A 142221-nucleotide genomic window follows, 5' to 3' on the forward strand; every position below is an offset into this window, starting at 1 on the left:
GAGTTTCACTATCTCATTTTTCACGTCACTATATCACTGTTTAGGGTTAGAGTCGTACACTAATCTGATGTTTGTAAAGTCTATAAAACCAATGACTGGACAAACATTACTATTACTAACCCTTCTGCACGTTTTTGTAATTAGTCGTGGTTATCGTAAATTGGCAGGGCTAACGTTAACCGCTACCTGTTTAACTCAGTGACTCAATAAACGGTCCATGAAAAAATATTTTTTCCAGCGGATATCTGAGTTCCAACATGACTGAGCTAACTGGAGTAGTTTCATGTCGTGTCCCACAACGGGAGGGTTTAAACAGCTGATGTCCTGGTGTTAGCTTAGCTACCGCCGTTAGCTTAGCTGCTACCGTTAGCTTAGTTACTGCTGTTAGCTTAGCTGCTGCCGTTAGCGGTCCCTGTCAGCTGAGCCACTGGTGCTTTCTAGACACTGTGATTCCCCCAAACTGAATACAACACATAGCAACACAATTAACTGCTTTGCTCGTGCACACAGAAATAATAATGTTTCTTTAATCATTTCAGAGTTGTGTAAACGGTGACAGTAGCATGAAAAACATGATATATAGCTAAACTCTTGTTCGTTACTACTGTTCTCATTCAAATTACGTGCTGGTTTTCTACCTGGAAGTAGAATGTAAACAACAAGGAGATTCGTTCAATACACAAAGATTTCGTCCCCAAGACAGAAATCCTGCGTGATCTGACCTGTAGGAGGCAGTTAAACCAAAAATAATCATGAAACCGTTAAAAAACCAAACCAAGAAGAAGAACGTTTGTTGATGGTAGCCATGGAGACGGCAGCCATATTGGTTTGTGATGCTTCCTGTTCTTCGGTCAGCTTCAGCTTCTTTATTGGTCTACGTTCAATTCCACAACACAGTGGCACCGACTATGTTTCCATCCACACGTTTTTATTCACATTAAAGGAATAGTTCACCAAAAAATTGAAATTCATGAGTCATTGTTGACTCAACCTCATGCTGATGAATACTCTGTAGTAGTTTTTTATTCCTCAAAGTGCATCTGGAGACCTGGGAGGCCAGTTCCTAGTCCAACCAAAACTTTATATGAGAGTAATAGGACCCGACACAAAAAGGTCCATAAAACTACACAAAAAACATTTAATATTCCTCCATTCCTTTTATATTATAAAATTATATTTTATAGATTATAATAGATTATATACAGCTCTGGAAAAAAATAAGAGACCACTTGTTTTATTCAATAAACTACTGACAACAATTCTTTAAAAATTATTTTTTATTGGCAGAAAATGCATTAAACAAAAACAAAAAATAAATTGATCTGGAGAAAAACTAAAAATAAAGATTGATCAATGATAAACTAATCAGGAAAAGTCTAATAATGAGACTTAGTTAGTTAGTAATCGATTCGTTGTTTAGTCAATAAAATGTTCAATCAGTGTTTCTCAAACCACCAGACGACGTCCTCAAATGTCTTGTTTTGTCCACAAACCAAAGAGAGACTCAGTTAATTGTCATAAAGGAACAAAGAAACCAGAAATATTCACATTTAAGAAGCTGGAATCAGAGAATTATGACTTAAAAAAAAAAAAGAATAACATTTTTTATTTTTGGTTATCAAAATAGTTGACGATTAGTTTAATAATCGATTATTGTTTGATTAATCAGTTAATTGTTGCAGCTCTAGTTAAATTAACCGACTTTTCCCTTTAAACGACATGATGAATATGATCGTCCTCTTTATCTCTAACTGCTCTGCTCCACTGTCACTGACACCTTCACTGGTAACAGCTTCACTGGGGGGTTATCACCAGTGTCAATCCATGGAAACATCTTCTCAGTGAAAGTGTGTGTGAAGGTGTGTATGTGTGTGTTAGTATCAGGATCAGAGAACGACAGTTTTCCTCTGTTGAAGTCCAGATTCACTCTGATCCTCTGGAACGTCTTCTGCACTGGTAGAGCAGTCCATGCTTGAGCTGATGGTGAACGTGCTGAGTATCCAACTCCATTGGACCATAACCTCCATGATCCAGACGGCATGTCGTTTCCCTTCCTCTGCACAGACTCTGTTAACACACCCAGTCCCCAGCTTGTATTGTCTCCAACCTGGACATCCCAGCTGTGAGTCCCTGAGTTAAAACCCTCAGAGCCCAGGACAGAGTAGTAATGATCAAACCTCTCTGGATTGTCAGGAAGCTGCTGTTTGAGTCCTCCTCTCACACTGGTCAGATCTCCAGACAGGATGAGTTCTGGATGAGCAGTGTTTGGGTCCAGAACCACAGGACTGTAGGAGACCATGTCCTTCATCTTGTTCCAGATGTTGAAGGTCAGGTTGCCCAGGTGTTTGGCCTGGTCTATCAGAGCTCCTGAGTCCAGCTGTGGATCCTCCAGCAGGGGGCGCTGCTGGACTCTTTCCACTGCAGCCTTGTAGTTGAGCAGGAATGAGACGTCTTCAGCTCTCAGCTCGTCCTCTGTGGCTCTGACTGTGTGTGAAAGAGCTGCTATCTCTCTGCTCAGAGCCTCCATCTTCTCCTTCATCCTCTGACTCTTCTGCTCCTCTTCCTCCCTCAGTGCAGCCATCCTGGCCTCCTCTTCCTCTTCTAGAAACTGGTGAAGCTTCTTAAACTGCTCCTTAATCTGCCTCTCTGTGTGTCGGGCCTGGACCTTAATGTGTTCTGCTGTTTGATCAAACTCCATTTGAACTTCTTCAAAACCCTTTAACTTCTTCTTTAAGGGCTCCAGAGTTTCCTCAAGTTCCTTCTTGAGGTCTGAAGCAGCTTCATCGATGGGTTTGATTCTGTGGTTGGTGTGTTTGTCTGAATCTCTGCAGACGAGACACACTGGCTGCTGATGGTCCAGACAGAAGAGTCTGAGTTTCTCAGAGTGCAGACTGCAGAGAGCCTCTGCAGATCTCTGCTCTCTCTGCTGTAAGAAGCTCTCACACAGGTTCTTTAACGCCAGGTTAAAAGGTGGTTCTGACCTTGAAGATCTTCTCTTACAAACTGGACACAGTGGATCTTGTTTCTCCTTCCACCAGCTCTTCAGACAGTCTTTACAGAAGCTGTGGCTGCAGGACAGAACAACAGGATCTCTGAAGACCTCGGTACAGACCGGACAGCAGAAATCCTCCTCTAGTCTGTAAGCCATTTAGTCTGTGAGCGAAGCTGAAAACACAGCAGACAGGAAGTAGAGTCAGTCATGGCTCCCCTCCCTCCTCTACTGACTTGACTGAAGTTTACTGTGACTCAGAGTCCAGGTTTTAGTCAAACTCACCTTCAGTGTGTGGAGTGTCAGCAGGTTGAAGCAGCAGTGTTGTAGCTGAAGTTGTTGGTTTGGTCTGAAGATGAATCCGATCGTCTCTTCTTCAGTCTGCGTCTCTGGGACTGACAGAGTCCAATAAAGTTGTTCCTGGGACTTTGTCCTCTGTGTTAATCAGTAACCTGGTTTATCTCAGGTGAAGCCAGGTGAGGGGGCGGGGCTTTGAAAAATGACTGAATGTTGAACAACTCCTCCCAGTCCAGATGAATTGTATTGTAGGAAAAAATTTTGGGGAAAAGTGGTTCAATTTCTCCAAAAATGTTTACACATATCTAATTCTAGAAAAAAGTCGTACAATTTTTTAAAAAGTTTTTTTTCTTTCTTCTTTAAATCTAGAGAAAATATGTCAATTTCTAAAAAAAAAAAAAAGAGAGAGAGAAAAAAAAGGTAAGGTAAAACATTTCTAAAGACAAGTGCTCAGATTTCTCAAATTTCTTTTTAAAAATTCTACAAGAAACTGGTAAAATTTCTAAGAAAAAAAGAAAAGTAAAATAATAATAATAAAAAGTGGCTAAAAATATCTTTTAAAAAAACTTTAACAATTCTAGGAAACGGTGGTAAAATTTCAAGAAAAAGCTGGGGACCCCCTTGAACCCTCTCAAGGACCCCTGGGGGTCCCCAGACCTTACTTTGAGAACCATTGATGTAGAGGAGCAGTTCCATCATAACTGAGTAAAATCCCCAGAAGATTTCAATAAAATGTGACCGGGAAGTTTAGTGCCAGTTTAGGGCCCAAAGAGCAGATAACCTTTTAAAGCTATACTGTGTAACTTCTGTAGATCCCTAGAGACATTCTGCACAATTACAAAAACACTTCATTGTTGTTGTTGCCCATCAAATTGTTGTTGCACATTGCTGTTGTAGTTTATTTAAAACCAAAACTAAAAAAGCAGATAGTGTGTTTACAGCAGTGGTTCTCAAACTTTACATCAAAGACCCCGAAATTGACACAAATTAGACCACGGACCCCCATTGGTCAAAACTTGGAAGCAAACACCAGAAATACACAAATATTTGTTCTGAGACTGAAGAACATTACTTTTTTTAGTCAATGTTTGTTCAAATTAGGGCCAATGGTGAGAATGTTTGGAAATATTGTAGAAGAAATTTGATACAAGTGAAGTGATACAATTTCTCCAAAAATGTGGTAACATTTTTTTTTTTTTAAAGGTAAAAAAGAAGTGGTAAAATTTCTCAAATTTCTTTTTAAAAATTGTAGGAAAGACTGGACTATCTCCCTTCAGGACACTTGGATTGCAGTGGACGAGCAGTGTGGAGGAATATTAAATGGTTTTTGTGTAGTTTTATGGACGTTTTTGTGTCGGGCCCTATTATTCTCATATAAAGTTTTGGTTGGACTACGAAACCTGTTTAATGGTTTTAGAAACAAAGGAATGATTATTTAATCAATAAGAGTCAGCTGCTACACTGAGTGGTAGCTGACGCCGTCAGTTAGGGTGAATTTGCCTAATGTGGGACACTTAAGCTTAAATGGGTGTAGGTCTTCCTATAGCAAAAGAAAGTTAATGTAAATGTGGGCTCACACAAGCTGTGATATTGCATGATCAAAATCACATGACATCTCAAATGTCCAATCATAGATTTGGGAGGGACAGCCTTCAAACCGGAGGCACCCTGTGTGAAGACCACCAAAATGCTAGTTACTTAGGGTTTGGACAAAAATAATGTTATTTTTTTTGTCAAAATGTGTTTATAATATGTTGATGCATTAAAATATATCTTAATATGGTGTAACCATTCTCAATATTTAGAATTTTGATCAACATTTCTACTGTCCCACTTTAGGAAAAATGCTTTCCTAAAGCGGGACAGGTGGTTTTTCCTAATGTGGGACAGTGCTTTTCCAGGTAAAACTAATAGGTTGAACAATAACAATGGTTGTTTACATGGTTTTATTGTTATAATGCATTGTTTTGAATATTTTACAACAAAAGAAAATTCTATTTATTAACTGGAAGTGGTCATAATACTGTTAAAGGGGTAAATGGCTCTGATTTTTTTTCTTTCTTGTTTCTAAATCTTGTCTTTTTTGATAATGTTCATGAAAAATGTTGTGTTTAGAAGTAATCAAAGGATAGCACATTACTGATTAATTAAATGGAATGTATTTCAGATCACAGTGGCAAAAAAGAGTAAGGCAATGAGACAAAATCAGGGAAAGAAAACATGGGAAAAGAAAGGAAAAATAATCAAGCAAGTGAACTCAACCAGTGGAAAAAAGACAGGATGAGGGGAGACATACTGAATATAGGGAGATCACTGAGGATGGTGGTGTCCCACAATTGAAGTTGTTGACCACCACACTTGGTTGAAAAGCATTAATACTATAGAAGATGAAGCAGAACTAGGACAATAAGTGATATTATTGAACACTGGTTTGCAATCTAGCATTTATCATGTAAATTAAGATGACTTTTAAACAGACTTTTTAGTGTCCCACTTTAGGAGCATGACTGTCCCACATTAGGGAACGGAGATTGCCGCAAAAAACTTTGCAATCAGAGTTGAAATATGTATGGTATTTCTTTTAGGAGTGTGGTATCAGACATTTCTCTTTGGATTCCATTAGATCACAACCTAAGGATTTCAGAATGGTACAGGATGTAGATTGAAAGTGTTTGCTTCATATCGCAATATACACCAGAAGTCTAAATTGCAAAAAATGTCCCACATTAGGCAAATTCACCCTACTTTGGACTGTCTTTTCAGACAATGGTATTAATGTACTTTGAACTGTTTGTTTACCTGTGACTGATACCTTTGTGTTTGAGAGACGCTGCACCCTATTCGGCCGAATAGTAGAGACTCTGTCTTTATTTTGATGATCATTGTTGATTATTTACTGGTTATTCCCTTTGGTTAGACAGGGGATTGTAATAAATTCTCAAAACTTCGAGAAGCCTTTGTTGTTTCTTACTCCTCAGCAGAGGGCGACTTTTTTGCCACCACTCAGAGTATTCATCAGCATGAGGGGGAGTCACTGATGACTGAATTTCAGTTTTTGGTGAACTATTCCTTTAAGCAGTATTGGAATTGAATATATAAAGAAGCTGAAGCTGATTGAAAAACACAAAGCATCACAAACCAATATGGCTGCCGTCTCCATAGCTACCATCAACAAACATTTCATTTTTTGGTGAACTATTCCTTTAACCTCATAATGATCTGGTAGGAGGATGTTTAGAGCCGTCAGAAGGAGAGACATTGGGCCAAAATAAAATCTTTATGTGTGTACCAGGCTTTAGCCTAGCTTAGCTTAGCTTAGCTTAGCTTAGCGTCAAGCAGCAGTGTGATTCGCTCACTTGACCAATGAAAGACGAGACGTTTTATCTCATTAACTTTTTATTTCTGTACATATCAAAGTTCAAAAAGTACAAGTTGTGTTTTTACCAAAACATTTCTCTCTCTGTGCTAAACTAAACTAAGCTAAGTTAAGCTAAGCTACGCTAAACTAAGCTAACCGTCTTGGCAAGAAAGAAAAGAGGAATATTTCCCAGCATGGAACAACATGGATCCACGTGTACAGATGCTTTTGTTTGGAGTTGGTAAAGAATAATACCCCAGTGCATTCTGGTACTTAAAACTTCAATAATCAATAATGGAAATATTTATTAGTTGCGTAGATTGTTGAGTAAATCTACTGTGTGTGATTGTTTTCAGTGACTCTGCTAACAAAGTAGTTGAAGAGACAGAACTCAGACTTGAGTTTATTAATAGAATTAGATTCTGTTTTTTTTTTTTTATTCTCAATGACAATCACTTTATTTTTTAACTTCTTGCTTTTTGCTGCTTTAAAATTCATCGCCATAACCCGACGTGGTTTGACCTTAATTCTGCTTCTCAGCCTTTGTGGCCTTTTCCTCTGTAGCTGTGAACCTGCAGATCCATTTAAATATAATATAGTATCACACTCCATACAGGTGTTTTAACCTGGGGCCTTTTATTTCTAGCAGGGTGGAATTTGGTGCCTTAACCTAAAGGCTTTTATTTTGGAAAACAAAAACGCAGGGTATAACGTGTTTTTATGGAAAAAGAAAAACTGTGTAAATAAGGATGAATATTTTGAATATAGATGATTTTCAGTCCCTCTGAATGAACTAAGTGGTTTGGATTAATTTATTATGTTCCATCAGCAGGAAGAGAAAACTGCAGCTTTAATTCCAGCTGTTTTCAACCGTGTTTTTTTAATGTTTATTATTATTTTTTGTCTTTGACTGGTTCAGAGTTTGATGACTTGGATCTAGACGGACCTGGTTTTAATCTGCAGTAAAACAAACCGCTCTGTATCTAACAGCTTTATCATGTTAGTGTGAGACGCCTTCATCTGCTGCAGGCTTCCTTCTTCATGTTGACGTTATTAAAAGGGAACGATACACGGAGACTGTGTCTGCTCTCATTATTTCTTGTTGGACTGTTTCACAACCACACAACCACACAATCAGCAGGATAAATCATTTCTTCTTTCAGAGCAAAAACATAAAAGCTAAAAGACTAAATGACCTGATTAAATAACAAACTCAAATGTTTCTGTACAACAAAAACAAAACCCTCATGAGCTTATTCTAGCTTCAGCCTACACCTGTCTCTCAACTATCCTGTCTATTAAAGGCAAGGCCCCCCCACAATACATATAAAAGACACATACTTAAAGGGATAGTAGCATTTTTTTAAAAAGTGGGGTTGTATGATTTACAAATAGCCCCTAAGTACTTTAATTGCAGTAGAAGACTCTGCACTCCTCCCGTTAGCAACGCCAGCCCATAATAGCCCTGCCCAGAGATTTACAACATAGCTACAGTGTTGTGAATGGACCCAAAGAAACAGCTTATTTTTGTGGCCTAAAAGAGGTTTTACCTGGAAAAAAAAACACAGTTCCATTGTTCGCTATAATATAATTTTTCCCAGCCCTTCAAAGTGCAGGAAAAACACAGTTTTTATTTGGACCTAATTATTTGTCAAAACTAATCTCTTTACACTTAAAATAGGCAAGGCAAGGCAAGGCAAGGCTGGTAGAGCTGGCCAGCTCAATGGGGAGGACTGGATGGCAGACTGGTTCATAGGAAGGGAGGGGAGGCTGGTCTAACAGCAGGGTAAAGGGCGGGAGGGGGGGGATGCAGTCGGCGGCTGGTGCAGAGAGATGGAGCTCCGGTGGATCTGCGGAAACACAGAGAGAGTGCGAGACACCAAGGCCAAACTACAAAGTACAACAGAAAATGACAGTTCAAAAATATACTGAGAAGAAGAGAGGAGAGGAGAGAAGAGGAGAGGGCTCTGTGTAACCAGATGTGTCCCCAGCAGTCTAAGCCTATAGCAGCGTAGCTATAAAATGGTTCAGAGCTACCTGAACCAGCCCTAACTAAAAGCCCTATCATAAAGGAAGGTCTTAAGTCTAGACTTAAATGTAGTTAGAGTGTCTGCCTCTTTGACCCATGGAGAGAGCTGGTTCCACAGTAAAGGAGCCCGGTAACTGAAGGCTCTACCTCCCAGTCTGTTTTTAGAGATACTGGGAGTCACTAACAGACCTGCATTCTGGGAGCGGAGTGCTCTGGTAGGACAGTAAGGAATGATTAGTTCTTTCAGATAGGATGGAGCTTTATCATTAAGAGCCTTATAAGTCAGCAGAAGGATTTTGAAGTCTATTCTAAATCCTACAGGAAGCCAGTGGAGGGAAGCTAAGGTGGGAGAGATGTGCTCTCTCTTCCTAACTCCTGTCAAAACCCTTGCTGTGGCATTCTGGACCAGCTGGAGACTCTTTAGAGAGTTTTTCGGACATCCTGACAGGAGAGAGTTGCAGTAGTCTAGCCTAGAAGTGATAAATGAATGCACCAGTTTCTCAGCATCACTCTGGGAGAGGATATTCCTAATCTTGATGATACTGCGCAGATGGAAGAAGGCGGTCCTAGTCACGTGTTTTATGTGGGAGCTAAAGGAAAGGTCCTGGTCAAAAATGACTCCAAGGTTCCTCGCGGTAGTACTCGGGGTCAGGGTGATGCCATCTAGAGTAGCGATCTGATTGGAGAACGTGTCCCTGAGATGTTTAGGTCCAAACACAATAACCTCAGTTTTATCTGAATTCAGTAGCAAGAAGTTAGAGGACATCCAGGATCTAATGTCTTGCAGACAGTCTTGCAGATTGATGAGGCGGCTTCTGTCATCTGGCTCCATGGACAAGTAGAGTTGCGTATCATCCGCATAACAGTGAAAATTGATTGAGTGCTTCCGAATGATGTCGCCTAATGGGAGCATGTAAAGAATGAAGAGGATTGGCCCTAAGACTGAACCCTGCGGTACACCATACGTAACTCTGCTATACTCTGAGTGGTCGTTATTAAAGCAGATAACAGCGGCACGGCCGTTTCGGCTAATGCTGTGTTCAAGGCAGGCTTTTGAAACCGTAAGTTACAGCTTCAAGTCACAACTACGACTTGGTAGCGTTCCAGGTAACCCGTAGCTCGTGTTTTTACCGTCCTGTTGTCTGTGAAAGTTCCCTATAACGGCCACTCGTAACTTCCGACCCGTGAACTCGTACCAGATCGAACTGGTATGACTTCACAGGAAGGAAAAACACAAAGTACGAGTTTCCTTGAACGCACCATGAGTTAGCAGCCCCCGCCCTTGTCAGGCATCAATTGGTCCTCGTGCTACGTCACCACATTCACGCGCATCCCTTGGCTGCACACACAGCCCTTCATGCCGTTCTCTCCCCTCATTGGATAACACTTGTATCCCACAAGGAAAATTTTCTCCTCGGGTTACAGCAGAGCAGAGTGACGGAGAGACTCGTGTTTAGGCTGAAATACTTCATGTAAGTGATTGCTGACGGAAAATAGGACTATTTAGGACTTATATTAACAAAAACATTCCACTGATATCTGCTTTAACATTAACAAATTGAAACCTGTCAGATAAGTATGACTTAAACCATTTTAGGGTAGGTCCTTTAATCCCAATTTCATGATCCAGTCTCTGTAGCAGAATGCTGTGGTCGAATGCAGCACTGTCGAATGCAGACCAAAAGTACAAATACAGAGACGAGACTTCTGTCTGAAGCTACAAGAAGATCATTAGAGACTTTGACCAGTGCTGTTTCAGTGCTATGGTGTTCTCTGAATCCAGATTGGAAAGCTTCAAAGAGCTCGTTGCTGTGCAGATGTTTGTGTAGCTGCTCCAGGACAACCTTCTCGAGGATCTTAGAGATGTAAGGAAGGTTGGATATAGGCCGATAGTTGGCTAGGACATCTGGGTCAAGAGAAGGGTTTTTAAGTAAAGGGTTAATGACAGCCACCTTAAAGGCCTGAGGCACGTAACCTGTGACTAGGGAAAGATTGATTTGGTTCAGAAAAGAAATGTTAATTAAGGGGAAGACATCCTTAAGTAGTCTTGTTGGGACTGGATCCAGCAGACATGTGGCTGACTTGGAGGAAGTAATTGCAGAAGGTAAGTCTGACAGGTCGATGGGAGAGAAGCTGTCCAAGTGTGTACCAAGTCTGGGAGGTGCTTCTATGGGTACCGTAATCTGTGCTCCATTACTGGCAATCTTCGTTCTAATATTAACAATCTTATAGAGATGAGATGTATGGGGGCTGTTTACCAGTAAGGGCCTTAAAGATGAACATAAACCAGTGCTTCCTGCGTCTGTCAGAAAGGGAGGACCAACCAACTTTTTCATCTAGTAGACAATTATGAGTGTCATATCTATCCCTGGTAATAAATGGGTGATAAATGGAATCCAGAGGTTTGAGGGTTGGAGCTGCTGCATGTCTGTAAATAATATCACTGTAGTCCAAAATGGATAAAAAGACTGATTCAACAATTTTCTTCCTGCTGATTAATGGAAAGTAAGCTCTGTTTCGGTACACGAAGCCAACCTTCTGTCGCAGAGTGGAGGCAAGGACATTAATATGAAATTTAAAAGTTAGTCTTTCATCAAGCCAGAGACCAAGATACTTATATTCATTGACTCGCTCTATGAATGAGCCATCTATGGTTGATAAAAGTGTATTGCAATCCATGTTTCAGGAACGAAAGAATAGCATAAACTTGGTCTTTGTTACATTTAAGACCAATTTCAAGCTAATAAGAGCCTCCTGTAGAAAATTAAAAGAGAGCTGCTGTTTCTCTGTGGCTAACTCACTGGTGTAGTCCAGGGTATACACACCTTATTTTTCAGTCAGCATTGCGTATACCCATTTCTAAATCCCCCCTGATGCGCACCATTCTCTCTGTGAGCCAGATTGCCCATTTTTTCCTCAAGGATGGTGAAGCCATGACCCACCCTCCTCTGCCTCTAATTGGCTGGTACTGGCTGCCTTCACTGATTAGATTGGTTAACTTTAGGCATGAGGACTGATTGGTGAGCCAATCAGATGCAGAGTAGGGCGGGTCATGCTGAGGAAAATATTGCCATCACCTCAGGTGCCAGTGCCACCCCAGTTGATTGACAGGTCACTGCACGTCTCCTTGAAAGAAGCGCTATTATTGGAAATGCGAATGAGAAAGGCAGAATAAACATCTTTCAAGTGAGTGGCAGCTACTTTCATGGAAGACATAATTCTGAGGTAAGTTTTAAGGTGGTTTCCAAATGAATCATTGTTTTAAACTACTGGCAATATGACTACACATTTAGAGGAGAAGAGATTTTGTCGCCAATAGTTAAACTGTGCGAAGAGAATGATTTGTGTGTTTTATTTAAGATGAAATATGAACAAGGATGCATTGTCAACTTCAGATTTTAAGTATTTTATTTAAATAAATGTTCAAAAAATAAGTGAAACACCATGTTTGCCTCATGATAAATACATTTTACATTCATCCAGGCTGCTTGTGTGACCAGTAGTAACTACAAACTGCTCCTGATCAAGTCATGATCATTTTATAATAGTGAGCAAGTAGAAATGATAGATTTTTTGGGTAAACTAAATAGTAGTAGTCTTACATGTCACTGTTTCTAAAACAGGGCTTTTTTTCTGGACTTTAAAAAATAAAGGTGAAAATTGAGAGTATACCCACTTCTCCAGGGACCACCAGACCATTGGTTTCTATAAAATATGTTATTGAACTGGGAAGTTTGAATCTTTCAAGATCTTTCCAACTTAACTTAAGTTTACTTAACTGTGTGAAAGGTGATGGAGCTCAGTTATATGATCGTGGAGCTCATTACAAAGTAGGAGAAACTGCACACAAAAGCACACATCCTCCCCTCTGGATTAGTTGTTTCTCAAACTTTACATTTCTAAATCAGAATCAATGTTTATAGTTTGATGTGAGTGCACATGGGTATGAAAACCACTGCCCCCTTGTGGTGATTATAGATGTAAGTGTAACCGTGTAGATTATTATGTGTTTATTATTTTAATTATTATACATTTTATGTTGTTACCCTAAACATTATTTGTATTATATGTCATTGGTTTTATTTTGTGTTTAAATTATGAGGTATTATTAATTTAATTAATTATTTAATTTAGTCTATAATATTTTATCACCCTCAGTGTTTCCCTGCAGAGATGTTTAGAAGATAGAGAGAAAGTATGAGTAGTATGATGTTGGTTCCGCTTGCCCTTGTTTTGGTGGGGACCGGTTATACAGAGACTCCAGAGAGAGTTCTAGCTCTGCCCCCGTGTGCGTTGCCTCGTCGTTGAACCTCACCTGTAAGTGAGTAAATAAAGTCTTCCTGTCCTGCCGTAACGGTGCCTTTTTATTGAAGAAGTATTTTCACCATTGTAACCCGCAATACCCACGGTCCTGGCACGCTACCCATCCAGAAACCAGGGTTACAAACGTGTAACCAAACAGTAGAATTACTCAAGAGTCCTGATAGCAGTTTACTATCACCCAGGATTTATTCACAGTTCTGGGGACAGAAATACATCTCACCCTCATACTTCCTTTTGAAACACTCAAAATACTGAACCCACTGTGTGTGGTAATACTCCCAAAAGACAGTGATATTCAAATTAACAGTATGAGACATTAACTGGTTTTATATAAAAATAAATGAACATAAAATCTCCATTTGATAGAGAAAAACTTGAATGCTCTGCTGGAGTGAATTGTCTTTCAATTTAGGGAGTTATTTACTCCCAATAAAAGAAAAAGAAAGGAAAAAATAAAAGGAATCACCGATCCGGTGTGAGTCTTTCAATTGTCCAAGAAAAATAAAAAATAAACAAAATGGCTGGCCAGCAAAAAGAATAGAGAGCGCTCTTTTTATATGTGGATGTGTGCGTGTGCAATATGTGCAGGGGGGGGGACTGGGAATATATGTCTGTGTGTGTTGCCTGAAGAATGGTCAAGGGGTCATGAAGACGTTCTCCTCTGCGGCCGCAGGGACACCTTGGCAGTCTCTCTCTCTCTCTCCGAAGTCGACCGTCGCCGGACTAGTAATGGAAACACCACAGTAATACACTCTACTGGAGGAGCATGGAGGCAACGTGTTGAGCTGCAACTACAGTAAATCCCTCTGAGCCCGCGATTCCCACTCGTAACAAGTCACTCAGTTTTACACACATTATAAACTATTACAGCAGAAAGAAATAAAAATGTACAGAATAATATGACACTCTACTTTACAACATGGCTCGAGTTAGCCTTCCAATTGACCCTTCGCGTAAGCCCCGCCCCCTTGGTTACTGTTGCTACGCCGGGCAAGCTTTCACTCCCAGCCATGCTCCTGGCAATATTTGGTATCGATTTCAAAGGAAATATCAGCAGATAAACTGTTCTGAGATAATAGAGAGAAGAAGTCACAAAGATCATTCATAGTTTTCAGTGACGTGACTCGTGCAGGAGGACAAAACATCTGTTCAACGACACGACTGGACAATGTACAGAGCAGCAGTAAGGGCTGGTCATTTTACCGTCTATCAACCCACCAAGACTTAGGTCATCTCACTGGTCATGAAATGTTGTCAAACTGCAAGTTTTTGGGCGATTGTGAACCACATACAGCTTTCGCTGCTGTTTTTTTTTCTCCCACCGCTGTATCAGTCAGTGAAAGCAGTCCCTGCCTGGACGATCCCTCGCCTAAAAGCCCAGGTCAAAGCCCTAAAAGCCCAGGTAGAAGCCCTAAAAGCCCAGGTAAAAGCCCAGGTAAAAGCCCTAAAAGCCCAGGTAAACGCGGTAAAAGTCCAGCTGTCATTTCGGAGGTGAACATATGGTTATCCCATAGACTGTAAAAAGAATGGACGTAGCGTCCGTGACGTCACCCATTGGTTTGGGGGAGTCTGTTTTGTGCCGCTACTACGGGGGTTTGAGCCGCGCCATGTTGGATTCTACTTGCCATATTTGGAGCGGTGCGGCCGTTGGCCGGCCGAGAACCCGCCCACTGGCCTCGTAGCAGCGGTCGCCGGACCTGTCACTCAACGGTTCTGCGCCCTAATTGGCCAGAACTTTAAACCTAATAACAGTAAAACGGTAGAGTTTAAAAAAAATTCACCCCCCTCAGAGTGTGTGCGGGGGTAGAAACTATCGGTTGAGACCAAAAAAATGAAATGTACCAGGCTGTAAATGTGTTTTTTAAAGCTGTAAAATCGGCTATTTTAACATGGGGCTCAATTGGAGTTGCTCCCTTCTGGAGCCAGCCCCCAGAGGAAGCCGAGGGGATTGCAGTTTTTTGAACGCGGAAGTGAGCTTCACTTCTCAGACCGACAACTGCCCCCTTGGGTTATCCCCATATTTACACTTGCTCAAGTCGAAAAAAAAGTCCGCTCGTATCTGATCATCTCTATATTGCTGCTGCCGCCGCCGCCACCGTAGTAGCAGCAACAACAACATCCTTCTCTACAAACAAATGATTTTCGTCCTAGTCTCAAAATGTGTCCACAAAAGCAAACGTAATGACTCACTGCGGAAAGCTTGCCAGGCCTATAGTTACGGTTGCTAACGTAGGATTGGACAATAGCCGTTTGTGGGAGGAGTTGGCGAAGGGTCAATTACCTTCAAAACACGTAGCAGGCACTTAGCATTACTCGACGTAAACAAATCAATAATCTCAATTTGGTCGTTTAACTCAACCTTCATATACAACACATCATTTCAACACTGACAACATTACACATTAAGTGTTAATGCTCACCTAGTAATGGAAACACCACAGTAATACACTCTACTGGAGGAGCATGGAGGCAACGTGTTGAGCTGCAGCTATAGTAAATTCCTCTGAGCCCGCGATTCCCACTAGGGGGCGGAAACCAGGTGGCAGTCGTAAAACTGCCGTGATGCGGTGCTTAAAGGGCAATGCACTCAAAACAGAGATGAAGACATTACAACAAATAACTGTAGTTACCTCTGGGTTACATAAGGGTTTATCTAAAATGAATAAAACACAAAACATTATCAATATACAACTGGCTCATAGGCCACAAAGACAGTAGATGAAGTCAAAGTGAAGACGAAGCCAACGTCATATGACTGAATTTAATATAAAATAGTAGAAACAGGTGAAAAGCCTCTAATGAATATTCTGATATATAATATATCTGATTGACTTTAGTCTGAACTGACTCAGCTCAGTTGTCCTCACATTCAGAAACAGTAAACACTGAGACTGATGCTTTTATTGTGAAAAGACAGGGACATCAGACTCTTACCAAAGTAAAAGTTAACATGGTTTTCTCCCTGTAATAATCAACGCTTCCATCTTTAAAAGAAGAGGAAGAAGTTTACAAGAATCACTGAGAAGAGTTTAAAAAATCTACTGATTTAATCCATGAATATGAAAATGTGAGTTAGAGACAGAGACAGACTGAACTGTCTGTTCAACAGTGAGAGGGTTTCTGTGACAGGAGGAGACTCTGGTTCACTCAACACAGACTCACTGAGGAACCAGAACTGGAGCAGAACTTCCGGAAGAGTCCAAACCCAGGATACAGAGGTTGAGTGAAGGTGGTGTTGAAGGTGTAGATGTGGATCAGTGAGTCAGAGGAGACTCTGTAGAAGGACAGAGAGCCAGCAGGACAGTCCACATACACTGCTACTCTGTTAGAGACAGAGGAAGAGGAGGGGATATGTGTCTGTGTTTTATTGTGACAGACTCTGTAACCACCATCCCAGCAGTACAGACTCCAGGACTGATTGTTCAGTCCAAACACACAGTCTTCACTGTCTCCTTTACTTCTGATTCCTCTGTAACTCACTGATATATAAACCCCTCCTCTCCACTCGACCTCCCAGAAACAGCGACCAGTCAGACCAGTTGAACACAGCAGCTGACGGTAGTAGTCAAATCTGTCTGGATGATCAGGATATGACTGATCCTCCTCCACATGTGTCGCCTTCCTGTTGTTGTCAGACAGTTTGATGTTTGTGTTCACTGTGTTTGTGTCGATTGTGAGTCGACAGGAATCTGATGAAGAAAACAAGACACAGCTGCAGTTATTGATCATGTTATTGACAGTTTGATGAAGACTCATGAGGTCAGTGATGTGACAGGGGTTCAAGGGTTCAAGAGTCTTTATTATCCCCAAGGGGCAATTTGTTTCACAGCGAGTAGCAACATACATTAAAAACACATCCAAAAAAACATTCAACAGGTCATTTAAAAGCTTGGTCACTGTAGGAACAAATGAATCTATCTATTCGTCTTACATCTAGGAAACAGGTATCTGCGTCTGGACGGAAGCAACCTGAACTCTCTGTGCAAGGGGTGATCTGGGTCTGCCAGGATCAGTCTGGCTTTGGTCACTGACCTTTCCCTGTGCAGGTCGGAGAGGTCATTTAGGGCTGTGCCTGCAATTTTTCTGCACATCCTAACGATACCCACAATTTTATTCTTGTTTTTACATGTTAAAAGACCAAACCAACAGATGAAGTTAAAAGTTAATAAAGACTTGATAAAACAAGTATAAAACATTCTCATAAAAGTGGTGTCCACATTAAAACCACTGACCTTTCGATAAAAGTACATCCGCTGATGAGCCTTCTTACAAAGTGTGTCAACATGGGCTTCGAAGGTCAGCCTATCGTCAAGTATAGTTCCTAAATATTTGTATTGGCTCACAACCTCCACTTTTTCCCCAAAGATCACCGCAGTGTGAAGATCGTTGAATGTGCTGCTTTGATTCAAGAGATTCAAGAGAAGGGGGAGGGGGCGTCAGGAGCAGAGTGTATGAACTGCCTCAGGGAAAAAGCTCCTCCTGAGCCGTTCAATCCTGGCCTTGATGGAGCAGAGCTGTCTGCCTAATGGCAGCCACTCAAACAGTTTGTGGTTGGGGTGGTGGGGGTCTTTCATGAGCCGCTGTGCCCTGGACCTGCATCGCCCAGTGTAGATGTCCTGGAGGCTGGGCAGAGCAGATCCTATGATCTTTTCAGCACAGCGGATCACCCTCGGTCCTTCCTCTCCTGGGCGCTACAGCTGCAGTACCAGGCAGTGATGCTCCCAGACAGCACAGACCCAATAGTGGCAGGGAAGAAGGATTTCTGCAGGGCCGTGCCGATCTTAAATTTCCTCAGCCGTCTGAGGAAATACATGCTGCGCCGCGCTTTCTTCACCACAATGGAGGTGTGTACAGTGGTTGTCAAGTCCTCCGAGATGTTTACCCCCGGGTACTTGAAGCTGTTGACCCTCTCCACCGGCATTCCATCAATCAACAGCGATGCGTAGCTCAGCCCCCCCTCTCTCTCCTGAAGTCTACTACCATTTCCTTGGTCTTGTTAGCATTTAGCTTCAGGTTGTTGTCCTCACACCAGACAATCGACCGCTGTACCTCATCCAGGTAGGCTGTCTCGTTGTTACCTGAGATACAGCCCACCACCACTGCGTCGTCTGCAAATTTCACGATGGAATTTGTGGTGTGTACAGCGGCATAGGTGTATATGGAGTAGAGCAGGGGGCTCAAAACACATCCTTGGGGGCCACCGATGCTGAGGGTCCGTGCACCACCTGACCACCTGGGGTCTCTCCGTCAGGAAGCTCAATACCCAGGAGCAAAGCAAGGGACTAAGCCCCAGGTCCCTGAGCTTGGTGATCAGCCTGAGGGGAACTATGGTGTTAAATGCTGAACTAAAGTCCATGAACAGCATGCGCACATAGCTCCCCAGAGTCCAGGTGGGTGAGGACGGTGTGGAGGACGTAAGTGATGGCGTCATCAGTGCTTCTGTTTGGGCGATAGGCAAACTGAAGCGGGTCAAGGGAGGCTGGCAGTGCTGAGCAGATGAAGTCTTTGAAGAGTTTCTCAAAGGACTTCATCACCGCTGACGTCAGGGCCACAGGGCGATAGTCGTTCAGTCCAGCAGGGTTGGTCTTCCTAGGGAGTGGGATGATGATAGATGCTTTAAAGCAGTCCGGAACTACAGCTTGAGCCAGGGACATATTGAACACATAAGCACTGGTGCTAGCTCGCTAGCACATACCTTTAGTTAGCCTCGTAAACCAGCCGCTCCCGGAAATGCATTTCATTTCATTTCTGAGAAAGAGTCTGGCCTCATCCCCGCTGTAAGCGTTTGGGGTGAGCGGGAGCTGGGCGGGAGTAGTAGCATTGACAGACAACCCCATTCAGCCAATCAGCAAGTTGGTGTAGTGACGGGGCTTTGCACCAGTCGGTCCCTGATTGGCCAATGTGCTGTGTCAATCACAGCGGCGACGCTGATTGGCTCGGCCTTCCGAGGGTTTCAGGCCAAACGCTTACAGCGGGGATGAGGCCAGACTCTCCCTCAGAAATGAAATGAATTGCATATCCGGGAGCAGCTGGTTTACGAGGCTAACCTTTAGCTGCCAAGGATACCATCAGGACCGGCCGCCTTCTGCTGTTAACGCATCTCAGAGCTGTCCTACATATCCCAGGATACACACCCCACCGCCTCTGATTTTCCCCAACTTTGCTGTCTGATCAGCCCGGAAAAGCGATCTGCTGTTAGGTGTCATAGCATGGTCAGGGATCGTGGCATTCAGCCACGTTTCCGTGAAGCAGAAGATGTTGCACTGTCATATGTCCCTCTCGTAGCGAATCCTCGCTTTTAAGTCATCCAACTTGTTGTCCAGAGAGCGGAAGTTGGCAAGTAAAATGCTTGGCAGAGGCAGGCGATACGGAGTGCATTGCAGCCTTTGGCGAACTTTCCGCGCTTCCTACATCGAGCTCTCCATGTTGGCGTGAAGGCCCCGTTGTTGGGGGCCGAATCCCGGAGGATCTCCCTCAGCCAGTCGGCGTTGTCAGCAACAGCTCCAAATGTGAGGTAAGTTGTGCTGGTTTGAATGTTCATCAGTGTGCTACAGTCATATGCTATAAGTGCACACGTCGTGGGTATGAGCAAACCACAAATATACCGTAAACATAGATGACAAGGAACAGCACAAACGTCACGGAGCAAACACAACAGTAGCCGGCCGGGGCAGTGCCATCTTTCCATGAATCAAAGTAAAAACACACTTACACTTCCTCAGACCTGGTGTCAACCATGGGACTCCAGCAGGCTCCACCCTGAAAGGAGGAGGGGGGTCAGAGCAGCACCTTCTCTGTCAGCATGCACACATGGACATTACATGGCTCTCACACACACACTGTTTTATCACTGTGTTCACATGGAGGCTTGTATGTATGGATGAACACTGAGCACAGAGAAGAAGGAGCTGGAGTCTTTATCTAGTGATGATACAGAGACGAGGAGGAAACACTTCATCATGTCTTTTCTCCATGTGATGTCACTTCAGTGTTAGACACACACTTTCACTCTCTGACTCTCAAGCTGCACAAACACACGTCACAGCAAGATGAAGACACAACAGGTGGAGCTGACCAGCCCAGATATCCCACAATGCACCAAGAAATGCTGAGGAGGAGGTGGAGAAGAAGAAGAAGAAGAAGAAGAAGAAGAAGAAGAAGAAGAAGAAGAAGAAGAAGAAGAAGAAGAAGAAGAAGAAGAAGAAGAAGAAGAAGAAGAAGAAGAAGAAGAAGAAGAAGAAGAAGAAGAAGAAGAAGAAGAAGAAGAAGAAGAAGAAGAAGAAGTGTGTGATGGCTGCAGCAGCCTCTCCATACCTGAGAGTGTCCAGTCTCCAGTCTGGATCCTCCAGTCCAGCAGACAGCAGCTTCACTCCTGAGGCTCCTGGATGGTTGTAGCTCAGGTCCAGCTCTCTCAGATGGGAGGGGTTGGAGCTCAGAGCTGAAGCCAGAGAAGCACAGCCTTCCTCTGTGATCAGACATCCTGACAGACTGAACACACACAACAACACACAGGAACCCTCTGTCAACACCTGCTGCTGTGTTCAAGTGGCATCAGACAAACAGCTGGATGGATCCTCACCTGAGAGTCTTCAGTCTACAGTGTGGACTCTCCAGTCCACCAGACAGCAGCTTCACTCCTGAGTCCTGCAGGTTGTTGTTACTCAGGTCCAGGTGTCTCAGACTAGAGGACTGGGAGCTGAGGACTGAGGACAGAGCTTCACAGCTTCTCTCTGAGAGGTTACAGCTGCTCAGTCTGAAGAGATGATCATGAGGAATTAAAGAAGAAAGGAGTTTATTATCTGTCCTGATGAAAAGACAGAAGTGTTTTATATAATGATGAATAAATCCAACTATCTTTACACGTACAGAGCTTTGTTGGAGGCTTTGGCCACTGGCAGCAGCCTCAGAAGAGCCTCCTCTGAAGCAGAGTATTTCTTCAGGTCAAACTCATCCATATCTTCTCCTGATGACAGTAAGATGAAGCCCAGAGCCGACCACTGGGCAGGAGACAGTTCATCTGTGGAGAGAAGTCCTGATCTCAGGTACAGTTGGATCTCCTTCACTAGAGAACGATCACTGAGTTCATTCAGACAGTGGAACAGGTTGATGCTTTTCTCTGCAGAGGGTGTCTCTTCAATCTTCTCCTTGATGTACTGGACTGTTTCCTGATTGGACAACGAGTCACTTCCTGTCTGGGTCATCAGACCTCGGAGGAAATTCTGATTGGTCTTCAGTGAAAGACCCAGGAGGAAGCGGAGGAACAAGTCCAGGTGTCCATTTGGACTCAGTAAGGCCTCGACCACAGCACTCTGGTAGAAGTTTGTATCTGCAGATTTAACTCCTGTTGTTTCAGTCTTCTTGGAGGTTGTTTGTTGTTGTGACATCAGGTTGAGTCCAGAGTTGATGAAGGTCAGATGAACATGAAGAGCAGCCAGAAACTCCTGAACACTCAGATGGACGAAGCAGAACACCTTGTCCTGGTACAGGCCTCTCTCCTCTTTAAAGATCTGTGTGAACACTCCTGAGTACACTGAGGCTGCTCTGATATCGATGCCACACTCTGTCAGGTCTGACTCATAGAAGATCAGGTTTCCTTTCTGCAGCTGCTCAAAAGCCAGTTTTCCAAGAGACTCAATCATCTTCCTGCTCTCTGGACTCCAGTGTGGATCTGTCTCAGCTCCTCCATCATACTTGACCTTCTTCACTTTGGCCTGAACTACCAGGAAGTGGATGTACATCTCAGTCAGGGTCTTGGGCAGCTCTCCTCCCTCTCTGGTCTTCAACAGCTCCTCCAGAACTGTAGCAGTGATCCAGCAGAAGACTGGGATGTGGCACATGATGTGGAGGCTTTGTGATGTCTTGATGTGGGAGATGATCTCTCTGGCCTGCTGCTCATCGCTGAACCTCTTCCTGAAGTACTCCTCCTTCTGTGGGTCGGTGAACCCTCTGACCTCTGTCACCATGTCAACACACTCAGGAGGGATCTGATTGGCTGCTGCAGGTCGTGTGGTTATCCAGAAGCGAGCAGAGGGAAGCAGGTTCCCCCTGATCAGGTTGGTCAGCAGCACGTTGACTGAGGTGGACTCTGTCACATCAGTCAGGATCTCAGTGTTGTGGAAGTCCAGAGGAAGTCGACACTCGTCCAGACCGTCAAAGATGAAGACCACCTGGAACTGATCAAACCTGCAGATTCCTGCATCTATGGTTTCAGAGAAGAAGTGATGAACAAGTTCCACCAAGCTGAACTTTTTCTCTTTCAGCACATTCAGCTCTCTGAAGGTGAAGGGAAATGTGAAGTGTATGTCCTGGTTGTCTTTGTCCTCAGCCCAGTCCAGAGTGAACTTCTGTGTTAGGACTGTTTTCCCAATGCCAGCCACTCCCTTTGTCATCACTGTTCTGATTGGTTGGTCTCTTCCAGGTGGGGCTTTAAAGATGTCTTCTTGTCTGATGGTTGTTTCTGGTCTGTCTGGTTTCCTGGACGCTGTTTCAATCTGTCTGACCTCATGTTCATCATTGACCCCTCCAGCCCCTCCCTCTGTGATGTAGAGCTCTGTGTAGATCTGGTTCAGAAGGGTTGGGTTTCCTGCTTTAGAGATCCCCTCAAACACACACTGGAACTTCTTCTTCAGGGCAGATTTGAGTTTACATCCACAAACTGTTAAAGAAAATATAACATTTTAATTCCTCTAAATAACGACTATATGAACATGTTTCCCTCCATGTGTTGATGTCAGTGAACGTCTCATTTGTCCATCATGTTGAATCTTAAGAGAAATCCTCTTACTGCTCTGCAGACGCTTAGCCAGCTCCTCTTGCTTCATCCTCCTCAGGAAGGTCACTGTGATCTTCACTAATGCCTCTCTGCTGCTCCTCCCCTGCTCTTCATCCTCACCATCCAACCCCTCCTCATTCTCCCTCTGACTCCCTGAGCATTCTGGGTAATCTGGTCTCAGAGCCTTGAGGATCTTCTTCAGCTCGTTCTTGACAAAAGTGACCATGTTCTCCTCCAGCAGCTGGAACAGAAACTCTATGAGTGACAGCATCAAACTAAAACCTGAGGCCTGTACCACGAAGCGAGCTCAGCCTACCCGGGCTTACTAGCAGCCTATCCAGCTGCACCTATCCACAACACTGTCACTCTGGATCAGCGGTACCACGACGCTGGTTATCAACTGGGTAACTCAACCCCAGCTTGTCTTGCTGTGAATCTGTGAACGCGCACGTACAAAGGGCGGATTCAAGGCAGCAGACAAATCACAACCATGAGCACCGACGCGTCAGAGAGAAGCGAGGTGAGCGCAGCGGAGCGCAGCGGAGCGCACACTCCTGTGAAAAAAAAAAAAAAAAAAAGAAGCCCGCGGTCGTGGTCTGACCCGAGTTATTAAATGTTTAATCAGTGCTGATTAAACTTGTAAATGAATGCTGCTCTGGATCCAATTCTTTCCTTCTATTCTGACTCTTTTTGTTCTGAATTAAATAAAAGCCTGTCCCATACGTATAGACGTGTATCTCTATAGACGGGTCCGCTTGGCACACACACAGACACACCCTCAAAAAAAAAAAAAAACTATTGGCAATAGTCCGGGCCATGAGAACCGGCAGCCTACCTCTCTTACGGATAATCAGCGTGATTATGATGGAAAATCCTTTCTTCCGTTGTTGTGATAGACTCATGTGTTTTCATAACGTATCATAAAGTGGATACAATCACCGCAACTCTGTCCGGAGCTTCGCTACTTTTATTTCCGTCTCTGTGGTAACAGTAACCCCCGGTACAAGGATTTCAAAATAAGGGCACACTGAATATCATAAAACATTACAGCCATAACGCTCTTCTCACTACCTGGGCTCCGGTTACCGGTGAGAGGACACGTGTCATTATTCCCGTACAGGTGATTGGGCGGTGGTGGGTGGAGCCTTTTACTGGATTCAGATCAATCCTGAAAGCTACCCTGCCCCAGAGCAGGTTTGCCGTTCAGAGTAAGTTACCATGGTAACTCACCTTGGTAAGAATGAATCCAGCTTCGTGGTACCGGAAAGGCAGGGTTAACCCTGAAGTTACCTCGCTAAGACGGTGATCCTGCTTCGTGGTACAGGCCTCTGAGAGACTGACAATCCACTGGTGTCAAAGTGCAGCATGGAGATGATTGTGAACACAACAGATGTAACAGCAGCTGTTGGACATGTCCTCACCATAAATATGGAGTCCAGGTGTGTTTGATGCTGCTGGGCAGACTGACCACTGGGAACCTCTGAGCTCTCCTGGTCCACTCTGTGGAGGAATCAGTGTCAAGTCAACATCAGTACAGAGAGATAATACAAGATGGACTTTATATGTGTGGGACCAATAATAACAGATGTTTATGGAAAATGGGCACCCCCCACCCCAATCTGCATTTATTATTTGTTTTTATTATTATTCACCACTATTGTTATTTCCTATTTCACCATTTCTCTATTTACAGTAGTTGGTCTGTATGCTGATTAATGTAACAGTAAGAGTGTGTGTGTTAATGTGAGGTACAGGATAGAGATTATTATTGCACTGTGGGCAGCCAGGGGTCCAGCTAGGGGCCCTCAGGGTCAGGAAAGTGTGTACGTGCCATATTAAACAGAGTGCTGCAGAGAGTGACCACGTTAATTGACCGTGTCTGTATTCCTGTGTTGTCAGATACTAAAGAAAGACATAAACTTCATGCACGCCTGGGAGTGTATTTGTCCAAGTGTGCAACATATGTCCCCTGAGGAAGTTCACAACAGACAGAGACACTTTGGTTTCAGACCTGGTCCAACAACACGTCGTACAAACTGGTTCTTTTCTACATTAACCTGAGTGCGGCTGTCAGTTACAGCTTACATCTGATCAGCTGATCCACGTCCTCCTTTAAAGTTCATGATCCAGCCCTTTGAGTCGTTGCTCTTTAAAGACAGACAGCTGGGTTCAGGAGAGTCTGGTCTCTGCTGGATCCTGAAACAACAACACAACTGATAAATGTTCATGTTGGAGAAAGACTGATGGAAAATATCTTCAATCTTTTAATAAACACAACAACTGACTTAGAGAGAAATGTCTTTCTGACTGTTTTAAACTGACCTCTCAAAAACAGATCGCCTCATGTTAAACTGATGACGACTGATGGACTCATTGTTGGATCCAGGTCCAGGTCCAGGTCCAGGTCCAGGTCCAGGTCCAGGTCCAGGTCCAGGTCCAGCAGACTGTGGCTTGTACTGCTGCGTTGGCCTTGAACACAACACACACACAGCTTTGAGTGTGAATAATGATGGAGCAGTGATCTGAGTCATGGACAATTAAGGCCCTCATACTCTGGCGTACATGGGTCTGCGGCCGTCCGCATGTACTCAAAGCGGACTCAAAGCGGAAGTCCGCTGGACTCGTCCGCGCAAAGCTCAATTTTTACGACCGCGCAGACTCCACCTACGTGTATTCTGTGTCACACAATAGACTGCTCGGCGGGAAATCACCGAGCTAATACGACGGTTGATACGTCGGCGCCATCTTGTGGTGGAAATGGAGGGAAGCTTTGAGGAGCGATTAATTGATGAAATAAGGAAATACCGGCACATATATGACACGTCTATGAAGGAATACAAAGACTTCCAAAGAAGCAAAAATACATGGAAAGAAATTTCTCACACACTTGGTAGGGATGAGGCACAGTGCCGCTTGAAATGGAAGTATCTTGGGGATCGTTTTGTAAAAGCAAAGAAGAAGATGAGGGGAAAAGTGACGATGGGGTGAATGGAGGTGTCCCCCCTATTTTTGTAAAGCTTTCATGGCTGGACAACTTCATGAAATGTCGAGAGACTGAGACACATTGTCAGCATTAAGATTATTGTATTGTAGAGAGAGGTTTCTGGATTAGGACGTGTCAGATTACAAATATGATGAGGACAGTGGTGGAAAAAGTATTTACTTATACAGGAATGCAAGTCCTAATTAGGAAAAATCCAACCTTATCAGTGAGATGTGCATGGGATAGATAGACAGACAGACAGGCAGGTCCTTCCCATAGGGAAATTTGTTTTCAGTCTGCCAGTTATGTGTTTTACTTTGCTGTATAAACCATTATGCTTTGCAATTAAAATGTCCTCATCAATATTTAAAACCAATCTGCATTGTTGCCATTTGAAACCTATGAAATCTCAAACATCCAGGGATAGTGCGCGTGGAGTACGCAGCTCGCAGTACATGCACAGTCTGCCCAGCTATGTGGGACCCTTTAGAGATGCTCATCTCACCTTTGACCTGTGGTCTGGCTCTGACGTCCCCCCCACAGAGTGGTTTTAGAGGGAGGGGCTCCCTCCTCTCTGTCCTCACACTGATCCATGCTGCTGAGCTCACATCCACATCAGCTCACACACACTTTGTAGCTTCACCTGCAGAGGAAACACACATCATTCATCTGCACAGCAGCTCACATGTCCATCATGTCTCCAGCTGCTCCTCCACTGATTGGCTCTTCTCCTCTGCTTCATATCAGTGTCAGTTGAATGCAGTCACACAGCAGTGAGGAAGAGGAAGCTGCCATCAGCTGCTGTACTTCTACTATCAGTCCACTAGATGGCGTCATGAAGCTGCAGCCCAGCAACATGATCCATGGACGACTGTTTCCATCCACTGACACACACAAGGACTGAGATCCACTGAGTTGATGTGACACAGTCTCTGTGTGGACAGCGTCCCTGTAGAAAACCACTGGATCAAACAAGCTACAGCTGATTATTACACACACACAACAACTGGGCCTCAACTTATTTCACCTCACAGCTCCACTATCACAACATTCAGTCATTTCAAAGAGAGAAAAACACTCTCCAGCTGCTACTGTCGGTCCATTCATCGTCTGCTCCATCAAATGTCACAAAATACAGAAAAATTATGCGTTCAAGTTCCTCTCAGTCTGAGGCCACGTCTTCAAATGTCTCATTTTGTCACAGCAACCATCAAAGAAACAAAAATATTCAGTTTACAGTCAAATCAAACAGAGAAAACAAGAAATTCTTCAGTTTTTGAGGCTGAAAACTGGAAATTTCTGCTTGAAAAATGTTGATTGAACAACTGTTGCAGCTCTAAAAGATCCTTCACAACAATATTGATGATTTTTTGTCCAATAACCATCTTTAATCATGTGTTTCTGAGCTTATCAGGTGTTTTTAATCTACAACCTGCAGCTGGAAGGTGACCAGTAGCTTCACCTGTCAGGTACATGAGCTGCAGTACAAGCAGGAAATAGCACAACAAGGAAATACTCAAAGAGAGTACAAGTACCTCACAACTGTACTTCACTAAATGTACTCAGTTACTGTGAACAACCTGATGCTGAACATTGATCAACACTGGAAAATCAATCATCAATACAGTCAGCTGAGTATTGATCAGACTAATGTTCATCAATAGACTGTAGTAGCTGTTGAAGCAGCAGCCTGTGACTCATTTGATGCGGTAATGCTGTGTCAGCCCGCCACACTGAGTCCAGTAGTGTAAATGTAATGACAGACCACTCACCACAGACAAAGTCCCAGCTGTTCTCCAGCGGCTGTCCGGACGAGCTCAGGCCGCGTTTAGTGGCTCAGACAGCGGGAGAGCAGCGGCTCATCTCCGCCTCCGCAAGTTGAAGGGCAGAGAACTCAGGTAACGACAGGTGTTAACGAGGAAAACATTCAGACTGCTCACCTTACCTTCACATGAGGAAATAAACTGCAACACAACCGCTGAGTCAAGGTGAAACTATTTCAGTTGCCTTACCTGTTTTTACGTGGGGGTGTGGTCCTCACACCCTCATGTAGCGTGCAGTGGCGTTTCAGTTAGGGCCAACAGTAACAACCCCCCCCCCCCCCCCCCTCCAAAAAAATGTAAAAAATGCAAGGCCACTATTGTGTAACAGTAGCCTACTTAATCAACACCAATATGACCGCTGAACAACCACAACACATCAAGACACCACTGTGCAGCATCGCCATTGGATCATCTTCCCTTAGGTCACTCACCACTTTACAATGCACATACCATATGACACAAAACAACAGCACCTACTGCCTGACTGCTCTGCACCGTTAGAGGAAACTTGTTAATCACTAAAAAAAATTAAATCAATTTCTATAACAGACCCAAAAATGCCCCAAAAACTGTTCTAAATTTACTTCACAAAGAAACAACAAAACTAAGAAGAAATGTCATAATATGAATGCCAAAGAGCATGCCCACAAAAATTAAAATTAATCATGTCTTAATGGTTGAGACACACACAGATAGAGACAGAGTTTTTTTTTATTTTCTTTTTAATAAACCTTTATTACCGGTTCATCCTTTACCACAATTCTCTGTTGTTAATCACAATTAGCCTACAACAAAGCGCACAAGACCCTGATCAGAGTAACAGGAAGATGACAGAACAATCAAGTCTTCAGAATTTTTCCTAGACTAGGCACAAATCCTCATTAACTGCCCAGGGGCCTCATTTATCAAACTGGGTGTAAAAGTCTTCTTAAATTTTCAGTACGACGGAAAGGCTAAATGTGCGTATGACCAAAAGATATAGGCTACACTCTTTTCAGATCTATCAAACTCCGCGTACACACGGCTGCACGGTATTTCCCTTGATAAATCACACCGGACCCAAGAAAAGTGCGGATGTGAACACGCCTCATACCCAGCCCCCTAAACGGCCCCACACAACCATATGTGGTCAATGCAAATCAGTTACGTGCATATTAAGTAGCCATGTGCACTCTGGAAACGTGTGGAATGACGTCAGTGGAAGACGGTGAAGACAACAGACGGACGGAGAGCGGAGAAAGAAGCGGAGTTTCTCTGAAAGCGAGATACACGGTAACACGGCAATATCAGTCAGAAACATCATCTTGCATTGAAAGGCTACAATAAAAACAAAAAACTCCCAAATCTAAATGAAACAGAACAGAAAGAAGAAGAATCATATTTATTCTGCCCCTTATTTTAGATTATGTCATAATAATTTAAAGCAGGGTTTCCACTGCTAGTTACTATTACTTTGCACCCCTTTCCACTAACCGCCAACTTTTCATTTGTGCATAGCTATATAAAAAAATTAAAAAAAACATTGAAGTCCACCAGTCTGTGACTTTTCCTAAAATGATGTTGGGCAGCTAGCACCCATTTTTGTTAAATACAATAAATATTATTCACACAAAAAATATCGATCATGTTTTCTCATTTGCTTTGATTTGCTCCGACATTATTGGGCTTGCTGCTTGCTTGTGTGTGTCCAGTCTGGCTACGTAACACACGCACGTAGCAGAAATTATTTTCCAGACTGGACAGACGGGTTGTAGAAGAGTTGTAGCCTACATGCAAGGGAAAAATATCAATATGATATCAAAAGAAAACGAAATTCGTTTTATAAAGCCAGTATTTAGGAGCAAACTAGTGTAAATGCAAAGGGGAAAAATCAGAGTCGCTGTGCTTTTCATGTAATGTGCCGACGTCAACACGTGTGCGGTGGTGGTGGTGGTGGTGGTAAAAAACATAGTTGATGTGCTGCTCTGTCACAAGAACATTTCATTACTAGTCCATTGATATGGATAAAAAAAATAATGAAATTTGATTGGTGGTGGTCAGAACAAGTCTCACCTCATCAGAATGTCATCTTTATTAAGAAATGACTTTCTGTACCTTGTGATCCAGATCTTCTTGACAGCATGTTTCACATTCTCCCACAGAGTCGACCACAATGCAGAATGCTGGCTAAAACATGGACTGACTAAATGTAAGTTAGTAAATGAAATTCAGTGGTGACATCACACACACAGTGCCCAGTCATAGTGCTGATCACAGGGAGAAACTTTGGCACTGGTCAAACCTGGTATCTTGGTCAACTGGACTTGATTGTAGATACTTGAAGAAGGTGTCTTAGCGTTAGGGGTCATAATGAGACTTTGACATATTATGTCATTAGAGTCGACAAGACCATATACAGCTGCCGAGTGTAATGGCAGTAGCCTGAGTGTCCTACACAATGATTGATAATCACATGTATTGGTTGAGGGATGAGCTACAATAGGTTTGAGACTCAGGACAAGTTTCCCACCTTGGTTCTGAGCAGATTTGAGACAGAAAACATAACTCAGGTTTGTGGTGGATGATATTAGACTTGTGTTATTTCTAATTTGATCTCTTCCTCCTGCCTCAGATGCATGTGAGCTCACACTGGATGTGAACACCGCCTACAAACGCCTCATTATCTTTGATGGGAATCGAAAAGCTGCCTATGGTTTGGAGCAGCCATATCCCGACCACCCTGACAGGTTTGACTACTGTAACCAAGTCCTGACCCAGCAGGGCCTGAGCAGCCGCTGCTACTGGGAGGTGGAGTGGGGAGGACACTGGGCCAGGATCGGAGCGACCTACAAGAGCATTGGTCGCAAGGGTGACAGCGACGACTGTTTGTTGGGATTCAACAGGAAGTCCTGGACTCTGTACTGTTATTTTCAGATGTACACTGCTTGTCATGAAGGCAAGAGCTTTGCTGTTGCCGTTCCCCCCGGGGGCAGCCACAGGGTGGCGGTGTATCTGGACTGGGAGGCTGGCATCCTGTCCTTCTACAGAGTCTCTCCTGGAAGGTCACTGACACATCTCCACACCTTCTTCACCAAGTTCACTGAGCCTCTGTACCCAGCGTTTAGAGCCAACGGTTCCTCCATCACACTGTGTCAGCTGAAATAGCTCAGAGGATCTTTCCTGTCAGTTCTTTATTCGTCAAGTTTCCAGTGTGTAGTGGCTTTAACACTGCACTCATTAAACACTATAGACTAACATGCATTAACATGCAACTCAAACAGAAGGGGCGTGGCTCCATCTGCTCAGAGAGAGGTCTTGGTTCTTGGATCAACATGCTTCAGTTTTTGTTTGTTTTTGTTTAGATACATGTCTACACAGGAATTAATCACCAATGAACCAATGATACTTTTTGTAATCCATAATAAAGACTAAAATATGAATGTTTAATATTGTAGATTGTAATAATAAACATCTGTGGGGTATGTAAAATAACATCTGATTTTGTCCAACTGTGTCTCACAGTCAAAACTGAACTGATTCCATGACATCAACCATGAAGACAATAAACTGATCTTTGATGATGTGTGTGAGTTCAGATCAATGACTGAAAATCACATACTGCATTAAAATACAGAAAACTTTATACTTTATATTCAAAATGTAAAGAATAAAAAAATGTATCTTGTCAATAATGAACAGTTATTTACGTTTCACTTACATTCAGTTAGATGGAATTATGTACACTGTTGTGAAACATTCTGCAGTACCGAATTTTGGCCAGCAGAGGTTGCCATCGAGCTGTCTTCTACTTCTGTTTCTTTGAAATTATGAGATGCAAAGAACACCATTATGGCTTATAACTATGATTTGATAATTATTAGCCTATGAAATGTCATCAGGGATCACTTTTTATTAGATAATTGTAACTTTCTCAAGTAGTAATTAAGCCTGGATCTCCACACCAGATAGTTGGACCAGTCCTAGCCTAGTCAGATACATGAACTGATGATAGTCTAGTACGAAGAGGGGGGTATCATGCACCCCCCGGAAATATACTTCTAACCAGTGTTTCTAGATTGGAAAAAATGTGTAGAAAATGATGAGCTATGTTAAAAAGTTGTCAGAATGTCCCATGTATCATTTTTATGCAAATTAGTGCCGCCATTATCGAAAAAACCTAATTTCACTATATCTCAGCCAATATTGCAGATATCTGAACAAATAAGGTGTCTAGACCCATGTTTTGGGGGTCAGAGATCACAATAAAACTATTCATAAAGTGATCACATGTTGGTGGCATGCTTGTAAGCAAACCTAACCCTTTTACCAATTACAAGACGCCAATATTGGAGATACCAAATAAGGTGTCTAGACAGAGGTTGTTGTGTGTTTAACCAAGGTTTATTTGGATCAAACATCATAATAGAACTCTTGTTGATGTGACCACTCTTCTCTTTCCCATGACAGATAAACAGTCAAGTAAATGGTTCTCCACTATGCATCACTCATCATCGTTTTCACTGAAATCTTCAAAGTTAAACTCATCCTCTCCTTCCTCTTTCTCCTCCTCTTGCTGTTCATGCTCTCCAGTGTCATGGGGATCAACCAGTGAAGTTGGTAGGATAGGACCACAGGACCACACCGGTTTCAACACTCCTTCATCAGTCTTCATCCATCCCTGCCCCTCATCATAGGGTTTTGGTTTTTCCAGAATAGGTTCATCAGCTCACCTGTACAAGGCGACACGGTAGTTCACACGTCAGGCTGCAGGCATGTGGCTTCAGAGCAGAGTGGCACGGAGGAAGGTGAGCCAGGTCAACCTTAGACTTGCAAGTGAGTTTCCTGTCCTCCCCCACGGACAACATCCACTGAAGACTCACAACTCTGTCCAGACATCAGACTGGTGAATTGCTCCAACTGCCTCAGCACCTCAGGCTTGACACTCTAGCAGTCACTGAGTTGACTGAATACGTGAAACCTGTGATTCTTCTTCAAGGGCCCCACCTTCCTTCTCCCTTTGATGGCACTGGTACAGTCTTCTCCACTGAACACATAGAACCCAAGAAGAGTGGTGCAGTGGTCTTCTCCCAGGGATTCTGCAATACTACTACTGCCTGGCTTCTGGTGCACCTGTCCCCACTGATGTTGAGATAGATGTGTTACAGTACGAGCAGAAGCTGTGGGCAAGGCTGCTACAGCTGACTTCATCAGACCCCTACAGTGTGAAGATCCAGGAAGCTTCTCAACATCTCTGAGCTTGCAGAATCCCTGGGAGAAGACTACCGCACCACTCTTCTTGTATTGGGTTCTATGTGTTCATATCAGTGGAGAAGACTGTACCAGTGCCATGTATATATTTTTGGCTTTTTCATGCCTTTATTTGACAGTACAGTTGAGAGAGACAGGAAATAGGGAGGCAGAGAGGGGGGGAATGACACGCAGGAAAGGGCCGTCAGATGTGGGATTCAAACCAGGGCCGCCTGCACGAGGACTATAGCCTCAATATATGGGGCGCCTGCTTAACCCACTGCGCCACTCGACGCCCCGGAAGGTGGGGCCCTTGAAGAAGAATCCCCGATTTCACGTATTCAGTCAACTCAGTGACTGCTAGAGTGTCAAGCCTGAGGTGCTGAGGCAGTTGGAGCAATTCACCTGTCTGATGTCTGGACAGAGTTGTGAGTCTTCAGTGGATGTTGTCCGTGGGGGAGGACAGGAAACTCACTTGCAAGTCTAAGGTTGACCTGGCTCACCTTCCTCCGTGCCACTCTGCTCTGAAGCCACATGCCTGACGTGTGAACTACCGCGTCACCTTGTACTAGCGAGCTGATGAACCTATTCTGGAAAAACCAAAACCCTATGATGAGGGGCAGGGATGGATGAAGACTGATGAAGGAGTGTTGAAACCGGTGTGGTCCTGTGATCCTATCCTACCAACTTCACTGGTTGATCCCCATGACACTGGAGAGCATGAACAGCAAGAGGAGGAGAAAGAGGAAGGAGAGGATGAGTTTAACTTTGAAGATTTCAGTGAAAACGATGATGAGTGATGCATAGTGGAGAACCATTTACTTGACTGTTTATCTGGCATGGGAAAGAGAAGAGTGGTCACATCAACAAGAGTTCTATTATGATGTTTGATCCAAATAAACCTTGGTTAAACACACAACAACCTCTGTCTAGACACCTTATTTGGTATCTCCAATATTGGCGTCTTGTAATTGGTAAAAGGGTTAGGTTTGCTTACTAGCATGCCACCAACATGTGATCACTTTATGAATAGTTTTATTGTGATCTCTGACCCAGGGGTGTAGATCCGATGCCAGGATTGGGGGGGACACAAAGGTGATTTTTTTTTTTTTACCCATATAGAACTCATACCATGCCGCCATTAATCACAACTCTGCAAAGTCTCGGCATATCATTCAAAAAGTACTGCACAGGGAATCATTTATTGTGCTTACCTTTCTTGTTTATTTGTCCTAAACAGCCAACAGCGAGTATCACTGCTGTTATATTAGTAAATTATAATTTAAAGGGTCTCGGACATGTAATGTCTACTCGCGTTCTTATCTTTCGCCTCCCACCGACCCTCCCAGATCCCCAATTCTTCTCACCATCTTCCTTTTCCCCCAGTGTATGGAACTTTATGCACGATTAATTGATATGGATGAATATCAAAATATGAAGCCATAAGATTGAGGGGGTTGTTTTTTTAAAGCCTGCTGATGTCATCAGCGTCTGTGTAAGAAACTACCCGTTCATCTGCATCGTAGTGGAGGAGACCAGAGGTGGGATGTGGAGTCAGAAATATTTTTGTCAAACATTAGGCTATTTGTTCCACCATTTCAATCATTTCTTTTTAGATGTGAAGAATGTGAAGTCTGAAAATACATTTGTTAAATTTTGAATAGTTTGGGGTATTTTTATTGGGGGGGACAATTCATGTTTTTCAGAAATTGGGGGGGACATGTCCCCCCCGTCCCCCCCGGGATCTGCACCCATGCTCTGACCCCCAAAACATGGGTCTAGACACCTTATTTGTTCAGATATCTGCAATATTGGCTGAGATATAGTGAAATTAGGTTTTTTCGATAATGGCGGCACTAATTTGCATAAAAATGATACACGGGACATTCTGACAACTTTTTAACATAGCTCATCATTTTCTACACATTTTTTCCAATCTAGAAACACTGGTTAGAAGTATATTTCCGGGGGGTGCATGATACCCCCCTCTTCGTACTAGACTATGAAGCCTCTTGGATGAGAGGTGAAACTTCTTCCTTGACAAATAACTAAGTCCAGTTGCATTCAATTTAAAAATGTCCTTGCGAATTCTCAAGTAGTCTATTACGTTTTTGTCACACAAGTATGACAATCTCTCGGTTGAACATTAATTTTGCCTTTTTTTTTCAATCCAGGTCAAGTTTTTTTTTTTTTTCTTCATCATCATCATCATATTGGCACCATAGACTGTAAAAAGAATGGACGTAGCGTCCGTGACGTCACCCATTGGTTTTGGGGGAGTCGTTTTTGTGACTCAAATATGGCGGCCTGAACAGCGCCATGTTGGATTGGCCGGCCGAGAACCCGCCCACTGGCCTCGAAGCAGCTGTCCACGGAGCTGCTCGGACCTGTCACTCAACGTTTCCGCGCCCTAATTGGTCAGAGTTTTAACCTTATAACAGTAAAACGGTAGAGTTAAAAAAAAAATTCACCCCCCTCAGAGTGTGTGCGGGGGTAGAAACTATCGATTGAGACGAAAAAACGTTCTGACACCATGCTTTTAACATGTTTACTGAGGATGTAAAGTCGGTGATTTTAACATGGGGGTCTATGGGGAATGCTCCCTTCTGACACCAGCCCCCAGAGGAATCCGAGGGGATTGCAGTTTTTTGAACGCGGAAGTGAGCTTCACTTCTCAGACCGACAACTGCCCCCTTGATTGGCACCAATGTGCTTCCATACCAACCACAGTGGAGCTCACTGCCTGGACACCGCTGTGATCAGAGAGAAACATTCCCTGTTTGGACACCTGACCGTGCACCTGACGGAGCAGGGCGGGGTCATAAGGATGTGGGGGGGGTGAAGACGTGACAGAAGGACACAATTAAAGTAGTAGGCTATTTAAATGTACTCAGACATCGTCATAGTGTAAACAGCCTGAAGGAAGCAGACAGAGCTGCAGCTGAGTGAGTCTCTAACCGACTGAACTGAACCGAAACTAAACTAACGGAGCCTCTTTCCTCTGTCTCGTCCTGTGATTGGTCCCTACCTGGGCGTCGTGTTTTTCGGGTGTCTTCGGGTTTGCAGTGTTGGAAATGAAACTTTTTCTGGAGATTAACCTGTGCCATACCGTTGTGAGTTTGACTCTGTCGTTTCACAGTGAAGAGTGAGTGACACGGACAGCGACTCCAGCAGTTAAACGGTAAGTTAGTTGTTAATGAATGACAGCTCTGGTTTGTGTCCCAAAAACGAAAACTTCCTGGATATTTAACTGCGTCACAAGACTTTGTATTGAGTCTGTGGACTTTGTGTTGTTTATATCAGTCATAAATGCAGCGGAGAGACACCGACAGCTTCCTCCGTTATCGGTGAGTTACTGTTTAAGTTTATGACAGGATTTGCAGATAAAACGGCAGGAAAACAACAAGAAACAAAGACGGTTCAGCTCATTAAAAGAAATTAAACATTCTGTTGATTCATCGCTGCCATTTGAACCGACTTCCTTTGGTTTTTAAGCAGTAGCCTCTGTAGAGTTAGTTAAAAACAAACAAAAAAACAATATCTCTCGGGTTATCAGTGAATTACCCATGTTTTGTTTTTTTTAAGCCTATGAAAGGTTCAGTTTAATATATTTTGATGGTGGAAACCGTCACTTCCTACTAATAAACTGTGGACTGAAAACACTGATCTTATCTCGCTGAACTGACTGGACAAGATGAACTAGTCTAGGCTTTTTCTTCCAAGGAGTGGAATAACAGAGCTTGGTTTTTTTCCACATAATTTGATAATAGGTTAAAGATATTCTGTAGCATCTCCATATTGCACCTCCCTCTGCTGAACAAACAAAAACACACAAAATGAGACTTATGGCCATCAGCTCTCCATCTTTTTTATATTTATGTTAAAGAATTGGGACAGGCGTCCAAAACAGTGATGAGTGGTGGTCACCCTAAATCAGCTCATTAACATTAAATCCATCCATCCAGTATCAGATCAGAACCGTGAAACTTATGTATTTTTCCTTAATTCTGGTGTCATCCTAATGCAGTCATGTCACGTTTGCACAGAGACATTAACTGGACCTGTGTTTTCTTCTCTACAGGTGAAATGGAGAAACTGCATCAATCAGACCTCATCCTGGAGGAGGGAGGAGATGGGAAACCAGATGGAGACGCTCAGAGAAAAAGGAAGTCAGAAAGTGATGGAGACAAGGGACAAGGTACAAAAAAACATGTTTGATTTTTACAGCGGAAGCTACAGACTCAACTAAAAACAGCATTATTACAGTCATAACACATTATTATATAAATATAAGGTTGTGTGTAATGTATGTGTGTTGTGCACTTATACATCATTTTGTTATAAGGGAGACCGGGGATGGTTGTAACAAGTAGTAGCAGCCTGTGGAAGACAGACAATCTCGGAAGAAAAAAACTCATTTTGAGGCATGAAAGTATTTTTTGGCCTTCCATTTGTTTTTGTGACAGCATCACCTGCTTTGTAGTTAACCTCATTAAACTTACATCACGGTTATTGTGTGTCTATGTAATTGTCTTTCATGCAGATTGTCGGTGATAATGTTTAAGTTGTTAACCGTAAGGTAAACTGGTTCATGGCTAAAATGATCTGGGTTAGTTCTAACAGTAATTTAGTACTCCAACCCAAATTTTAATTGCATTTATGTTTTCTTTGAATTCCAGTATGCCTAGGTCTTGAAAGACAAAGATGAAAGGGTTAGGGTTTAGGTTAGGATCAGACTATGGCTGACAGTAATTAATATACTTGAGACACGCATAAACACACCCATACACCTCCACACACACACCAGTTATGTTAAAAAGTAATTTAAGTGTTGATTAAAAAGCTTTCAAATCAGGTTTTTCTCACAATCCTTATTTAATAATGTTACATCCAAGCCCAGGCTGTGTTACAACAACTTACCCAGACTATGGGATGAATTGTAACATTTCACTCCTTATGTTTGAGACCAAACCATTTCCTGTTTGTGTTGCAAAGATAACAGCTACGCCATTTAAAGAGGAACTAAGCAAGTCCGGTCGCTTTCCCTCTGTTTTACTAGCCCTCCCCTGCCCATGTGCATTTGTTTTTAATAAAGATGGTGAAAAATCAATCCATGGAGCAGTGGATAACGTTATACGATATTACCACAGATATACAGTATATATCTGTGTAGTCTTAAGTGTCATAAACAATAAATAAAAAATAAAAAAAGGTATTGATGCAAGGTTGTTTTTCAACCATGATACGCCAGGTAAAGGCTGAGAGCCTCCATTCTCACTCGTAACAAGTTGCAAGTCATGTAGTTAACTATCACAATTACTCCAGAGCTTTTTTTTAAGGTAAATTGAGGTAAAGATGTAGCATAGCCATGGGAAAAATCCTGCTTAATTCCTCTTGAATACCAGACATGGAACTAGTTTGTGTCACATTTTGAACGCACTGGTTTAGAGCTCCAAGATACAGACAGAAGAGTCAGGAATGTCTCCCTATCTAGGGTAAAACTAAAGCATACTTTATTGTCCCATGAAGGGAAACTTGTCTTGGGTGCCAGACTGCTTCATTGCACACATCTATCATCTGTAAAATCTTCACTGTTTGTCAAACTAGTTTCAGAGCTGGGTTCATTTGACCTTTAATAGATAACAGCCCAGAATGTTTTCTGTTTTCATTAAAGGTAAAAAACACAAGAAATCAGATGGAGGAAGAACGACTGATCTGGTCAGCAGTGACCTGCAAGATGTGTGAGTAGACCTGCTAGAAATATTAATAAATGCTAATAATAATATATAAAACCCAATTTAGATATGTAGATTTTCAACTCTCATTTAAAATGTTCACAGAGCTTCTCTAACGGCTCCTTAAAGTTATGGAGACAACATGAAAATAAAGAGTTCCTGCTGACACTGTGACAAAATTATGTAAAATAAAATACAAATACAAAAAAGAATCATGAGGAATCCAAAGGATTAAATAAGTTTCGATCAGGACAGACTAATAAGAATAAAAGGAAGACAGGTTTGAGAAATGTAATGACATTTATTGTGCAGAAATAACTTTGGCGCTTAGACTATATGGGTATTGCAAAAGCGCCCAGAAAACTCATTCACTCCAATGTATGTGTGTTGCCCACTTGCTTGTAAATTGATGAAAACGGCCGTGTTTTTGTTTTTAGGTGTCTTGGTCATATCAAATTATACTTATAATTTGTTTATTACAAAATGTAGATTGAAACGTTAATGTAGACAACTGTTTTTTTTGTTGTTCTTTTTTTTTACTAGCCAATGTGTCAATGTTTATCTGTAAAGGATCCTCAATGATGCTATTAACGTGGGTGATCTATAAATGTCCTTAAATGATTGAAAACACCACACTTGCTCATTCACCAACAATGCAGAGATGTAAGTTCTTGGGCGCTTTTGCAAAACCCATATTCCTCCACCAGGAGGCGCTGCCATTGGACCAATGCTGTCGTTATTCTCTCTTCCAGTGCTCTAGACCCTGGGAAGTAGATCAGCTTAATAACTGATCTATGGATGTGAAGCTTGTGTAGCCGATGATCGTATCTGGCCCTCTGCGGTGTGTTTTCTCACGGCCTGCCCTAGGTGGGGTTCGAATCCTTGTCTCCTGCACGGCAGGCGACGATGCTAACCGCTTCGCCAAGAGGTGAACAACCGCTTGGCAAGGTGGTTAGCATGTCCTTTATGGGTGAGTGAGTGCACCTCCATTACACTTGCATCTGAAGAAGACTTCCCCTGGGCCAAGACACTGGTGGTGGTAGGGAGGATGAGACCTTCTGTCATGGAAGCCTCCGGTTGAAGTTTCCAATGAAGATGGTCTGTATCTTAAATGTGGTGGCGAAGGGGTGGAGTGAGAGGATAGTGGGAAAATAGGTTGTCGACTCAGTGGTATTAAAGAGTCTTCCTGACTGAACCTTCGCTAAGCTCCATTTTCCAGGATGCCTGGTGGTCAAGTGGTTAGACCGATCATCTCCACAAATCTCTTGCAGTATTTTTCATCTCGACCAACGACATTTAACCCTGGCTCACAGGAAATGACACATTTTACCTCACAATAGGGGAGGAGGAGCAGTGAGACTCCTAGCAAATGGGTAGAAACAAGTGCCAAAGACGCTGTTAAGAAGTGGATCGTACAGTAGAGACTGGTTGCTAAGGACTGACATGCATGTGAGGAAGGTGCGTGGTGTTGGGGGGCTCCTCAAATTGGTGGCAGCTGCTCCCGAAAGGGAGGTCGGGATTTTTGGCCAGGACTGGAAAGGAGGAAGAGGCCACCAGAGGAAAAAAGGTGACTTTACGACGCACCGAAGAGACTGAAGCAACATCCGCCACACCACCACTTATTTTTCTTTTGAACCACACTTAATAAACTTAAACCAACCAAGCAAGCACGGGCTGTCCAGGGAACCAGAGTCAGAAGAGATGGTCAACCTGGGTGAGTCTTCACGACACACGACCCCCTCCAGGTAGGAAGTTCTCACCCAGGGAAACCAGACTCCATTTACAAGTCGATACATCACGCAGAGACTGGAAGGTTTGTGCTAAGTGCTGGGCTAACCTTAGGGAGGAGGGTTTGGTTAGATAGAGCCGAGGCGGGCCTGGCATCGTAACAATCGTACTACACTGGTCTTTCAACAAAACAACAATGATTCGTTTTCTCTCCCTCTACTTTGGACATGTATTCTAATATAAGCCAATGCCAATGAATATTATGGGAGGAGACATGTTTAGTCTTTGGTTACAGAGTCCAACAAGAAGCACCAGCGTCTCCATGTCCCAGTGGAGTCTCCCTGAAGAGCGACCACTCCATGAAGTCACCTCTGAAATTCAGTGGAGCAGAGGTTCCTCCTGATGAACGGTGAGAAGGACAACGTGTCCTCCAACACTGAATAAAATATTTCTGTAAAACATCACTGTCAGTGTGAGATCTTCCTGTGTTTTCAGTCTGCACATGTATTTACAGATGGACACACTTAGGAGCTTCCAGTGACCAGACTGCTTCAAGTCAGACCCTGAACCGAAAGGTGGATGTATTTAAAGAAAGGAGCTCTGTGGGGGGGTTGGCCTCCTGCTATGTGCACTCTGTATAACAGATGCTGCTGCCAGCAGACCTGACAAAGACAAAGATGCAGCACTGATTTCTTCACTGAATTCTCCATATATCGTTTAAATATAAAGTATTATTGAACTGAAATCTCTTTATTTCAGGATTTTGAGGACACGGTTTTTGAATTCATAAAATCAAACATGATGAGAGTTTGGAACGTCCTCAGTTCCAATGGAGAGTGTGAGAAAGGCAAAGAAAAGGAGGAGGAGGTTGATGAAGAACTGACTGAGTCAGAAACTGGAGCCAAAGAAGGATTTCTGCAGATCGTCCTGCATGCTTTGAAGACCATGAAACAAGATGCTTATGCCACCCTCCTCCAGCAAAGTAAGAGATTTGAGATGCTGATTTTGAAATATCCGCTCAGAGAGAGTAGGCCTATGTGTGTGACGTCAGAGTCATATGTTTCTAATACATGTGAGAAATTTGGTAGACACATCAAACATGGAGAGACTTACAAAGAATCTATTGCAGTGATAAATGGGAAGTCAGTTATTTTAAATGTCCTCTGCACTTTTGAGTCTGTTTTGCAATTCTGGGTGTACCTTGAATTTTAGTTGGCAATGGCATGAAACAGGAAATTGCTATAATTCAAGCACACATTGTCCAAACTGGCCCAATCTTTATACGATACCCAGATACTCAGACAAGATTGTCATTAATTTGTCCATGTTGAGCCCTATCATTAACTGTGTTTTTAAAGTGATTCTTCAGCTAGTTCAGAGACCTTTCTACTGCAGATATACTTAGTGGCCATTTGTACCTCATACAACCCCACTTCAAAAAAGGTGAACTATCCCTTTAAGTTGGCTAATGAAAAATCTTTCTCCTGTTAGGATTTTATGGAAATCTCATCATATATCAGCGAAAACATAAATCCTATATGAAAAGGAGACATGAGCAAATGGCTGAAGGAATTACATACCACCAAAATACGATAGCCCTTAATAAGATATACACAGAACTCTACCTACTTGATGGAGGCATCAGAGAAATCAACAGTGAACATGAGGTGAGACAAAATGAGAAGGCTGTCAACCGTCCAAGGTCAGTAGAAACACCAATCAAGTGTGACGACATCTTCAAGCCCTTAACCAAACATGGCAAACCAGTCAGAACAGTTCTCACCCAGGGGATCGCAGGAATCGGTAAAACTGTCCTGGCACAGAAGTTCATGCTGGACTGGTCCGAGGACGAGGCCAATCAGGACATCCAGCTCCTATTTTCACTTCCTTTTAGGGAGCTGAATTTACTCAGAGATGAGGAAACAAGCCTGATGGAGCTTCTGTATGTCCTCACTCCAGGCCTGAGAGAATCTGGACTCAAAGACCTGAAGATGTACAAAGTCCTGTTTGTACTGGACGGTCTTGATGAATGCAGACTGGATCTGGATTTTAATGGAAACAAGAGATGCTATGATGCTACACAGGTGGCCTCAGTAGATGTGCTGCTAACAAACCTCATTGCAGGTAATCTGCTACCAAAAGCCAGTGTGTGGATCACTACCCGACCGGCTGCAGCCGGCCGCATCCCTCCACAGTATGTTGACCGGGTGACTGAGATACGAGGCTTCAGTGACCAACAGAAGGAGCAGTACCTCCACAAGAAAATTGATGATGAATACTTGGCCAAAAGAGTAGTCACTCACATCAAGTCAACCAGAAGTCTCCACATCATGTGCCATGTGCCGGTGTTTTGCTGGATTTCCTCCATTGTCCTGGAAAAAATGTTTGCCAGTGCAGGAGGAGGGAAGATGCCAAAGACACTGACTCAGATGTACATCCACTTCCTGGCACACCAGACCACACAGATGCAAGCCAAGTACTGCAAAGAGCAAGAACTGGACCCTCAACACACTTACAAGACAATTATTTCCCTTGGGAAGTTGGCCTTCGAGCAGTTGCAGAAAGGCAACCTGATCTTCTATGAAGAGGATCTTAGAGAGTGTAGGATTGATGTGAAAGAGGCATCTATATACTCAGGGGTCTGCACTCAGGTCTTCAAGGAAGAGTCTTGGTTGCAGCACCAAGTCTTCTGCTTTGTCCATCTGTCTGTCCAAGAGTTTCTTGCAGCCCTGTTTGTCCATGTGACGTACAAGGTCAGTGGTGTCAACCTGATGATCAAGGAATCTGGAGAATCACCCAAAACAAAGTCTTTGTCCAACGTACACAAAGCAGCAGTGGACAGTGCTTTAGAAAGCAACAATGGCCACCTGGATCTCTTCTTGCGTTTCCTCCTCGGACTCTCTCTGGACTGCAGTCAGGATCTGCTCAGAGGCCTGAAGATACAGGTCCAAACCTGTGACTCTCAAAGTCGCGAGGAAACCATCAAGTACATCAAAGACAGAATCCAGCAGAGTCCTCACCCTGACAGGTGTATAAATCTCTTCCACTGTCTGAATGAGTTGAACGATGACTCTCTGGTGGAGGAGATCCAGAAGTACTTGGACTCAGGTCGAGACTCGATTACAGATCAGTTCTCTTCAACTCAGTGGGCAACTCTGGTCTTTGTGTTGCTGACCTCTCAGGAGAATCTAGAGCTGTTTGAACTGAAGAAGTACTCCAGAAGTGAAGAAGGTCTTCAGAGGCTCCTCCCAGTCCTGAAAGCATCTAAATCATCAAAGCAAGTATCTCTGCAAATATTACAAATCTCACCATGACAAATCATATGATTGTTTGTTAGACCTTAAGCACACACCGGTCAACCTCAGTGTTGTGGATGACTGCATTTTATACAACCTTAAAGTCTTTTGTCTTTGTCCATCAGGTTGAATGACTGTGGACTCAGTGCAACCTGCTGCCAGGCGCTGTCCTCCTCTCTCTCAGCATCAGAGCTGTGTGATTTAGACTTAAGTGACAATAGTTTACAAGACTCTGGAGTTGAGCTCCTCTGTCCTGGACTCCAGAGTCCACACTGCAGACTGAAGACACTCATGTGAGCAACATACATTTTCTGGATCTCCTCCAGTTCCTGATACTTTCTTACTGGAAGTTAAGCATCAAAAGATCATTTCAGTTTTTTTCCAACCATTTTCTTCTTAAGTAAATAACCTGACAACTTTGCCAAACTAAAGTTCCTTTTCCAATAGTCAAAAAAAACAACCTGTTGTGTTAACACAACATCTACATGAGCTCACTCTTCCATCCAAGGTTTACCTTGATTTACAAAAAAACTGTGTACACCCACCGACGTCAGTTGAAAAGGGGGTATAATATCCACTCATCATCCCTGTGGGATTTGTCCTTTTGACTTCTCTGTTCGTCCCTTCAGTCTTAACAGATGTGATCTCACCCAGAGATGCTGTGAACAGCTGGCTTCAGTCCTCAGCTGTTCCTCATCACCGCTTCAGGAGCTGGACCTGAGCGACAATGACATTGGAGACGAGGGAGTGAAGCAGCTCAGCATCGGATTGGGAAATGAGTGCTGTAAACTGGAAGCACTCAGGTAATGTTATTCTGGAACAGTGGTCATCCCTCACCATGACTCTGTCCTGACACACTCAGCTTTCTCTCTTTACATTTTGTCAGTTTTTGTTTGAGGTTTATTTGGATTCTGCCTCTCACCAGGTTGTGGTTCTGCTGCGTTACGGAGAGAGGTTGTGGTTTCTTGGCCTCAGCAGTAAAGTCCAACCCCTCCTACCTGAAAGAGATTGACCTGAGCTACAATCACCTGGGAGAGTCTGGAGTGAAGCTCATCTCTGACGCTCTGGAGGAGGGACCATGGGGATCAGCAAAACTGAGGTAAAAGGAACACTGTCAGTGTGTTGCTACATCACAAGTGAATATCATTAGAGATCAGTTTTGTGGGAACTCTAAGATAAGATAAGAATAAGATAAGAAGACTTTATTCTCCAATGGTTTAAAAACACAGTGGAAATTTGCCTTTGGCATCTTGGTAGTCAGCCTCTGGTGTCTCAGCCTGCAGACATTTACATTTCTGTGCCTTGTTATTCAGACTTTCATGACAGAATGTTATATTTCTCCACAGAGTCGACCACAATGCAGAATGCTGGCTAAAACATGGACTGACTAAATGTAAGTTTAAATATTCTATAGTGACGTACTGTAACTCACACATACACACAAACCATGTACCGTTAACAGTGGTCACTAGAGGGAGAAACTGTGGCCCAGTTCACACCTGGTATTAATCTGCACCTTCAGTGATCAATAACAGTGATAATAACTGTTCACACCATATTTAAAATGCAACTCTATTGATCACTTGTGATTGGCTTTTAGTTCCTGCTTCATATGCAGAAAAAAAAGAGATGGTTGGTTAATACCAGGTTTGAATGGGATCTGTGTTGCCACAGTTTTCCAAGTTTTCCACCTTGGTTGTGGACAGATTTGAACCAGAAAACATAACTCCAGGTTTGTGGTGGATGATATTAGACTTGTGTTATTTCTAATTTGATCTCTTTCTCCTGCCTCAGATGCATGTGAACTCACACTGGATGTGAACACTGTCCACAAACTCCTCATTCTCTCTGATGGGAACCGAAGAGTTTCCCAGGGAAAAGAGCAGCAGCCGTATCCCGACCACCCAGACAGGTTTGAAGACTGGCCCCAAGTTCTGTCCCAGCAGGGCCTGAGCAGCCGCTGCTACTGGGAGGTGGAGTGGGAAGGGAACTGGGTTGAGATTGGGGTGACCTACAAGAGCATCGCTCGCGAGGGTGATCGCAACAACTGTGTGATGGGATACTACAAGATGTCCTGGGCTCTGCACTGTTCTGGTCAGAGGTACACTGCATATTACAAAGGCAAAGACTTAAACATTGCAGTTCGCTCTGGGGGCAGCCACAGGGTGGCGGTGTATCTGGACTGGGAGGCTGGCATCCTGTCCTTCTACAGAGTCTCTCCTGGAAGGTCACTGACACATCTCCACACCTTCTTCACCATATTCACCGAGCCTCTGCACCCAGGGTTTAGAGTCTGGGCCCCCGGTTCCTCTATCACATTTTGTTAGCTGAAGTAGCTCAGAAGATCTTCCTTTCAGCAGAGGTGATGACTCCCCCAACAGGTGCCATGTCCCCATCGGACTATAAACTGATCATTGATGGTATCTATGATTTCAGATTTCAAATTTTCATTTTTAAAGGTATATTGTGTAGGAATTCCTCCCATCTATCGTTGCGGTTGCATATCACAAGCAACTCAATCATATTTTTCATGCTGCATTCACGTGAAATTGGGCAGACGGCAGACGGACGACAGCCACTGCACGTAACGGCATAAACAAGCCTCTATGTAAACAAGTGGTCTGTCAGCACGAGGCAAAACAATACTGTACACGTGACAATATGTTGTCATGGCGATGTGGTATTGTTTTACCGGCTTTCTCTGGACTTCTGTGACTAAAATGACATCTGATTTGTTAGCGACGGCCGTCTGCCATAGACGTCGGAACTAGGGGTGCGGGGGTGCGGCCGCACCCCCTCCCATCCGCCCCCCCTCCCGCACTCCACCAGCCTCCCTATATCCACAGAATTAGCTTTAAAAAAAAAAAAATCTGAAAAACCAGAATTTATCTGACTTACATTTATCTCATATAACGCAGACCTATGCTTTTGATGTGATATACAGTCTGCCTGGCTTCTGGCGTATGGAGTCAGGCTGCTGTAGCGCTTCACTCCAACCATTTCATTAGAAAACGCTGTAGTACTCCAGGCCTGTGTGGAGCGTGTATGGCGCTGTAGCGCTGCCACACATAAACACCAACAACAGAGAAGAAGACAGAAAGCTTCCCCGCAGTATTCAAACTCCAGACATTACAAGTGGATTAAATGTTGACGAGTCGTGTCAGTGAAAATGTGACGATCGATAATGATTTAACGGGCGAGATTCAGCTGCAGTGTCCGAGGGACCGAATTACGTCCATAGACTGTAGCTGTAGGCTACACAGCGGTGTGTCTCGGTACAGGTACTGTAGAGCGGTCAGGATATGACATCATCGTTTCAGAAAAGATCCGTTTTGGGTGTTTTCGGACCACAGATGTGCAATGCTTCATAAAAGAAAAGTCCAGGTGCTTCAGCTGGCCTTTGAGAGAGACTGGACCCGGAAATGTCCAACCCAGTGGAAAGACGCTGTTCTTTAATGGCCACACTCGCCGCATACAACTCTTCTAAAGGTAACGCTAAGCCTCATTTAATGCATTTTGCCCGCCGTGGCATTGTTTATATTGTTTAGGCTATATCTTAAAGCTGAGTGGGTCTTGTCCTGTCTGAATGTATGCTGCATCTGGCTGTGTGGTCTAGTAGCTTCAGTTGTTTCAGTGATGCGCAATGGCTGCGTGCGTGCGTAAAAGAGAGATGGCACACTGTGTGTGTGTGTGTGTGTGTGTGTGTGTGTGTGTGTGTGTGTGTGTGTGTGTGTGTGTGTGTGTGTGTGTGTGTGAAAGAGGGAGCAAAAATCCCGCACCCCCTCTCAGAAAATAGTTCCGACGTCCATGCCGTCTGCAGTGACTTTTCACAGACGCCACCTCCACCTGAGCCGACAGCTCCGGTGTCTCCGCTGAGTTTCCGTGGTTTCCTACCGTCACGCTGCCACTGAACGTAAAAACATGGAGACACCGCATGGCAGCAGCACCGAGCTTACCCGCTCCATGGAGATATGAATGATATGAACGGCTAATTCAGAGCTGAAAGGAACACTTCACTTTGTTGATGGGGGGGATTACTGATTAATGAAAAACAGACTGAAGAACCAAACAATCGATTTTCCTGAATAGATAACAGGAGAAGTGACACAATGTCCCTTCAAATTTGTATTTTATTGCTACGTACTTTTTTACTATCTTTTGTACCTTTTGTGTCTGCACCTGTCACCACATCAATTTCCTTGTGCTGTAAAGTGACCTACTGCTCTTGGCAATAAAAAATATTTCTGATTCTGACTCTTGATTCTGATAAATCCATAGCGCAACAGTGAAACATTTATTTATACATTAATTATGAGTTATTTATTCATTAATTCATTGATGTGTTAATGATCAGTTGTGGAAAAACATTCTGCACTACAGCATTTTGACCAGCAGAGGTCACCATCAAGCTGAAACTATTAGCAGTCAGCTCGCAGTTGCTAAACTCTAACAACACTTAACTGCTATCTGGATCAATTCCGAGCAGAATTAAATGGAATATTGTTTAAATCATGTCTTGTCAGGTATGGGCAACTTTTTCTCTGTTTACCGTCTTTATTGAAGTTTGCTCCAGTGCAGCCTGATGTCTCTCTCTGTCGCTCCACATGAACTGGAAGAGGCAGACACAGGCTGCACATGGAAGCAGGAAGGCAGGACTTACAATTGCTAGATAGTCTCTGATTGATCAGACTGGTGCTGCTCTTCTGCTCGTAAAGAGCCAATGGAATATCAAATATACGGTTCAGTGTCAGGAATGATTTGCAATGTAGTATCAGTTGTTTTTTTCTATTTGATCATTTGATTTGATCATTGTAACTTTTAGGATATTGTTATTTTTTTCCAATATGAATTTTTTATCACACAGTTATTACTTTTTATTAGATAATCATCCTAATTCACATTTCAATCTCAACTATCACGCTTTTGTCACATGTGTGACTTTAATCTCCTGATTGACTTCACATTATTAGGGTCCGGGCAGCTAAGCTGCCGGGACACTATTGTATTCCTAGGAATTCTTCTTTAGGGTCCGGGCAGCGCAGCTGCCAGGACACTATTGTATTCCTAGGAATTCTTCTTCTTCTTCAGGACCCTATTGTATTCCTAGGAATTCTTCTTCTTCTTTCTTTCTTTCTTTCTTTCTTTCTTTCTTTCTTTCTTTCTTTCTTTCTTTCTTCTTCCAAGGAAGTCATACTTCCCATGGGCGAAAACTCACCAAACTTTGCACAAAGGTTCAATCCCATGCCAGATTCACTCAACTCCAAGGACATGTGCCCCCCCCTCCTAGGGGGGGCACAATAAGCGTTTAAATTTAAAAACTTTAAAAATTCCTACCAAACCAACGGTAGATGCTACAGTGTTGAAACTTCACCACAATGTAGCCTCAATACTGCTGAAACTTTTGTCCACTTAAACTTATTACAAATTATGAAGTCCATCACTCTGTTTTTTTCAATAACTGTAAAACTTTTAAAATGTATCTCCTCCCACAATTTTTGCTCAATTGTCACCAAACTTGCTACAGAGCATCTCCAGACTGTCCTCCACAAAACTTGTTTCTCGGATTTTTGATTAAGCAAAAATTGAGCCTACAGTGCATGAAAACGTTTGACTGTAAACAGTACTGTAAACATATACCATCAAATTCTTGCTAAATTCATTTTCAAACTTCCTGAAAAAAAATGAGAATATTCTGGAGTCATGGTTGATGAAGTTTAGCAAATATCAGAATTTTATCTCAAAAACTGAATTTTTGAGAACATTTTGAATTCTGCTCTCATGGGAACAACTGCAGCCAATGTGAGAGTGGAATTTTTAAACATCATATTTTCTCTTATGAAGCAAAACACTTATCATTAAAAACAAATCACCAACATTTCCATGCTGTCAAGATGCAATTTATGTATTATCAGATTTTTGTTTAGATGACTGAATTATTGACATTTTGACCATTTCATCACAACAGCTGCCCGGGCACTGGCTCACCTGAGTGGATAAATGAAGCTACACAGCAGGTCTCACTACCAGCTAATTAGCTCAGCGAGTTAGAAGGTGGCTCTTCGTGTCAGAGATTGTGAGTTCGAGACCCAGCGAGCGTGATGATGATGATGATGATGACAGATCAAAATGTCAGATGTCCTAAAACTATTTTGCTGTCTAAATGCATTTTATGTATTAACAGATTTTTGTTTAGATAACAGAAATCTGCGTTCACAACTGCTGCCCGGACACTGACTCCCTGAGTCTATTTGAGAAGACACACACCATGTCTCACTTCCAGATAATTAGCTCACTGAGTTAAGCGCTGGTTCTTGGTGTCAGAGGCTGTGAGTTCAAGACCCAGCCAGGGTGATGATGATGATGACAGATCAAAATGTCAGTTGTCCTCAACACGAAACACAAGACAATTGTCCTAATGGTGGCATCACAGCAAGCTTCTAATTTTAAAAATCCAAATAGCTTGGACTGGACTATGTGCGAAGGCTCCTAACATCTTAGAGTCACAGTAGATGTTTAACAAATACATATCATTACCTCAAAAACTGATTTTTCTTTTTACTGTGGTTTCAAATCTGCCTACACGACAGTGAATGGCTTACTCAATTTGTGAAGCCACTGTTGAACTGCTACTTCTCAATTAGCTCAGTGCGATAGACAACGGTCTTTGGTTCCCGAGGTTGTGGGTTCAATCCTCAACTGGTCCAAATTGGACATTATAAGGTCAACTGTCTTGTCTTCCTATTCTCCTGTTTGTTGCTCAGAATTGCCTAAATTTGCCCAAAAGTAGACCGGACCCGACCCATCGCTGCGCAGCAGCTATAATTTTTCTTTTGAAACCCAGGTCACTGCCTGGGACAACGCTGCAACCAGAGGGAAACATCTCATGTTTATATGTAAACACTGTGTGACTGGTGAACACCTGACCGTGCACCTGGCAGAGGGCGGGGTCGTAGAGGATCTGGGTGGGTGGGGTGTTCTCTAATGTAAGGTGACAGTCACATGGCAGAAAAACACAACAACCGGTTATCTTTGTACAAAGTATTTAAATTTACTCAGATGTGGTCACAGAGTGTATAAACAGCCTGAAGCAGACTGAGCTGCAGCTGAGTCTCTGACTGACGGAACTGAAACTAAACCAAGAAAAACCTCCTCCCAGTGTCGTCCTGTCCTGGGATTGGTCCACAGGTGTCAGGTGTCTTCTGGCTCCATCAGGTCTCTGCAGTGACCGTGACCTTGTATCATCTAACTGCGTCACTCGACTCTCTGTCATTTCATTAATATCAGAAGGTGAAATGCAGCGGAGAGACACCGACAACGTCTCCACTCATTAAAAGGTAAGTGACTGTTAATGTTAATGACAGGATTTGGAGATAAAATACCAGGAAAACAACAAGAAACAGGGACGGTTTTAAGAAATTAAACAACAATCTGTTAGTGTTTTGCTTTTTAACTTGTGGCCTGTTTAGAAGTTAGTTCAAAAACCAGATCTGTGTCAGTTTATCAATAACCTATCCAAGATTTTAATATATGGACTAAAAATATCTCTATCAGTAGTTCAATTATTGTTGTCATCTTCTTTTCTTTTTGCTTTTCTATTATATCTAGGTTTTTATTTTATTTTCATTGTTTATGTTTTCCGCACATTTATTGCCATTTTTCCTCTTTGTTTCTTTTGTTGTTGTTGTTTTGTTTTGTCTTGTTATTTTCAGAACTTTGGAATGGTCTTATTGTTATTGTTGCACTACATCTTTAATTTGTTATAGCATGGTATATTACATGTATGAAAGCCTAGGCAGGCCATACTCTTATTAATTTCTTTTTTACTCTTTTATAGTGGTATAACTTAAGCTTTGTTTTTTTCAAGATAATGTGATAATCTTAGGTCAAAAATATTTCAATTTTCTATTTACATCAGCATTTTATATCTTTATATTTCATATTTGTCAGCCACCAAAAACAGTGATGAGTGGTCACCCAAAATCAGCTCACTAACATTAATTTCATCCATCCAATATCAGATACAGTTTAATTAAAGATGAAAAAAAAATGTTGTCATACACTTCAGAGCCTTTCTTCTCTACAGGTGAAATGGAGAAACTGCATCAATCACAGCTCGACCCCGAGGAGGGAGGAGACAGGAAACCAGATGGAGACGCTCAGAGAAAAAGGAAGACAGAAAGTGATGGAGATGAGAGACGAGGTAGGACATGTTCTACAGACACAGCTACAGACTGTTACAGACTCATATTATTGTGTAAATAAGTTGTCATATAAAACGTGTCTCGTCGTGTGTTTATCCACAAATACACCAATGTGTTATGTTTGTAAGACTGTCAAACTAGTTTCAGAGCTGTGTTCATTTGACCTTTCCCAGAATAAAAACTGAGTTGTTTTCTGTTTTCATTAAAGGTAAAAGACACAAGAGAGCAGATGGAGGAAGGTCTGATCTGGTCAGCAGTGACCTGCAAGATGTGTGAGTAGACCCGTTAGAAACATTAATAATAACGGTAATAACATTTTATTTTTATTTTTTTACCAAAAGCACAATAAAATCAGGTTGAATAGAAGGAACTGAGATAAAAACAGAAACATTGACAGAATTAATCAAAAGCCAAGTTAATTATTTAGAAATTCAGCTGTCAGTTAAAATATTATGTGTTTAATTATGTGTTTCTAATGAAGCCAAATGCAAAAAACGATCATATGAGGAATCCAAAGGATTGGCGAAGCTTTGCGGATGCTTGGTGGTTGAGTGGTTAGAGCTCGTCCCGTATGGACAGAGTCTGCCCCTAAGCAGTGATCACTAGTTCAACTTCTGGTTATTCCCCCAGTCTCTCTCCCTGCTTTCCTGTCCCTGTCCCAAAATAAAGCCATAAAATACCAAAAATATACTTCAAGAGAAGAAGCTTTCTAAGTGTCAGAGGAGACATGTTTAGTCTTGTCCTTGGTCTTCATGTTCCAGTGGAGTCTCCCTGAAGAGCGACCGCTCCATGGGTCTTCCTGTGAAGTTCAGTGGAGAAGGGGATCCTCCTGATGAACAGTGAGAAAGACAACATGTCCTCCAACACTGAATAAAATATTTCTGTAAAACATCACTGTCAGTGTGAGATCTTCCTGTGTTTTCAGTCTGCACATGTATTTACAGATGGATACACTCAGGAGCTTCCAGTGACCAGACTGCTTCAAGTCAGACCCTGAACCAAAAGGTGGGTGTATTTAAAGAAATGGGAAAAGAAAATCCCAACATCTGAGCCACCCCCTCCCTGAATCATGGAATCCTGAGTCCATATCACATGGCATTTCCCCCTATGAACCCACTACATCAGTTCACCCACCCCACCGCACCCCGACCTGAAACCTGCCTCCCTGCCCTAATACGTTTCCATCCTTCCTTCTCTTGTTTCTCTTTATCATATATATGGAAAATATAATTGAACAGAAATTACTTTATTTCAGGATTTTGAGCACAGAGTTTCAGAATTCATAAAATCAAACATGATGAACGTTTTGGACGTCCTCAGTTCCAGTGGAGAGTGTGAGAAAGGTAAAGAAAAGGAGGAGGAGGTTGATGAAGAGCTGATTCAGTCAGAAACTGGAGCCAAAGAAGGATTTCTGCAGATCGTCCTGCATGTTTTGAAGACCATGAAACAAGATGCGTACGTCTCCCTCCTCCAGCAAAGTAAGAGATATGAAATATTGATACTGAAATATCCTCTCAGGAAGATTATGTGTGAGTTCAGAGTCCTAGTATATGTTTCTACTACATGTATGGAATTTGGTAGACACATCAAACATAAAGAGACTTACTGAAATAAAAGTAAGTCAGCCATCCTCTGTAGTTTTGGGTCTGTTTGGCAATGTATTACGTAAGTACTTCAAAAAACTTGTACATCAACTTTGGTCGACCTGATCACAAGGCTTTTGTGATGCTGAATTGCATGGATGGATAGATAGATAGATAGATAGATAGATAGATAGATAGATAGATAGATAGATAGATAGATAGATAGATAGATAGATAGATAGATAGATAGATAGATAGATAGATAGATAGATAGATAGATAGATAGATAGATAGATAGATAGATAGATGGGCATGGGCGACTCTGAAACTTCTCCCAACCCTTAGTTGACATTAGGGTGAGTAGATAATGAGTGAAATTTGAATTTTGGGTGAACTATCGCTTTAAGTTGCCTAATGATAAATCTTTCTTCAATTAGGGTTTCATGGAACACTCAACATATATCAGCAGAAACATAAATCCTCTATGAGAAAGACATATGAGTACATGTCTGAAGGGATTACACACAAGGGAAATATCATGCCCTTCAATAAAATATACACAGAGCTCTACCTACTTGATGGAGGCATCAGAGAAGTCAACAGTGAACACGAGGTGAGACAAACTGAGAAGGCCATCAACCGACCGAGGTCAGAAGAAACACCAATCAAGTGTTATGACATCTTCAAGCCCTTACCCAAACATGAGAAACAAGTCAGAACGGTTCTCACCCAGGGGATCGCAGAAATCGGTAAAACTGTGCTGGCACAGAAGTTCATGCTGGACTGGTCCGAGGACAAGGCCAATCAGGACATCCAGCTCCTGTTTTCACTTCCTTTTAGGGAGCTGAATTTACTCAGAGATAAGGAGACAAGCCTGATGGAGCTTCTCTATGTCCTCACTCCAGACCTGAAAGAATCTGGACTCAAAGACCTGAAGATGTACAAAGTCCTGTTTGTACTGGACGGTCTTGATGAATGCAGACTGCCCCTGGATTTTAATGGAAACAAGAGATGCTGTGATGCTACACAGGTGGCCTCAGTAGATGTGCTGCTAACAAACCTCATTGCAGGTAATCTGCTACCAAAAGCCAGTGTGTGGATCACTACCCGACCGGCTGCAGCCGGCTGCATCCCTCCACAGTATGTTGACCGGGTGACTGAGATTCGAGGCTTCAGTGACCAACAGAAGGAGCAGTACTTCCACAAGAAAATTTATGATGAAAACTTGGCCAAAAGAGTAGTCACTCACATCAAGTCAACAAGAAGTCTCCACATCATGTGCCATGTGCCGGTGTTTTGCTGGATTTCCTCCATTGTCCTGGAAAAAATGTTCGCCAGTGCAGGAGGAGGGAAGATGCCAAAGACACTGACTCAGATGTACATCCACTTCCTGGCACACCAGACCACACAGATGCAAGCCAAGTACTGCAAAGAGCAAGAACTGGACCCTCAACACACTTACAAGACAATTATTTCCCTTGGGAAGTTGGCCTTCGAGCAGTTGCAGAAAGGCAACCTGATCTTCTATGAGGAGGATCTTAGAGAGTGTAGGATTGATGTCAAAGAGGCATCTATCTACTCAGGGGTCTGCACTCAGGTCTTCAAGGAAGAGTCCTGGTTGCAGCACCAAGTCTTCTGCTTTGTCCATCTGTCTGTCCAAGAGTTTCTTGCAGCCCTGTTTGTCCATGTGACGTACAAGGTCAGTGGTGTCAACCTGATGATCAAGGAATCTGGAGAATCACCCAAAGCAAAGTCTTTGTCCGACGTACACAAAGCAGCAGTGGACTGTGCTTTAGAAAGCAACAATGGCCACCTGGATCTCTTCCTGCGTTTCCTCCTCGGACTCTCTGTGGACTCCAGTCAGGATCTGCTCAGAGGCCTGAAGATTCAGGTCCAAACCTGTGACTCTCAGAGTCGCGAGGAAACCATCAAGAACATCAGAGACAGAATCCAGCAGAGTCCTCACCCTGACCGGTGTATAAATCTCTTCCACTGTCTGAGTGAGTTGAACGATGACTCTCTGGTGAAGGAGATCCAGAAGTACTTGGACTCAGGTCGAGACTCTGGTACAGATGAATTCTCTTCAACTCAGTGGGCAGCTCTGGTCTTTGTGTTGCTGACCTCTCAGGAGAATCTAGAGCTGTTCGAACTGAAGAAGTACTCCAGGAATGAAGAAGGTCTTCAGAGGCTCCTCCCAGCCCTCGAAGCATCCAGATCAGCAAAGTAAGTGTCTCTTCAAATCTATAATCTATAACATATCATGAGTGTTTGCACACAGCTATCAAACTCAGTTTTGCAGATGACTCCATGTTATACAAACTTCAAGTCTTTTGTGTTTGTCCATCAGGTTGAATGACTGTGGACTCAGTGCAACCTGCTGCCAGGCGCTGTCCTCCTCTCTCAGCTCAGCATCAGAGCTGTGTGATTTAGACTTGAGTGACAATAGCTTACAAGACTCTGGAGTTGAGCTCCTCTGCCCCGGACTCCAGAGTCCACACTGCAGACTGAAGACACTCAGGTGAGCAACATACATTTTTTTGGATCTCTTCCAGTTCCTGATATTTTGTCACCGGTAGTTAAACATCAGCAGATCATTGTGTTTTTTGCCAACCCCTTTTTTCCTGAAGTTTTGATTTGAAGAAGACATGATGGTAAATATCCCTAATACTTGAAGGGTCTTCTGCACAGGATTGACCCCAGGTGACCCCCACCAATAAGGAGCTGGGACACATCTTCAGTTGTACCAACTTGACGACTCCCAGATGGTTTATATATATATATATAAAAAAAGGCTTAATTGGCACTGGTTTGAACATAACATCTACGAGAGTAAACTCTTCCTTCCTGGGTTTACTCGTGTTTAGAAAACCTGTGTACACCCACTGATGTCAGTCAAAAAGGGGGTATAATATCCACTCATCGTCCCTGCAAGATTTGTCCTAATGACTTCTCTGTTCGTCCCTTCAGACTTAACAGATGTGGTCTCACCCAGAGATGCTGTGAACAGCTGGCTTCAGTCCTCAGCTGTTCCTCATCACAGCTTCAGGAGCTGGACCTGAGCGACAATGACATTGGAGACGAAGGAGTGCAGCGACTCAGCATCGGACTGGGAAATGAGTGCTGTAAACTGGAAACACTCAGGTAACGTTACTCTGGAACAGTGGTCGTCCCTCACCATGACTCTGTCCTGACACACTCAGCTTTCCCTCTTTACATTTTAGTAGCTTTTGTTTGAGTCGAATTTGAATTCTGCTGCTCACCAGGTTGTCGTTCTGCTGCGTTACGGAGAGAGGTTGTGGTTTCTTGGCCTCAGCAGTAAAGTCCAACCCCTCCTACCTGAAAGAGATTGACCTGAGCTACAATCACCTGGGAGAGTCTGGAGTGAAGCTCATCTCTGAAGCTCTGGAGGAGGGACAATGTGAATTAGCAAAACTGAGGTAAAAAAACATTGTTGACGTGCTGCTATGTCACAAGAAAATTTCATTACTAGTCCAGTGATATGGATAAAAAATAATGAAATTTGATTGGTGGTGGTCAGAACAAGTCTTACCTCATCAGGCTGACATCTTTAATGAGAAGTGACTTTCTGTACCTTGTGATCCAGATCTTCTTGACAGCATGTTTCACATTCTCCCACAGAGTTGACCACAATGCAGAATGCTGGCTAAAATCTGGACTGACTAAATGTAAGTTACTAAAAGAGATTCAGTGTTGACATCACACGCACAATGTGCAGTCACATTGCTGATCACAGGGAGAAACTTTGGCACCGGTCAAACCTGGTCATAATGAAACTTTGACAGATGATTTCATTAGAGTCGACAAGACCATATACAGCTGCCGAGTGTAATGGCAGTAGCCTGAGTGTCCTACACAATGATTGATAATCACCTCTATTGGTTGATGGATGAGCTACAGTAGGTTTGAGACTGAAGGTCAAGTTTTCCACCTTGGTTGTGGGCAGATTTGAACCAGAAAACAAAACTCCAGGTTTGTGGTGGATGATATTAGACTTGTGTTATTTCTAATTTGATCTCTTCCTCCTGCCTCAGATGCATGTGATCTCACACTGGATATGAACACCGCCCACAAACTCCTCATTATCTCTGATGGAAACCGAAAAGTTAACTGGGGCAAAGAGCAGCAGCCGTATCCCGACCACCCTGACAGGTTTGACTACTGGAACCAAGTCCTGACCCAGCAGGGCCTGAGCAGCCGCTGCTACTGGGAGGTGGAGTGGGGAGGGAACTGGGCCGTGATCGGGGCAGCCTACAAGAGCATCGGTCGCAAGGGTGTCAGCAACAACTGTTTGTTGGGATTCAACAGGAAGTCCTGGACTCTGCACTGTTATTTTCAGATGTACACTGCATGTCATGAAGGCAAGAGCTTTGCTGTTGCCGTTCCCCCCGGGGGTAGCCGCAGGGTGGCGGTGTATCTGGACTGGGAGGCTGGCATCCTGTCCTTCTACAGAGTCTCTCCTGGAAGGTCACTGACACATCTCCACACCTTCTTCACCACATTCACTGAGCCTGTGTACCCAGGGTTTAGAGCCGCCGGTTCCTCCATCACACTGTGTCAGCTGAAATAGCTCAGAGGATCTTTCCTGTCAGTTCTTTATTCGTCAAGTTTCCGGTGTGTAGTGGCTTTAACTAAAGAAACTCACTAAACACTATAGACGAACATACATTAAAGGTTGGGTCTGAAGTTTTGTGCCCAAAAATAAACATTAGACTTGTACAAATGAAATCCGTCTTAATAGTCACCTATGGGCTTCTAGTCCTGTGCCTGTATTTTGGTCTTTTACTCTGTTTTGTTCAGGTTTTGTTATGCACGTGGACGTTTCTGGGTGGAGCGAGAGAGTCGCAAATGAGCATAGATATCTCTGGCGAGAGAGTCTGTGTTTTCTCTCCAGCCAATGACGGAGCTCAGGTGAAGCTACGTGCAGCAGAGTAGGAGGCTCAGGGCTCCTAGCCGCACTAGCTGTCTCTGACGCTAACGAGTGCTAGCACGTCTCTCTCTCTCAGCAGCAGCAGTCAGGACCACAAAGTAAAATAAATACAGTCTGAGTGTAGCCGCGGACCGATTCCCGACCGTCACCGACACTGGTAACATGTATTAGGGCCGTTGTAGTGAGCTAGAATCCGCCGCTAACGACGTCTTCCCAGTTCACCACAACGGCATAACAACATAACACGGAGGCTCCCGGTGTTGGTGACGGTCGGCTATCAGCCCACGGCTCCAGCGCTTCTTTCGGACTGTATTTCCTTTCCTTTGTTGTCATGACAACGGCTGCTGGCAGGAGCAGGAGGCTACACAGCTTAGCCCGAGAGGAGGGGCTGAGTTTCAATGTTTTGTTTACAAACTGAAACGAACAAAACTCAGAAGGGGACGTGGCTCCATCTGATCAGAGAGTTGGAGTATTGGTTCTTGGCTCACTACGCTTCAGTTTTTGTTTGTAGTGATGTTTTTGTTTGGATACAGGTCTACACAGGAATTAATCAAATATAATCAAATCAACTTTATTTATATGGCACTTTTCATACGTTGCAGTAACACAAAGTGCCTCACAGAGGATAAAAACAAGACAAAACAAAACAATACAATCACCAATGAACCAATGCTACTTTTTGTAATCCATAATAACGACTAAAATATGAGTGTTTAATATTGTAGATTGTCATAACAAACTTCTGTGGGGTATGTAAAATAAAATTTAATCAGATTTTTTCCAACTGTGTCTCTGTCACAGTCAAAACTGAACTGATTCCATGACATCAACCATGAAGACTATGAACTGATCATTGATGATGTGTGTGAGTTCAGATCAATCAGTGACTGAAAATCACATAGCCCACTGCATTAAAATACAGAAAATGTTATACTTTATATTCAAAATGTAAAGAATAAAAAAAAAATCTTGTCAATAATATTTACCTTTCATTTACATTCAGTTTGTACAGATGGAATTATGTACATTGTTGTGAAACATTCTGCAGTACCGCTTTTTGACCAGCAGAGGTCGCCATCGAGCTCTGACTTCTACTTCTGTTTCTTTGAAATTATATACAAAGAACATCGATTTTTACTGTTTGAAAAGCTTTTAGAAAAGATTATCTCTTAAAGGGCAACTTCGGTTTTTTTCAACCTGGGCCCTGTTTTCATGTTTTTCTGTATACGTGAGTGATGGATAATACTTTTATTGAGGTCGCTGCAGTATTGAGCCGGGCAGGCAGCCTGCAGCCCAGCTAACGCTCTTCCACGGGGCAAGTGGCTCCCGTCAAAGTTCGCCCTATAAACGGGCATTTGTTTCAAACTGACAGGCTCAGATAGTTACAATGAGTGTCCGACAACAAACTAGAAAGGAGAAATGAACGTGTTTCTACCTCTCTACCTATAGCACGTCTCTTCTTCTTCTGACTGGCAGTAGTCATCCCCGGTCAAAGTGGTCACAGCAGACCCTGTGGTCGGCACGGCGACGGCGCAGTGCATCGACAGGAGTGTCAGCATCCATTTGTAGCACAGCTAACTGTTAGCCCTAACTTGTGAAAGCAGCGCTAAAAGCAGCCCAACATTTTGTTGTTACAATTTGTAAATTCTCCGGTCGTTTCTCTTCACCTTTTTTTTTTTTTTTTTTCAATGAGCTTTATTGAAAACAGCTGTACATATAAACAGATGTACAAAGAACAGGGTTGTACGTACAATTATACAATAGAACAACAGACAGGTGCTCCAATATCTATCAGTAATCATAAATAATAAATAAATCACAATAAAATAAGGAAATTATTAGCAATGTTAGTAAACATTCAATCGAAGGAAGGATAATAAATAAATGAACAAATAATATGACAGACGAAAAATAAATAAATAAATTTAAAAAATAGAAAAAGGAAAGAAAAGGGGACAGAATGTAAAAGCTTTATTCTTCTTTGAAAAATCTCTCGTAAATATCTATGGATGTGATGCTTTGTTTAGTGTCAATTAGTGTAAGGGATTTCATGTATTCTTTGAACTCATGCAAGAAACCTCTAAAGTTGGGTGATGTTTTGGAGTATTTGCATTTATGTATGTGAAATTTGCCATACAAAATGAATAGGTTTGTAATAAAGGTGATGTCATTTTCTTCATGGGCAAAAAACATAATCACACTTTTACAGTCAATTATAATGTTTATCTTGATTTTACACACTATATATTGTTCAAGTTGAGTCCAGAAATTGATGGATTGAGCACAGTGGAAGAATAAATGAGTTAAGGATTCTGGTTCTGTATTGCAAAAACTGCATTTGTTTTCAATATCTAAAAATTTAGAGAAATATAAATTTGTTGGATATATAGTGTGTAATATTTTGATGTGAACCTCTTTTATTTTATTGGAAATACAAAACTTATAAGGCAAAGTCCAGGCCTTCTTCCAGTCAGTGTCCATAAAGATGTTATCCCAAAATGATTTCCCTCGTGGAGTAATTTTCCTCTTTTCATAAAAAATATTACGTACAGTATATGTTTGTTGTTGCATTTTGAATGCATTACATCAAGTCCATTTAACATCAGAAGGGGTTTTATTCTTATTGTTTCTTGATATTGACAATGGTTTCTCATAAGGAGAGAAAGACCATTAGGGATTGCTTTAGTTACGTATTAAAATCTTTACTTGTAACAGGAAAGGATTTAAGACGAAGAAAACGTTCATAACTAAGCATTACACCATGACAATCAAAAAGGTCACATATAAAAATAATGTTCTTATCAATCCACTTCTGTTTAAATATGGACTTTTCTCTTCACGTCAGGTAACAGTTTTCCCCACCGGTGTTTTGCCGCGAGTTATCGCGAGATTTCAGAACGAGATTTCTGGCGTGGTAAGATTTGGACACAGATCACAGCAAACAGCGACCTCCAGCTAAAGGTAGAGACTATTACGTTCATTTCTCCTTTCTAGTATGTTGTGGGACACTCATTGTAACTATCTGAGCCTGTCAGTTTGAAAAAAATGCCCGTTTATAGGGCGCACTTTGACGGGAGCCACTTGCCCCGTGGAAGAGCGTTAGCTGGGCTGCAGGCTGTCTGCCCAGCTCAATACTGCAGCCACCTCAATAAAAGTATTATCCATCACTCACATACACAGAAAAACATATGAAAACAGGGCCCAGGTTGAAAAAAACCGAAGTTGCCCTTTAATTAGGCTATGTCTTTTTTTTCTTAATCATCACAATCAAGTCAAGGGCAATTGATCTCAATTATGTAAATGTATTAAACCAGGGGTTCTCAACTAGTCTCACTCTGGGCTCCACATTTTCCCATGGTCATTAAGTCGTGACCCACTTTTATAGAAACCAAGAATTTTTTTAAGCCTTAAAAAAATATTTTTGCTCTTTATTGAGCAAAGTGCATTTCAGAGCACATGAATGAAACTGAGGGGGACCATGACAACTGCATGTACGGAAGTGAATAAAAAAATATCAAACTGCACAAAATGGAGACCAACAAAACGATATATTTGACTTCTAATGCATCTCTGCATTCAGAGCATGTTCACAAAAGTGAATAAATATCAAATTGCACAAAATAAAACCCACAAAACAAAACAAGATTCACTGCATTCAGGCCACATTAATAAGAAACTGATATCTTTGCATTCAGAGCAAATGGAGCAAATAATAAGAAAGTGAGGAGGAGCATTACAACTGCATGTGTTCACGTGTCTCGTGTGCCTTTCAATATAAGTTATTTTTCAAAATAAAAGACATGTCCAACATCAGATGTGCATTAAAGCAGAAGTAAGTGGTCCGGTCGTTTTCGCTAATGCTGCGTTCCAGGCAGGCTTTTGAAATCGTAAATTACAGCTTCAAGTCACGACTTACGACTTTGTAGCGTTCCAGGCAACCCACTCGTGTTTTTCCGACCTGTTTTACCTGTGAAAGTCACTATAACGGCCACTCGTAACTTCTGACCCGTGAACTCGTACCAGATCGAACTGGTACCACTTCACGGTCGGAAAAATACGAGTTTCCTTGAATGCACCATAACAGTCCTCGTCGCTACGTCACCACATTCACGGCGTTCCTTGGCTGCACACACAGCCCTGCATGCCGTTCTCTCTCCTCATTGGATAAAAACTGTAGGATACGATAAATGTTTTCTCTTCGGCTCAGAGCAGAGCAGAGTGACTGACAGACCCGTGTTTCAGACCAAACACTCTATGTAAGTGATTGCTGTCGGAAGATACAACTATTTAAGACTTATATTAACACAAATATATCACTTACTTCTGCTTTAAATATTATTTACTTATTTGGACTCGGCTCACCAAACTTTTATAGATTAAACATACATTTGTCAGCTACATACCATTTAAAGATGGTTAAATATGACACATCAATCACAATATTCATTTGAATGGAAGAATCCAGACGAATAAGGGACGGTTGCAACATATTAAACATACATTCAATTTCACTAATTAACTTTAGATTTTTGTCTGAATAAGTACAGTATTCCTAAAATATGCATTGTCTTACAATAATACTATAGTATTATTTAGTTATTTAGTAATATTATAGAACATATATAGAACAGTTTGAGTTTTGTTTTGCGTAGAACATAGGCCTTGAGTCGAGGTTAAAGCAGAAGTAAGCGATCCGGTCGTTTTGGCTAATGCTGCGTTCCAGGCAGGCTTTTGAAACCGTAAGTTACAGCTTCAAGTCACGACTTACGACTTTGTAGCGTTTCAGGCAACCCACTCGTGTTTCTCCGACCTGTTTTACCTGTGAAAGTCACTATAACGGCCACTCGTAACTTCTGACCCGTGAACTCGTACCAGATCGAACTGGTACGACTTCACAGGTCGGAAAAACACGAGTTACGGGTTGCCTTGAACGCACCATAACAGTCCTCGTCCCTACGTCGCCACATTCACGGCGTCCCCTTGGCTGCACACACAGCCCTGCATGCCGTTCTCTCTCCTCATTGGATAAAAACTGTAGGATACGAGAAAAGTTTTCTCCTGGGCTCAGAGCAGAGCAGAGTGACTGACAGACCCGTGTTTCAGTCCAAACACTCTATGTAAGTGATTGCTGTCGGAGGATATAACTATTTAAGACTTATATTAACACAAAAATATCACTTACTTCTGCTTTAACAGTGGTAATAAAACTCAATAGCTCAGTGTGAGACAAGAAGAATGGAACTATTTGCAATACAAAAAACTCTCTACTTTTGGATGATTTGTTCACTGTATGACATCAAATAAATTTACTTTTCTCTAATTTTCATAGGAAAATATATGTGGCTACTTCTGTCCCATAGAACAAGATACAACTAGGCTATTGATGCAAATTGCCTATTTCATTATAGGAAGTTATCTGGGGAATTATTTTGAAATCTTAGTCCCTCATGGTTTAATATAATTGGCTGTTCAGTTTATCATGAGGAATAAAATAGATATATTGTGCCTATTTTAAGCTAAAAATGTTTCATTTTATACATTAGCATTTGCATAGTGCTTCCATATTCAAATGGAAGTTGTTGCAACCGTCCCCACCCTGTCAGCCATGACAAAACATCATGTAGCCTACTAGCTAGACACTGACACTGACACACATGCTGAGCAGGTCATTTAATAGTCAACAAAACAGTGATTCAAACTGGTTATGTTTGGATTAATTCATACAAAAGGTCAGGACAGTATGACAAAAATACAGCTCATGAAAAAAGCTACTTTCATACCCTTAAAACAACTTTCCCTCAGTACAAGCAGGAGCAGATGCTGAATATGTCTTTTCTATTCTTGGTGGGTAGAGGGTCTAACTGTGAATGTGCAGTGTGAGTGTCATCACTCGAGCATGTTTCTGGAGAAATAAGGCTTGTTGCAACCTTACCTTGTCTCCAGTCTCCCCTTAAGTCAACTTCCTGCATCATCCTCCTGGGAGTGGCACCTGAGAGTCGGATTTATTCGGGCTTCATCGGGTCTGTTCGGATTTATGTCTCAACAACGAAACTTTCTCTTAAACTGTGTCACACGACTTTGTCTTTGGAGCCTCTGTTGTTTCTTTGATATCAGATGGTGAAATGCAGCGGAGGGATGCTGGCAACATGTCCACCCGTTAAACGGTGAGTAAGGCTGTTACTGTTGCTGTAAATTTTCCGGTAGACGAACGGCGGGGTGACAACAAGAAACAACTCACACTGTTCCGTTCGTTGTGAGAAATTAAACATTTAACCTGTTGTTTCATCACCGCCATTTTAAACTGATTGTTTTGAAACTTGTAGCCTGTTTAGAAGTTAGTTCAAAAAAGTTTATCAATAACAACAGCGGGTTTAATAGGCTATAGCCTATGGAATAAAAAAAAAACCACACAATTTAAAGTTTTTTGATAGGGGAAATAAACTGACTTAAGATACAGGGTGTCTCATTTCTCTCTGATTTGGTCTACCTTTTTCTTCGCCGCATTTCTGCTGTAGCCTACTTTAATGACGACCTCCTGTTTTGAATACCTAGGTGACAAGTTTCCTCATGTCTGTATTTTAATGTTTAGACTAGATATGAGATAATAATCTTTTAGGCTCTGTTAACCACTTCTTTACTTCTCTTCCTCTGTCTCCTTCAGCACTTCCGATCCAGTCTTCTAAATAAATAAAAATAAAAATGAGAAAATCATCTATATAGAGTTACCTCCTCTGTAATTTATTTAAATTTTTAACGTAGGAGGTCCACATAAGCCTAAGAAAGTAATTTCTTATAGCATGGTAACTTACATGTATGGAGGCCTAAACAGGCCATATTCTTCATCATTGTTTACGTTTTTATATAGTGGAATAACAGCTTCTTTTTTTTCGAGATAATGTGAAACCAAAATTTGGTACCATGTCCATATTACAATGAGGTTATCCTGATTGAGTCTTGTAACATTTGCACAGAGACATTAAAGCAGAAGTAAGCGATCCGGTCGTTTTGGCTAATGCTGCGTTCCAGGCAGGCTTTTGAAACCGTAAGTTACAGCTTCAAGTCACAACTTACGACTTTGTAGCGTTCCAGACAACCCACTCGTGTTTTTCCGACCTGTTTTACCGGTGAAAGTCACTATAACGGCCACTCGTAACTTCTGACCCGTGAAGTCGTACCAGATCGAACTGGTACGACTTCACAGGTCGGAAAAACACGAGTTACGGGTTGCCTTGAACGCACCATAATGTCTTTTCAGCCGATGGAGTTAGCAGCCCCCGCCCTCGTCATGGATCTATTTGTCCTCGTCCCTACGTCACCACATTCAGGTGCATCCCTTGGCTGCACACACAGAGAGGACTGCCCCTTTATGCCGTTCTCTCTCCTCATCGGATAAAACTTGTAGGATACAAGGAAAGTTTTCTCCTCGGCTTACAGCAGAGCAGAGTGACTGACAGACCCGTGTTTCAGACCAAACACTCTACAGAAGTGATTGCTGTCGGAAGATACAACTATTTAAGACTTAGATTAACACAAAAATATCGCTTACTTCTGCTTTAACTAAATCTGTGTCCGGTGAATGTACAGGTGAAATGGAGAAATCACAGCGCGACTTTGAGGAGGAAGGAGATGGGAAACCAGATGGAGACGCTCAGAGACAAAGGAAGACAGAAAGTGATGGAGACAAGAGATCAGGTACACTAACATGTTCTTTGTTGTTTTACAGTGGGAGCCACAGATTCAATCTAACAGCACAAATAACTAAAATAGCTTAATTATGGAATCACAACATGAAATTTATTGTCATATAAAACTACCTTCTTGCTTATGCTTGTCCAAGAATTTGTTAAAATTGTATGTATTTCAAAAATGTTCACTAGTTTCAGAGCTGTGTTCATTTGACCTTTCACAGATAAAAGCCCAGAATAAAAGATTTGAAGTTGTTTTCTGTTTCCAATAAAGAGAAAAGACACAAGAGACCAGATGGAGGAAGAACGTCTGATCGGGTTAGCAGTGACCTGAAAGTTGTGTGAGTAGACCTGTTAGAAATAATTTTAAAAAATGATAATGGTAATAATAATAATAATATGATGTAATTTATTTATACTTTTCATTTAAGAGACACAGCTCAAAGTGGTTTACCATTACAAATCAAATTGCGAGAGTTCTGTTGCGAGAGTTCTGTTAGGGGAAACACTGGAATGTCATCCCCCGTCTCTCTGCCTGCTTTCCTATCTTTCTTAACTGTTCTATCAAGATAAAGGGATAAAATACCAAAACTGTACTTTAACAAACAAAAGCCCTCTCAAGTTCAGAAGAGACATGTTTAGTCTTGTCCTTGGTTACAGAGTCCAACCAGCAGCAGCAGCGTCTTCATGTCCCAGTGGAGTCTCCCTGAAGAGCGACCGCTCCAAGAGCCCACCTCCAGTCTTCAGTGGAGAAGAGGTTCCTGGTGAATGGTGAGAAGGACAACATGTCCTCCAGAGCTGGAGGACAGAGAAGAAAATCTTTACATTACATTGCTATTGCACTTCTGCCAATCCTGGGTGAGGGATCCCTCCTCTGTTCCTCACCCTGCAGAGGTTTCTCCTGTTTTTCCCTGTTAAAAGGGTTTTCTATGGAGTTTTTCCTCAGTGGATGTGAGGGTCTAAGGACAGAGGATGTTGCTACGATGCCATGTAAAGCCCTTTGAGACAAACTGTTTGTAAAAATGGGCTATACAAATAAAATTGCCTTTTCTTGGCTTTCTCTTACACAATGCCAGCATATGCATAAATAGCATTTAATACAAATTATCTGTAACTTGATTTGTTAGCTGTGTTAAAAGTGAACAAAAGATAAGGAAATGAGTCAACTTTACAAAATGAATGTAGACAGCAATAGACATGTTAAGTCTTGTACTTATGCGTCTCCATGTCCCAGTGGAGTCTCCCTGACAAGTGACAGCTCCAAGGGCCAACCTCCACTCTTCAGTGGAGAAGAGGTTCCTCCTGATGAACGGTGAGAAGGACAACGTGTCCTCCAGAGCTGAATAAAATATTTCTGTAAAACATCATTACTGTCAGTGTGAGATCTTCCTGTGTTTTCAGTCTGCACATGTATTTACAGATGGACACACTCAGGAGCTTCCAGTGACCAGACTGCTTCAAGTCAGACCCTGAACCAAAAGGTGGGTGTATTTAACTCTTTCGCGACCACACTAATTCCTCAGCACATCCGCTCAGGACCACATGTTTTTGGCTATTTGTTTACCTTTTTCTCACGTCGAACCGAACTCTGTACATCACCTAGAAACAAACGGTCTTCACGTGATTGAAGGGTGACTTTCCAACGTGCTCCTCGAAAAAACTGCGAGTTTTTCCGCCGTTTCATTCGCGAGTACGAAGGAGAAGAAGAGAGCTGGGTTTCTCCAAAAACGGAGCTCCCGCTCTAGTTTCAGAGAAAAACGCACTTTTGTGTCAAGTGGCAATCCGCTCATTTTACCGGTACTCTGCAGTGTGGCATGTCTCCCAAATCATTTCTACGGCTAAATAAATATATTTGTAGGTAAATCTGGGGGGTGTGGCGGCGTGGAGAGCAGTGGGGCGGGTCTCTGGCTGCAGCAGCGCCCGCTGCTCAGCGCCCGCTCCGCTGCACCGTGAAAACAGCCGTGATAACGGGCTTTCAGATCCGAGTCTCCAAACCAGAAACGTTTGTAACAGCACCGGGAAAAGTTGCCAGATTTGTCGTCGGTCGCTTTTGTCAAAAGAGGGTTTGGAAAGTCGCCAGATTCAGCGAGAAAGTTGCAACACTGTAGCCGACAGCCGCACAGCGCTGCAGCTGTCCCCACAGCAGCATTCAAGGAGAACGATTACTCAAACAAAACCAAGATCACACAGTTTATAAAAAACATTATGTTTTGATTGTAGTTTAAAACAGTTTTACATATCAGAGGACTATTATATTCACACACAGGGTACCTCAGAGTGTCTATTATCGTAATCTGTAACAAAAACCAAAAACGGTTTTGACGAGTTTACTCGTCAATGGTCGCAAAAGAGTTAAAGAAAGGAGCTCTGTGGGGGGGTTGGCCTCCTGCTGTGTGCACTCTGTATAACAGATAGCTGCTGCCAGCAGACCTGACAAAGACAAAGATGCAGGACTGATTTCTTCACTGAGTTCTCTATTTTATCATATGTAAAATATTATTGAACTGAAATTTCTTTATTTCAGGATTTGGAGGACAAAGTTTCAGAATTCATAAAATCAAACATGATGAGAGTTTGGAACGTCCTCAGTCCCAGTGGAGAGAGTGGGAAAGGCAAAGAAAAGGAGGAGGAGGTCGATGAAGAACTGATTCAGTCAGAAACTGGAGCCAAAGAAGGATTTCTACAGATCGTCCTGCATGTTTTGAAGACCATGAAACAAGATGCGTACATCTCCCTCCTCCAGCAAAGTAAGAGATTTGAGCTTCTGATATCGAAATATTCTCTCAGGAAGTGTATGTGTGTATGAGGTCACAGTCATATGTTCCTACCACATTAGGCTTGGGTGATAGGTTAAAAATTTCCAGTCGGCCACCGTCATCCCTTAAATCGGCGGTTGACGATATATTCGGCAGGCACACATGTGCGGAGCGCAGGTGTGTATGTAGATAAATAATTTCAACAGAATAATTATATTTTATTGCATAAAACGTTTTATTTGAACGGAATGTGCACATATCAAATCGAAAATTATGAAAGTATGAAATTAAAAGGCATGGTAAAGTTATGTGTGGACTGTGCACCTATGCTGACCACTGAGCCAGCTGCGCCGAGGGCAGAGGCCTGTACCACGAAGCGAGCTCAGCCTACCCGGGGTTACTCCCAGCCTCTCCAGCTGAACCTATCCACAACACTGTCACTCCGGATCAGCAGTACCACGACGCTGGTTATCAATTCGGTAGTCTCGCCTGCCAGACCCTCCTCCAGAAAAGAAGGAGAGTCTGGCTGCTCCGCCTATGATTCTGCGATCAGAGAAAAAAACGCTCCGGCCGTTTGGAATTCTTTCAACCAGTCACAATCGTTGTGGTCGGCGCCGTAGCAACGCCGTAACAACGGCGCGCTTGCAAAATATTGCCGGTTGGAAACTGGATTTCGGTCCGCAGTGTAACGACGGTCGGCAACCGTTGACGGATATTTATTATTTTGTTCGGTTTAAGGGCGGTTGGCAACCGCTGACGGATATGTATTCTTCTGTTCGGTTCATGACACGGATCCATGGTTCGGTTCCTGTTGTTGTTTGTTGATGTTTCCCTTTACCGGGCGGACTGTGAAAGCTGCAGCACGGAGGCGGGACTTCCGCCGGGTGGCTCGTTCCGACCAATCAGAGGCTAATCGCAGCAACGCACTTCCGTCAGGCCAGACTATCAATTCGGTAACTCGACCCTGGTTTGTCTTATTGTGAATCTGTGAACGCGCACGTATAAAGGGCGGATTCAAGGCAGCAGACAAATCACAAACAGAGCACCGACGCGTCAGAGAGAAATGAGGTGAGTGAGGAAGAAGAGAAAAAAAAGAAGCCCGCGGTCCGACCTGACCCAGTTATTGAATGTTAACGTTTATTTAGAAGAAGTTTAATTGGTGCTGATTAAACTTGTAAATGAATGCTGCTCTGGATCCGGTTCTTTCCTTATATTCTGATTCTTTTAAACAGTGGCCAAACAGCAGAACCATTTTATTATTAGACTATACATTTTCCATCTTTGCTAAGCTAAGCTAAGCTAAGCCACCCACCCACAAAAGCCAGGTGGCTAACCGCAAACAATAGCCAGGTAGCGGCTAGGCTAACAACAATCACACTCACCGATTCCGTGGTACAACGCGGCACACGGCCTTACTTCATATGTTCCCCGGCTCCGGTATTCGGCTCCTAAGTTTAAAACAGTGTTTACATTTCAGTCTCGGCGGTTCATGATGTTAATATTAACGAGCGATGTGAGGACATACCTGTAGCAACCCTCTGACCGGCGTGCTCCTCTTCCCAACTACCGGCCGCGAGCAGACGCCGGCTTTACTACTGAACGCGCTTCAGTCACGCGCCACGTGACGGCGTGACGTCATGACGTAGCGTGTTACCGTAAGAGACTGAAAAGGACTGAACTCAAAGGGTATTTCCACCCGGGTTACACTGAGCATAAGGTTTGTTCTAAATTAAATAAAAGCCTGTCCCATATAGACGTGTGTCTCAGACGGGTCCGCTCGGCACACACACTCACCCTCCAAAAAAAACAAAACAACTATTGTCAGAAGTCCGGACCGTGAGAACCGGTACCTCTTGTATGGATAATCAGCGTGATAATCCAACGGATTTGATCGATCCCGGAAAATCCATTGTTGTGATAGACTCATGTGTTTTCATAACATATCATAAAGTGGATACAATCACCGCAACTCTGTCCAGAGCTTTGCTACTTTTATTTCCAAGTCCTTGGTAACAGTAACCCCCGGCAGAGTCCTGCACGGGTCCAATTTTGGAAACCGGTGCCCGCCCCACACGTAGGTTTTTAAGCCCGTGTCCCGACCCATCACCCGTGATTATTTCTGACTACCGCCCGTCAATATTAAGACTCGTTACCCGACCCGTGTCATCACCTTTGATAACGGGGGTATAGCCCCTGAGAAAAAAAAAAAAAGCTGTACTCTTTCGCATCTATTTCCGGAACGGAGATTGATAGCGACTAGGGGTGTAACGATAGATAGATAGATAGATAGATAGATAGATAGATAGATAGATAGATAGATAGATAGATAGATAGATAGATAGATAGATAGATAGATAGATAGATAGATAGATAGATAGATAGATAGATAGATAGATAGATAGATAGATAGATAGATAGATAGATAGATAGATAGATAGATAGATAGATAGATGTGACAGAGCGTCACAGGCTGCTGTTCTCAACCAGACTCTGGTCTGGGCCGGGTCTGGCTCCAAGTTTGAGCAAATGAATGAGCAAAGACCCGACCAGTCCGACCAGTGTTGACCCTGGACCCGATGCGGTCGGACCGCGGCAAAAATAAATAAATAAAAGAAAGCCAGTTGTGTTCATAGAGACGCGACAGGTGTGGCACGACAAGCTGTGATCAGCTGTGGTCATTGAATAGACTACAGGTCATTTCAATTTGCGCATCTGTGTTTTTTCCTTTTTATTTTTTTTAATAACATTTATGCGCATCGAGTGAGTGAGTGAGTGAGTGAGTGAGCAAGCGCCAGAGAGAAACAGCGGGTGCACCAGATGATTGCCAACCGACAAAAACTGAAATGAGACGGTTAAAGAGAAGAAAAACACAGAATATAGCTAATATATGTCCAAGAGACTTTGTCCCGAGGAAGGATCGGATGGTGGCCCAGGTTTAGTGATGAGGAAACTGTCACTGCAGCTCCGCATCTGTCAGCAGCTGCTCCAAACAGACACGTCACTAACTTTATTTTGAAGGGACAGATTTGATGCTGATTATGCTGTTATAACAGTGACTTTGTTGCACCCAAACATTAAGCATATAGAAACAGAGCCGGCTTGAGACCGGCTTTTATTTGCTCAAATCTGGAGACAGACCCGACCCAGTGCAACCGGCATCTCGAGACTCGCCTTTTTTTTCCTTTTTTTTTTTTTTTGAGAATTTACAGTAGCCTGGGCTACATATGACCGTCTGGGAGATGCTGTGCGCTACTGTAGGGGGGATGAGAAGGTTCGCGGTTCAAATGATGTAGACTTGATCTAAAGTAGGGACTATTACTCTGTCTGACCAGGGGGGGGGGACAACACGTATCCCCACCGGGGATAATAATAAATGACCAGAGGGGGGGACATCGAAAACAGAGGGGGGGGGGAATCCCCACCACCCCCCCCGGCAAATCGCACCCTGGATAGATAGATAGATAGACAGACAGACAGACAGACAGACAGACAGACAGACAGACAGACAGACAGACAGACAGACAGATAGATAGATAGATAGATAGATAGATAGATAGATAGATAGATAGATAGATAGATAGATAGATAGATAGATAGATAGATAGATAGATAGATATCAGCCTTTTCGTTAGGAAAGTTGGTTGTTTTTTTTAAGTTGGTGAATGATAAATCTTTCTTCTGTTAGGATTTTATGGAGAACTCAACGTGTATCAACAGAAAATTAAATCCTACATGAAAAGGAGATATGACGAAATGGCTGAAGGGATTACACACAAGGGAAATATCATGCCCTTCAATAAAATATACACAGAACTCTACATACTTGATGGAGGCATCAGAGAAGTCAATAGTGAACATGAGGTGAGACAAACTGAGAAGGCCATCAACCGACCAAGGTCAGAAGAAACGCCAATCAAGTGTGATGCCATCTTCAAGCCCTTACCGAAACATGACAAACCAATCAGAATGGTTCTCACCCAGGGGATCGCAGGAATCGGTAAAACTGTCCTGGCACAGAAGTTCATGCTGGACTGGTCCGAGGACAAGGCCAATCAGGACGTCCAGCTCCTGTTTTCACTTCCTTTTAGGGAGCTGAATTTACTCAGAGATGAGGAAACAAGCCTGATGAAGCTTCTGTATGTCCTCACTCCAGACCTGAAAGAATCTGGACTCAAAGACCTAAAGATGTACAAAGTCCTGTTTGTACTGGACGGTCTTGATGAATGCAGACTGCCCCTGGATTTTAATAGAAACAAGAGATGCTGTGATGCTACACAGGTGGCCTCAGTAGATGTGCTGCTAACAAACCTCATTGCAGGTAATCTGCTACCAAAAGCCAGTGTGTGGATCACTACCCGACCGGCTGCAGCCGGCTGCATCCCTCCACAGTATGTTGACCGGGTGACTGAGATACGAGGCTTCAGTGACCAACAGAAGGAGCAGTACTTCCACAAGAAAATTGATGATGAAAACTTGGCCAAAAGGGTAGTCGCTCACATCAAGTCAACAAGAAGTCTCCACATCATGTGCCATGTGCCGGTGTTTTGCTGGATTTCCTCCATTGTCCTGGAAAAGATGTTTGCCAGTGCAGGAGGAGGGAAGATGCCAAAGACACTGACTCAGATGTACATCCACTTCCTGGCACACCAGACCACACAGATGCAAGCCAAGTACTGCAAAGAGCAAGGACTGGACCCTCAACACACTTACAAGACCATTATGTCCCTTGGGAAGTTGGCCTTCGAGCAGTTGCAGAAAGGCAACCTGATCTTCTATGAGGAGGATCTTAGAGAGTGTGGGATTGATGTCAAAGAGGCATCTATCTACTCAGGGGTCTGCACTCAGGTCTTCAAGGAAGAGTCCTGGTTGCAGCATCAAGTCTTCTGCTTTGTCCATCTGTCTGTCCAAGAGTTTCTTGCAGCACTGTTTGTCCATGTGACGTACAAGGAAAGTGGTGTAAACCTGATGATCAAGGAATCTGGAGAATCACCCAAAGCAAAGTCTGTGTCCGACGTACACAAAGCAGCAGTGGACAGTGCTTTAGAAAGCAACAATGGCCACCTGGATCTCTTCCTGCGTTTCCTCCTCACACTCTCTCTGGACTCCAGTCAGGATCTGCTCGGAGGCCTGAAGATACAGGTCCAAACCTGTGACTCTCAAAATCATGAGGAAACCATCAAGTACATCAAAGACAGAATCCAGCAGAGTCCTCACCCTGACAGGTGTATAAATCTCTTCCACTGTCTGAGCGAGTTGAACGATGACTCTCTGGTGGAGGAGATCCAGAAGTACTTGGACTCAGGCCGAGACTCGAGTACAGATGAATTCTCTTCAACTCAGTGGGCAGCTCTGGTCTTTGTGTTGCTGACCTCTCAGGAGAATCTAGAGCTGTTTGAACTGAAGAAGTACTCCGGGAATGAAGAAGGTCTTCAGAGGCTACTCCCGGTCCTCGAAGCATCCAGATCAGCTAAGCAAGTGTCTCTCCCAATCTTACAAATCTCCCCATGACATTAAAGAGTGTTTGTTAAACCTTAAGCACACCTTTTACACCTTTCAAACTCAGATGACTTAAAGTCTTGTGTCTTTGTCCATCAGGTTGAATGACTGTGGACTCAGTGCAACCTGCTGCCAGGCGCTGTCCTCCTCTCTCAGCTCAGCATCAGAGCTGTGTGATTTAGACTTAAGTGGCAATAGTTTACAAGACTCTGGAGTTGAGCTCCTTTGCCCCGGACTCCAGAGTCCACACTGCAGACTGAAGACACTCACGTAAGCAACGTGTACTTTCTGGATCTCTTCCAGTTCCTAATATTTTCCTTCTGGTAGTTAGACATTAGCATATCATTGTGTTTTTGCCAACCCCTTTCCTCTGAAGTGAATGAATGGTCTAAACCCCTTTTCCACTGGCCAAAATACCTGTTAACACCTGGCAACAGAAAAGGATTTCATTGACATTGGCATTAACTGCCCCCCCTTCCTATGAACCAGTCTGCCATCCAGTCCTCCCATTAAGCTGGCCTGCTCTCCCTGTCTTCCTTGCCTACCAGAAGCTTCCTCCTTCAGCTATTGTTAACATTTCCATGTTTCTCACATTCTCTGTTGTAAACTGTTTTCTTGTCTGTAACAACATCTATTGCACATCTGTCCGTCCTGGGTGAGGGATCCCTCCTCTGTTGCTCATTCTGAGGTTTCTCAGATTTTTCCCTGTTAAAAGGGTTTCCCATGGAGTTTTTCCTCAGTCAATGTGAGGGTCTAAGGACAGAGGATGTTGTTATGATGCTAGAAGCCCTTTGAGACAAACTGTTTGTAAAAACGGGCTATACAAATAAAATTGCCTTGCCTTGCCTTACATGGTCCCTGCAAGATGAATCCTAATGAATTCTCTGCTTGTCCATTCAGACTTAACAGATGTGATCTCACCCAGAGATGCTGTGAACAGCTGGCTTCAGTCCTCAGCTGTTCCTCATCACTGCTTCAGGAGCTGGACCTGAGCGACAATGACATTGGAGACGAGGGAGTGCAGCAACTCAGCATTGGACTGGGAAATGAGTGCTGTAAACTGGAAACACTCAGGTAACATAATAATGCCAATAATAATGCTCTGAACAGCACCGTACTTTGACAACAGTACAAATAGGGTCCTAGTACATAATACGAGGCATCAAACACCTGCTAGTTTTGCCTGGTTTCCATTAAAAAGAAACAAAAACAGAACTTGGCCACCGCTACAAAGACAGCAGTGTTTTGCTAAGTCGCTACAACTAGAGAAGTTTGCGGTCAGCAAACATGATCTCTCGAGGGGGTGTTATACATGGTCTCATGGTGCGTTAGACCGTGGGTTAAACTTATGCTGGAGTATCCCTGTAACAAATTAGTAGCTTTTACTTGAGGTTCATTTGATTTCTGCTGCTCACCAGGTTGTCGTTCTGCTGCGTTACGGAGAGAGGTTGTGGTTTCTTGGCCTCAGCAGTAAAGTCCAACCCCTACTACCTGAAAGAGATTGACCTGAGCTACAATCACCTGGGAGAGTCTGGAGTGAAGCTCATCTCTGACGCTCTGGAGGAGGAACAATGTGAATTAACAAAACTGAGGTAAAAAACAAACACAGCCAGTTTACCACTGCGTGACAAGTGAATATCCTTAGAAATCTGTGTAGGCACTCTGGTGTCTCTCCTCGTATAGCGCAGCTCACAATGTCATCACTGTCCTTCCCTCCTTTGATTTCCTGTCTCTCTCACTATCCTGTCATAATAAAGGGGTAAAAAGCCCAAAGATATATCTTTAAATATTGAGATTTCTGTACCTTGTTACCCAGAATTTCATAACAGAATGTTATATTTCTTCACAGAGTCGACCACAATTCAGAATGCTGGCTAAAAACTGGACTGACTAAATGTAAGTTAAAAATTATATAATGACATAACTACATGCTTACAATGTACTGTAACAGTGCTCAGGGTCGTTGTATATAGCCTCGTAAACCAGCCTCTCGCGGAAATGCATTTCATTTCATTTCTCGGGAGAGTCTGGCCTCATCCCCCCTGTAAAGCGTTTGAGGTGGGCGGGAGCTGGGCGGGAGCTGGGCGGGAGTAGCAGCAAAGACGGTTTAATATCTTTGGTAGTAGCGTTGACAGACAACCCCATTCAGCCAATCAGCAAGTTGGTGTAGTGACGGGGCTTTGCACCAGTCGGTCCCTGATTGGCCAACGTGCTGTGTCAATCACAGCGGGCGGCGCTGATTGGCTCGGCCTTCTGAGGGTTTCAGTCCAAACGCTTAGAATGGGGATGAGGCCAGACTCTCCCTCGGAATGAACTGAAATGCACTTCCGCGAGAGGCTGGTTTACGAGGCTACGTTGTATAGGGGAGAAAGGTGATGATAATTCTAGGGACCCAGCGCCCAGTAGGGCCCACAAAAACCCCAGTAGTCTAATCTTTGTATGACTGATTTATTCTGCATAAGACCCTGACTGATACTCATAGTAATGCTGCATTAGCATCAAAACAAAGTAGGCTAAATAAGAAATGATAATACATAAGTCTATGAAAAAAAAGTAGAAAAGTCAGGGGGCAGGGGGCAGGGGCCCACTTTAGTATACTTTCAGGGGGCCCAGAATTCCTAGCAATGGCCCTGACAGTGCTCATCAGAGGGAGAAACTGTGGCCCACTTCACACCTGGTATTAACCTGCACCTTCAGTGATCAATAAGTGATTAGCTCTGAGTACCATATTTTAAAAAAAAACAAAAAAACATCTCTATTAATCACTTGTGATTGGCTTTCAGTTCAGCTTCATAATCAGATAAATCCCTTGCATGTTGATGTTTTTAACCAATAAACATATTGAGGGGGAGGTTGGGGGGGTAGTCCTTCAGTGTGGATGAATGTGGTCCAGACCACCTCTGAATGTGTCTAAGTGGTCAGATCTCTGATGCATCAGAATTCACCTTGGATGGGGCGGTGCGTGGCACAGTGGTTAAAGAATCCCGCGTCGGGCAGCCCTTTCCTGCATGTCATTCCCCATCTCTCTGCCGCCCCCTTTCCCGTCTATCTATACTGATCTATCAAAAAAAAGCCAAAAATATACTTTAAAAAAAAGAATTCACCTTGGAATGCGTTCACACCTGAACTCCGAGACTCAGGACAATATGATATTAGACTTGTGTTATTTCTAATTTGATCTCTTCCTCCTGCCTCAGATGCATGTGAGCTCACACTGGATATGAACACCGCCCACAAACTCCTCATTATCTCTGATGGAAACCGAAAAGCTGCCCAGGGTATGGAGGAGCAGCCGTATCCTGACCACCCTGACAGGTTTGACTACTGGCCCCAAGTCCTGACCCAGCAGGGCCTGAGCAGCCGCTGCTACTGGGAGGTGGAGTGGGAAGGGAACTGGGCCGGGGTCGGGGTGACCTACAAGAGCATCGGTCGCAAGGGTGTGCGCAACAAATGTGTGATAGGACACTACAAGATGTCCTGGTCTCTGCACTATTCTGGTCAGAGGTACACTGCGAATCACAATGACAAGGAGTTTACTGTTGCCGTTCCCCCCGGGGGTAGCCACAGGGTGGCGGTGTATCTGGACTGGGAGGCTGGCATGCTGTCCTTCTACAGAGTCTCTCCTGGAAGGTCACTGACACATCTCCACACCTTCTTCACTACATTCACTGAGCCTCTGTACCCAGGGTTTAGAGTCTGGGACCCCGGCTGCTCTATCAGACTGTGTGAGCTGAAGTAGCTCAGAGGATCTTCCTGTCAGCAGAGGTGATGACTCAGGCAGCTCTGGCTCATCTGGCAGTGGAATACCTCACCTGTTCCCCAACAGGTGTCTCCCCATCATGTGGAGAAACTACAAAACACAACGAGAGTAAGGCAGCAGATGATATATTCTCTGTTTTCTTTTTTTTAAAGGACAACGAGGAGTTTGTATTTGGTTATAAGAGTCTCATATTAATGTGGATGAATCTATGTTACCCACACTTGTTAATGGCTCTATTTTCGATAAATATATATTTTTTGTCTATTTCGTTATTTCGTTATTATTATTAGTGGTGGAAATGCTGGGCGAGCCGACGAGCGTTTCCTTACTTTCGGTTTTGGAGACGCTGCCCGGCGGGTCATGAGAATAACGCCGCCGAATCGCCGTTTATGGTCGGAACCATGACGGTATCTGATCGTCTTCGAACCTCTGACTTTAATTCTTGATGAATGAAAACATTCTTGGCAAGATGTCCGTCTTGCTCCGGTCAAAGAATTTCACCGTGCGCGCGGAGGATAATGGTAAATGTAGTGTGAGAACACTTCACTTTCCAAAACTCCTTGTTGTCCCTTTAAACTTGCAAGAGTATTTACATTTTTTTTGAAAAAGGTCAAACATTCTCACTGCCACTAGATATCGCACTAGACACTTATGGTAAATGGACTTGCACTTATTGTGCTTTTCTAGCCTCTAAGACCACTCAAAGCACTTAACACTGTTGGTCACATTCACGCCATGTCGGTTCAGTATCTCCAGTCCCCACCAAGGTCACTGTCACCCCTACGCTTAAAGGGACAATCAACGAGTAGGTGTGTGTTGTATGGTTTTACGGCACGACGTGGAGTTTGGTTTGGGTGGGGTGGGGGGGTTAATGTGTTTGTATTGTTAGGTTTGTATGGCTGTGTATACTGTGTTTTATATCCATTTTGCTGGCATTGACATTACTGTAATCTTGTGTTATTGTTATGTTAAAAAAAAAGTAAAAGATGATCACAAAAAGATTTAATCACCAATGAATCAATGATACTTTTTCCAATCAATATTTAAGACTGAACTACAAATGATTAATATATTTAAACTTGATTGTAATAAACATGGGGTATCTAAAACAAAATGTAATATTTGATATCACCCAACTGTGTCTGTCACGTTAATCACAGTCAAAAGTGATTACATGAATTACATGACATCAATATGGGAATAAACTGATCAACAGCTCAGTGGTTTGGCTCATTGATGACGTGTGTGAGTTCAGATCAATCAATGAAAATAGAAATAAAAATTATGTAACCCATATTCAAAAGTAAAAGTATAAAAAAATAGAACCTAATAAACTTTATATATTGTTATTTTTTTGTGTTTGTGTTCATCATCTATCACCGAATTAGACTACTACCGATCCGATCCGATGTTGTGAAACATTCTGCAGTACCGCACTTTGACCAGCAGGGGTCTCTCCACCGAGCTGACTTCCGGTAATTAAACCCATTAGGCTTTATCATAGGGCTTTATGCACAGCTTGTAACGTGGGGTTGGCGAGAAGCTTAGCCACGGATGCTAATAGCTCAGCTCCAGCACGAAATAAAGTTGAGAGGCCGGAGACGAAGTGGAGGGATTTCCGCACTGTATATTTATTCACAGATACAGATCATACAAGCCAGGTCTCACGGCATAAATTATTACCCTCAGCAAAACAATAAACGGAGGACAAAGTAGTTTGTGACCTGTAGCCTTCACCAGCGTCCACATTACTAGAGTCAAGGAAGTCGACTATGGGAGAAAGGTGATATCAAGTGACCAAACAAAAGGAGGCGCCACCATGTGGCGTTAACTGGTAGTGCACTGTTATACTCTGGCTGTTACATATTCCCCCCTGGTAATAACAAGGCTGTCCTCAGCCGTACACAGATGAAGAAGCAACCAAGCTACGCTTAACACCTTGTTATACATGAACTTGATGAAAAGTTAGCTGTTACACACAGAGAAAGACATAATGACTAGCCTACTGATATACATATCAATGAAAAGAGTACACAATAAAGCAGAGAAATACCCAGCAAACATATCAGGTGAATGAGTACAGCGTAACATCCCAATTTTCTAGTTATTAGCAATGTCTTTTTTCTTTTCCTTCTTTTTCAATGGTGGCCTATAAAAACCTGAACCACAGCAAAAAATGAGGAGATAAAGATCTCAGTAAGACCCTGCAAGGAAATTTGAACTTTGGCAAAACCTGTACCACCAAAGCAGGATACAAAATGCAAACACAAGATATGCAAAAATATTACCACAACTCTGAACTGTAAAATTGCATCGCATTTCAATTTTCACCACATACTTGACATAACAACTAATTGCCTATCACAGGTCAAGTCTGTCAGTATGGTAAGAGTTCGTCCATCTGCTGGCCGACCAACCAGATGTGATTCTGGGGCGACGTCTCGGTCTGAAGTCGTAACGGTCAGTGTTATCAGGGTTTGAGTCAGACACACTCATAGCTGAGTGGTCCTCAGAGTCACAGTCCATGAATGGCACTGGGCCAGAGTCAGTGTCACCATGCAAGTCAAAACACATGTCTGCAGCAGGGAGGTCAGTCTGGCTGCCAGTCTGGGTGATGGGCTCATCGTCGTCCAGATCCCAAGTGTCAGTTTGCTCTTCAGCCACAGGCACAGCGCGCCTGCCGGGGGAAACAGAGTCCCAAGTGTGGAAAGGTTGCAAGTTAACTACATGAAAGACTCCAGCATCCACACCGGTGTCCAGCTTTGTCAGTCAGTAGTTGACCTCTCCCAGCTTCTAACTAACACGGAGCGGGCCTGTGAACAGGGGTGCCAGTTTAGCTGTAAAGTTGGACTGCACATCAGACCTAGGATGCGTCTTAACCCTGACAAGGTCACCAACAGCGTAGGAGGCCTGACGGCGTCTCAAGTCATAATAATGTTTTTGTCTGTCGTGACTGCGGTCAAGAGCTGCTCTGGCGTGGTCGTGAGCTTCCTGCAGAGAGGCCCTGAGTGTCTCTGGGTACGGTACACCAGGATCATCCACGCCGTCACTGGATGGATTTGTTATGAGGTCGAGCGGGGTGTCCAGCTCCCGACCATACAGCATCATGGAGGGGCTGAGGCCTGTGCTGTCATGTGGGGCTGTACGCAGAGCAAAGCAGATTTGTGACAGGTATTTATCCCATGCAGTGTGCTTGTCCCCAACATAGGCACGTATGGCAGTTTTGAGTGTCTGGTTCACACGTTCTGTCGCATTTGTTTGAGGGTGGTAGGCAGTGGGGAGCCTGTGCACAGATCCCAGAGTGGAAACAACATGTTCAAACAACTCACTGACAGAGGGCGAGCCTCTGTCGGAGATCAGGTAGGTTGGGGCACCGTGTCTCGCAAACACCTCACTGACAAACTTTCCTGCTGCCACCTGCGCTGTTGCTTCCTTAACTGCACACACTTCGATCCACTTAGAGAAATAGTCAACAAAGACCAGCAAGTGGGTGTTACCGGATGCCGTCCGGGGCAATGGGCCGACGAAATCCACTCCTGCGTACTCCCAGGGCTTTTGGGGAGAGATGGGAACCATGAGACCAGCCGGTCTCCTCTGGCTTGGTTTAGTGAGCTGACAGACTGAGCACGACATGACATATCACTTGACATCTGCTGCCATCTTGGGCCAAAAAAACCTGAACCGCAGCCTTGCCAATGTCTTTGAAAAACCGAGATGACCTGCAGTGGGGTGGTCATGATAATAGGAGAGCAAGGTGCCACGGATTGATGTGGGAGCATAAAGCTTCAGTTCTTTCAGAGGATGCAAACCACATCTGGCTTTCGGGTCAGAGTAGAAAAGCAGACTGTCATGAACAACAAACTGTGGGGGACTGCTTTTGTCTGAGTCAGTGTGCGGGTTCGCCTGCAGATCTTTGAGAAGCTGGCCAATGTCCAGGTCATCGTTCTGTAGCTGTTTCAAATGCGAGCGATCTGCCAAAAGCACAGGGGGCAAAGCACGGAGGTCCAAACTGCCGATAACAGCGTACTCGGGCAACAGGTCTATGGGAGCGCCGTCAGTCAGGGGCAGAGGGTTGCGTGATAGCGCGTCTGGCACAGTGTTGCGAGCGGCAGGTTTGTGCACTATTGAGAAGTCAAAGTCTTGGAGTCGTAGCGACCAGCGAGCTAGCCGGCCAGAGGGGTTCGGGCGGGACATGAGCCACCTGAGGCTGTTGTGGTCAGTGAAGATGGTTACATGGAGGCCCTCTACATAAGGTCTGAAATGTTCAAGAGCCCAAATTACAGCCAAAAACTCTTTTTCTGGGGTGGAGTATGGCTTTTCGGCTTTGTGAAGAGAGCGACTTGCATAAGCCACAGCAATCTCTCGCCCGTCCGAGTCTTTCTGCATCAGTGCAGCACCGAGCCCAAGGTCACAAGCGTCAGTGTGAATGAAAAAAGGTCTTGTGAAGTCGGGGAATCTTAAGACGGGTGCAGATGTGACGCACTTTTTCAAAGTTTCCATGGATTCCTGACATTTGTCATCCCAGCGGAAGACAGCATCCTTCCTCGTGAGTACATGGAGGGGCTCTGCATGGCGAGCATAGTTCAGGACAAACCGCCGGTAGTATCCGGTCAGTCCAAGGAACTGTCTGACATGTTTCACGGTGGATGGGGCCTGGAACTCTGTCACAGCTTTTATTTTGTCCTCATCAGGTTTTATGCCAGAGGGTGTGATGCGGTAGCCTGATGCATCAGCCGCTTATTTCATTACATTTCATATAGCGTCTGAACACGAGCCATAGGGATTCGTTTGCTTCCGGGAGGCGGTTGCTTACGTTTGCTTCAACTAATCGCTGCTGCTTGGTGGTCACGTGTGCTATACACCGGTTAAGCTCATAGGTTAGCTTGAGTGCTTGAGTTCAACGGCTTCGCCTTCAGTTCCCCATCTGTTCGCTGATTGGTCCGTCCACCAGAGCGGACGGAGCAAACCGAAACGCATTGCTAGTGTCCTGACTACATGTTTGAGGCAAATGAAATTAGCCGGAACCAGTAGGCGGCGCTAGCCTGGCTAGTGATGCGGTAGCCGAGGAACGTGAACTCACTCAGACAGAACTGACATTTCTTCAGCTTCAATGAGAGGCCAGCAGTTCTGAGTCTTTTGAGCACCTCTTCCAGGTCCTGTAGGTGCTGCTCAAAGGTGGGGGAAGCAACAACAATATCATCTAAATACACAGTGTGACAGTTGAGGTTCCTGTCACTATGCCTCCAATTGATCATGTGCCCTGGCTACTTGGCCAAGGGGATGTCCCTTTGGGCGACTGGCAAGCGCACATGACTCTTACCCGGGAGGTGTGGGTTCAATCCCCGCCTGGGCCCTCTTCACCTTGCCACAACAGCACATGTTTTGTAGATGAGACCAGCCAGTACAGTGTTCATTAGTCTCTGAAACATAGCTGGGGCTTTGCAGAGACCAAAAGGGAGTACACGAAACTGAAAGAGACCGCAGTGTGAAATAAAGGCTGTCTTTGGTCATGACTCCTCTGCAACAGCCACCTGCCAGTATCCTCGAGCTAAGTCAAGCGTTGTGATGAACTGCCCCCTCGCCAGAAAGTCAAGTGAGTCGTCAATACGTGGTAAAGGGTATGAGTCTTTTTGTGTGACTTGGTTGACGCCTCTATAGTCCACACAGAACCTTGGGTCAGAGCCAGGCCTGTTAACAATAACGACAGGAGCCGCCCACGGACCAGTGGAAGGCTCAATGATGCCGTCCTGTAACATCTGCTCAACCTGTTCCTCGATGATTCTTTTTTTTATTGGAGAGGTGCAATAAGGAGGGAGGTTTATGGGCTTCGTGTCCTGTATCCCTGTATCAATCTGGTGTTCAGTCATTGAAGTGCGCCCCAGATGACCATCGAACATGTCGTCGAACTGGGTGAGGAGATTGAGCATCGCTGCTTTCTGTCCATCCTCAAGGCTTGCCTCAGCAACTTTGGACATGAGACTGGTTTGCAAGGCGTCCAGTGACATGATGGCTCCCCCTGCAGTGAATGATTCCTCTGTGCAGTCCTCATCCTCGTCCACCACAGGACAAGGGATGTCATCCATTAGGACGGTTCTGAATGGGATGTGGATAGTCAGGGAGGCTCGAATCATGAAATCCATGCCTAGGATGAAAGGAGATGACAGGTTAGAGATTATGGCGAAACGTTGGTAGAAGCGTTTCCCCATGAAGCCAATAGAGAGCCAAGTCACACCGTCAGGAGTACAGGAGTCATTATTGGCAAGGCTCACTGTTGGACCTGTCCACTGATGTGTTTTGCTTGGATAAGAGTTATTAACACAGATGAGATCTGCGCGCACAGCAGAGAGTGACGCGCCTGTGTCTAAGGTTGCTTCCACAGGCACAGCATTAAAGTTCACTTTAGTTCTCAGTGGTGTGTTCCAGGGAGCCTGGGAGTCACTGTCCTCAACGTGACATAGGACGTGTTGTTCTTGTGGGGTTGAGGCAAGTGGATGAGGCTCAGTCAGCGTCTGGAGGGAGGATTGCCTCTGCGAAATGTCCTCCCTCCTCTGAAGTTTCCCGACTGCCTGGGGTGAGGTGGGGTATCAAAGGACATGCTGTCTGTCTCGGCGCGTGTCACACCTACATCTGGAGACACAGTTGCTGGGGATGAGGGAGTTGTTACAGGCTGTGGTGGAGGTGGTGGCACCTGAGATGCAGTGTTGCAGGCTGGGCAGGTGCGAGACGTGAACCCAGGGCGAGAGCATTTATAGCAATGGGGCTCAGTGTTCTGGTTCCTCCTCACATGTGGGGGAGGAGACTGGTGTCCACTTGGCCCCAGGACCGCATGGAGTTCATGTGCACGCAGTGACAAGTCCATCACTGAGGGGATAGGGGCTCCATACAGTGCAACTCTGTATTTTTCCAGAGAATGTTTACATATCAGTTCAATTTGCTCTTGTGCAGGTGGTGGGCTCTTTAATTTGTTAAACTCCCCCAGCATGTGAGCTACGAATGTTGGGAGGGGCTCATGTGCTGCTTGGGCACGGTCGAGAATGCCTCTCAGAACATGCTCTTGGAGGTCAGATGGCAGAAAAACAGTTTTAAACAGCTGGCAGAATTGGGCCCATGTGATGACATGTGAACTGAGAGCTTTAAACCATTTACCTGGCTCCTTTGCAAGGAAACGTGGCAGCTCGTGTAGTATCTGCATGTCTGTCAGGTTCAGTGAAGATCTGTAGGTGTTGACAGCCTGCAACCAGTCTTCAGGGGGCACTTTACCATCACCAGCAAACACAGGGGGCTCGAGCTTTGCATGATGTAATGCAGCAGCGATCACTCTAGATGTGTTGCTCAGCTCGAGCGAAGGGGGCTGCAGAAAAGAGCTTGAGTGATTACCTTGAGCACCAGAATCTGATGTGGGGCTCGATTTGGTTACAGCAGGTGTGAATGGGGTTGAAGTGGCCATGGGGGTTGGTTTCGGTTGCTGAGTGCCAGGACTGTCAGAGTGTTCTTTATCCCACCGTTTAAGTAAATCACGTTGCAGTTCCAGGGAGTCGTTCAGACACTCAAATAGTCTTTCAACCTCCGACTGCAGATCCTGATCCTGGCCCACAGTAGTATGGTGGGGTACAGTGTACCCAGTCAAACATGTAAGGTCCATGTCCGAGTCAGAGTCAGAGTCGTCAGCTTGTGCTTTTGAGTGAGTTGCCATTATCTGCTTTTAAGTCAAATACACGCTATAAAATCAGCTTTAACGCTGTCTAGGAGCAAGAGTAAAGTGACTGCTCGCCTTAAGGCCAAATAGCCAAAAGCTCTAGTAGAATTAACTTAGCACTGCATATGAATAACACGTGCAGCAAACACATTAAACACCAAAAAGGTATGGCAATATGAAAAAAATCACAGAAAATGTCCTACTACAGCAAGGCACAATACAGGCAACTCAAAATTTTCAAATACATTTATCTCAATTTCTTTTTCAAAGTCTTTTTAAATTTTTTTTTTTTTTTTTGCAATTTTGTCCTTCATCTTTTTTTTCTTTTAAAAAAAAAAGTCACACAGTTTTCCTCGATACTCACAAAGTCCAAGTCCAAGAAAGAAAAGTCAGTTCACTTGACGGTGAAGTAGTCCGCAATCCACGGAGAAAAGGGGGGGGGGGGGGGGGCTTGAACACGCTTGATCCAAGAGAAGAGTATTTGCTTTAAAGGAGTCATCACCTGGTTTTTTATGTATCCAATCCCCCTTAAATTGCTTTGAATCAGTTCTTAAAACTTATTGGAAACATTTTTTTTTTTTTTAATTCAAACATAGAGCTTGTTCTGACACTTTTTCACATGGCAACTTTCTCTCGTGGGGGTAGGCGCGAGGTTTTGACTGGTCCGGATGTTCATTGTATTAATATGTAATGAGGCGCGCATTGATTGGACGCAGGGAGGACAGAGCCGGAATGGTGGCTGGCCCAGTGGGCTACATGCAGGCTGTATTGGAAACCGCATATGCTGCTCTGTCGTGTACCGTAACCATGTTATAACTTCATAAAATAAAACAAAATTGTATCGGTTCATTGTAAAACATGTATTTATTTATGCAAATGTGGTGATTTCTGTACGAAGGCTACAGAGCCCCGGTGCAAAGCTGCTGCTGCTCTGTGTGAAGCTTCACTTTTCATTCAAACAAACTAATACGACTGCCACAATTGTTAGATTTCATCAATGAGACCAACATTTATCTCCTAAAAAGAATTTAACCAGTCGGCGGTAAACCTCTACAAACCTGCGGGTAAGTTAATTAACGACCGTTCCCTCCGCGGCCATGACAACGTAGTTTGACCGGTTAAAGAGCAGCTGCAGGCGGGTTGCTGATGAGTCACTCTCCGCTCCTCTGCCTCGCTGGAGCTGCACTTCTCCCAACGCGAAGCAAACTTCTAAGCCGTCATTTGGATAAACTAACCGCACATTGGGGATCTAAACCCTTACTTTCTCGCATGAATAAATATTAAAACTTAATAAATTAACGACCCTTTCCTCCGGCGGCACGACGACGTTGTTATCGGCCGGCTAAACGAGCACTGCAGGCGGGTTGAGGAGTCACTCCTCCTCCTCTCCTCTGGTGCTCGCTGCAGCTGGCTGCACCACTTCTCCCAACGCGGAGCTAACTTCTAAACAGCCGTCATTCGGATAAACTAACCGCACATTGGGGATCCAAACCCTTACTTTCTCGCATGAAAAATTATTAAAACTTAATAAATTAACGATAGTTTTTTTCGGCGGCATGACGATGTCGTTCGGCCAGGTAAACGAGCGCTGCAGGGCGGGTTCCTCCGCTCCTCTGGTGCTGGCTGCAGCTGGCTGCACCTCACTTCTCCCAACGCGGAGAAAACTTCTAAACAGCTGTCATTTGGATAAACTAACCACATATTCGGGATCTAAACCCTTGCTTTCTCGCATGAAAAATTATTAAAACTTAATAAAGTGACGAAATAACAGCGCTACAGTGGGAAATAAAACAACCCGTAATGGCGGCGCGGCAGAAGTCGGGGTGGTGGAAGAGAGGTGTGTTTATGAAAGCAGTCTCCACGGTGACGTCACCGTAGGAGCAGAATCAAAATCTCGTAATGTTGTGGTGCGCGGCCTCATGAGCTACTCTGGCTTAAACAAAGAGCCCAAACGAAAAAACTCAGCCACTTTCAAACCCCAGGTTTTCAGGCAAGTTTCCACTGAGGTCCAACACCAGTATACATGTTTTAACAAGGAAAAATGCGATTTCCGGGTGATGACTCCTTTAATGATCCTCTTTAATTCACCGAGTGAAGTCCACACACGTCCCACGCCGCGGACATGAGGCGAGATCCAGTACTCACGACTGCAGTCACGATAGCTTTAGCTTTAGCAGTTAGCTTCCAACGGGGCACACTTGCGTCGAAGAGAACGGCGAAACACACACTCACACGGACTCCCACGGTGGAGAAAAGCACAAAGCAGTCCGGTCGGGTCCGTTGTCCTTCTTCGCGTGCCCAAGCGAGGTCCAGAGAATGATGTTCGGGCGCCAGTTGTAACGTGGGGTTGGCGAGAAGCTTAGCCACGGATGCTAATAGCTCAGCTCCAGCACGAAAGAAAGTTGTGAGGCCGGAGACGAAGTGGAGGGATTTCCGCACTGCATATTTATTCACAGATACAGACCATACAAGCCAGGTCTCACGGCATAAACTATTACCCTCAGCAAAACAATAAACGGAGGACAAAGTAGTTTGTGACCTGTAGCCTTCACCAGCGTCCACATTACTGAAGTCAAGGAAGTCTTCTTCTTCTTTTTTCGTTTTACGGCGGTTGGCATCCAGCTTTTGGTGCATTACCGCCACCTTCTGTCCTGGAGTGTGAGCCAGACAAGACTTACATTCTACCCCATATCATACATAGAAAATAAATAGGATTAATCTATGCAAAATAAAAAATAAAATAAAAAACACCCTCACCCTGCACTCCCTACAGCTGTCATCAATACCCTACCTTCTATTCCTGCCTATCCATCAAATTCTATAAAACACCCCTGTTTCCTTTAAATAACATAACAAAACTCTAACCTGTGCCCTCTCACTCAGTAATCCTTTTAGCGTGATTTCCTGCACCCCTAACTCCCTGATCCTGCTCTTCATCACCTCCCTCTGCCTCTCATACCTTCTACACCTCAGAACCACATGCTCCACTGACTCCTCCTCCTGACACCCTTCACATAAACCTGTATGATGCCTCCCCATTACTTTCAATTCAAGGAAATCGACTAGGGGAGAAAGGTGATATCAAGTGACCAAACAAAAGGAGGCGCCACCGTGTGGCGTTAACTGGTAGTGCACTGTTATACTCTGGCTGTTACAACCTCTGACTCCTTTTTGTCCCCCAGACTGCCTGATGCTGCAGCATTCTGATCGGCTTTTAACATATGAGCCGTCTAGAACTCTCAGGTCTTCAGGCAGCGGCCTTTTAATTATTCCAAAAGTTGCTAACAGAACATATGGTGAGGCCTCATTTCATCACTACGGCCCACGCCTACGGAGCAGACGCCTGAACACCTACGGAGAGCAGAGAATCTGGACATTTTTAAAAGCAAACTGAAGACGTATCTTTTTAGCCTGGCTTTTAACTGAATCTTATTATTTTTATCGTTATAAAACATTTAAAGGGACAACGAGGAGTTTTGGAAAGCGAAGTGTTTTCACACTACATTTACCATGAGCCTCTGCGCGCACGGTGAAATTCTTGGACCGGCGCAAGACGGACGTCTTGCCAAGAATGTTTTCATTCATCAAGAATTAAAGTCAGAGGTTGGAAGACGATCACATACCGTCGTAGTTCCGACCATAAACGCCGATTCAGCGGCGTTATTCTCATGACCCGCCGGGCAGTGTCCGCGAAACCGAAAGTAAGGAAACGCTGGTCGGCTCGCCCAGCATTTCCACCATTAATTAAAATAACAAAATAACTATAGAGACAAAACGATATATTTATCGAAAATGGGCCCATTAACAAGTGGTAACGTAGATTCACCCACATCAATGTGAGACTTTTTTATAACCAAATACAAACTCCTCGTTGTCCCTTTAATTCATTTTTTTATTTTTCATTTTATTTATCATTATTGTCTTTTTTATTCTATTTTAATTCATTCATTCTTATTCTATTTTATCCTATTACACCTGTCTATTTTACTTCATTTTATCTAGTGTTTTCCCACTGCAAATGATTGAGTGTAAGACAGCGTTTCCCCGATGTCTCTAAAATCCAATGTTCTAAAATTATTGTGTGAATGCGCATGTGTGTCTCCCAATATGTGTTCCTTGTTTTTATCATGTGAAGCACTTCGAGCTGAATGCTGTACTGATTGATTGATTGATTGATTGATTGATTGATTGATTGATTGATTGATTGATTGATTGATTGATTGATTGATTGATTGATTGATTAATTGATTGATTGATTGATTGATTGATTGATTGATTGATTGATTGATTGAACACTAATCAACACATCATCAGGGAGAGTCATGTTGATCCTTCCATGTGGCTGCAGTACTGAGATAAAACCAGCAGGTGTCAGTGTTGACTGTCAGACGAGGGCTCCTTTCAGTTGATCTGCTCCAGTGGAAAGTTTTCTAAAGTGTGTCTGTTTCTTCATTCACTTGTTACGTTTTGTTCTCTCAGTCTGGCACAGAACAGATACATGTTGTGCATGTTTTGTTTTTTTCACATTGTGTCGTCTGACTCCTGTTTTTTCCGCCTGGTGCTGACCTTGGTGCACATTGTAGCTAGTCTGTTTCAGAGAGATAAGTTCACTGAGGGCGAGACAAGTACAACACAGTCTGTGATCTTTGTTCCTGTCCTTGCAGACTGAATATAGGACTGTGATTGTGAACCTTCTTTGGCAAAGAATAAAACTCTTAAGTGACAGCTGATCTCAAGATGTTTACATTCTTCCACAAACTCCCTGCTGGTCTCGTCACAGCTGCCGACTCAGAAATGTAACAAACAAATGCCTTCATATGCTCAAAAACAAACCATCTCTTTCTGGAACAAAAAATATGAATAAACACTTGGCATTTTAAAACACTATACTGTTGTTGCTCTTGAACACAGCCCACTTCTTCCTCTCTTTCTTTTTCTTTTTTTCTCTCCGGTTAATATCCAGCTGACTCTGCAGAGCGACTTCCTGAACTGGATCCAAAGGTCCAGACTGAGAAACTTTCACAATCTCAACTGCAAAGAAAAATTAACTTAGAGCAAACGTCTGTTCTGTGGAGCAGAGAGATCACAGGTGCATCAGAGGTTTTTAAAAGAACTAGCACAGAGTTCTGTGTGGAGGATCAGCTGGTCGACTGTTGAAGGGTCTGACACCAGATCAGCTGTTTGTTAGCAGAGAGCAGGTTCAGGATGTCTGCAGACGTCGGGGATGTGGAGTTCAGCTTCGCCGAGGAGAAGGACTCCCAACAGGTCACAGCATGTTTTTATACTTTTTATGAAGTTGTTGCATTGAAACGTATTTATTATGAATCTTTTTAAACTTAACTTCTGCTTTAGAGGATTCAGAGTCAGAGCTTTTGTCTGTTTTACAGTGGTCGTAAAAACACAAGACAATAAAAACAATACGGTACATAAAAGGAGGACATAAGAAAGAACAGAAAAACTTGAGTTGAAAACAATAGAAAGAGTTTTGTAAAGTGCAACACGTGAAAGTGCAAATTAAGAATTGTGTAAATTGATTGCACTGATTGAATGAAGGAGCATTTATCTCTTTAGCTCTGGCCCCAGGGAGCCGGTATGGTTTCTGTAAAACCTGTTCAGCATAGATCTTTGTGAACAGAAGCCACCGAACGCCAACTAATTTGCCAACTTAATTGCTTTGGGCAGAGCGACCTGAATCAAAAAAAAGAGATGAACAAGACTTGATAAAAGATAGGTAATAAGATAGATAATAAATAGTATATAAAGAGAGTAGTTTGGGCTGAAGGACAGAGATCTCACATTCGGCACCAGAGATTCTCTCAGATTCTGCGTTTTTTTTTACACTGTTGTGAAGTGAAGACATGTCAGAGGTGGTCACTTCTTTTCATCCACACATTGATATTGCTATACTGTATTGTCATATTCGGCTCTACAACCAAACCCCATGTACTGGGTGCTCGGGCTCGGCAGTCATGTGGTTAGAGTACGTCCGGCGTTGGCAAAGTCCAAAGTGGGGATCACTGCTTCGATCCCAGACTGAGACGATCTTTACCACATTGCATTCCCAAATATCTGCCATCATCGCTAATGTTAGCATAATAGCTCAGTTTAAACTGCAGTAAATACCGATGTTTTGAGTTAAAGCTGCCATGTTGACATCCGTCGGTGTGTTTTGTGATGCAGGTCCTGAACATCTGCAGCAAAGAGGACTACAGCGGGCTGGACTACCTGCCCGCCTTCTTCCCCCGCTGGCTGCAGGAACCTGGACGCCTCATCTTCATCGCTAAGATCAAGGACAGAGTGGTGAGGACTAATGGGGTTAATGGACCACAATGTGTTGTCACTCCACATCTGGAGTCTTAAAGGAATAGTTAAAGGGATAGTTCACCCTAGAATGATATTTCGCTCATTATCTACTCACCCTCATGTGGACTAAGGGCTGGGAGAAGTTTCAGAGTCCTCCGTCCCTTCTCTGAGTTACAGGGGGTCTCGGCGTAGCAGTGCATGTCCATATAACGGTTGTAAAGGGACACCAGAGCTCTTCGTAAAAAAACACACACAAAAAAACATCCAAATACCTCCATGATGCTCGTATGTAATGTCCGTCTTGTGCTGAAGCCCCAAATTGCGTAATTGTCCCGAAAAAAATTAAATAAGTCTATATTTTAAGCTTGTTTGTAGCGGAAGCTTCTCAAAGCTCCTCTTCCTGGTCCGTCCAAATCTCGCGTGATTTGCGCCGGCGTCAGTGCGGTTACTGCGAATCACGCGAGATTTGGACGGACCAGGAAGAGATGTCCATATAACGGTTGCAAATGGATACCAACTGTCTTCGTAACAAAAAGACACACCAAAAAACATCCAAATACCTCCATGCTGCTCGTATGTAATGTCCGTCTTGTATTGAAGCCCCAAAATGCGAAATTGTCCCGAAAAAAATTAAATAAGTCTACATTTCAAGCTTGTTTGTAGCGGAAGCTCCTCTTCCCGGTTTGTCCAAATTGGAGAGGTATTTGGATGTTTTTTGGTGTGTCTTTTTGTTTTGCAACCGTCATATGGACATGCACTGCTACGCCGAGACCCCCTGTAACTCAGAGAAGCCACGGAGGACTCTGAAACTTCTCCCAGCCCTTAGTCCACATGAGGGGGAGGAGATAATGAGTGAAATTTCAATTTTGGGTGAACTATCCCTTTAACGCTGGTCTCTGTGTGCACCCGTAGGTGGCGATGGAGTCTGTCCTGTTTGTGGACGGCGGTCAGACGGTCGTGTTTCAGGGTTTCAGGTTGGTACCAGATCTGAGAGGCTCTGGGATCGCCGGCGCCCTCCAGAGGCACGTCAACGCCTACATCCGCCTCCACTACCCAGAAGTCTCTGCTGTCAGGCTGACCCGAGGAGACCAGCCTTCAGCACAAGTCCTGGCCAAGTACAGGTTCATAGCTAAAGAGGTGTGTTACAGTTTGGTGGTGACTGCATGGTGAGGACAGAAATTCTTCTCCCTAGAGACTTTTGGCGTCTAATCGGACTTCTGTCCTTGTCCCAGTTTACATGCAACTGAGAAAATTGAATAACTGACGGGGACGTGTCCTCGTCGTTTCATTGGGTTAATATGGCCCCTTTTCCAGTTGACCTACTGTATTAGCCAGGTGGCAGACCAGCATTTTCGAACAACAGCGAGATGGTTAATCATACAGCTTTGTTCATCTCGTACTTAATGTGCATGTTACTTATTGTGCAGATAAGGTGCACGCTATCCCTCGTGGTCATGGTGATTTCGAAAGCCAGACAAGAACGCTGTAACGCTACAACAATAGCTTCTGCGACCGGCTTTCTTGGATGTTTTTGTTCCGGGGTCTTGCGCGGGGGGTGTGGAGCATGAGCACATGTGTTGTCCAGTTAAACTCTGATTAAGGCGTATACATCGAATTCCAATTGCGTGATCTGGGTGTCTTAATCGGAGTAGGAAAACTCCAATATTGGTCGGACTAACGCGTTTACATGCACTTAGTTGTCCAGTTATAGTCGGATTAAGGCAATAATTCGTGTCATGTAAACGTACTGACTGACCACTCAGAACTGAACTTCAGACTGTGTCGCCCCCTACAGGCCGTCCTGTCTCTGTGCTGTGAGGCGTCCGACTTCGGCGCCTTCGTCTCTGAGCTCCGGTCCAGACTCCCCTCCCAGGCGGCTGGTTCCTCCCCGGTGACTCTGACCCAGCAGCAGGCGGAGACTCTGATCCTGACCGACCATGTGATCTCCAACCTGCTTCCCGGTAAAACCATCATCGCTGACTGGGAGCCTCTGAAGCCGATGGAGTCCAACATGGAGGTGCTGCGTCGCAGGTATCTGACCTGGATTGCGGACCGCGAGTCGGAGCCCTCGGTCATCAGTGTGTGCACCGCGCCATACGCCGTCCCGTACCGCCACGACGCACTACGCATCAACCTCAACATCTATGGTCGTAGTTTGTCTCTGGTCTGTGCCGTGTTCGTGGCTCAGCTTGAAGCTCTGCTGCCGAGCGTCCGGGGCTACCTGGTCTGCCACACCTACGTGGACCCTGCAGTCTGGTCGGGGTTACGCGAATTCTGCCAGAACAAGGCCAACGTGTCCTTTTACAAGGACTACTGGGAGGAGGTCTTACTGGAGAAAGACCTCTGAAATGCTTTCGTCTTTGTAGAAATCCTCAGGGGTCCCAGGGATCTTAGGGCTCATCAGAGGTTCCTTAAGGAGTTGCATCCGGGTCATTGAGTAGTTTCAGGGGATCTTCAAGGGGGGGCAACCGCCATTCCGACATCCCACCAGTCCGACATAGGCCTCTAATTGTCTAAATGGCAACACTTAATTTTCTATCAAATGTCCCATCATTCCGACAATTTTTGCCTCCTATGGTCGGAATGACGTTATTTTTTTCTTTTTTAAAACATCCTGCCTTTCCGACAATTCCTTTAATAGCGTATTTTTCCCCAAAAAAAGATTTTGTACTGATTGGGTTTAGGCAATGATGAAAGGAGTTGGTTAAAGCAGATAACAGCGGCACGGCCGTTTCGGCTAATGCTGTGTTCAAGGCAGGCTTTTGAAACCGTAAGTTACAGCTTCAAGTCACAACTACGACTTGGTAGCGTTCCAGGTAACCCGTAGCTCGTGTTTTTACCGTCCTGTTGTCTGTGAAAGTTCCCTATAACGGCCACTCGTAACTTCCGACCCGTGAACTCGTACCAGATCGAACTGGTATGACTTCACAGGAAGGAAAAACACAAAGTACGAGTTTCCTTGAACGCACCATGAGTTAGCAGCCCCCGCCCTTGTCAGGCATCAATTGGTCCTCGTGCTACGTCACCACATTCACGCGCATCCCTTGGCTGCACACACAGCCCTTCATGCCGTTCTCTCCCCTCATTGGATAACACTTGTATCCCACAAGGAAAATTTTCTCCTCGGGTTACAGCAGAGCAGAGTGACGGAGAGACTCGTGTTTAGGCTGAAATACTTCATGTAAGTGATTGCTGACGGAAAATAGGACTATTTAGGACTTATATTAACAAAAACATTCCACTGATATCTGCTTTAAGTTTAGTAAAAAGAGCAGGTAGAGGCTAGACAGGCAGACTAGTCCCTGTCTGCGCTCTGCTGTGTAATTACACACAACCATGTGGGTATTCCTCTATCAGCATGTCTTGGGAGGGAGTCACCTGTTGAGTAATGCACATTTCTTTATAGAGAAAACCTATATAGAAAAGACGTTTGCATGTCGAAATAGCGGTGTGTCGGAATGGTGGGATGTCTAAATGGTGGGATGTCGGAATGGTATGTTGTTGGGTTTTATATGTGGTATGACTTGTACCACAATATCCAAAGTTAGGGTTTTAGGGATTTGGGATGATCCTGGTGGGTCCAAGAGGGGAAGGGTTCAATGGTTATTCCAATGGCCTACTGGGGATTTCAGTGGTTCTTGGGGGGATTTTAGGAATTTGGGAGTAATTTGTGGTGCTACTGGGAGACTTCCTGGGATCCTTGCAGTATTTTAAGAGAAGCTTGGGGTTCAGTGGGATGAGAGAGAGTTTTATTGGTTTCAGGGGGCAGGTAATGGTATGTTGGAGATTGTTAGGAGTCTTTAACCACTACCATAAGTTCAGGAACAGTCCTTTATTGATTTCCACAGGTGCTTCGTGGGCATTCCAGGTTTTCAAATGGGTTTCATGGATTCTTGTTGGTTTTTCATGTACTGTACTAGTCTTCAATAAAGACTTTAAACCAAACCAAGTTGGGTCGATGGTGTCAAATCTCGATACTGAACATCAGGTGCATACTTTTTTTTTTCTTTTTTTTAACCAAATGTACATGTGAATTCAGTTTCATCACATGAGAAGATTATTTTCTTTAATCTTTTAGTGCTTGTGTCTGGAAGACAAGGTTCACAGTTTATGAGCTCACATGATGTTCATTTCACTGTCAGCACTGTTTCCAATCTGTTGTACTGTGTCACAGAGAAACATAAAAATAAAGTCACAATAAAACTCGAGACACTTGAGTGGCCTTGTTTCTGCTGAATTGGTGAACACAAAGATTTTTGGACACTACATTGAATAATCCACTTTGTTTCCAGTGCATTCAAAACAACTTGATTTGTATTGACATATTTTGTTGATTTTGACAGATTGTCTGGGTTTCAGGGTTCGGTGCAGGTCTTGGGACTTTGAGTTGGACCAGATGTACCTGTAAAGTCCTCTCCAGTTCCCTGATGATCTTGATTGGGGGGGGTTTCCAGGAGCATTTTGAAGTTCTACTGAGAGTTTCGCTTCTTTTTCGAGCTGTTTCCTTTGGTCTGTCAAACACCTCTGGGGATTCGTAGGGAATTCACCTCAACTTGTTTCCAGAGTTCAGTATTTAACTAAAAGATCACAAAGAGTTAAAGTCACAGCATCGTCACACACACTTCCTATTATACACTTGAGTTTACTTTGACCTTTGACGCCTCAAACTTGAGTATTTCCACCAGAAACACTTCACCATAGACAACAAAGATAAACACAGCCAGACCAAACATCGTCGGATACATTCACTGTGTTTGAATTATATGTGACAGTCGTTTGCCGTTGTGGTCATTAAAAGAATCAATCAAAAGAATCAATCAATCAATCAATCAATCAGTCCTTCACCGGCGACTCAGTCTGGAGCTGTGATGGAAACACAGAAACTATTCTAGGACCCTGGCAGCTGATCGTCCTCCTCACGGCTGCAGCATCATCAAGTTACACACTAACACAACCGGAAACAACAGCTAGTGCGCCATCAAAATAAAAGTCCTCTTAAAGAAAAAGTCAGCATTTGCCACTTTCCTACTATTTCCAATCAAGTACCTATAACTAAACTGTACACTGAACTAACACTGTATCATTTTTACACTTGTTCATTTGATAAATGAATTTACAGCAGTATCTTTCTTTAAATACGCCCACATCATTTACTAATACATGCTAATTATGTTTTTAAAGGTGTTCAGAAATGGCCGTTTGTCCTGTTTGTCGCGCCTCCTTCTACTAGGGTTAGGCAGCGTGACGCATAATCCGTGCGGCTGCATTATCCAATGCAGAAAAAAAAATACCCCACTTTCACCCTGGATTTACTGGAAAATAGAATTTTGTACAAAGTTTGGGCTCCATCGTCTGAGTTATTACACTAATTTTATGACCCAGAGTGGAATCAAATTAATTTTTCTTTTCTGTACACCTTTAAGTAGCCTATTATGAGGGTTTTTTATGCCTTTATGTGATAGGGTAGCTGTAGATACACGGGAAATGGGGAGACATAGAGAATGCAGCAAATGTAAATAAAGCTAAATGATGCCCCTATATTGTTTATATTGAAAAAGTAGAGGCGGCATATAAACATGTAATAAACCTTTAACAAGCAATTCCAGACTTGTATAATCAAATTATTATTAAATATAACACAAGGGTTCAAAATTAGAACGAACACTTTTTTATTTTTAAAGAAGCTTTTATTTTGTAAACCGGAAGCTGTGTGTGTTATTGTGTTGAGCTTGACTGAGGCTCCATCATAAAGTGAGATCAGCTGATGGGAACTGACTCACCACTTCCCGGACAACATGTAGAGCTGCTCGAGCTGCTGTTTCCACCGAACAATAAACGTTGTGGAGTGGATTTTACTTCAGTAGATCCAGTAGAATCCGTTTCTACTCCTAGACCCGGACCCGGACCAGACCCGGACCCGGACCCGGACCCGGACCCAGAACCAGAACCAGGTAGGACCGGATCAGGGTTAGTCCGAGCTGGGGTTTCCCCTCGGCACCGAGCGGAAAGATAGAGAAGTTTTCAACGAAGTTTAAAAGAAAGAAAAAAACACGAGGGATGCGTGTACGTGCGTAATGTAATAATTACAAAGTTATTATATGATTACACATTGTTCCAGATGATGTTCATGCAATAATTAACATTTGGGAAAGAAGCTTTTCCCTTTTGACAATGATCAACTTTATTTATCTTTTAATAACAATTTACAAACTTATAATAGACGTAATAGCATGAAGCTGTCAATTCAATATCTTTATTGTCCACAATGTGGAAATTTGTCTTTGGCTTCACCACATAAAACCACATAAAATACCACATGAACTCACACAATAACACACATTAAATAAATAACATGTCATTCAGTAGGCTACACAAAGAAAAAGTAAAAGTAAAAAAAGGTGATGTACATGGCTCTAAAATGTTCATTGTTTAATCTTTGTCAGGAGATTTATTCTCTCACTGAACCATGTGACACTGGTTATTATCAGAGAGTATCCAATAATACATGGAAATAACACTGAGCCAACAGGGAAATAAGGAGGAATAAAAGAACAATGAAATGGAAAAATATGATCAAATATGTAAATGAAAACAAAAAGAGAGACTATAAGAAGAGTAAAATATGAGAGGTTTAAGGTTTAAAGGTTTATAGTGAACGTGGATGAATGAAAAACCTTCACTGTGATCAGGTGTTGAACCATCAGAGCTTCATAAAACAGTAAAAATGAGAATAAAATCAATAATCTGGAAAACACCGAGTCAAAGGAAGAATTAAAAAGATGGTTTTATATTTACAATGAACTTATTTTAGCATCAGAGAGTTTCACTTCTTCTCTTTGTGTTATTTTAAATATGTAAATTCAATGAGGAAACTCTCTGGTTTCACTGTCAAATAAAGTTTCACCTGTTTTTATCTTTAAAAACTAAAACCGACATGTTTTTAAGAAGCTGTTTTATGTTACACATTAACAATATTATAACTTACACACTAACACTTGATTTTATTTAGTTTCCTCCTGTCTAAGTATATTTTTATGTTTTTCGCGTCATTTGAACGTGTGTTTGAGTTTTATTGTGAAATGTAAAACGTCCTTGTTATCACTGATGTTTATTGTGTATTAGAGTTGAAACTATTGGTCAATTCATTGATCGGTCGATCGATGGACAGGAAGCCAGTCAGCAGCTCTGGTTGTCAGATCATAGGGTCAGTGACAAATAAGTGTTGGAAAGATGAGCAATTCAGAAATATCTTTAGAAATAGTTTTACAAGCATGTATTCATGTTGGTTTTATGTCATTTGAATTTTGAACCTTTTTTTTAACCAAACTATTGTAAGACTGAATGCCCCTGAAAATGTCAAATGGTGTAACCACAAAAGAATGATAAATATTAGATATTTTAGTGGATTTAAGCGTACTTTACTACATTAAATTGAAATAGATTTGTTTGCTGTATTTCTATATTCAAATTTTAATGCATTTTGGCAACACTGAGCAGGACCTATTCTAAGAAACACTGCTTTTTTTCTAAACATCGTGAAAAATAATGTCAAATTTGTCAAGAAACATAGTGTTGCATTGCGAAAATGAAATACATTTATTCCACATTTGAGTCCAGATTTAGTTTCCTGTAGCTACGTATATAGTCTGATTTTTATTTTTTGAATATACTGGTTACACTACTTGGCAATGGGTTACATCCTGTCATTGACCCATAAAACATGAATCATCTGTGTCTTTATTGTTGTGTCTTGTGTGTGTGACAGACTGTGTGTCTCCATGGAGGGAGTCTGAGGCCGGACCCAGAGGAATCAGACCTGCGATCACCATGTCTGTGGGGGGCGGAGCGTCGTCCCCGGGGGGGCTGCAGGTCAACCCGGCCGACGTTCCGGCTCTGGAGATCAAACTGGGAGCTCTGGTGGTGCTGCTGTCCGTCACGCTGCTGTTCGGCTTCTCGCCGCTCTGCCTGGTCCGGGGCGCCGGGCGCTGCAGCGTGGACCCGGGTGAGGACTCACACACTGTCCTGTTAAAGGGACAGTTCAACATTTTAGTCAGATTCTCCTCTCACCATAATAACCCCCTCATTACCTTTAATTATCGGTGCAAATACACAATCCAGCAACTCCACAACAACGCTCTGGTGGACAAGTTGTGAGCTGCACATTCACCACGCTATGAGATAATCATGTAACTTTACGACACATGAAGCAAATACTCTGAACTACTTTCTCTTTTGAAATCCCTCCGCCCAGCAGCAGCCGTGTCTGGAATGTAGTTCCGGCTGCATTTCCCTCTAAAACAACTCTGTGTGGTAACGTTGTGTTATTATCTCATAGCGTGGTGAATGTGCAGCTCACAACTTGTCCACCAGAGCGTTGTGGAGTTGTTGGATTGTGTATTTGATGAGTTTGATGAGGGACAGGGGACCCGTACCGTTCACCTCCATTGTGTTCACTGAGCAGCTCACGTCTCTGCCCCGCCCATCTCAAAACAACATGCACCGATAATTAAAGGTGATGAACCTACTGCTGTGACTATAGGGGTTATGGTGAGAGGAGGATCTGACTAAATGTTGAACTGTCCCTTTAAACTGAAGTGTAAAAAGTCTAAACACAAAAAGACTGATGACACCAGGTCCCAAATTTAAAGGGATAGTAGCATTTTTCTAAAGTGTGGTTGTATGATCTACAAATAGCCCCTAAGTACTTTAATTGCAGTAGAAGACTCTCTGCACTCCTCCCGTTAGCAACGCCAGCCCATAATAGCCCTGCCCAGAGATTTACAACATACATTGTTGTGAACAGACCCAAAGAAACGGCCTATTTTCACGGCCTAAAAGAGGTTTTACCTGAAAAAAAATACACAGTTCCATTGTTCGCTATAATATAATTTTTTCCAGCCCTTCAAAGTGCAGGAAAAACACAGTTTTTATTTGGACCTAACCAACTCACGTATCCCTCCGCCCAGGGTTAGCGCCCGCCGATCAGCAGTTGGTTAGGTCCAAATAAAAACTGTGTTTTTCCTGCACTTTGAAGGGCTGGAAAAAATTATATTATAGCGAACAATGGAACTGTGTATTTTTTTTTCACGTAAAACCTCTTTTAGGCCGTGAAAATAGGCCGTTTCTTTGGGTCTGTTCACAACACTGTATGTTGTAAATCTCTGGGCAGGGCTATTATGGGCTGGCGTTGCTAACGGGAGGAGTACAGAGAGTCTTCTACTGCAATTAAAGTACTTAGGGGCTATTTGTAGATCATACAACCCCACTTTAAAAAAATGCTACTATCCCTTTAAGAGTCACCTTGGAACTATTTTAATTTGTGGAAAAGGGGCAGAATACGTCTCCTTTAAAGCATCTACAAAGAACTTTCATTTTGTGTTGATTTTGGCGACCCCTGTGGACGAAAGCGGTAGTGTTTTGCATTTCCCATGAGCTCTAGTGCGCATCGTAAAGACGTTTATCTGGTTCACATGTGCCGTAAATCGTTTCGTCCGGTGGACCGACCCGACCACTGCCTCCTGAAGGTAAAGAGCAGACATGTCCAAACTCATTCCACAAAGGGCCGTGTGGCTGCAGGTTATCTAGCCAATCAAGAGCACACAGTTTGACCAATCAACTGTGTGAAGACTGAGACCAGTTGATCGAAGGGGTCTGGTCTGGTCTGGTCTGGTGGAAAACCTGCAGCCACACGGCCCTTTGTGGAATGAGTTTGGACATGTCTGGTAAAGAGTTACACTATTTAGAAACAGTTTATCTTCCCACCGATGGTCTCATCTGCTGTTGGAGGTCAAACAGAGATATCAGCAGAAACCAGAGACTTTTCAGTTGAATCCAGTTAAAAGTTCTATACAAGGGGCTTTAAAGGGGAATTGACGTTTTTTTACAATCTGCACCTTATTTCTAGCTTAAAATCTGATCATTTCCTCACCCAGATAACTTTGGTGTCATTACAAGTGGTTGTGATGAAATGAGCTCCAGCCGAGAGGCGCGTATATCCGTATAATGGAGTCTACAGGGCAGCAGAATGCAGCCTCTAAATAACACATTATCTGCAGAGAAACTCCTTCATTTCACCAATATTTAGTTCTGATAGGCTAGTGCTATTCCCCTCTGAGTCCGGGGTTAGCTGTTATCAACATCCGGGGTCTGTAGGTTGACCTACTGACCTCTGACCTGGATGATGTCATCTCTGAGCGCCGCCCGGCTCATTCTGATAATAATTAGGGCTGGGACTTTAACGCGTTAATTACGATTAATTAATTACACAAAAATTATCGCGTTAAAAAAATTAACGCATTTTAATCGCACTTATTTAAAAAAAAATTCTAATTTTTTTTTTTTTTTTTTTCTCACGTGTGTCTACGTGCGGTGCGCCCACACGCGAGAGAGGCGGCAGTTTGAGAGGCTGACTGGCGGAGATGAGAGCTGGTGAAACGCTAGCATGGTTATTTAAAACACCATCTCTGATCTCTGCCTGCACATAGATACACAGACACGGGCGCACGCTAAATGCGCTATATAGCGCTAATTGCTCAGCTGCAGCGCTATATCTATGACCTGTCCCTGTCACAGGTGCAGCTCATCTCATTATGATAGGACTTCACCCTCAGAGCTCTGTCTTCAGACTGTCCTGACCTGTCCCTGAACATCACACAGGGACAACATGGAGCTGCTGTGTGATTGGTTACTGAGTTTTATTAATGTTTACATCAGGCTGAGTTCAACAAATCAGTTTATGCTACTGTGATTTAAGTCGCCTAGTTAAATACTACAGTAATCATCATAGTGTAGTGGAAGGAAAGACCATTTAATCTGTATGTATCAAATATCCATTAATGAATTAATCGATAATTTGCATCCCTAGTCTGTTGGTCTTGGTTAAGTACCACCTTGAATGTTTAAGCTTATGTATTCAGTCATTCAATGGTATACTAAAATCCATGTGAAAAAAAAATGCTTCTCACTGTTCTCAGGTCAAAAAGTTATATGCGATTAAAATGCAATTAATTGCGATTAATTAATTACAAAGCCTCTAATTAATTCGATTAATTTTTTTAATCAAGTCCCGGCCCTAATAATAATCATTCCGCTTCGGCATTCGGGTCCATTTTTATCTCAACTAGCCGGAGCTTTAGTGAGTCCAGGTTGAGGAGAGGAAAAAATGAGCAGCTGGACGAAACACGCAGAAACTAACCGTAGCATTAGCATTAGCAACAAACCGCACCACACGGCGCTCAGAGATGACATCATCCAGGTCAGAGGTCAGTAGGTCAACCTACAGACCCCGGATGTTGATAACAGCTAACCCCGGACTCAGAGGGGAATAGCACTAGCCTATCAGAACTAAATATTGGTGAAATGAAGGAGTTTCTCTGCAGATAATGTGTTATTTAGAGGCTGCATTCTGCTGCCCTGTAGACGGATACAGGAAACAGGAAGTGTTACTGCAAACACCCTCAACAGGAAATTAATAGCACGAACCAGAGATGTGATTAGACATATTTACAAAAAAAAAAAGGGGAGAATGAGACTAAAGAGCTGTTCTAGTCGTCCTGTACCAGATCTGGGCTGATCCCGGGTCTGATCCTGGTTCTTGTTGTTGCAGACGTGCGGCGCCGGCTGCTGAGTCTGATCAGCTGTTTTGCCGGCGGCGTCTTCCTGGCCACCTGCCTGCTGGACCTGCTGCCCGACTACCTGGAGGGGATCAACCAGGCCTTCAGCAACGCCGGCATCACAGTAAGACCACAACACAACACAACACAACACAACACAACACACCAGACTGTTGTAATAACGCACATACAGCAACAACACTAACACCTGAGTCACTGTTCATATGTTGCACAACAATAAAGTGACACAAACTGTACACGGTGCTGCGTTCACTGACTCATAAAGTCGACTTTCAACAGAAAAAAGAAACTGTTAAACTGGAACTTTGGACGAAGTAAAGTGAGGAAATGTGAACAGAGACAGAGACGTCTGAGTTCACGGGTTAATGACTGATTAATTAATGTTAATTATATAACGACGGTACAGTCAGTCCACAAGGTCACAGACTTTACAGGAACTTTCTCATTAACTAAAACTGTCAAATAAATCCATGAAACACTGAAGTAAAGTTCAAGTGCCTCAACTGTCCCTGTTCTCCACCACTGAGCCGTCAGGTCACATGTAGGTTAATATCATTCAATAAACAAACAGATAAAACAAAATATCTGTTATAGAAGCTTAATAGATTGTATGAATATTAGACAAACAAAGAATCTTCCTGTGTCACTACTCGTGACACTCGTCAGTGACTCTTAAATGTTCTCTTAAAACTCATTGTATTTTACTTTTTTGAAATGTATCGTAGTATTTCATTGCTACTTATGAAATACTGACTTAGCACTAGAAAATAAAACGACAAGTTAAGATGAAAGAGCACGCTAACAGCAGGCTAACACGAGCTAAACTGTAACTTAAAGGTAAAGTTAGAAACATGAGAAACTCTGATGTGCTGTTAATGTTAGAAACTATATTACTTAACTTAAAGCTAATGTTAGAAACTAGCTATTATTCTTTAACTAAACTTAACTTTAGAAACTAGCTAATATCGGTTGAATAAACTAAAAGCTAACGTTAGAAACTAGTTAACTAAACTTAAAGCTAACATAGAAACTACCTAATATTCGTTAATTAAACAAAAAGCTAACATTAGAAACTACTTGTGGTTCTTTAACAAAACAAAGCTTGCGGTAGAAACTAGTAGTTAACCAAACCATTTTAAAACGAAAGTTAGAATCTAAGAAGTGTTCCTAACTAACCTAAACGTGCTACCATTCGTTAGCTAAACTGTAACTTAAGGCTTTTAGAAATTAGCAAACACTTTTTTTCCCATAATAATATTAATAATATTGCGATTATACAACAATTACCAACAAAATAAAGCGTATAATTAAATAAATATTCACGTTGATGGACGTTTTGCTCTCAAAATTTAAAGTTTTTTGCGAGTGTGCTTCCCGTTTCCATGGAAATAAATGGGGTCTGACTAATAACTGAAACACAATCAGTCACGTCAGTAGACTCCTATGTGTAATGGAACCTAGTTCACCTCTACAGCAAATAGTCCGAACCTTAGTAACGACCTAGCAACAGAAATGATTTTCTAGTCCCAGATGAGTGAACTCTGAGCTGACGTTCATGTTTTAACGCGGTCTCGGACTTTCCTGAACTAAATCAACACTGCACAAACTCGCCCAAGTTATAACAAAGATGCCGTTTTTTTTCCTTTCACAGATGTAGCTTCTACAACCGCAAACTCGCATGTAAATGAAGTTATAGCGCCGTGTCGCCGACACAGCTGATAGAGAAAGACAAACGATTACTCCAGATTATTTAAAAGCCCAAAAGGCGCAAGCGAGAGAGAGGGAGAGAGAGAAACATACAGGTAATCACCTCCGTTTTATCCAATGAAATATTCAGCTCCAGGCCATATTTAAAAAAAAAAAAAAAACATATTCACCGCGATCACAACTCGTGTCTCTCCGACTTTGTAACGTTACACACATGGGAGGGAGACAATCCTCTCGGCTGTAACGGGGAAGTTTACAATATATTAACAAAAAATAAAATAACATAATTGTTCTATAAATGTGACTTTGGCAGCTGTCAGGAACAACCTACAGGAGGTCAGTGTAGTTTGTGATTTATTTTCACGAGTAATAAATGACGTTTTTCAAAATAAAAGGGGGAAAAGTCCATGTTGCCATGGAGATGTGTAAACAACATGACATGGCGAAGTAATATTTTCAGTGATGAGTCAGCCGTGCTGTAATGCTGATTTGAGCACGTTCTAAATGTCTTATTGACCAATCAGATTGCTTGGTCGGAACTACTTGTTGTATAATAAAACATTAAAACACTGAACCATTTATCTGTGACATGTTCACAACATCGTGTCAGAGAGAAAATAAAACTCATGAGGTCAGCAAAGTGACTCAGTGATGTCATCAGTAACATTAGCTAACATGAGCTAACATGAGCTAATATAAGCTATAGATATGGTGATATTTGTGAATTCAGCTTTTATTTTCTGGGATGACTCGTCTGGTTTCATGTTGAGTAGAAGCTCAGAACTTTGATTAGTTTATAAAAACTGTTATTTTATTTTGCGCCTCCTGTTTATTATGATTCAAATCATTAATGTAGCCCAGAGTATAAATATTTCTGAGGCCACTTTGACGCCTCCAGCAGCAACATTTCAGATATTATCAAAGAATCCAGCTCAGGAAAAGAGAAAACAGTCTGTTTCACAACTTTTATGACTTTGACCACAAAAATGAAGCAACACAGTTGTGACTGTGTTCAACCAAAAATGGTGACAGTTATTTTTAACCTTAAATTATCCAGGAGGAAAGCAAAGAATAAAGACAAAACTATAATTTCATGAAGCTCTTAAATCTTAACCATCCAACTTGATGTCAGCCTCATGGTGGCGCTAGAGGATCTGATGGTCGACCATCGCTGTGGCAACCGGGCTAAAAATGTGATTTAATGTGAGAGGAGGGCGACTGAAGGTCAGCGTGCTGCTGGGAAACCTGTGTGTGTGTGTGTGTGTGTGTGTGTGTGTGTGTGTGTGTGTCTGTGTGTGTGTGTGTGTGTGTGTGTGCAGGGAGAGGCCTGTTTAACGGGAATCGCTCTACTCCCTCCCAAAACAAACGGTTGGACGAAACCTCCACAAGCAAAAGTTAAAGATTACTGTAACACTGTGTGTGTGTGTCTGTGTGTGTCTTTGTGTGTGTGTGTGTGTGTGTGTGTGTGTGTGTGTGTGTGTGTTCCTCTCCCTCCCTTTTCTTCTTCCCGCACTTCCTGCCTCGCACCGCACGGTGGTTAATGTGTTTTCTTGCTGCCTTCCTCAGGAGGTCGTAAATTCAGCTTGTCAGACACTAGAGGGCTTTTAATTTGAAAAACAAGCAAACCCGACAGGATTTATGAAGCTTTTAATCTGTTGTTTATCCAGGAATCATTCAGTATTTTAAATGTTCCTTCATCAGTAGACACATGGGTCTATGCATTATCAGTTTAATATTGAACATTCAGCGTTCTGTAGTTTAGTCTCATTCCTGTGTTTGGATATAAAGTAGGCTATAAATAAATAAATAAAACAGAGTTGTAGTTCTTTCTAAAGCCTGTGGTTTCCCGTGCAGAGGCTGTGAATATTTTCACCAACAAGTCGACACATGATGAAGATGAAACCGTCCTTATCTCAGGTCTCAGTCTCCACATCCGCTGGTTTTCTCTCTCCTCAGCAGTTTGTCGCCCTGACGACGGCAGATCGACCGTTTAAACTCAGAAACTCACGTTACACATCGGAAATGAAGGAAGAGTGAGATAACACAGCAGAGTAAACACATGAAGATGTAGTGATACGACACGTATTTATGTCGTTACATTCAGGATGATGTTGTTTTCACAAGATAAATTCATAACAAGTCCAAATGAGTTCATGGTTTTTACTTAAAACATCTATATTAGGTTTTTTTTAATGTTGTGATCATGTGTGTTAACAATATATTACATCAAATATATATTTAATTTATTTATGCAAGTTTATTCAAACATAAACATAAAAACTGTCTGTTTTATAGACAGTTAAATACAGAGACTGTTGATGAAAAACTGTCCCTGAAGGCAACGTGCATCAGCGGTTTTGCATGAATTTCCCTCTAAAACAACTCTGTGTGGTAACGTTGTGTTATTATCTCATAGCGTGGTGAATGTGCAGCTCACAACTTGTCCACCAGAGCGTTGTGGAGTTGTTGGATTGTGTATTTGATGAGTTTGATGAGGGAAACCAAGACATCCCATAATGAGCCTCCGTAGCGTAGCTCTGAGCAGCTCGCGGCTCTGCTCCGCCGTTCTAAAAATAGCTTGCACAGACAATTAAAGAAAACAAACCTGCTGCTATGACTATAGGGATTATGGCAATGGGTCAATTTGCCAAAATGTTGAACTATCCCTTTAAAGGGATAGTTCAAAATGTTGATAGTTCAACATTTTGTCAAATTGGCCCATTGCCATAATCCCTATAGTCATAGCAGCAGGTTTGTTACCTTTAATTGTCGGTGTTCAACATTCAATAGTTCAACATTTTGTCAAATTGGCCCACTGACCCAAAATTGAAATTTCACTCATCATCTCCTCCCCCTCATGTGGACTAAGGGCTGGGAGAAGTTTCAGAGTCCTCCGTGGCTTCTCTGAGTTACAGGGGGTCTCGGCGTAGCAGTGCATGTCCATATGACGGTTGCAAATGGATACCAACTGTCTTCGTAACAAAAAGACACACCAAAAAACATCCAAATACCTCCATGCTGCTCGTCTGTAATGTCCGTCTTGTATTGAAGCCCCGAAATGCGAAATTGTCCCGAAAAAAATTAAATAAGTCTATATTTCAAGCTTGTTTTGTAGCGGAAGCTTCTCTTCCTGGTCCGTCCAAATTTGACAAACTTTTATTTTTATATTTATATAAATGTAATGTGTGTGCATATGCTTGGTGTTTCTCAGCTCCAGTTCCCGCTGCCTGAGTTCATCGTGGCCATGGGGTTCTTCCTGGTCCTGGTTCTGGAGCAGGTGGTTCTGGCCTTCAAGGACCAGGCGTCCTCGTTCCCGGAGGAACGCCGCTCTCTGCTGGTCGACTCCAGCGTCCAGGGCGCCGACCGGCCCGGACCTCACCACCACCACCAGCACCACCAGCACCACGAGGCGGAGAGTGGCCACTTCCACGTGGACTTCAGCTCCCAGTCGGCGCTCCGAGCCTTCATCCTGGTCTTCTCGCTGTCGCTGCACTCGGTGTTCGAGGGCCTGGCGGTCGGGCTGCAGGTACGGAGCTACATACGTGTCTTTATTAAAGAAAAGTTGATTTAAACAAAAAAGCTACTTTCAATCAAATAATAACTCACTTCAATCAAAAAAAAAAAAGGGTTTGAATGCAAAAACATATTTGAGACCCACAAAATTGCATTTGAACCCTTTTTTCTTTGATTGAAAAGTTTTTTTTTGATTGAAGTGAGTTATTATGTGATTGAAAATAGCTTTTTTGTTTAATCAACTTTTTTGGATTGAATAATAAAGACACAAATATCCTACCCATAATATGGCCTTAAAGCAGGAGTAAGCGGAATATTTGTGTTAATATAAGTCTTAAATAGTTCTATCTTCCGACAGCAATCACTTACATAGAGTGTTTGGTCTGAAACACGGGTCTGTCAGTCACTCTGCTCTGCTCTGAGCCCAGGAGAAAACTTTCCTTGTATCCTACAACCTTTATCCAATGAGGTGAGAGAACGGCATAAAGGGGCGGTCCTCTCTGTGTGTGCAGAAAAATGTGATTGTGGTTATTTTTTGGTGCTTGGGGAGTTCTCTGGGCCACGTATCTACTGCCCCATGCATCAAACTGGTCATAAACGGAGAAACACACACCGCCCATTTGTGGGAACTGTCTCTTTAAGACGAGCAGATAGCACTTCCTCCTTTCTGTGATGTCACACACAAGGTAACTCCGCCCACCGTGACCAGTTGTTTTTTTTTTTCAATTTTTATGAATGCAGCTTAGGTTTCAGTTACTTCTCTGTGATTGGCCCGACCACATGCCACTCAAAAACAGTCAGCCAATCAGAGGAGAGGTTCTCATTCTCTCTTCTGATTGGCCAAATGACCTGTGACTGCTAGAGCTCCAGAAAGAGGCAACAGAAAGGGGCAGTAGAAACCATATTAAAGGGATAGTTCAACATTTTGGCAAACTGGCCCATTGCCATAATCGCTATAGTAATAGCAGTAGGTTTGTTACCTTTAATTGTCGGTGTAAGCTGTTTTTAGAACGGCGGAGCGGAGCGGCAGGCTGCTCAGGGCTATGCTATGGAGGCTAGTGGAGTTGTTGGGTTGTGTATTTGATGAGTTTGATGAGGGAAACCAAGAAATTCCTTTAGCCTCTGTAGCGTAGCTCTGAGCAGCCTGCCGCTCCGCTCCTCCGTTCTAAAAATAGCTTACACCGACAAATAAAGGTAACGAACCTACTGTTATGATTATAGCGATTATGGCAATGGGCCAATTTGCCAAAATGTTGAACTATCCCTTTAAGCTGATCACAGGTACTCAAAACCAATGGTACATCTTGTTAGGGAGATCAGCAGGTAAATAAACCCAGAGAAAAGTGAACAGCATGGGGCCTTTAAAACGGTATTGAAATTAACTTCAAGATTCCTGTATATACCCTGTTGAATAATAAAGTCCGTCCGTATTGCAGGAGGAGGGCAAGGCCGTGCTGGAGATCTGCCTGGCGCTGCTGATCCACAAGAGCGTCATCTCCTTCAGCCTGTCCTTCAAGCTGTGCCAGAGCCGTCTGCGGCGCTCGGTGGTGGCCGGCTGCCTGCTGCTGTTCGCCGCCATGTCGCCGCTGGGCATCGGGCTGGGCATCGCGCTGACGGAGACCAAGGCGCTGCCGCAGCACCAGCTGGCCCGCGCCACGCTGGAGGGCCTGGCCACCGGCACCTTCATCTACATCACCTTCATGGAGATCCTGCCCCACGAGCTCAGCTCCCCGCGCCACCGCATCCCCAAGGTCGCCATGCTGCTGCTGGGCTTCGCCGTGGTTACCGGCGTGCTCTTCATCAAACTGTAGCGGCTGAAAGGGGGAACAAGCATCTCAAACGTTTCCATGAACAACTACGACATTGTCATTGTCAAATAACTCAATATCTTACCAAGAATATTTGTCTTATTTCTAGTCAAAACGAATCTCATTCTACTTAAAATAAGACTCATCACATACAAATTAGCTTGTTTTTATACACTTTTTACTTCTTTCAAGCAGATTTTCACTTGAAATAAGTAGAAAAATAGTGGAGCAAGTTTTTCTTTCTTATTGCAAACACAAAAAACATATTTTTCTACTTATTTCAATTGAAAATTTGTTTGAAACAAGAGAAAATTATCTAAAAACAAGTTAATTTTATGGTGATGAGTCTTATTTTAAGTGGAAAAGATTAGTTTTGACTAGAAATGAAACAAATATTCTTGGGAAGATTTTGAGTTTTTGCAGTGTGTGAATCGCACAGTTTCTATTCTGACATATTTTATCAAAGCGTCTCAGTTTTTTCTGTTTTACAGTAGTCAATACTCACGGTTTTCATTATTTAAACGTCTTACAGTTGTTTTTTTAAATAACTGATCAGTGTTCAGTGAATAAAACTTCATTATTTCCTGAGTTACAAACATATATAAACACAGATGTTTTCTGTCAACACAACTAAAGCTGCATGATGCGTTCACTGAACTGGAAAACTGACAATTTGTTGAATATTCACTTTGATTTTAGACAAATCAGTCAAGTAATCAGTTAATCAATTAGTAACTTCAGTCGGGGCCAAAAAAACAATTGTTTTGTTTTTCATAGACCACTTCCTGTCTTTTATTTTGAAGGGTTTGATCCATGAGAAGATCTAAAAACCGTCTCAGTGTAGTTTTCTCTCTCAGCTTCTCTCTGGAGCTCTAGTAACAACAGGTCGATGTCAGCCAATCAGAAGAGAGGAGGAGGCTCTGAGCCTCTCTTCTGATTGGCTGACTGTTTTCTAAAGTGATCCAATCAAAAACCAAAACCAAATCCTGCAAAGTTGTAGGATGGATGGTGTTGTCCAGGTGTTGAGGGGGCGGGGCTTAGTTGTGACATCACAATGTGACAGGAAGTCTTGACAGCTGGTTTTAAGGCTCAGTTTCTCTGTGGACCGAGGCTTTGATTATATTTCACTTTATTTCATCTCCACATTTAGTTTTTTTTAAAACTATTTTTCCATTAAAGGTTAATTAACACTACTTTAGAATGACACGGTACTAGAACGTGACAGTTATAGGCTATGTGTGTGTATAAGATGAATTAAATAAGTTAATAATTGACATTGTTGAATTTAAAGCTCCTGAGACACCAAAGTGACGTCGTCAAACATCTTGTCCAAAGATCTGAGTGAGAGAGAGAGAGATAATGTGTGTTGTTTTGATTTTATGATACGTAATGAAACATCAGATATGTGGTGTTTGTGGAAACGGCTCGTTAGCCGCAACTAATCCTGTCGACAAACACGTCACATGATCAAAGATGTGACGTTTCCAGCAGCAGAAGTCTGTTTTTTTTTTTTCTTCTTTTCTGTCTTTGTGCAGAAACAGAAACGTCTTTGTGTTTGAGAGCAACAGATTTGCAGCAGAGCGACGCAGCAGTGAACAAACACAATCCACTGGTTGTTGTTCGGTCACGGACAATTTACAGCAGACACGTCAACACCAGTGTGTGTGTGTGTGTGTGTGTGTGTGGTTTCACCTGCTGTGATTTATTTGTTCTGCTTATAAATTAATTCATGAGTCGATTCACCGACAGTATAAAAAAAAAAAGACACTTGTATTTTTGTAATTAAATCACCAAAGTCATTTTAAAGACAACGTTATATTTTAATCTCTGTGTTGAATGTATAAAATGTGTGTTTTAGGCTTTTATTGTGAAAATACATGAACGACTGAATTAAACATAAAATAGTTTTTAAGATCAAACACTGACTGAGAGTTTGATGATTTTAAAAATGATCCACTATTATTATTGTTTATCCATTATTTTGTCTCTCATGAGTTTTTGCACCTTGATTTTAGATATGATCTTCAATCTGCTGTTTCCAAGGATCAAAAATTAAATTAGACATTAAAGTTTTTATTATTATGATTTTTTTTACTAGTACAATTTCCCACAAGAAAGAGAAATAACTCATTTGGTAGTTATTCACTTTTGTTTCATTTTCATCAGTCATTAGTTTCAAAGACACAAAGGTTATTACAGTGGAATTCAAATAAATTACATTTTTACCAACAAACCCACAAGAGGAAGAAGAGGAATCACCACAAATCTGAAAACTTTGAAACAGACAAAACAACTAGAGATAAAAAAAAAGAGAAAAGACCACAATGAAATGAGACTAAAATGATCCCAAATAAAAAATAAAAAAGACCACAAACCAGGACAAAACAACTACAGAGCACAAAAATCCACAGTACACTGCAAAAACTCAAATATCTTACCAAGAATATTTGTCTTATTTCTAGTCAAAACAAATCTCATCATACTTAAAATAAGACTCAGCATATAAAAAGTAGCTTGTTTTTAGACACTTTTTACTCCTTTCAATCAGATTTTCACTTAAATAAGTAGAAAAATCTGATAGTGGAGCAAAATGTTCTTCCTTATTAGGCCCTACAAGCACAAAATACTTGCTTTCACTGGCAGATTTTATTTCAAGTGAAAGTAAATTTTTAGGTGATGAGTCTTATTTTAAGTGGAAAGAGATTAGTTTTGACTAGAAATTAGACATTTGGACAAGAAATAGCCTAAGACAAATATTCTTGGAGAGGTTTTGAGTTTTTGCAGTGTAAGCAGATGTAAAATGACCACAAAAACCAAAAAAATGACATTTTAAAAACACAAAGAAAGACATAAATCATTATAATAGGACATAAAATAACACAAACAGGACAAAAAAAACAACTACAAAGGTCCATAAAATGTTCCCACAAAGTTTGAAACTTAATGATTGACAGGAAGTGGCCTCTGTGTGGTGGCGGGAATCTGCCGCTAGGTGGCGCGCTTTCTCCCCCAGAGCGCAGAGCTGGGACTGAGTCTGACAGGATGACTCACTCCGCTGTAAAAAGAGACAGAGCTGTTCGTATAAAAGTCTTTTCTGTGCGAGAGGGCGTTCCCACCTCCTCCCTGCTCCTGTTTGACCTCAGACACACTCAACAGGTGAACAGCTGTTACCATGGAGACCAAACCAAACAGATGTGAAACAAATCTGCTCTGCTGTTGCCGGCTGACACATGTTTCACATCATGTCATCATACGAGGGAACGGGTGATCAATAAAAAATAATCAGAAAATAAATTGATTTAATAAATGATTATAACAGTTGTTGTTTTTTAATTGTATTATTACATTTCAGTATTTTATTATAAACGATGGTTGTTTGTGTCATTTTATGGGAAAATGTCATGACGAGAGTTTCGCTATATCTCATTTTTCATGTCCCATACACAAATCTGATATATGGCCATGTATGTATGTGACATATTTGCCAAAAATATTTTATGATATATGTACATATATGCAATTACAGTTTTTGCTTTAAACTTATTTTCTGAAATACATGTGCAAACATGTAAAACAGATATTTGATATTGAAATATATTTCAAAATATATGGAAAAGTAAGTGGTCTAGATATTTGTATTTGACATATATTCTAAAATAATTGTTGAAATATGTAGTTAAGATATTTTTTCTTTACATATATGTCAGAATAAATGTGCAAATATGTAGTCTAGATATTTGATTATAACATATATTTCAGAATAAATTTGCAAATAGTCTAGATATTTGTTTATAACATAATATTTCAGAATAAGTGTGCAAATATGTAACGTTAGTTTAGACATTTGTTTAATTTTTTTTTTTTTTAAGTACAAACATCTCTATTGTACAAGTATGTAGTCTCCATGACATACACGGTAAAAAAAAAAAATAGTAAGTACCGTAAATAAAAAATAAGAAGGAGCTTGGGTCAGCTCTGGCTTGGGTGACCCGGCGAGTAACCATAGTAACACATTTGCTGGGTCAACGGTTGGTTTGCTGCGGCCGGAGCGCCGTTACAACCGTTAAGCTGCTCTGTTGTCAGCCAAAGACGACATAAGTAAAGTGGATTAATTTTATTTTTGATGGAAATGCCCCAGCTTCAAAAAAGTCTGACTGCTTCAGCAACGATGTGTCGGTGAATCGGACTGGACTTTCTCAGGTTGGATTGTCGCTACCCGATTTGCGACGCTACCCGATCTGTGACAAAACTGGTATGCGCATGCGCAGACCGGCCGCCATCTTGGACAGCTGCCTACGGCAACTCCACTTGGACAAACTTCATTTGGGCACTGCCCGATTTGCGTACATTAAATTCTGTGAATTTAAAATACGGTACTGTGAAAATGATTAAAAAATAAAATAAAAACCGCGGAGGTCCGTCATAAGACAGCCGCGGCAGACTCGTTTATTCAGTGAGTGTTGTGGTAGTTGTGATTGTTTGTGGTTGTCATGGTGATGAGGCCGGCGAGAAAAGAGGACAGTAAACATTAAAAGTCCGCCTCTGTTTCTGTTTTCTGAGCATCAAGATCCTATTACCACCACAACCAACCCTCAATTTACATTACTAATAAAGTATTTTAAAAAATAAAATAAAAAGATAAACCGTCTCTGCCGACGCACATAGGGCAGTGATCCTAAGTCAATTCAACTAAGTTTGTCCAAGTGGAGTTGCCGTACGTGGCTGTCACAAATCGGGTAGAGTTGCAAATCGGGTAGCGACATGGATCGATACCAACTGTCCGTGGAAAAGCTACAGATCAACTGTAAGTATTTAAAAATTAGCATGGTTTGTGTTACTTTGGCGATCGTCATGCTAATAACGCTAACGGTCGCTAGGCTAACGCTAACGACCGTTATGCTAATAACGCTAACGACCGTTATGCTAATAACGCTAACGGTCGCTATGCTAACGCTAACGGTCGCTATGCTAATGCTATAACGCTAACGGTCGCTAGGCTGACGCTAACGACCGTTGTGCTAATAACGCTAACGGTCGCTAATAACGCTAACAGTCGCTAATAACGCTAACGGTCGCTATGCTAACGCTGTAACTAACGCTAACGGTCGCTATGCTAATGCTAACGGTCGATGCATGCTACATGTGAAGCTGGACCGTTAATTGCCGAAGCACCGACAATAATGTCAGCGTTAACGCTTGTAGTTTATCATATTATTATTTTAAAACAGCCTGTGCTGGGGGCTATGTTGAAGACAGTGTTTTACTTGTGTTTTTGTGGATGTAGTTGTAGTAGCGTTACCTGCTACTGTAGCGTGAGAGACGGGACCTGAGAGTGACCTGAGTTTTTGTGTTTTCTAATCAGAGTAAAGTATGGGGAAGCTAGCACATGGAGATAGACGGTCTGAAGAGGAGCCTTGCTGTCATGGAGGTGCAGAAGTTCCTAAGGGAGGCCAACATCATTACTGTTAAAGGTAACGTTGTGTGTTACTGTGTTTGTGTGGAAGAGGGACAATAACGTTACACCGGCTTAAAACCACCTTGCTCAGATATCCATGTAGTTATTTCTGTCCATTATCATTATTACTGAAGTGTTACATGAGTTCATTTTGTGTTCAACATATTACTATTTAAGTCTGCACATTTTTGTAATTAGTCATGGTTATCATAGATTAGCCGGGCTAACGGTTAGCTACCTGTTTAACTTTAACAACTCAGTGACTCAAACGGTCCATGACATTTTTTTCCAGCGGATATCTGAGTTCCAACATGACTGAGCTATCTGCAGTAGTTTCATGTCGTGTCAGACAACGGGAGGGTTTTAACAGCTGACGTCCTGGTGTTAGCTTAGCTGCTGCCGTTAGCTTAGCTGCTGTTAGCTGCACTGATGCTTTCTAGACACCATGATGCCCCCAAACTGAATAAATACAACACATAGCAACACAAAACACACACACAGAAATAGTAATGTTTCTTCAATCATTTCAGATTTGTCTAAACGGTGACAGGGCGTGAAAAATATATATAACTAAACTCTCGTTTGTTACTGCTATTCTCATTCAAATTGACCCTTTGCGTAAACCCCGCCCCCTTGGTTACTGTTGCTACGCCGGGCAAGCTTTCACTCCCAGCCATGCTCCTGGCAGTATTTGGTATCGATTTCAAAGGAAATATCAGCAAATTTCTGCATAAACTGTTCTGAGATAATAGAGAGAAGAAGTCACAAAGATCATTCAGAGTTTTCAGTGACGACTCGCGCAGGAGGATAAAACATCTGTTCAACGACACGACTGGACAATGTACAGAGCAGCAGTAAGGGCTGGTCATTTTACCGTCTATCAACCCACCAAGACTTAGGTCATCTCACTGGTCATGAAATGTTGTCAAACTGCAAGTTTTTGGGCGATTGTGAACCACATACAGCTTTCGCTGCTGTTTTTAAGCTTGCCAGGCCTATAGTTACGGTTGCTAACGTAGGATTGGACAATAGCCGTTTGTGGGAGGGGTTGGCGAAGGGTCAATTATGTGCTGGTTTTCTACCCGGAAGTAGTTGTAAACAACAAGGAGATTTGAGGTGTGTCCCAAATCGCGCACTTGTGCACTTACACTTAATATTTTGAGTGCATAAGTGCGTTCACACTGAGCAGTGCGCGAAAATGTAGTGCGCTATGCGCACTCAATTGGCGTACTCAAACGGCCAGAAAATTGAGTGTGGATCGATGGACACTTTCCACACTTAACGGCCGCCATCTTGGTGACGTAGCGGAAGCACGTCACTACTTTTCAAACGGCAGCGGTTGCTTTGAGCAGCGACGGAGCTGACACCGGCGTAAATGTCTTTAAAAAACACTAATAACAGCACAACAACAACACTAACACAATAAAACACAACGTAATAGCTCGTTTTGATCGGCAAAAAGCGCTGTCAAGTGTCGGCGATAGGGCTCCAACGGCCGGTTGCTATGGTTGCAATCAGAATTTAAAAAATAGAAGAAGCAGCTGTCGAGTCATTTCCGGTAAGTGCGCAGCAGCAGTGTTTGATTTGAGACGCTACTAACCTGTCGAAATTTGTGCACTGCCTGCTTTACAGTGTACTGTAAAGCAGTGCACTAAGAGAAGTGTGCGATTTGAGACACAGCACTGGTCTATAGAGGATCTGACTAAAATGTTGAACTATCCCTTTAACGCTTTGAGTTCCTTCTGAGGACATTTCTGCTGAACAAACAACACTCGCTGACGTTTCTGGTCCTCAGACGTCGCTGCGGAGTGAGACCTCTCCCCCCTTTAGCCCCGCCCCCTTCTCGTCTCTTTAGCCCCGCCCCCTCCTCCTCTCTCTAGCCCCGCCCCCTCCCCTTCTCTCTTTAGCCCCGCCCCCTCCTCCTCTCTCTAGCCCCGCCCCCTCCTCCTCTCTCTAGCCCCGCCCCCTCCTCTTCTCCTCTGCGGGTGAAAATCATTCCACTACGTCAAGTCGTCGTCGTCGCCGTCCGCTCGCTCGCTCTCGGTGAAGATGTCTGCGACGGGAACAGGCGGCGGCGGCTGTGGACCGGGACCGGGACCTGGACCGGGACCAGGTCCGAACTCCGGAGCTACTAACCCGAGAAAGTTTAGCGAGAAGATCGCGCTGCACACCCAGCGGCAGGCCGAGGAGACGGCCGCCTTCCAGGAGGTTATGATGGACATTACCTCGACCAGGGTGAGTGAGACACGGAGGAGGAGGAGGAGGAGGAGAGAGGAGGAGGAGGAGGAGGAAGAGGAAGGGGAGGAGGAGCAGGGAGAGAGAGAAGGAGGAGAAGGAGGAGGAGAGGAGGCAGGAGGAGCAGCAGGAGCAGCGGGAGGAGAAGGAGGAGGCAGGAGGAGGGAGGAGAGCTGCCCGGAGGAGCAGAGGCCTTCCCCGGGCTTCGTAGCGTCTCTCCGCCGCCCCTCTGGTTCCGCTCCGCTCTCTGGTGCTTCGCTGCTTTTATTTTTGTTTATGGACATAAATCACAGCCTCGGGCCTCGGTGTGTTGGTTTTAGTGTCGACAGAGAGAAGTTGTCGCCTCCTGTTGAGTCCGTTTCCTACAGGCTACGTCGTTAGCAGAGTTAGTTAGCATCCGTTAGCTCACGGCGGCTAACTTGGCTTGTTTACTATGTTACGTGAACGTCGCACTGACACACGCACGCACGCACACACACGTTAACAAATCTAGAGTGTGTGTGTGTGTTTTTTTTAAACTGTGGTCGTTTCTATTTGTTACACATATTTAATATCTATAAAACAACAATTATGACACATTATTATTATTATTTCTAAAATATGTTGTAATGTTATGGTGGTGCGTTCAGGGGCAGCTCGTGTCAATGGCAATCAGAGCTAAAGGCTCCAGGGTGTCAAAGCCACATGAGAAATATACTGTATATATATATAAATACTATAAATGTAAATACTCAAATTAAAGGAGCATTTTAAACATATAATGCATAGAGTAAAAGTACAAACTATGAAATTCAAAAACTTATGAAACTGTGTAACTGTACTGTCCTAAACTTAACGCACATGTTTCTATTTGTTACAAATGTTTAATATTTATAAAATAGCATTTATTTCTAAAATATGTTGTAATGTTGTGGTGGTGGTGCGTTCAGGGGCAGCTCGTGTCAATGGCAATCAGAGCTAAGGGCTCCAGGGTGTCAAAGCAACATGAGAAATATATATATAAGTACTATTTTGTCAATATAAATACTCAAATTAAAGGACCATTTTTAGACTAAAAGCACAAATTATGAAATTAAAACATGTTTGAAACTATTTTGTACTGTACTTAACTTGATATAGGACACACACGTTAACGAATCTGGAGCTTTATTTAATGTGGTTGTTTCTATTTGTTACACATATTTTAATATTTATAAAATAACATTTATTTCTAAAATATGTTGTAATGTTGTGATGGTGGTGCGTTCAGGGGCGGCTTGTGTCAATGGCAATCAGAGCTAAAGGCTCCAGGGTGTCAAAGCCACATGAGAAATATAAATAAATAGCCTACTAATACTGTAATAGACTAAAAATACAAACTATAAAATTCAGAAACTTATGAAACTGTGTAACTGTACTTAACTGAACGCACACACATGTTAACACATCTAGGGTTTTATTTAGGTTGGTCCTTTTTCTTCGTTACACATTTTAATATGAAATACTATTATCCGTCCTGTTGAGTAGTTATTGTGGCGATGCAGCAGCGGTGCATGATGGGTAACATGAGGGATGTGCAGGTGAAGCTCTGTCATGTCAGCTGAGTGTAGTAACAGCGATGCGTTCAGGTGTTTGGATCCTTCAGATATTGATCGGTTTATCTTTTTTATCTTCTCTGGTTTTTCCTGCTTTGTGATGTTTTTATCTCGTCGTCGTCGTCGTAGGAGACCGTGCGGCGCTGCAGCTCTGAGGGAAACAGCTTTCACCCGACGTTATCTGACGTTTTATTGACCAATCAGAGGGAATCCTCTCCAGATTCATTGATGAGGAGGGAACTAATCAGCTTTTTATGAAGCAGATTCCTTTAAATGAAAGTGTTTTAAACCAGATCAGGACCGATCGCACCACAGTATCGACGACTGACGAGAGGACGGTCGACTGAAGCAGCGACGATGAGACGATGATGATGAACATGAGAGAGTGTGAGACTGTGACGAGGCGTTCAGGGACACTCAGAGCTTTACACCACAGATGTTTGTGGTATGAGTGGTTGTTTGAGTCATGGATCTGTGTGTGTGTGTGTGTGTGTGTGTGTGTGTGTGTGTGTGTGTGTGTGTGTGTGTGTGTGTGTGTGTGTGTGTGTGTGTGTGTGTGTGTGTGTGTGTGTGTGTGTGTGTGTGTGTGTGTGTGTGTGTGTGTGTGTGTGTGTGTGAATCCTGCTGCTGTGATGCGTTCAATGTCCAGCAGCTTCTGGTGTGAAAGTTAGAACTGTACGATGCACAAAAACAAACATCAGTTCAGAGTTCAGACAGACCATCATGAAAGTTTAGTTGATTAATGATTTAAATAATAACATTTCAGATCATTTTAATTGAGTATAAACACGAAGATAGTTTAATAATACACATAAATACATGAATCCATGGTGCTAATGTCAATAGATGCTCATTGAATATTAGAAATAAACAGTTTGGGGGCGTCGCGTGGCGTAGTGGTTAGAGCGGGCGCCCCATGTATAGAGGCACAGTCCTCGCTGCGGTCGGCCCCGGTTCGAGTCCCGCGTCGGGCGCCATTTGCTGCATGTCATCCCCCCTCTCTCTGCCTCCCCGTTTCCTGTCTGTCTCAACTGTACTATCTATAAAGGCATAAAAGCCCAAAAAATATACTTAAAAAAAAAAAATAAAAAAAAATAAATAAATAAACAGTTTGTCTCATGAAACCATAGAAGAATAAGAATTTCTGTTAGTTTCATCATCCAGATGTTTTCATCCAGATGAGTGGAAACGCTGTGATCAATGAGGTCATCAGGCGATGATGTCATAGTTGTGTTCAGGTCGTTTTAGTTTTTTTTTACTTCCAGATGATGATGGGATGTTCGTTGGGGCTCCTTCACGTCCTGAGAATATGATTTTTTTTTGTACAGGACGTCTCCATAGCAACACAGTATTCATATATTCGTGAAACAAAACTTTTATCAGAAAATAATTGTTTTAAAGGGATACTTCAACATTTTGTCAAAGTGGCCCGTTGCCATAACCCCTATAGTCATAGCAGTAGGTTCGTTACCTTTAATTGTCGGTGCAAGTTGTTTTTAGAACGGCGGAGCAGAGCCGCGAGCTGTAGAAGGAACACGCAGTGTGGTTTTGATCAGTGGTTTTGCATGAATTTCCCTCTAAAACAACTCTGTGTGGTAACGTTGTGTTATTATCTCATAGCGTGGTGAATGTGCAGCTCACAACTTGTCCACCAGAGCGTTGTGGAGTTGTTGGATTGTGTATTTGATGAGTTTGATGAGGGAAACCAAGAAATCCCATAATGAGCCTCCGTAGCGTAGCTCTGAGCAGCTCACGGCTCTGCTCCGCTGTTCTAAAAATAGCTTGCACCGACAATTAAAGGTAACAAACCTACTGCTATAAGACTATAGGGATTATGGCAATGGGCCAATTTGCAGAAAATGTTGAACTATCCCTTTAATTTAAGTAAAAAAGTCAGTTCCTGGTTCCAGTTTGCAATGTGCAATGCATTGTGGGAGAGTATCACCGTATTTAACATATATATATATATATATACTGTATCATAATAATCTAATTTAGCAGCTGCAATTAGAAAGTTTAAACAATTAACTGTGGTGATTTAATTCAGATTATTGATCTTTGATTCTGAATAAATTAACTTTATAATAAAAATACAAACACACGTTTTTAGAAGCAGAATGAAGACGTTGAAACGACTTCATCCGATCAGATTAAAGGGACAGTTCAGCAACAAACCTGAAACAAAACAAGTGATGAATCAGAATTATCAGAGTTTTTAGTTCCAGTTGGTGATGACACACACACACACACACACGTAGCAGCAGCAGTGTGTGTGTGTGTGTGTGTGGTCCAATCAGCTACCAGCATCAGGGTGTGTGTGTGTGTGTGTCGGTGTGTGTGTCTCCGTGTTGAAGCTGTTCTCTGTTGATAGGAGCAACTTTTTTTGTGTGTGTGACTGAAACTGGAACCTGAACAGTTTTTACTTTCTAGGAAAAAGTGTGTGAACGTGTAAACGGCTCTTAACACAAACAATCAACCAACCAGTCAATCAATCAATCAATCAATCAATCAATCAATCAATCAATCAATCAATCATATGGGCTATTGAACATTAATATCCAAGTGTAAAAGTGGGAATTTCAGCTGTTTTTTAATTAATTGAATGAATGAATGAATGAAATAACTGCACATTTACATATTTCACTGTTTAACTTTGAAATTAACTTAATGTGTATTTGTGTTTGATGTTAGAGCTGCAACAATTAATCAATTAATCGCACAATAATCGATTATTAAATTAATCGCCAACTATCTTATTAATCTAATAATCAGTTTAAGTAGTTTTTTAATTTAAAAAAAGTCCAAATACTCTGATTCCAGCTTCTTCAATGTGAATATTTCTGGTTTCTTTGTTCCTTTATGACAATAAACTGAGTTTCTCTTTGGTTTGTGGACAAAACAAGACATTTGAGGACGTTGAACTTTTGATTATTATCAGTTATTGATCGCCGTGTCTCTGCTTTGGACCTTCAAGTGGTGACGATGATGATGATGATGATGATGATGATGAGGCTGGAGACTCTGTCACTTCACTAGTAGTTTTTTTTAATGTGAGGTATAGTTGGTTGCAAAGAAGTGGAAATTTTACTGTAAATTTCCAGAAGTGAAGCTGGTGATGATTATTGGAAATATTCCAAACTGGAAACTTTCAAAGGGAATTAAGTGAACTTCTGGGAATTAACTGGAAATGAACTGGGATCACATTTTAACAACACATTTTTTATTGTGTTTTTGTTATGTCAGATTTATTTGTGAGTAGAATTTTAAAACTTTACAACAAAAAACATGAATATTATTATTAATAACATTTTCCTCAACTATATTTAAGTTCCCTTTAAAGGGCCAACCTTCAATTTTTTTTTATAAATTTCCAGTTCATTCTGGTTTATTCCCATATATCCTCCTTTAAATCCCATGGACAGTTCCAGACTTTGATATAGTAAATAGAAATGAACAGCTCCGTCAGAAAAAATGATTTCTAAATAGGTTTATGGAAGATGAGGGTTAAAAATAAATCGCTAAGCACACAGGATATTATAAGTGTATATGGATATTTATGTACAGGGTATTTATTAGGGATGTAACGGTATATGTATTCGTCCCGTGCCGTCACGGTCCGGGGGTCACGGTTCGGTGCACACAGTCACACGACGAATACGTCTGAGTGAAAAAAAAAAAAAGTTGAGTCCTCACTCCAATCAAGGTGGCAGTATTGAGCCTCGAAGCTGCCTGCAACTGTCATAACAGATGAAGAGGAGAAGTGATGAGTGTGAAGCATGGGTGTGAAGTTAGAGGAGCTGCTGCTTCTTCTATATCACCGTGTGGCTTCTCAATGAAACAAATGATGGCGGCGGCTCACGACCGGATAAAGCCCATCTGCGATGTTTCACGGATGCGCGGTGAGTCGCTAGAAACGCATCAAACACGTAGCGCATGTTCAACCCGATATGTCAATCACTGGTGCAAGTAAAAAGACAAGTTGTGTGCAACAACTTATCCCGCAGCTTTTAAGCCTCTTGACATGAACACAGACAGGTGAGGAGAAAAGGAGACCGCACACTATTATAATCAGACACATTTTGTCTGATGAAGGGCTGACGCCTGAAACGTGTGAGTGACATTAAACTGTCACGGGAGCTTTTAACTAGTGTGCGGTCTCCTGTTTCCTTACCTGTGTCTTTCTTGGTGATCCAGCACCTAGTCTTCAGTTTTTTGGGGGATGTGCGTGTAGCTGCCTAATATGTTTTATGAACACAGGCAGGACCAGAAACATCACCAAAGTAACTGCTAGTCTAATTTAACTGTGTAAACCAACATTGATGTTAGTTTATTGTTTTGTTTTTTTAATAATATTTTTTTTAATAATAATAATTCGAATAATAGTTGCCAGTTGTCAAGTGCACGTTTTTTTTCCTCTAGAATTAATGAATGGCATTATAACACTCCTAATGCACTTGTTTTATTTTGTATTCTTTTTTCTTTTAACTTTTATAACACAAGACAGATTTTAGTTTTACATTCAATTAGTGTCTGTTGTACCGAAACCGTACCGAACCGTGACCCCTGAACCGAGGTACGTACCGAACCGTGACTTTTGTGTACCGTTATACCCCTAGTATTTATGTATAAACCATGATGAGTAGAAAGGGTTGCGTACTTCTTCCTAATCCTTTTTCCAACTTGTGCATATTATGATTTGATGATACTTATATATATTTGTATTATTTTTTCATTTTAGACGCATTTGTTGGATATAAATTCATTCCTTCATACAGTTTGATGCAGTCTGAATAAAATGAGTCCGTCTTGAATAAAAACCAACGACCTCGTTACCGGTCGTCGTTGGTTCTAGTGTTGACGACTCTGCTTTGTCTGAGACAGTTTGGACTCAGTCAACAGACTAGTGAGGTTTTATTTTGGGAGGTTTGGTCTGGTCACAGCTGCAGGGAGGAACAGGGAGTCCAGCCGCTTCACTCCGCTCCGCTCTGCTCCGGGGAGGAACAGGGAGTCCAGCCGCTTCACTCCGCTCCGCTCTGCAGCTCCGCTCTGCTCCGGGGAGGAACAGGGAATTCTACCGGTTTTCCACTGGTTCAGTTAAACTGGGATGTAAAACATGTTGTGTGTTGATGCAGAGGAGGATGATGAGGATGAACTCCACGAGGCGTCATGAGGACTCACTGGTGATGGTGCTGGTGCTGATGCTGCTGCTGCTGGTTGTGGTTGTTATTGTCGACGTGTCGTGCAGTCTGTAGTCATGGCAACAGCATCTCTGTCTGGCGTCTGGACCGTCGGTGCAGGTTCCCAGTGGGAGCTGAGCAGCGCTACGACCGTCAGAGACAGACTCACACCGTGACTAGACAGCAGCCGATCACCGGTTTCACGGTCGACCTCGGTATGAAAAAGTCACGGTTTCTTTCTAAACCACGAAAATTAGGAAGAAAAATTATAAAAAAATAAAAAAAACACTGCTGTGATGATTAAAAACTGGGATTATTCCATCAATGTTGATTTCTAAACTCTTCCTACGTTTAAAAAGTAGTGTTGTGTTGTTTTAAAATGAATATAAACTTGTTTTCTTTGGTCTGAAAACACCAGAACTTTTTTGTTATTTTGACCTGTTGCCATTTTCTGCAAATAAATAAAGGCTCTAAATGACAATATTTTTATTTCCAATTTGGGAGTAATGTTGTCAGTAGGTTATAGAATGAAACTAAAGTGTTCATTTTACTCAAACACACAGCTATGAATAGTAAAACCAGAGGAACTCATCATTTTGAAGTGGTCAGAGCTGTATCTATAGGACTGTATAAGGGTTAGAATGACTGCATTTTAATTCTATTGAGAATAAACAACCTTATTATTTATTTGAACTTGATACACATTTACTAATGATCCAAATCTTAGGGTTAGGAGAGTTAAAACTTTTCATTTCAAAACAACACATTTCTAGAGCTGTAACCGTAACACCGTGAAACCGTGATATTGTCGCTCCAGGTTCTCATACCGTCAGAATCCCATTCCTATTGGTCCAGTGTTGAACTTTAGACAGTGAGGACTCGTGGACTCGTCTGAGACAGTTTGGACTCAGTCAACAGACCAGTGACGTTTTATTTTGGGAGGTTTGGTCTCGTCACAGCTGCAGGGAGGAACAGGGAGTCCAGCCGCTCCGCTCTGCTCTGCAGCTCTGCTCCGGGGAGGAACAGGGAATTCTCCACTGGTTCAGTTAAACTTCAGTGTTTCCCAAACCAGGGTTTCCCGCAGCGCTTTCCTGTTAAGGCGGCCGCCTTAACAACAAAGAGCTGCCGCCTAAACTAACATCTTAAAAAAAAAAAAAATGTAGCGATATTCGCCGCCGCCGCCGCCGCCGCCGCCGCCGCCGCCCCCCCCCCCCCCCCCCCCCCCCCCCCCCCGTCGGACGATGGCCGCATCCTCTCACACACATACACACCACAGAGAAGCGCGCACGCATAACAGCAGCGCGTGTTGAAAGCGAAACTTTAATACGGCACGGCGCGTCCCTACCCCGACGATCGACCCCCCCCCCGTCAACAGATCTCCGCGCTACCCCCCCCCCCCGTCGACAGGTCAGACACCACCTTAACTAACAAATTTTCTGGGGGAAACACTGCAAACGTTCATTTATTTGTGGCGGTTCACCACAGATAAATTACATCCACCGCTACAAATAGATGTTTCTGCTTTTGGCTCAAACGACACGATATCGGTCCGTTCCGTACAACAGAAGGGTGCGTGTATGACAGCAGTTTGCGGCAAAAGTGAAACTCATATGATCCGACCCCGACCGCCGACGATCCTCGCAAACCTGTGGGAAAACTGAACTGGGATGTGAAACGTGTTGTGTTGTGTTGTGTTGTGTTGTGTTGTGTTGTGTTGTGTTGTGTGTCGAACCAGAGGAGGAGGATGAGGATGAACTCCACGAGGCGTCATGAAGACTCACTAGGTGCGTTTCCATTACCTCTTGAAATGCGCAAAACCTAAATATCGAAATTAAAAACTGGTAATGGAAACACCTACATTTCGAAAAAACTCTCAAATATCGCAAAAAAGTTTTCCCGCTCTCATGAGGTGGTTTTTGAGACGTATCGATGTATCGCAAAAGTGTAATGGAAACACTTTTTTCGCTTTTCTACACGTCACCGGCGTCAGCGTAGTTGTGTGTGTCCACCGTCCACGCTGTGTTGGTTTATGTAACTTGAGGGGACAAATGAACCACATGTTTATTGTCATGCATTGCTGACCTGGGCATTGTTTCTCAATAAATTAGAAAAACCTTTCCTATCATTCCCCTTTTCCCTGCATGGTTGAAGGAGACTGGCTCCACGCTCCACTCCCTCCTGCGCCGACATGTCACCTTTAGTCACATAAACCAGTACGGGTGTGTGGACACAACCACCTATATTGTTGTCAGCGCCTCATCACCGCTGGTGTTAAAAGGCTCCGTTCTTTCTGCAGTCAAGTTAAAGCGCACATCCGCCGTGTTGGTAAACAAATAATCCCTCTAACGGAGGCAACCGTGCTTGATCAGCTTGGGTTGGAGGTGGTGTGAGTGCGGGCCAGTGGGGGACCGGGGGGGGGGCATTAGAGCTTCAGCGCGGTACAGAACAACTGGCCCGTGTGAGTGCGTCCTTATTTGTAGCCGCTGCAGCGCCACACGGGCTTTGCCTTTCAGTAATCAAGCGCTGTTTTTGTCTTTGTTAAAAACAATAACAGCAACAGCTGTCGGCAGCTGAGCCGCTGTGCCGTCACCATAGAAACGCAAGACGCATTACGGCTCATTCGCAAAATACTTTTCAATGGAAACACCCGCAAATGGCAATTGCACTTTTTCGAAGTTTCAGAAATATCGCTTTTATTTTGCGAAAATCTGTAATGGAAACGCAGCTAATGATGACGGCGCTGGTGCAGGTGCTGTTGCTGGTTGTTGTTCTGGTTGTTTTTTCGGCGACGACGTGACGTCCATCTTTGTGTACAGTCTGTGGTCATGGCAACGACATCTCTGTCTGGCGTCTGGACCGTCTGGGAGCCGAGCAGCAGGTTGAGAAACGACACTAACAGTTTATTACAGGGACTCGGCAGGTTTGGTGCTGATCACTGAACGATGGGGAGGAGAATGTGTTGTTGTCTATTCCTTTATCATTCCTGCTCATCGATCCCATTCTTAATCCATTTTGTTATCTACCTACCTACTAAAAATACATTCTTGTGGAAATGAGCCCAGTCCACTATACAGCAGTATATTAACACATGACAAGCAATATTAGTAGTAGGCCTATCAGCTACTTCAGCTGCGTTCACACCGGACCTTTCATTGTTGTCGCTGGCAACGAGTTTATTGCAGGGATGCAAACAGCGCGCCGAAAAGCGAAACTCGCTTTTTTCATGACCAATTAGGTGACTTGTGTGAATCGTTCAGATCCGAAGAGTTTTTGTTTTTGAGGGGGGGGGGGGGTCTCAGTGTCTCAGCTGGGGTCAGTAAAATGTTTTTCTAACAGGCTGACAGTGACAATCACGTGAAACTGAGGCGAACTCATTCATGGTCTCTGATTATACTGATAACAGCCGACCTGTTCACCTCCAATGTAGACGCGACATGCACGCTCGTTACCCACAGTGGTGCGTATCTCCCTACGTTGCTGTGTCAGGCAGGTGTTTCCACGGAGCTCTGCCCCGTTTCAGAGGTGAAGGAAGCCCTGAGTGGAAAGACGTCGCCTCCGTGATGTAGAATGTGTTCAATTAAAGTGAAACTAACACATTATATATGTGTCCATTACACACTGAATGAAACATCCCACATCTTTATTTCTTCAGTTTATTTTAATAGTAATAATTATGACTAACATTCAGTGAAGACCTAAAATTCAGTCTCTCCAAAATGGAAATATTGCAAAGGATTTTTTATTTTTTAAGCATTTTTAATCTAGAAATGTTGGCCTTCTGAAAACTATGTCCATCTATATGCACCCAATACTTGGTTGGGGTTGAACTACTGGAAATGGACTTTTCCGTGATATTGTAATGTTCTTATTTGTTAATGGTGAGCCCCCCCCCGCCCCCCCCCCGGGAAATTCCTCTCTTTTTTGGTCCTGACCCGTTTGCATCCCTGTTATTGAGTCAATGTAAACGAGCGACTGAGCGTTTAATCGCTCAGGTGAAAAATCGCTGCGGCTCCGAGCGACGGAGCGATTTTTCACTCTGTCGCTCGAGATGAGAAATCCCAACTCTCCGGCCGTCAGCCGCTCGTCGCTCAGCGCTGATTCGCTGCCGTGATCTATGTGTAACTATGACAACTAGTGAAACCATGGAAACGTAATACAACTCCGCCGGTCCGGCAGAGCAAAGCCGGCTTGACGTTGTTGTACGGCGCTTGTGGGACTTCCAAACAGCAGCAGCAGCTACAATGTCGGCCGTGCTGGACCGATACAACCGGGAAGAGAAGAGCGACTCGGAGCGACGTGGAATTCACTGGAATCGCTTGAATGACGGAGCCATTTTTTTGGAGCGACACGAGCGACAGCGACAAAAATAAAAGGTCCGGTGTGAACGCAGCTTTCCAGATGCTTTTGTGAAGTTAAAAATAATTTACAATGTTTGTGAGGGAAAGAGGAATCACATGTTAAGGTGCGTTCACCCCCTCTTCCTCTCCTCTCCTCTCCTCTCTTCCTCACCCTTCCTCTTCCTAAAAACAAAAGTTCAACGTTTTTTGAATCGTTTTATTTCAAGAATTTTATATTTTAACTTTATTTTCTAACAAATCTCTTTTCCACGTGCGTCCTAACCGACCTGGAAACCTTTATTTATTTATTTATTTATTTATTTATTTATTTATTTATTTATTTATTTATTTCTCCCCGTAGAGAGATGGAGGCGACAGAGGAGAGTCAGAGGACTGTCGTTTAAAAAGATCATTATTATTAAAGAAAAGCATTTAATTAATAAAGCTCATAAATAAACACATAGATAGAAGGATGACACAGCAGTTTGTTCCAGCTGCTCTGAGGTGGTTGTGTGTGTGTGTGTGTGTCTGTCAGTGTGCAGTCGGTGGTTAACAACTGTTGGTGTGTGTGTGCGTGTTTGTGTGAGTCACTGTGAGTTTAGTTGAGTAGTTTTTCTGTGGAAGACGCTCGGTGTGACTTTCAGCTCCTCGTGAGTCGGTTCAGAGAGAGAGAGGAGGCGCGGGCGGCGTCGACATGTTTCATCACAGACACACGTCACTGGGCAACAACAAGTTCAAACCTTCATGATGAACAGTTTGTTATTGATCCACTTCTCCTCCAGACACTCTGACTGGACGGTTCGACCACATTTTCATATCGATTTCACAATATTCAGTGTTTTCTTTGTGGTCTTACCCACATTTTCTTCTAATGAGAAAGTCTTTACTGCAGTAGATCGGTCTTTTCTACTGTCTCTTTCTCTCTATCTGGAGGCGTTTTACCCTTAACAGTTGAGACAATGCAAGTTAATGTTTCGTCTACTTGTGCATGTGCAACCAGTTAATTTACCTTTTTATTTAAAAAACACTGATGAAACATGGAAGCAGCGACTGAAAGACTCTGTCATCATTAGTCATTACAGGTGGCAGGTCAATGTGTAATTAAGTCAAAATACGGCAGGTAGAGCTGCAACAATGACTTGATTAATTCAACAATAATTGATTATTAAATTAATCGTCAACTATTTTATCAATCTAATAATCAGTTTGAGTCGTTTTTTAAGAAAAAAAGTCCAAATTCTCTGATTCCAGCTTCTTCAATGTGAATATTTCTAGTTTCTTTGTTCCTTTATGACAATAAACTGAGTTTGAGGACGTCATCTGGTGGTTTGAGAAACACTGATTGATGTTTTTTCAACATTTTTTTGTTTTTATTTTATTTATTTTTTATATTTTGGGGCGTTTTTGCCTTTATTTGATAGCACATAGTGAGATAGACAGGAAAGGGGGAGGCAGAGAGAGGGGGAATGACACGCAGGAAAGGTCTGCCCGACGCGTGATACAAAGTTTTTCAACATTTTTTTAACATTTTATTGATCATACAACTAATCGATCAATCATTTAAATAATCGACAGATTAATCGATAATGAAACTAATCGTTAGTTGCAGCCGTAGCAATAATCAAAACCAACATTTAATGCATCAAACCGATGAACCGTCATCCTGTCTGTCCCTTTATGACCTTTTCTCTCAGCTCTCAGGACTCGTCAGGACTCGTTGTTCCTCCTGTGAATTAAAACGGTTGTTTCTGACGCTGCTGTGACGTTTGGGTGGATCAGAGGATGGTGGATCAGAATCTGAACATCTGAAGCGACTAAAACCTTTCAGCACAGAACTGTAGCTTGTTGCAGAAAGACAGGAAGCCCATGGACCGAGCCGGGGACGGGAGAGGTCATGTGACGTTGTCGTCGACGTTGAACCGTGGAGCGGTGATTTAACGCTCAGACCTGGGATGTAAAAACCAGCTGTGAAACTCTTTTTCCTGGGAAACATTAGTTCAAGTCCAGACACAGTCAGAGGTTTGAGAGCCGGGGAACGGATTGGATTGGATATCGATTCATTCAGAGATATTTTGGTTTTAAAGAGATTGTACAAAGATGAAACTCCTCTAACCTGGTGCATTATTTAATATATATCATGTCTACATAATGCACATTTATGTATTTATTAAACATGAGCCACTGCAGAAGGAAACAGCAGCGTGACATCTGTGGTCGACCTGTGATCTCGTCCCGTTAGTCTCGCGTGATCTCGCACAATTTGCCGCGATCGATATCAGATCTTTCAGATGAGGATCGATATGAATCAGAAAATCGATTTTATACAAGAGTGAAGATTGAAGATTGAAGATTGAAGATTGAAGACGGCCTTTACTGTCGTTGTATAATAACAGAGATGATGTGCGCTCCTGCAAGATGCTCGACACAGTCAATCCTAAACAAACAAATCCACACACACACATATTCACACACTGATAAGTAATATAAGACAGATAAAGGACATTATGTTTTAAAAGACAGTAGATGAGTATCCATATTGATTTATTGAATCAATTTCGATTCAAGATTGATTCATTTAGAGATATTTCAGTTTGAACACCACTTAGTCAAAACTAGTCAATTCCTCTAAATAAAAAACTAAGCTAGAACAAAATAAAAACTTGTCAATTCCTCAATAAAATCTAAACCAGACTAAAACTAAATAAAAACAAGTCAATTCGTCTAAAATAAAAACTAAACTAGAACTAGGACTAAGACAAAATAAAAACTAAATAAAAACAAGTCAATTCCTACAAAATACAAACTAGACAAAAAACTGCTTCAACACTTGTTGATCTCACAAAATCTAAACTTTTATTAAAAATCATACTGAAAATTGTAAAACTATAATAACCTTGTTCAGCGGTCCAGAAATGTTTGTGTGAGAAGGTGAGCACCCCCCCCCCTTCTCACTGTCTCTTGGGTTGAACGCCACGGGTTGGCGTGGCCCACGTGGGAGCGATGAGAGACTTTTCTCGGACATTTGTACACACACGCACAGTCATACACCCGCACACACTCCCACATATTATTCTACAGACTCTATGAAGACGTTGTGTTGTGTATGTTTATAATATGTGTGTTTGGGGTCGTGCTTTGTTCACATATGTGGCATGAGCCGCGCACCGGTGTTGGGAACGCGGTGCGCCGCTGCTCGCACTCACCACACCCACAAGTCACCTGAGACAGTTTACACTCCTTCCTACCATCCTGGCGTGTAGTGAGGTACCCACTACTCGTCCCACTCTTCATCTGTTCACTGGTAAAGACTCTGGTCCTGCATACATTCATTTACACGCAACATTCACCTGCACTCCCGGTCCCGCTCCACTGCTCCTCTGTGGAAGCGCGCCGCTGCAGGGGCGGTCTTTAACGAGCGCGGGCCCGGGTGGGCATAGCCCATGGTGCTCAGGGGTGTTTGTCTTGTTGTATCATATGGTTTTATGTGATCATGTTGCACAGGTATTGTGTGGATATGTGAAAGATTGTACAAGGTTAAAATATGTTATGTATTGTTTATTCTGGTGTGTATTGATGTAAATGGTGTGTTTGAGGGACCGTTATAGTGTTTGGTTTGCCCTGCAGTAATGGTTTGCCCCAATTAAGTTAACTCACAGCTGTATTTAAGGGAGTGGCATTTGGCTTCCGGGCGGCTCTGAGGAAAGGTGCTCTAGCCTGGTGTGAGGCTATGAGGTCAGTTCTAACCTGGTGTGAGGTTAGGGTAGGGTCATTTTTTGGACCTGTTTTTGCCCTCAGAGGGTGTGTTGATTATTGTTGATTTTTTTTTGTAAAATAAAAAACCTTGTCTTTTGGCACTCGACGCTTCGCTGGCTCTGTCTCCAACCTCCATCACCTAAGTCTGGTCTGCCCTGATCCCCTTTACGTGGGGAGGCCGCTCCGGTCCCTCACAATTTGTTTCTCTTCTATAATAATCGTGGGATTTATGCAGTCATGGCAGACTGACGAAAAAGAAACGTAAAAAGATCAATCTAAGGATTTTATGAAACGATATCGGATCTTTCTTTCTTATTTCTTTTAATAAATCTTTTTATTAGATTTTTCGTTCACATGCAGCAGCACTTGACACATACAGATAATTGTGTTTAAAGGCGGCAGGAAGTTTGTTTTATTCTGGTCCGTTCAGTGTGACGTATTTCACCTTTAGTTGGTTTTTTTACTAGTTTTAATCTGGATCAGGTTGAGTTTCCAGTCTGGAGCGTGAACAGCGGAGTTCCTCAGTAGAGTGACTCAGCGTCTTCTCTAAAGTGAGTCAGCGTTTCTCTCTGAGCTCCAGGTTCAGCAGCAGCAGCAGGATGAATGATTCTCCTCCGCTCGGACAATGATTAGTTCACTGACCGTCGGACAAACGGAGACTCGAAGCAGCTGTGTGTGTGTGTGTGTGTGTGTGTGTGTGTGTGTGTGTGTGTGTGTGTGTGTGTGTGTCCAGATGCTGTTAATGTACACACACATTAACACACACATGGTTTCTCATTCTTCAGCTCTTTAACAGGAAACTGGTTTTAAAATGAATAAAAAACAGAGTTTGAATGAGTCACTGAGCAGCAGTGCATCATGGGAGGAGAGCAGGAGGATGACTACGGTGGCCCTGAGAGCTCTTCCTCTCCTTCTTTTTTCCTCCTCTTCCTCTCCTCCTTCACCTCTTCCTTTCCTCTCCTCCTCCTCTTCCTCTCCTCTTCCACTCCTTCTCCTTCACCCCTTCCTCTCCTCCTCCTCTTCCTCTCCTCTTCCACTCCTTCTCCTTCACCCCTTCCTCTCCTCCTCCTCTTCTCCTCTCCTCCTCCTCTTCCTCCTCCTCTTCCTCTCCTCTTCCACTCCTCTTCCTCTTCCACTCCTTCCTCTCCTCTTCCTCTTCCACTCCTTCCTTCTCCTCTTCCTCTCCTCCTTCTCTTCCTTCACCTCCTCCTCTTTCTCCTCCTCCTCCTCCTTCTCTCCTCTTCCTCCTCCTCTTCCTCTTCCTCTTCCACTCCTCCTCCTCTTCCTCTCCTCTTCCACTCCTTCTCCTTCACCCCTTCCTCTCCTCCTCCTCTTCTCCTCTCCTCCTCCTCTTCCTCCTCCTCTTCCTCTCCTCTTCCACTCCTCTTCCTCTTCCACTCCTTCCTCTCCTCTTCCTCTTCCACTCCTTCCTTCTCCTCTTCCTCTCCTCCTTCTCTTCCTTCACCTCCTCCTCTTTCTCCTCCTCCTCCTCCTTCTCTCCTCTTCCTCCTCCTCTTCCTCTTCCTCTTCCACTCCTTCTCCTCTTCCTCTCCTCCTCCTCCTCCTCCTCTCCTCTTCCTCCTCCTCTTCCTCTTCCTCTTCCACTCCTTCTCCTCTTCCTCTCCTCCTCCTCCTCCTCCTCTTTCTCCTCCTCCTCCTCCTTCTCTCCTCTTCCTCCTCCTCTTCCTCTTCCTCTTCCACTCCTTCTCCTCTTCCTCTCCTCCTCCTCCTCCTCCTCTCCTCTTCCTCCTCTTCCTCTTCCTCTTCCACTCCTTCTCCTCTTCCTCTCCTCCTCCTCCTCCTCCTCTCCTCTTCCTCCTCTTCCTCTTCCTCTTCCACTCCTTCTCCTCTTCCTCTCCTCCTCCTCCTCCTCCTCTCCTCTTCCTCCTCTTTCTCTCCTCTACCTCTTCCTCCTCCTCCTCCTGTGTTTGACCCTTCAGAGCCACCGTACATAAAGTCAAACATCAGGAGTCGTCGTCCTGTAGCCTGAAACTAACGATGTGTGTGTGTGTGTGAGTGACTCACACACACACACACACACACACACACACGTCTCAGGAGGAAACGTATTAATAGATCTCTGATGATGTGTGATTATTGGAGCTGATCAATATTAGGGAGTAAAACCTTCTGCTCTCTTCCTTCACCTCTTCCTCTCCTCTCCTCTTCTTCTTCCTCTCCTCCTCCTCCTCTAACTCTCTTCCTTCACCTCTTCCTCCTCTCCTCTCCTCTTCTTCCTCCTCCTCATCTCTTCTTCTTCCTCTCCTCTCCTCTTCCTCTCCTCTTCCTTATCCCCTCCTCTTCCTTCACCTCTTCCTCCTCTCCTCTACTCCCTCCTCCTCCTCTTCCTCTCCTATGTGTGATTATTGGAGCTGATCAATATTAGGGAGTAAGATCTTCTGCTCTCTTCCTCCTCTTCCTCTCTTCCTCTTCCTTCACCTCTTCCTCTCTTCCTCTTCCTTCACCTCTCCTCTCCTCTTCCTCCTTCTCTTCCTCTCCTCTTCTTCTTCCTCTCCTCTCCTCTTCCTCCTTCTCTTCCTCTCCTCTTCTTCTTCCTCTCCTCATCTCCTCCTCTTCCTTCACCTCTTCCTCCTCCTCTCTGATTATTGGGGCTTTCTGATCACTGATCAGTAATCAGCAATAATCCTCTCTGTTTACTGTTCAACGACTGATAAGTTTTTTGTTCTGATCGGTGGTTGACTGGTTATTGATTATTGATTATTGGTTATTGGTTATTGATCATGTGTTATTTTCTCTCTGTGTTGTCTTCCAGCTCCAGGCCCAGAAGCTGCGCCTGGCGAGGACTCAGGGTCCGTACTACGGAGGATCGCTGCCCAACGTCAACCAGATCGGCAGGAACCCACAGGACTTCCAGGTGTGTGTGTGTGTTCATCACCTCTGACTCCGTTCACATGGGTCCAAAAATCCTATTTACAATCAGATTAAGAGGTCAATCAGATTCTAAATGTCTCATGTAAACACCGTTCCTCTGATTGTATTTGGGATGGGATTGAAAGAGGTCGTCTACGCCGATTGATAATCAGCTTCATGCCGCATGGAAACGGGGATTCGGTTGATCGAGCGGATTATTCATTCTGCGCATGCGTGTCATAGTACGTAGGCGTCACGTATTGACGTTCGCGGGAGATAGGGAAGACAAAGCCGGTCAAAACAAAAACAAACATGGTGAATAAGCAGAAAAATTGGACCGTCGTCGAGACAAATCTTCTTATAGAAACGTTAAAAGAACAAAAAATAATAGAGATTTGACGGGAGAAAGTCTCGCAACAGGTAATTTCTTAGTTTGAATCACTTGTATCTGCTGACAAAGAGCTATAGGTTAAAAGACTTAGTACGTTCGGGTTGATTGATGTCCGTACATTTAAAAATACTGTGTCTTTCACACAGTATATGTCTATGGGGGAATGGCTCGTTTTCCTCCACGGCTCTTACCGGAAGTGACATTTCCCTTGCTTGCCGACTCATCTATAATCGGCTTCAGCTGTTCCATGTAGACGCGGATTGAATGTGGATAGCTTTATTTAGTGTTCATGTAAACAGGTCGAATAAGATTCATTTAATACGACTGTTTACAATCAGATTGAGGAAAACACCTATTGTTTATCATCATCATCATCATCATCATCATCATCATTGTCAGAGCGTCACTCACTCTGTCTCAGTTTTTAATTATTGGCAGCGTCTTTTACTTCTCCCTCTTCCTCCTCCTCTCCTCCTCCTCTTTCTCTTTCTCTGTATCCTCTCCTCCTCTTTCTCTTTATCCTCTCCTCCTCTTCCTCCTCTCCTCCTCCTCTTTCTCTCCTCTCCTCCTCTTTCTCCTCTTTCTCTCCTCTCTTTTCTTTTTAAAACTCAACCACACTGATCATCATCAGAAGACGCTGCTGTTTCCTAAATAAATGAATGTTTTTCTCTCCCCTCCTCCTCCTCCTCTCCTCCCCTCCTCTCCTCCTCCTCCTCTCCTCCTCTCCTCCTCTCCTCCTCCTCTACCCCCTCCCCCCCTGAAGGGCTCCTTCCCCTCGTCTCTGGAGTCGAACCGGTCGACGCGGCACCACGGCCTGGTGGAGCGAGTCCAGAGAGATCGCAGGTTCATGTCGCCTGTTCGGCCATATCGCAACCGACAAGTATCCTTCACTGTCTCAATACACCACTCTGTGTGTGTCTGTGTGTGTGTGTGTGTGTCTGTGTCTGTGTGTGTGTTTATTCTCTCTCTGATCCGTTTGAAGCTTCAGCTGCAAATAAAAACGAATGAATCTGACGAATCAAAACAGAAACAGATCAGAGTCGTCCAACGAGAAAATCAAATAAGTCAAAACAACTGGAACAGAAAGGTGTGTGTGTTTCTAACAGTGTGTGTTCATCGTCTCCTCCTGTGAAGCCTCACACCGGTCTGATCGCAGGTCTGATCTCCCTCTCTGTGTGAAGTCGTCTTCTGTTCTCCGGTCGATAACTTTACAAAGACAAAGATGAGACCAGGTTTTCTGCTCCAGGTTCAGTCTTCTGTATAATATTTACTATTCTAGCGCCTCCACAATAAAAGAGGAGTTAGAGGAGCGGAGCTGTAACTTTATATCACACGTTCCACATCAAAACACACGAGGACGATCTCCTCTGTCAGAATAAAACGGTCTCACGTCTCTACAGGAAAAGAAGCAGACAAGGCTTTCAAAATAAAAGTACGATGTAAAAATGTTCTAATCAGCGCGTAAACTTCGAGTAGGGGCTAGAAAACTCCCAGGTGGCGCTTGATATTTACTCTTGATTGCACAGACTCAAAGCGTGATGTGACGCCAAGAGAAATCCCCGAAATAAGCGTCATTCTTCAAACCCAGCGCCATTTTAATATATATATATTTTTTTTAAGCATCTATACGGCTGGGGAAAAGAGAGATTGGAGGATTTATGGTAAAATAAAAATAATAAATCTCAGCAGAGATGAGATTTAGAATTTCTGCTGCACAGAACAACAACAAGACTTTGACCTGATCCAGATGTTAGCAGCTGTTTCCTTCACACAGACTCCAACATGGAGCATCCAGACTCTACAGGTGTTAATCACTGATCGATACTCTGAGTGTTTCAGTTCAGGTGGTCGTTGTTATAAAACAGCTGCAGGTGGTTGAGACGTGTGTTCAGCAGGACACTGATCTGCTCAACAGGCCGTCGCTCCTCCTTCATCTTCCTCCTGCTTCATCCTCCTCCTCCTCAGCTCTTCTCCCAGTCGGACGTTGAGTTGTTGTCCGGAGGCAAAACTCAGAGCAGCAGGACGAGGATTTAAAATCATATCAAACTAAAACTAGACAGGAAACAACACCAACGTCAGTAACGACCTGAAGACGACAGGTTTACTCTGTCTGCTCCTTAGTGATCAGGTCACATACAGAGCACAGAGATCCTACACATCTGTATCTGCATCTGTTTAACCCATTGATGTACAGTGATGAGAATAACGGCGTTATAAAATAACAGCATGACTAGCTGTGCTACTTTTTTCAATAACGAGTAATCAGAACAGTTACTGTTTCCCCTGTTACAACGTTGTTACCGTTACTGACAATCAAATGCACCGTTACTTGACTCAAGATGTCTTGCCGAGATAATTCACCCGTTAATGCAGTGTTTTTCAACCCTGGGGTCGCCTGAAATGTCTAGTAATTGATTTAAAAAAAAATACTGATAAAAATATTTTTGAACTAATTATTTTTCTTTTTAAAACTATGATTAAAAACACCACACACTATCTTAAACAGCCGTTTTCTATACTTTCACTTTCTCGAATATAAATCGAGTTCAAATAAAATACAGCATATGAAAATATCTGAGCTGGAGCATCTTGATTGATGGCGAGTCGCCAGAAATTTGTGATGTCAAAATGGGGTCACGAGCCAAACAAAGTCCATCAACTGGTCGGAAAAAACCCAAGGGAGGAATACTGAGTGAGTTGCAGATGAACAGGAGGTTAGGGGGACGAGTCCAAGTAATTTGACATATTTGAGCATTTTATAATAAAAGTAACGCAATTTTCCTGGTAATTAGTTACTTTTATAATGTAGTAGTTCAGTTACTAACTCAATTGCTTTATTCTCAGACTTCAGCATCACTGATCTGTTAGAGCCGCTCCAGCTGTTTATTGATGAAGACGAAGCCTCCTTAACTCAGGTTGAGGGACGTCCCAGAGAGACGAGTTAGTAACTCTGTGGTCGAGGCTCAAACTCCTGAACAGCAGAAAGAAAAGAAAAAACGAAAAGAGGAAGAGCAGCTGATGTTTGTAAAAGTCTGTGTGTGTGTGTGTGTGTGTGTGTGTGTGTCTGTGTGTGTGTGTGTGTGTGTGTCTGTGTGTGTCTGTGTGTGTGTGTCTGTGTGTGTGTCTGTGTTTACGTCTGAGTCTGATGGAACAGGAAGTGAGAGTTTCCTTGACCGGCTGCTCCTCAGGTCGACAGCTCGCCGTACGGCTCCGCCTACCTGTCCCCGCCCCCCGACCCCAGCTGGAGGAGGTACACACACACACACACACACACACACACACACACACACGCTGCTCCCACCTGTCTGTCTCCATGGAGACGCAGCTCTCTGCAGGGACGCTGCTTGTTTGTTATGAAGTCTGTTCTGCTGCTGCTGCTGCTGCTGAGCCTCAGTCTCACCTGGAAAATAAATAAAATCACCTTCACTCAGAACTTTAAAGGGATAGTAGCATTTTTTTTAAAGTGGGGTTGTATGATCTCCAAATAGCCCCTAAGTACTTTAATTGCAGTAGAAGACTCTCTGCACTCCTCCCGTTAGCAACGCCAGCCCATAATAGCCCTGCCCAGAGATTTACAACATACAGTGTTGTGAACAGACCCAAAGAAACGGCCTATTTTCGCGGCCTAAAAGAGGTTTTACCTGGAAAAAAATACACAGTTCCATTGTTCGCTATAATATAATTTTTTTTTTTTGGAACTGTGTATTTTTTTTCAGGTAAAACCTCTTTTAGGCCGTGAAAATAGGCCGTTTCTTTGGGTCCATTCACAACACTGTATGTTGTAAATCTCTGGGCAGGGCTATTATGGGCTGGCGTTGCTAACGGGAGGAGTGCAGAGAGTCTTCTACTGCAATTAAAGTACTTAGGGGCTATTTGTAGATCATACAACCCCACTTTAAAAAAATGCTACTATCCCTTTAAACATGAATAAATAATATTTAGATAAAACTAACCAATAAAATAAATAACACCTCCCAGTTCATTAGGAGCCGTCAGTGATCGATTACTGTCTGTAAATCGTTCACAAACTGTTTTAATATGTGTTTATTAAACATCATTTCATCGTCGTTATTTATAATAATAATAATAAACTTTATTTCTACAAGTTGCTTCACAAAATACAAAATACAATATCATTGAGATAATAAAGCAATTAAGAAAGAAATGAAGAAAACATCAAACAGAAAACAGTGAACAAGCATAAGATGAAATAATAGAAATAGATAAAACAATAGAAACAAAGATCAAAATATGTAAATCATTAAAATTATTGCACAAAGGCCAGTTGGTAGTAAGTAGATTATATTTATAAATGATCCACTCACTTCTGTTGTAATTCATAGAATGAAAATACATTTAAAGGGATAGTTCAACATTTAGTCAAATTGGCCCATTGCATAATCCCTATAGTCATAGCAGTAGGTTCGTTACCTTTAATTGTCGGTGCAAGCTGTTTTTAGAACGGCGGAGCAGAGTCGTGAGCTGCTCAGAGCTACGCTACGGAGGCTCATTATGGGATTTCTTGGTTTCCCTCATCAAACTCATCAAATACACAATCCAACAACTCCACAACGCTCTGGTGGACAAGTTGTGAGCTGCACATTCACCACGCTATGAGATAATAACACAACGTTACCACACAGAGTTGTTTTAGAGGGAAATTCATGCAAAACTGCTGATGCACGTTGCCTTCAGGGACAGTTTTTCATCATCAGTCTCTGGATTTACCAAGAAATCCCATAATGAGCCTCCGTAGCGTCGCTCTGAGCAGCTCGCCGCTCTGCTCAAGGCGTCTGATGATGATGATGATGATCATGAGGTGACACTGAGGCTCCTTCCACTAACTCACCACTGCACCACTGACAGGATTATCAGGCCTCACTGCTCCTCTTCCTCCTCCTCTTCCTCCTCCTCCTCCTCCTTTAGGCTTTTGTCCTCCTGGGAGCTCCTTTTTCCTTCTTCTTTGGCTCCTTCTTCTTGTTTTTTCTTCAGCGTCGCCTTCGTTCCTGCTGGTTTTTCTTCTTTTATCTAACAACAACAACAGCAACAACCTCAGAGAGACACTGGCCTCGGTCCACACACACACACACACACTAGGCTTGGGCGGTATTACGGTAATACCGTATACTGCAGGTGTTTAAAAATAGCAACGGTATCAGTTTCAATACCGTCATGAAAAAATGCAATGCACTTATACAGGAGATAAGGATTAAATATTAAATAAAAGTAATTTAATTGATTATATGTCCAGTAGCACTTATGTGTTTTCAGTTAGTTTAATGTGTCTTGTAAAAAAAAAAAAAAAACTGACAGCGAGTGCGTGTCATAACTTCCTGTATCTGGCCCTTCAAAATAAAAGCCCTATAGCCTTTCATATACAGTTCGGTCATATTGATTTTGACTTAATTTTGACAAGACAGGGCTCCAAATGTTTTTTTTGTTTCCTGCAACCAATCGACCAATGAGATTTTGGTCTGCTAATGTTTAGCCCTAGTATTCAATTTCTGAATGGTGAAGACACAAGCCAGTGTTTGGTAATGACACTTACGTCATCATTTTTAATTAGTCACGGTAATACCGTATACCGTGGTAAAATGTGGAGGAAGTTTGACGGTATCAAAATTTGGATACCGCCCAAGCCTAACACACACACACATATATAAACCACACACACACACACACATACGGCTGGTTGATGATCACCAGCTCCGTTTCCTCCGATGGGAGTGTGTGTGTCAGGTTTGTTTACGTCGGTCAGAGCAGCAGCAGCTGGAGTTTCT

General features: G+C 43.0%; 7 protein-coding genes, 2 long non-coding RNA genes and 2 pseudogenes across 14 annotated transcripts in view; 8 read left to right on the forward strand and 3 right to left on the reverse strand.

Annotated features, from left to right (window-relative positions):
• Positions 1 to 1666: 1666 nt before the first annotated feature.
• Positions 1667 to 3148, reverse strand: LOC146972734 (nuclear factor 7, brain-like). The gene has a single exon (XM_085803129.1). It carries the CDS (start codon positions 3146 to 3148, stop codon positions 1748 to 1750), a length of 1401 nt encoding a protein of 466 aa, XP_085659255.1. The 3' UTR covers positions 1667 to 1747.
• Positions 3149 to 16143: 12995 nt separating this feature from the next.
• Positions 16144 to 24996, reverse strand: LOC146972735 (uncharacterized). The gene is made up of 8 exons (XM_085803243.1): positions 24854 to 24996; positions 24190 to 24268; positions 22781 to 23009; positions 20863 to 21058; positions 20576 to 20749; positions 20311 to 20484; positions 19709 to 19755; positions 16144 to 16685 (listed from the first exon to the last, which is right to left on the reverse strand). The coding sequence occupies exons 1-8, from the start codon at positions 24994 to 24996 to the stop codon at positions 16144 to 16146; spliced, it is 1584 nt and encodes a 527-aa protein (XP_085659369.1).
• Positions 24997 to 25108: 112 nt separating this feature from the next.
• LOC146972736 (uncharacterized) lies at positions 25109 to 27616 on the reverse strand. The gene is made up of 3 exons (XR_015037955.1): positions 27517 to 27616; positions 26257 to 26388; positions 25109 to 25237 (listed from the first exon to the last, which is right to left on the reverse strand). It is a non-coding gene; the product is annotated as an uncharacterized LOC146972736 (long non-coding RNA).
• Positions 27617 to 29635: 2019 nt separating this feature from the next.
• On the forward strand, positions 29636 to 30811 carry LOC146972737 (neoverrucotoxin subunit beta-like). The gene is made up of 2 exons (XM_085803244.1): positions 29636 to 29762; positions 30186 to 30811. The coding sequence occupies exons 1-2, from the start codon at positions 29636 to 29638 to the stop codon at positions 30716 to 30718; spliced, it is 660 nt and encodes a 219-aa protein (XP_085659370.1). The 3' UTR covers positions 30719 to 30811.
• Positions 30812 to 35853: 5042 nt separating this feature from the next.
• Positions 35854 to 78129, forward strand: LOC146972738 (NACHT, LRR and PYD domains-containing protein 3-like; annotated as a pseudogene). Its single transcript, XR_015037902.1, has 13 exons — positions 35854 to 35981; positions 36882 to 36998; positions 38475 to 38541; positions 40559 to 40672; positions 66637 to 66733; positions 67272 to 67288; positions 67397 to 67457; positions 68501 to 68723; positions 72418 to 74498; positions 75129 to 75302; positions 75647 to 75820; positions 76078 to 76124; positions 77426 to 78129. The product of XR_015037902.1 is annotated as an NACHT, LRR and PYD domains-containing protein 3-like (transcript).
• On the forward strand, positions 41104 to 45895 carry LOC146972739 (NACHT, LRR and PYD domains-containing protein 3-like; annotated as a pseudogene). Its single transcript, XR_015037904.1, has 7 exons — positions 41104 to 41245; positions 41755 to 43540; positions 43685 to 43852; positions 44189 to 44362; positions 44485 to 44658; positions 44906 to 44952; positions 45354 to 45895. The product of XR_015037904.1 is annotated as an NACHT, LRR and PYD domains-containing protein 3-like (transcript).
• LOC146972740 (uncharacterized) lies at positions 50739 to 51762 on the forward strand. Its single transcript, XR_015037905.1, has 2 exons — positions 50739 to 50893; positions 51643 to 51762. It is a non-coding gene; the product is annotated as an uncharacterized LOC146972740 (long non-coding RNA).
• On the forward strand, positions 52705 to 57951 carry LOC146972741 (NACHT, LRR and PYD domains-containing protein 3-like). Its single transcript, XM_085803147.1, has 8 exons — positions 52705 to 52765; positions 53016 to 53238; positions 53781 to 55566; positions 55691 to 55861; positions 56311 to 56484; positions 56607 to 56780; positions 56983 to 57029; positions 57396 to 57951. The coding sequence occupies exons 2-8, from the start codon at positions 53055 to 53057 to the stop codon at positions 57929 to 57931; spliced, it is 3072 nt and encodes a 1023-aa protein (XP_085659273.1). The 5' UTR covers positions 52705 to 52765; positions 53016 to 53054; the 3' UTR covers positions 57932 to 57951.
• Positions 78130 to 90676: 12547 nt separating the features above from the next.
• Positions 90677 to 94621, forward strand: LOC146972742 (histidine N-acetyltransferase-like). Its single transcript, XM_085803148.1, has 4 exons — positions 90677 to 90949; positions 91865 to 91984; positions 92900 to 93124; positions 93783 to 94621. Exons 1-4 carry the CDS (start codon positions 90890 to 90892, stop codon positions 94332 to 94334), a joined length of 957 nt encoding a protein of 318 aa, XP_085659274.1. The 5' UTR covers positions 90677 to 90889; the 3' UTR covers positions 94335 to 94621.
• A 5131-nt stretch (positions 94622 to 99752) lies between these two features.
• Positions 99753 to 112567, forward strand: slc39a3 (solute carrier family 39 member 3). The gene is made up of 4 exons (XM_085803149.1): positions 99753 to 99989; positions 103593 to 103723; positions 108539 to 108853; positions 110277 to 112567. The coding sequence occupies exons 1-4, from the start codon at positions 99815 to 99817 to the stop codon at positions 110649 to 110651; spliced, it is 996 nt and encodes a 331-aa protein (XP_085659275.1). The 5' UTR covers positions 99753 to 99814; the 3' UTR covers positions 110652 to 112567.
• Positions 112568 to 118123: 5556 nt separating this feature from the next.
• LOC146972744 (CREB-regulated transcription coactivator 2) overlaps positions 118124 to 142221 on the forward strand; it is a 59062-nt gene continuing 34964 nt past the window's right edge. For all 4 annotated transcript variants that reach the window (XM_085803150.1, XM_085803151.1, XM_085803152.1 and 1 more), the window contains exons 1-4: positions 118124 to 118338; positions 135953 to 136054; positions 137205 to 137321; positions 139630 to 139691. In XM_085803150.1, coding sequence (XP_085659276.1) covers positions 118153 to 118338; positions 135953 to 136054; positions 137205 to 137321; positions 139630 to 139691 — 467 coding nt within the window. In that variant the 5' untranslated portion in view covers positions 118124 to 118152. The remainder of the gene's footprint in view (positions 118339 to 135952; positions 136055 to 137204; positions 137322 to 139629; positions 139692 to 142221) is intronic.

This window comes from Trachurus japonicus, chromosome 16 (genome assembly GCF_045865225.1).
Source record: "Trachurus japonicus isolate A0001 chromosome 16, Traja_1.0".
Lineage (NCBI taxonomy): Eukaryota > Metazoa > Chordata > Actinopteri > Carangiformes > Carangidae > Trachurus > Trachurus japonicus.

Excerpts from the sequence above, each read along its gene's own strand:
- LOC146972734 (XM_085803129.1), bottom strand. The coding sequence starts at position 3,148 with ATGGCTTACAGACTAGAGGAGGATTTCTGCTGTCCGGTCTGTACCGAG.
- LOC146972735 (XM_085803243.1), bottom strand. The coding sequence starts at position 24,996 with ATGAACATTTATCAGTTGTGTTGTTGTTTCAGGATCCAGCAGAGACCA. Across the intron at positions 20,485-20,575 it reads TGTAGACTGAAGACTCTCAG|TCTGTCAGGATGTCTGATCA; the intron begins GTGAGGATCCAT and ends GTGTGTGTTCAG. Across the intron at positions 19,756-20,310 it reads TGGAGACTGGACACTCTCAG|GGTGGAGCCTGCTGGAGTCC; the intron begins GTATGGAGAGGC and ends TCCTCCTTTCAG.
- LOC146972737 (XM_085803244.1), top strand. The coding sequence starts at position 29,636 with ATGTCATCTTTATTAAGAAATGACTTTCTGTACCTTGTGATCCAGATC. Across the intron at positions 29,763-30,185 it reads AAAACATGGACTGACTAAAT|ATGCATGTGAGCTCACACTG; the intron begins GTAAGTTAGTAA and ends CTCCTGCCTCAG.
- LOC146972741 (XM_085803147.1), top strand. The coding sequence starts at position 53,055 with ATGATGAACGTTTTGGACGTCCTCAGTTCCAGTGGAGAGTGTGAGAAA. Across the intron at positions 53,239-53,780 it reads CGTCTCCCTCCTCCAGCAAA|GGTTTCATGGAACACTCAAC; the intron begins GTAAGAGATATG and ends TTCTTCAATTAG. Across the intron at positions 57,030-57,395 it reads AAAATCTGGACTGACTAAAT|ATGCATGTGATCTCACACTG; the intron begins GTAAGTTACTAA and ends CTCCTGCCTCAG.
- LOC146972742 (XM_085803148.1), top strand. The coding sequence starts at position 90,890 with ATGTCTGCAGACGTCGGGGATGTGGAGTTCAGCTTCGCCGAGGAGAAG. Across the intron at positions 90,950-91,864 it reads AGGAGAAGGACTCCCAACAG|GTCCTGAACATCTGCAGCAA; the intron begins GTCACAGCATGT and ends TTTGTGATGCAG. Across the intron at positions 93,125-93,782 it reads ACAGGTTCATAGCTAAAGAG|GCCGTCCTGTCTCTGTGCTG; the intron begins GTGTGTTACAGT and ends CGCCCCCTACAG.
- slc39a3 (XM_085803149.1), top strand. The coding sequence starts at position 99,815 with ATGTCTGTGGGGGGCGGAGCGTCGTCCCCGGGGGGGCTGCAGGTCAAC. Across the intron at positions 99,990-103,592 it reads GCGCTGCAGCGTGGACCCGG|ACGTGCGGCGCCGGCTGCTG; the intron begins GTGAGGACTCAC and ends TTGTTGTTGCAG. Across the intron at positions 108,854-110,276 it reads GCCTGGCGGTCGGGCTGCAG|GAGGAGGGCAAGGCCGTGCT; the intron begins GTACGGAGCTAC and ends TCCGTATTGCAG.